The sequence below is a fragment of the Anomaloglossus baeobatrachus genome, chromosome 9 (genome assembly GCF_048569485.1).
Source record: "Anomaloglossus baeobatrachus isolate aAnoBae1 chromosome 9, aAnoBae1.hap1, whole genome shotgun sequence".
Classification (NCBI taxonomy): Eukaryota; Metazoa; Chordata; class Amphibia; order Anura; family Aromobatidae; genus Anomaloglossus; species Anomaloglossus baeobatrachus.
In genome coordinates, this window is record NC_134361.1 from 4,729,787 (window position 1) to 4,873,965 (window position 144,179).

Sequence of the window (144,179 nt, forward strand, 5' to 3'; positions counted from 1 at the left end):
CCTTTATGCCTCCACACAGTTATAGTGCCCCCTTTATGCCTCCACACAGTTATAGTGCCCCTCTGTGCCTCCACACAGTTATAGTGCCCCTTTATGCCTCCACACAGTTATAGTGCCCCCTATATGCCTCCACACAGTTATAGTGCCCCTTTATGCCTCCACACAGTTATAGTGCCCCTCTGTGACTCCACACAGTTATAGTGCCCCCTATATGCCTCCACACAGTTATAGTGCCCCTTTATGCCTCCACACAGTTATAGTGCCCCCTATATGCCCCCACACAGTTATAGTGCCCCTTTATGCCTCCATACAGGTTTAGTGCCCCTCTGTGCCTCCACACAGTTATAGTGCCCCCTATATGCCTCCATACAGTTATAGTGCCCCTATGTGCCTCCACACAGTTATAGTGCCCCTTTATGCCTCCACACAGTTATAGTGCCCCTTTATGCCTCCATACAGTTATAGCGCCCCCTTTATGCCTCCACACAGTTGTAGTGCCCCCTTTATGCCTCCACACAGTTATAGCGCCCCCTTTATGCCTCCACACAGTTATAGCGCCCCCTTTATGCCTCCACACAGTTGTAGTGCCCCCTTTATGCCTCCACACAGTTATAGTGCCCCCTCTTTGCCTCCACACAGTTATAGTGCCCCCTCTTTGCCTCCACACAGTTATAGTGCCCCTTTATGCCTCCACACAGTTATAGTGCCCCCTCTTTGCCTCCACACAGTTATAGTGCCCCTCTGTGCATCCACACAGTTATAGTGCCCCCTCTTTGCCTCCACACAGTTATAGTACCCCTTTATGCCTCCACACAGTTATAGTGCCCCCTCTTTGCCTCCACACAGTTATAGTGCCCCTCTGTGCATCCACACAGTTATAGTGCCCCTCTGTGCATCCACACAGTTATAGTGCCCCCTCTTTGCCTCCACACAGTTATAGTGCCCCTCTGTGCATCCACACAGTTATTGTGCCCCCTATATGCCTCCACACAGTTATTGTGCAGTAACGTTCCCAAAATACCAGTAACAGTGCCCCCATAGCAGTAACATCCTATAAATATTAGTTGTATTGCCCCCATACTAGTGGCCTCCCAGTACGTACCAGTAGCATTGCCCACACACCAGTGACATCCTATAAATAGCCATAAGAGGGTCAGATATTACACAAACCCCACCTAAGCATTTCCGGATGAGATGGGCTCAGCCCTTTCATTGTTGTAATTTTGCCTCTTTCTGGTTTCTCACTAACCCCCCATTTCTGTTGTTAGCCCGCCCCTAGTTCTCAGCCTTGGGGCCCCCAGTTCGGCCCCTCCTGACTTGAGGGGGCGCTGCACCGGCTGTGACATAATCATGGCGGTGTTTTCGGGATCGGTCAGGTTGGATGTCAGTGTAGTGACATGTACAGATTTTTTGCCTTGTATTTTGGGCACTAGTGGCCGGTGTCCGGCGGCCCCTCGGTAATACGGCCTCTGCCCGGTTCTGACTCCTGCTGATAGGTTACGTATAGGTGGAAGGTGAATCCGGTGCTGGCCGCTGAGCCAAGAGCAGCTGAACGTAGCGGCACCGCGGCTCTGCGGGCACAAGGGGTTAATCTGTGCTCAGCGATTCTCATCTGCAAATCCGCCAGCTACAATCACATGATGTAATCAGATAAATGGTGGAATTTATCCCAGAAAATACATGAACCTGCTGCTTCTCATTTAGCTGAACAATCAGCGGCGCAGCTTTGTGTTAAACGCGGCGTGATTGGCTGCGATCGGCGCAGAACGTGCGCTGCTTCCCCGTTCAGAGGATCACAGCTGCTCACGGCAGGATTGTGGTAATCATTGTTATTAGGGTGTTGGATTGGCATTCATATCTAATTAGCTCTTGCCTGCCATCCCATAACACACCTTTACACATCCCAGGGAGGCATTCAGCGAGCACAAGCCGCTCAGCGCTTCCCCAGATTTACCAATTCCAATCAATTTACAATGTAAATGGCAAAAACTGTTAAGTACAATACATTTACCTGCGCAGCGAGGAATATTGGAGCAATGTCGCCGGCTGCAGCTGGAGGACGGATTATTCTTACAGTCATACAATAAATTCACATGTGATACAAGCCGAGAAGAAAGCCGAGGTGCATCAGCATGGCGGCCATCCTCAGAGATGCCCATACACTGAGGATAGGCTTCACCGCCAGTGTACCGTGCAATAAGGGGACATTGGCCGATATCACAGCTCCATGCAACACAGATATGTTCCAATGCATGATATATAAAGCTTCTGTCAGTGCGGTATGGAGGAGCCATATGGCGGTGTTCAGACTACACACTGTGCCGCTGCAAGAACTCCAAAAACACATGTGCAAACTCTGCTGTCTACTGTGTGCATGATTACTGTCACAAAGTCCTAAATTACCAGTTTCTGTAGAAACAGAACAGCTCATCACTCCCTACCCCTTCTTATAGACCCTCTATGGCGATCACAGTGAGTACCGCTGATGACAGCCCTTAGGATATGCTAATATCTTCCTATGACATTGGGGACCACACATCAGAAGAATTATGCTACAGAGCACCCTGTAATTGAAGGCTTGATAATGTAATTCCTGTTGAGAACACCATAGGGGGTGGTGTGCTAATAATGACACCATGAGGTGAGCAGTAAGGAGCAAAGGGGCCAAGGAGGTGAGCGGTGAGGAGCGGAGCAGCTGGAGAGGTTATTGGGGAGGAGCGGAGAAGCCGGAGAGGTGAGCAGAGCGGAGGAGCCGGTGAGGTGTGTGGCATAGGGGCTGGAGAGGTGAGGAGTGAGGAGTCAGAGAGGGGAGCAGTGAGAAGCGGAGGAGCAGAACAGGTGAGTGGTGAGGAGCCAGAAAGGGGAGCGGTGAGGAGCGGAAGAGCCAGAGAGGTGAACGGTGAGTAGCAGGGAAGCCGGACAGGTAAGCAATGAAAAACCAGAAAGGAGAGCGTTGAGGAGCGGAAGAGCTGAAGAGGTGAACGGTGAGTAGCAGAGAAGCCGGACAGGTGAGCAATGAAGATCCAGTGAGGAGAGCGGTGCGGAGCAGAAGAGCCAGAGAGGTGAACGGAGAGTAGCAGGGAAGCCGGACAGGTAAGCAATGAAAAACCAGAAAGGAGAGCGTTGAGGAGCGGAAGAGCTGAAGAGGTGAACGGTGAGTAGCAGAGAAGCCGGACAGGTGAGCAATGAAGATCCAGTGAGGAGAGCGGTGCGGAGCAGAAGAGCCAGAGAGGTGAACGGTGAGTAGCAGAGAAACCAGACAGATGAGCAATGAAGATCCACTAAGGAGAGCGGTGCGGAGCAGAAGAGCCAGAAAGGTGAACGGTGAGTAGCAGAGAAACCAGACAAGTGAGCAATGAAGATCCAGAGAGGAGAGCGGTGAGGCACGGAAGAGCTGGAGAGGTTATTGGGGAGGAGCGGAGAAGCCGGAGAGGTGAGCAGAGCGGAGGAGCCGGTGAGGTGTGTGGCATAGGGGCTGGAGAGGTGAGCCGTGAGGAGTCAGAGAGGTGAGCAGTGAGAAGCGGAGGAGCAGAACAGGTGAGTGGTGAGGAGCCAGAAAGGGGAGCGGTGAGGAGCGGAAGAGCCAGAGAGGTGAACGGAGAGTAGCAGGGAAGCCGGACAGGTAAGCAATGAAAAACCAGAAAGGAGAGCGTTGAGGAGCGGAAGAGCTGAAGAGGTGAACGGTGAGTAGCAGAGAAGCCGGACAGGTGAGCAATGAAGATCCAGTGAGGAGAGCGGTGCGGAGCAGAAGAGCCAGAGAGGTGAACGGTGAGTAGCAGAGAAACCAGACAGATGAGCAATGAAGATCCACTAAGGAGAGCGGTGCGGAGCAGAAGAGCCAGAAAGGTGAACGGTGAGTAGCAGAGAAACCAGACAAGTGAGCAATGAAGATCCAGAGAGGAGAGCGGTGAGGCACGGAAGAGCTGGAGAGGTTATTGGGGAGGAGCGGAGAAGCCGGAGAGGTGAGCAGAGCGGAGGAGCCGGTGAGGTGTGTGGCATAGGGGCTGGAGAGGTGAGCCGTGAGGAGTCAGAGAGGTGAGCAGTGAGAAGCGGAGGAGCAGAACAGGTGAGTGGTGAGGAGCCAGAGAGGTGAACGGTGAGTAGCAGGGAAGCCGGACAGGTAAGCAATGAAAAACCAGAAAGGAGAGCGGTGAGGAACGGAAGAGCTGAAGAGGTGAACGGTCAGTAGCAGAGAAGCCGGACAGGTGAGCAATGAAGATCCAGTGAGGAGAGCGGTGCAGAGCAGAAGAGCCAGAGAGGTGAACGGTGAGTAGCAGAGAAACCAGACAGATGAGCAATGAAGATCCACTAAGGAGAGCGGTGCGGAGCAGAAGAGCCAGAGAGGTGAACGGTGAGTAGCAGAGAAACCAGACAAGTGAGCAACGAAGATCCAGAGAGGAGAGCGGTGAGGAACGGAAGAGCTAGAGAGGTTTTTGGGGGAGACCTCCAGGGGGTCTCTCTCAGGGTCTCGGAGGAGGATTCCAAATCAGAACTGCGCAGATAAGGACCTGGAGAGGTCAGTGGTGAGGAGTGGAGAAGCTGGATAGGTGAGCGGAGAGGAGAGGAAGAGCCTGAGAGGTGAGTGGTGAGAAGTGGAGGAGCCGGACAGGTGAGCAGTGAGGAGCACAGGAGCCAGATATGTGAACGGTGAGGAGCAGAGGAGCTGGAGAGGAGTGGTGAGAAGCTAGTGAGGTAAGTGGTGAGTAGGTGGAGAGGTGAGTGGTGAGGAGCAGAGAAGCCAGAGAGGTGAAGGGTGAAGAGCGGAGGGTTCGGGAAGGTGAGCGCAGTGAGGAGCAAAGGAGCAGGAGAGGTGAGCGGGGAGGAGCACAGAAGCTGGAGAGGTGACGAGTGAGGAGCCATGGGGCTGGATAGGTGAACAGTGAGGAGCAGAGGAGCCAGAGAGGTGAGCGGTAAAGAGCAGAGTGGCCAGAGAGGTGAGCGGTTAAGAGCGGAGGGGCCAGAGAGGTGAGCAGTGAGGACCAGAGGAGTCGGAGAGGTGAGGGGTGAGGAGCGGAGGAGCTGGAGAGGTGAGTGGTGAGGAGTGGAGGAGCCTGAGGGGCGAGGAGCGGAGGAGCCAGAGAGGTGAGGGGTGAGGAGCAGAGGAGCTGAAGTGGTGACAAGTGAGGAGCAGTGGGACTGGCTAGGTGAGCGGTGAGGAGCAGAGGAACCGGAGAAGTGAGCAGTGAGGAGTAGAGGTGAGTGGTGAGGAGCAGAGGGTCCAGAGAGGTGAGTGGTGAAGAGCGGAGGAGCCAGAGAGGTGAGCAATGAGGACAGAAGGAGTCGGAGAGGTGAGTGGTGAGGAGTGGAGGAGCTGGAGAGGTGAGTGGTGAGGAGTGGAGAAGCCGGAGAGGTGAGCAGTGAGGAGAGAAGGAGCTTCAGAAGTGAGGAGCGGAGGAGCCGGACAGGTGAGCAGTGAGGAGCAGAGGATCCAGAGAGGTGAGCAGAGAAGCCAGAGAGGTGAGCGGAGGAGCTGGAGAGGTGAGTGGTGACGAGTGGAGGGGCAAGAGAGGTGAGTGGTGAAGAGTGGAGGAGCTGGAGAGGTGAGGGGCGAGGAGCGGAGGAGCCAGAGAGGTGAGGGATGAAGAGCGAAGGAGCCAGATTGGTGAGCTGTGAGAAGCAGAGGAGCCGGAGAGGTGAGCGGTGAGGAGCAGAGTAGCTGAAGAGGTGAGCGGTGAGAAGTGGAGGAGCTGGAGAGGTGACAAGTGAGGACCAGAGGATCTGGGGAGGTGAGGGTTGAAGAGCAGAGGAGCTGGAGAAGTGAGCAGTGAGGAGCAGAGGCGCCACAGAGGTGAGCGGTGAGTAGCAGAGGGGCCAGAGAGGTGAGCAATGAGGACAGGAGGAGCTGGAGAGGTGAGTGGTGAGGAGTGGAGAAGCCGGAAGAAGTGAGCGGTGAGGAGAAAAAGAGCTTGAGGGGTGAGAAGTGGAGGAGCCGGACAGGTGAGCAGTGAGGAGCAGAGGAGCCAGAGAAGTGAGTGGTGAGGAGCAGAGGAGCTGGAAAGGTGAGCAGTGAGGAGCTGGAGCTGTGAGGAGCGGAGGAACCAGAGAGATGAGCACTGAGGAGCAGAGGAGCCAGAAAGGTCAGTGGTGAGGAGCAGAGGAGCAGGACAAGTGAGCAGTGAGGAGCAGAGGAGCCGGACAGGTGAGCAGTGAGGAGCTGGAACAGTGAGGAGCGGAGGAACCAGAGAGATGAGCAGTGAGGAGCAGAGGAGCTGGAGAGGTGAGCAGTGAGGAGCTGGAGCAGTGAGGAGCAGAGGAGCAGGACAGGTGAGCAGTGAGGAGCAGAGGAGCTGGAGAGGTGAGCAGTGAGGAGCTGGAGCAGTGAGGAGCAGAGGAGCCAGAGAGGTGAGTACTGAGGAGCAGAGGAGCTGGAGAGGTGAGCAGTGAGGAGCTGGAGCAGTGAGGAGCAGAGGAGCCAGAGAGGTGAGCACTGAGGAGCAGAGGAGCTGGAGAGGTGAGCAGTGAGGAGCTGGAGTGGTGAGGAGCCAGAGAGGTGAGTACTGAGGAGCAGAGGAGCTGGAGAGGTGAGCAGTGAGGAGCTGGAGCAGTGAGGAGCAGAGGAGCCAGAGAGGTGAGTACTGAGGAGCAGAGGAGCTGGAGAGGTGAGCAGTGAGGAGCTGGAGTGGTGAGGAGCAGAGGAGCCAGAGAGGTGAGTACTGAGGAGCAGAGGAGCTGGAGAGGTGAGCAGTGAGGAGCTGGAGCAGTGAGGAGCAGAGGAGCCAGAGAGGTGAGTACTGAGGAGCAGAGGAGCTGGAGAGGTGAGCAGTGAGGAGCTGGAGTGGTGAGGAGCAGAGGAGCTGGAGAGGTGAGCAGTGAGGAGCTGGAGCAGTGAGGAGCAGAGGAGCTGGAGAGGTGAGCAGTGAGGAGCTGGAGCAGTGAGGAGCAGAGGAGCCAGAGAGGTGAGTACTGAGGAGCAGAGGAGCTGGAGAGGTGAGCAGTGAGGAGCTGGAGTGGTGAGGAGCAGAGGAGCAAGAGAGGTGAGTACTGAGGAGCAGAGGAGCTGGAGAGGTGAGCAGTGAGGAGCTGGAGCAGTGAGGAGCAGAGGAGCCAGAGAGGTGAGTACTGAGGAGCAGAGGAGCTGGAGAGGTGAGCAGTGAGGAGCTGGAGTGGTGAGGAGCAGAGGAGCCAGAGAGGTGAGTACTGAGGAGCAGAGGAGCTGGAGAGGTGAGCAGTGAGGAGCTGGAGCAGTGAGGAGCAGAGGAGCCAGAGAGGTGAGTACTGAGGAGCAGAGGAGCTGGAGAGGTGAGCAGTGAGGAGCTGGAGTGGTGAGGAGCAGAGGAGCCAGAGAGGTGAGTACTGAGGAGCAGAGGAGCTGGAGAGGTGAGCAGTGAGGAGCTGGAGCAGTGAGGAGCAGAGGAGCCAGAGAGGTGAGTACTGAGGAGCAGAGGAGCTGGAGAGGTGAGCAGTGAGGAGCTGGAGTGGTGAGGAGCAGAGGAGCTGGAGAGGTGAGCAGTGAGGAGCTGGAGCAGTGAGGAGCAGAGGAGCTGGAGAGGTGAGCAGTGAGGAGCTGGAGCAGTGAGGAGCAGAGGAGCCAGAGAGGTGAGTACTGAGGAGCAGAGGAGCTGGAGAGGTGAGCAGTGAGGAGCTGGAGTGGTGAGGAGCAGAGGAGCTGGAGAGGTGAGCAGTGAGGAGCTGGAGTGGTGAGGAGCAGAGGAGCTGGAGAGGTGAGCAGTGAGGAGCTGGAGTGGTGAGGAGCAGAGGAGCCAGAGAGGTGAGTACTGAGGAGCAGAGGAGCTGGAGAGGTGAGCAGTGAGGAGCTGGAGCAGTGAGGAGCAGAGGAGCTGGAGAGGTGAGTACTGAGAAGCAGAGGAGCTGGAGAGGTGAGCAGTGAGGAGCTGGAGTGGTGAGGAGCAGAGGAGCCAGAGAGGTGAGTACTGAGGAGCAGAGGAGCCAGAGAGGTGAGCAGTGAGGAGCTGGAGTGGTGAGGAGCAGAGGAGCCAGAGAGGTGAGTACTGAGGAGCAGAGGAGCTGGAGAGGTGAGCAGTGAGGAGCTGGAGCAGTGAGGAGCAGAGGAGCTGGAGAGGTGAGCAGTGAGGAGCTGGAGCAGTGAGGAGCAGAGGAGCCAGAGAGGTGAGTACTGAGGAGCAGAGGAGCTGGAGAGGTGAGCAGTGAGGAGCTGGAGTGGTGAGGAGCAGAGGAGCTGGAGAGGTGAGGTGAGGAGACTGTAAGGGGTTATAAAACTTTCTTACATATTGCATTCATTTTCCTTTCAGATCAGTGGAGACCCCAGACTATAATAAGGGACATTAAATACAAATAAACTTATTTTGAAATAGAATTTTCTAAGACCCTCTGTGTGAAGGTGAAAGTGAATGTTGCGTCATCTCTTCTGATCACCGCTCTGCTGGATCGGGTGACACAGGTTTGTGGTGAGAACATCGTGGGGCGCTGCTCTTCCCTCGCCTTCTAGAAGAGGGGTTACTGAACCTGACCTGTCATAATCAGACAGTGTGTGATATTTCGTGGTTTTTATGAGGCTGACGCCGTCGTAAGGCCGCTTTACACGCTGCAATTCGCTAACGATATATCGCCGGGGTCACGGTGTTTGTGACGCACATCCGGCGTCGTTCGCGACATCGCAGTATGTAACACCTCTAAGCAACCTAAAACGATCACAAAAGAGGTAAAAATCGTTGGTATTGGAGAGGTCGCTGCAACACCAAAAATCGTTGACAGGTGAGTAGCGAGGTTGTCCGTCGTTCCTGAGGCAGCATCGCTATGTGTGACACCGCAGGAACGACGGACATCTCCTCACCTGCGTCCACCGGCAATGAGGAAGGAAGGAGGTGGGCGGGATGTTATGTCCCGCTCATCTCCGCCCCTCCGCTTCTATTGGACGGCTGCCGTGTGATGTCGCTGTGAAGCCGCACGAACCGCCCCCTTACAGCGACGTCGCTAGGCAGGTAAGCCGTGTGACGGGTGTAAGCGATGTTGTGCGCCTCGGGCAGCGATTTGTCCGTGTTGCACAACCGACGGGGGCGGGTACACTCACTAGCGATATCAGTACCGATATCACAGCGTGTAAAGTACCTTTTCATGTTCTTTTTTTGCCAATTTTGGACCCCGAAAGCGCCAGAGTCCATCAGTGACCGCCGCCTGCACACACATCGCTCTTTGTTCTTGTGTTACTTTTGTAGCAACATTGTTATCTGTTTCCAAACAATATTGTGTTTCTAACATTAACAATCCATTTCTGCTGTAGATGCCCAATGCATCAGGTGGGATCTGTGGGATTCATTGCTGAGGATTGTGCCATATCCCACATTTATGCTGAGATTAGCCCATAGCCTGACCCGAGGACCTCCAGAATTCCCGGAGCATATTAACCTCTAGCCCGCCAGTCCTGACCTGGAAGCTCGCGTTATATTACTTCTGTGACGAGCTGTTGCACATCGTTTGTATCCAGGGATGATAATCACATAATTTCTGCATTGTGCCCGCAATCCCCTGCGCTGCGGCGCTCCCTACTCGAGCTGGAACCTACAGATGTAGCAGAGCTCAGCGAACTATTCGTTACTTCATTTTATGAATTGTGATAATTTAATGTTTGTTTTATTTTTTGTCCACAAAAGACATTGTGACTATAGATGAGCGGACCCATGGAAGTTCGAGTTCGGCTGAACGTTACTTAAAAGTTCAATTTGGGAGCTGAAGTTAACCCCAGATGCCGAACCCCGCATAAGTCAATGGAGGCCTGAATTTCTGTGCTGTAAAATGCTGAGGGCTGCAAAAAGAAGCACAATGGGAGCAATTGCCCTGCAAACAAATGTGGATATGGAAGAAATAAAAAAGCCATGACTTGGGATCCCTCCTATTTTTATAACCAGTGGAGGTAAAACAGACAACTGGAGGCTGCAGTCCTCAGCTGCCGGCTTTACCTTGGCTGGTTGGATCCCATGAGGATTTTTTAAATTATTTAAATAAATTAAAATAACTTAATTTTTACCTATCCTATAAGTATTGACATGGAGGTAGACTGATTTAGAGGCTGGCGTAGCTGCATTTACCCGAATAATAATTATTTCTATCATATTTTGCCTATTTTCACCAGGGGCTATTATTACATGCCTATCTGAGCTTTCTTATAGCTGCAATGTTGTCTATATTGTTCCGGTCATATCTTGATAGATCTACTCAGGGGAGATATAGGGACTGCTGGCTTGGATCACATTCAGCGGAGCCGCTATCGCTTGCATTGGTGCATAGGTTGCTGTATAGGTTGCTGTCAAGGGTGTGTGACGGGTGAGAGACAGTCATGTGGTTTCTGGCCATAGAAGGTCACAGCGTCTGGCTGCACAGAATGCTCCCCGACTTTCCACTGTTCCTGCTGTCAGTATTCATTGGTATAGGAGCTTTCCTGCTGGAGTCATATCTCCCTCCTTAGGACCCAGCAGGAGCTCACCTTCCACCCAGCTGCACATCATCAGTATTCTCTTGGTGCATATATACCCCTTCCTTCCTTGGACTGGTGCTGGTGATGTTTTTCAGTTAATTCAAGCCTTGGTTGCAAGCAGGAGGCTTGTACTCCTCTGTGTTATCATTGCTGAAAACTCTGCTGAATTCCTACCAGTGTCATCTGTGGATAAGTAGTTCATGCTCTTCTCCGTGTGTGTCCTCCTTGTGTCTTCTATAATGTTTAGTGGGGTTGATGAAGAGCTCATCCCATCCGTTCCCTACTTAGGGCCCCGCACTAGGGATACCTATCGTCAGGTATCCGGCTAGGCACATAGGTGGCCAACTATCTAAGGCCTCCTTCACACTTCAGTTGAAAAACACACGCTTTTTTCACTGATGTGTTAAATATGCATTTGGACCTCCATGTGCTGTGATTTTGGCTCACGTGTGTTCTCCGTGTGCTATCCGTGATCCGTAATAACATAAGAAGATCAGGGCCTTCTATACTCACCTGTCCACGCCGCTGCTGTCCATGGTGCTGCGATGCTGTCTCTGGCCGCTGATGCTACTTCTAGGTCGCGATGCAGTGAATATTCATGAGCATAATTAGCTGGCCTGGAAGCAGGAGACAGCAGCAGCCGAAGACAGCAGCGGCCGGAGACAGCAGCGGCTGGAGAACAGCAGAGCTGGAGACAGCAGCGGCCAGAGACAGCAGTGGCCGGAGACAGCAGCGCTGGAGACAGCAGCGGCTGGAGACAGCAGAGCTGGAGACAGCAGCAGCCGGAGACAGCATCGCTAGAGACAGCAGCAGCCGGAGACAGCAGCGGCCGAATACAACAGCGGCCGGAGACAGCAGCGGCCAGAGACAGCAGCGGCCAGAGACAGCAGCGGCCAGAGACAGCAGCGGCCAGAGACAGCAGCGGCCAGAGACAGCAGCGGCCAGAGACATCAGTGGCCTGAGACAGCAGCAGCTGGAGACAGCAGCGGCCGGAAACAGCAGCGGCCGGAGACAGCAGCACTGGAGACAGCAGCAGCCGGAGACAACAGCGACCGGATACAACCGCGCTGGAGACAGCAGCGGCCCGAGACAGCAGCGGCCGGAGACAGCAGCGCTGGAGACCGGTAAGTATAAAAATCATTTTATTTCCAAGACACGTGTTTTATCTGGTAAGTGTTACACGGATCACACCACTGTGTGGTCCTTTGGCCATCAGGGATGCCGGAGAAAAACTAACTTGTCTCCATGGAGAACACACGGACATGCGTGTACGCCACACAGAGACACGGTCAGTGAGAAATCACTGATGTGTGCACAGATCCATTGAATTTAATGGGTCTGCGTATGTCCGTGATTCTGGTACGTATAAAAACTGCAACATACGTACCAGAATCAGTGACGTGTGAAGGGGCCTAAGGTGGTGAGAGACACCAGGGACCAGCGGTGGGTTTGGTCAGGGGTCACCATCTCCTCCTGCCCTACACACAGAGTTTCCCTTCCCTTCTTCCCTTCACTTGGTACTTCCCTGTACCTAGCGTGACTGGTGCCCCCTCCGCGGCCAGGTCGGGTCATCCCTAGCGCTAATATTGGAATATTCTAGAGTACAGACAACCATTAAATACATAATCACTCCTTTCTCAGGACCCCCTGTGTATTGCACCTCTCTGCCCTCTCCCTGCAACAATTCTTATCCTTTTTAGGGTTCTTTTTTGAAATAGATAAACTTTAAAATAAGAAAAATATATTTCTTCTTTCTGTTAGATCAACACCCTCATCACCCAAATACACATCACCTGATCTGCCCCATCCAATCAGCTATATCCTCACATAGTGTATACTATATACTCACTGCTGATAACTCTGCACACGGTGTATGCTATATACTCACTGCTGATAATTCTGCACACGGTGTATGCTATATACTCACTGCTGATAATTCTGCACACGGTGTATGCTATATACTCACTGCTGATAATTCTGCACACGGTGTATGCTATATACTCACTGCTGATAACTGCACACGGTGTATGCTATATACTCACTGCTGATAACTGCACACGGTGTATGCTATATACTCACTGCTGATAACTGCACACGGTGTATGCTATATACTCACTGCTGATAACTGCACACGGTGTATGCTATATACTCACTGCTGATAATTCTGCACACGGTGTATGCTATATACTCACTGCTGATAATTCTGCACACGGTGTATGCTATATACTCACTGCTGATAATTCTGCACACGGTGTATGCTATATACTCACTGCTGATAATTCTGCACACGGTGTATGCTATATACTCACTGCTGATAATTCTGCACACGGTGTATGCTATATACTCACTGCTGATAATTCTGCACACGGTGTATGCTATATACTCACTGCTGATAACTGCACACGGTGTATGCTATATACTCACTGCTAATAACTCTGCACACGGTGTATGCTATATACTCACTGCTGATAACTGCACACGGTGTATGCTATATACTCACTGCTGATAACTGCACACGGTGTATGCTATATACTCACTGCTGATAATTCTGCACACGGTGTATGCTATATACTCACTGCTGATAATTCTGCACACGGTGTATGCTATATACTCACTGCTGATAATTCTGCACACGGTGTATGCTATATACTCACTGCTGATAATTCTGCACACGGTGTATACTATATACTCACTGCTGATAATTCTGCACACGGTGTATACTATATACTCACTGCTGATAACTCTGCACACGGTGTATGCTATATACTCACTGCTGATAATTCTGCACACGGTGTATGCTATATACTCACTGCTGATAATTCTGCACACGGTGTATGCTATATACTCACTGCTGATAATTCTGCACACGGTGTATACTATATACTCACTACTGATAACTCTGCACACGGTGTATGCTATATACTCACTGCTGATAATTCTGCACACGGTGTATGCTATATACTCACTGCTGATAACTGCACACGGTGTATGCTATATACTCACTGCTGATAACTGCACACGGTGTATGCTATATACTCACTGCTGATAACTGCACACGGTGTATGCTATATACTCACTGCTGATAATTCTGCACACGGTGTATACTATATACTCACTGCTGATAACTCTGCACACGGTGTATGCTATATACTCACTGCTGATAATTCTGCACACGGTGTATGCTATATACTCACTGCTGATAATTCTGCACACGGTGTATGCTATATACTCACTGCTGATAATTCTGCACACGGTGTATGCTATATACTCACTGCTGATAATTCTGCACACGGTGTATGCTATATACTCACTGCTGATAATTCTGCACACGGTGTATGCTATATACTCACTGCTGATAATTCTGCACACAGTGTATACTATATACTCACTGCTGATAATTCTGCACACGGTGTATGCTATATACTCACTGCTGATAACTGCACACGGTGTATACTATATACTCACTGCTGATAATTCTGCACACGATGTATACTATATACTCACTGCTGATAATTCTGCACACGGTGTATACTATATCCTCACTGCTGATAATTCTGCACACGATGTATACTATATACTCACTGCTGATAATTCTGTACACGGTGTATGCTATATACTCACTGCTGATAATTCTGTACACGGTGTATGCTATATACTCACTGCTGATAATTCTGTACACGGTGTACACTATATACTCACTGCTGATAACTCTGCACACGGTGTATACTATATACTCACTGCTGATAATTCTGTACACGGTGTATGCTATATACTCACTGCTGATAATTCTGCACACGGTGTATGCTATATACTCACTGCTGATAATTCTGCACACGGTGTATGCTATATACTCACTGCTGATAATTCTGCACACAGTGTATACTATATACTCACTGCTGATAATTCTGCACACGGTGTATGCTATATACTCACTGCTGATAACTGCACACGGTGTATACTATATACTCACTGCTGATAATTCTGCACACGATGTATACTATATACTCACTGCTGATAATTCTGTACACGGTGTATGCTATATACTCACTGCTGATAATTCTGTACACGGTGTATGCTATATACTCACTGCTGATAATTCTGTACACGGTGTACACTATATACTCACTGCTGATAACTCTGCACACGGTGTATACTATATACTCACTGCTGATAATTCTGTACATGGTGTATGCTATATACTCACTGCTGATAATTCTGCACACGGTGTATACTATATACTCACTGCTGATAATTCTGCACACGGTGTATGCTATATACTCACTGCTGATAATTCTGCACACGGTGTATGCTATATACTCACTGCTGATAATTCTGTACACGGTGTATACTATATACTCACTGCTGATAATTCTGCACACGGTGTATACTATATCCTCACTGCTGATAATTCTGCACACGGTGTATGCTATATACTCACTGCTGATAATTCTGCATACAGTGTATACTATATACTCACTGCTGATAATTCTGTACACGGTGTATGCTATATACTCACTGCTGATAATTCTGTACACGGTGTATGCTATATACTCACTGCTGATAATTCTGTACACGGTGTATGCTATATACTCACTGCTGATAACTCTGCACACGGTGTATACTATATACTCACTGCTGATAATTCTGTACATGGTGTATGCTATATACTCACTGCTGATAATTCTGCACACGGTGTATACTATATACTCACTGCTGATAATTCTGCACACGGTGTATGCTATATACTCACTGCTGATAATTCTGCACACGGTGTATGCTATATACTCACTGCTGATAATTCTGTACACGGTGTATACTATATACTCACTGCTGATAATTCTGCACACGGTGTATACTATATCCTCACTGCTGATAATTCTGCACACGGTGTATGCTATATACTCACTGCTGATAATTCTGCATACAGTGTATACTATATACTCACTGCTGATAATTCTGTACACGGTGTATGCTATATACTCACTGCTGATAACTCTGCACACGGTGTATGCTATATACTCACTGCTGATAATTCTGCACACGGTGTATACTATATACTCACTGCTGATAATTCTGCAGACGGTGTATGCTATATACTCACTGCTGATAATTCTGCACACGGTGTATGCTATATACTCACTGCTGATAATTCTGCACACGGTGTATACTATATACTCACTGCTGATAATTCTGTACACGGTGTATACTATATACTCACTGCTGATAATTCTGCACACGGTGTATGCTATATACTCACTGCTGATAATTCTGCACACGGTGTATGCTATATACTCACTGCTGATAATTCTGCACACGGTGTATACTATATACTCACTGCTGATAATTCTGTACACGGTGTATACTATATACTCACTGCTGATAATTCTGCACACGGTGTATGCTATATACTCACTGCTGATAATTCTGCACACGGTGTATGCTATATACTCACTGCTGATAATTCTGTACACGGTGTATACTATATACTCACTGCTGATAATTCTGTACACGGTGTATGCTATATACTCACTGCTGATAATTCTGCACACGGTGTATGCTATATACTCACTGCTGATAATTCTGCACACGGTGTATACTATATACTCACTGCTGATAACTCTGCACACGGTGTATGCTATATACTCACTGCTGATAATTCTGTACACGGTGTATGCTATATACTCACTGCTGATAATTCTGCACACGGTGCATGCTATATACTCACTGCTGATAATTCTGCACACGGTGTATACTATATACTCACTGCTGATAATTCTGTACACGGTGTATACTATATACTCACTGCTGATAATTCTGTACACGGTGTATGCTATATCCTCACTGCTGATAATTCTTCACACGGTGTATGCTATATACTCACTGCTGATAATTCTGCACACGGTGTATGCTATATACTAACTGCTGATAATTCTGCACACGGTGTATACTATATACTCACTGCTGATAACTCTGCACACGGTGTATGCTATATCCTCACTGCTGATAATTCTGTACACGGTGTATACTATATACTCACTATTGATAATTCTGTATATGGTGTATGCTATATACTCACTGCTGATAATTCTGCACACGGTGTATGCTATATACTCACTGCTGATAATTCTGCACACGGTGTATGCTATATACTCACTGCTGATAATTCTGCACACGGTGTATGCTATATACTCACTGCTGATAATTCTGCACACGGTGTATGCTATATACTCACTGCTGATAATTCTGCACACGGTGTATGCTATATACTCACTGTGGATAAAAGATCAACAGATGCCAACGACCCCAATAGAAGAAATACAGAAGACACGCGAGCCACCTGAAGATCCTCATTACTGTTGGATTATTCGCTGGTATTATTATCTGTGTGACCGATGGCTTGGTGGTTAGCACTGCAGTCTTGTGGTGGCTCGGTGGTTAGCACTGCAGTCTTGTGGTGGCTCGGTGGTTAGCACTGCAGTCTTGTGGTGGCTCGGTGGTTAGCACTGCAGTCTTGTGGTGGCTCGGTGGTTAGCACTGCAGTCTTGTGGTGGCTCGGTGGTTAGCACTGCAGTCTTGTGGTGGCTCGGTGGTTAGCACTGCAGTCTTGTGGTGGCTCGGTGGTTAGCACTGCAGTCTTGTGGTGGCTCGGTGGTTAGCACTGCAGTCTTGTGGTGGCTCGGTGGTTAGCACTGCAGTCTTGCAGCGCTGGGGTCCTGGGTTCAATACCTACCAAAAACAACATCTGCAAGCAGTTTGTATGTTCTCCCCGTGTTTGCTTGGGTTTCCTCCCATACTCCAAAAAAATACTGATAGGGAATTTAGATTGTGAGCCCCAATGGGGACAGTGTTGCCAATGTATGTAAAGCGCTGTGGAATTAACAGCACTATATAAATGAATAAATATTATTATTATCGATGTATTTCTGCTTCTCCAGGATCCCGGGATTCTGAGCTTCCACTTTATTTCCTCCACTGGGTTCGCAATACTCTGGTTTGATGTTGACTTAATTCCAAGCGCAATCTAATGAAAGTCTTTATGCAAAAATCAATTTGGTGGCCAGCGAGGAGCTTACTGTCCTTCTCCGGAGCAGGTGACATTGGATGTTCTCCGCGTTTCCTTTTTGCTAATATATAGATCTAGATTGCATACAAGATAGATGGCGGAGGTAATGCTGCTAGTCTTCTCCTTTCTTGAGATGGCGGAGGTTACGCTGCTGGTCTTCTCCTTTCTTGGAAATGACGGAGGTAACGCTGCTGGTCTTCTCCTTTCTTGGAAATGGCGGAGGTTGTACTGATGGTCTTCTCCTTTCTTGAGATGGCGGAGGTTACGCTGCTGGTCTTCTCCTTTCTTGGAAATGGCGGAGGTAACGCTCCTGGTTTTCTCCTTTCTTGGAAATGATGGAGGTAATGCTGCCGCTCTTCTCCTTTCTTAAGATGGTGGAGGTAATGCTGCTGGTCTTCTCCTTCTTTGGAAATGGCGGAGGTCGTGCTGCTGGTCTTCTCCTTTCTTGAGATGACGGAGGTTACGCTGCTGGTCTTCTCCTTTCTTGGACGTGGCGGAGGTAGCGCTCCTGGTCTTCTCCTTCCTTGGGATGATGGAGGTAAATATCCTGGTCCTCTCCTTTCTTGGGATGGTGGAGGTAATGCTGCTGGTGTTCTCCTTTCTTGAGCTGGCGGAGGTAATGTTGCTGGTCTTCCTCCTTGGGATGGCGGAGGTAACGCTGCTGTTTTCTCCTTTCTTGGGATGACAGAGGTAAATATCTGTGAGGGCCGGGGAGGACTGGTAGGCCCAGGAGGTGAATCCACTGGACTGAGCACCCCACCTGGAGGGCAGGGTACACGGTAGCTGGAGCACTAGCGTAGCAGGAACGGGAAGAACCAGGTCACCAGGGTCATGGAGTCCCATAGGACAGTACAGGAACAGGTGCAGGTATCAGGAAGCAAAGACAGGACCAGGTCACTAGGGTCACTGCGTACTTTAAGGCAGTAATACAGGAAACAAGAACAAAAGGACCTGAGCACCTAGCTCACAAGACAAAGCAAAGAAACACAAGCGATGATCAGGCCCCGCCCACATGGAGAGGCCGGTCTTATATACTCAGCACAGCCTCAGGTCATTTCCTGTTGCAGCAGCGCTGGGCCTATAAGACCAGGTGAGTGGGCGCGGCCCGGTCCTATACAGAGGCATCAGTCAGACTCCTGAGACCTGGAACAGGACTCAGGGGAGCAAGAGCGGGAGCGGCAGGCGTGACCGGTGGACACATGGACTGGACCAGTGAGCAAGGAGCAGTGGCGAGATGGCGAGACTTGATCAGTGAGTACGGAGCGGTGCAATGCAAGTGCGACCGGATCAGTGGGTACGGAGCGGTGCCTAGATGGTGAAACTGGCTCAGTAGGTAAGGAGCGGTGCTGGGACACCGGGAGCGTGACAGTACCCCCCTTGAAGCCCCCCTCTCCGCGGCCGGGACATGAAGGCGCACCGAAGAGAGGTAGCAACGTACTTCCGGGACAACCAGGACCGGGCCTCAGTACCGCAATCCACCCAATTGACCAGGAAGGACTGCTTACCCAGGACCGTTTTCATGGCCACTATGTCCTGTATCGGGGAACCCATGTCAGCAGCAAGGGAGGCAACGGAAAGTGAAGGACAGTCAGAAGCAGGACTAGAATCTTTGACGACCGGATCGAGCATCTTGGACCAGGTACAGGACAGTGTCTCCTCCTCAGTAGCCGGTGGACTCAAAGTCTCAACTCCAGAAGGCGGTGGAATCAGAGTCTCAGATGCCTGGGGTGGTGGAACGTCGCTGGATAGCGTTGTCTCTTCTTCAGGATCCTGCAGCTTGACTGAGTCAAGTGCCAGGGGCTGAGAAACAGGCTGCAAGCAGGTTTAGTGGCACAAGGGACTCCAGCGGGTAATCGCGCCAGAGCGCCAACTAATAACAGGGTCATGGAGTTTCAGCCAGGGCAGGCCCAACAGGAGCTCAGGAGCCATCCTCGGAATCACATAGAAGGCGATGGTCTCTGTATGCGAAGTGCCAACCTGGAGGTTCACTGGCTCGATGTTATACCGAACAGGCTCGTAGAGCGGTTTGCCGTCTACAGAGGCGAACCAGAGAGGCTTCTTCAGCGGAGAGACAGGGACCTGGTATTTGTCTACCGTGGCCTGGTGGATAAAGTTGCCTGCTGCCCCGGAATCAATGTGGGCCTCTGCCGAAAACCGGATCCCCTCTGTCGTCACCTGAACCGTCTGTTTAACTGGGACTGAAGGGATTCCGGTGGCAAGGGTGGCGGTTCCCACCATCCCTTGGACCTGGGGTCTACCAGGTATCTCAGAGCATGTTCGAAGCATATGTGACCCATCTCCACAATAGAAGCACAGGCCCCGGGTGAGCCGTTCTGCACGGCGTTGCTTGGCTTGGGTCAGACGGTCCACTTGCATGGGTTCTGGTGACGATTCGCGGAAAGGCAGGGACGAGGGTGCGGTAGATTTCTGTGGGGGCAAGACGTGGCGAGGTGGTCGCTTCTCCCGGACTACCTCCTGGGCACGCTCCAGAAAATGGAGGTCAATCCGGGTGGCCAGGGAAATCAAAGCATCCAAGGTGCATGGAATGTCACGGCCGGCGAGTTCGTCTTTAATTCGACCAGAGAGACCTTCCCAAAAGGACGCCGTTAAGGCCTCATTATTCCAGCCCAGCTCCGAAGCGAGCGTGCGGAACTGTATGGCATACTGGCTGACTGTTTGGGTCCCTTGGCGTAGCCGGAGGAGCGTAGAGGTCACTGCGGTAGTTCGTCCGGGTTTGCCTAAGTGTCAGGTTTCCAGGTTTTCCAGTTCTCTTTTGAAAGAGCTTGCCCTCGGTTAACATGGAGTTTAAGGTTCTGTTGCCCTACTTCCTGTCCAGCTGCTTAAAAGGCCGCCTCTAAGCCTAGTCCAGTGCCTGAGTATACTGCTTGCTGTGTGCTCCTGCTTTGCTGCTGCTAATCCTGATTGCCTTTGGATCCTCCTAAAGACTACCGACCGACTGACCGACTCTGGACCTTACCCGGTTTCTCTAAGCTGTGCCCGGATTCCGTCTGCCGTCTTCGGTCAGCACTCTGCCCGGTTCTCTCTGGTTCGTAACCACTCTGGACAATCATTCCGTACGGACACTCCTGGACTTTTACCGCTTGCCCCTTGTGTCCCGGCTGCGGCACATTTAGGCCTTCCGGGGTGATTGCCGGACAGTCCCTGTATAGGGGTTCGCTCTGGTGGTCTCCCTGGGGGAGTCCGGTGCGTGGCCCCGGGAATTCCCTTCGCTCCGTTTCGGAAAGGTATTTGTGTATTTGTACTGCTGTGTTTTCCGTTGTGTATCTACCGTGGTTACATATTATAAAACATCTTGTACCAGGAACTCGTCTCTGGTTGTCATTGCCCTACGCTATCGAAATCCTCAGAACGTACAATAGTATTACATTATACTCAGGCCATAGGAGGATTTCGCTGGGGCAATGACTGAGACACGAGTAGATCAGCTCTTCTCCATGATTAACTCCCTGCAGCAGGAGATGGAGGCGGTGCAGAATAAACTTAGAGATGTGGAGGCACAGCTGGGCCATGATCACCAGGTACTGGGGCCGGCTATACAGGATTTGCAAGTCAGAGTGGAGGCTCAGGAAGCCGGCCCCACTACGTCCGTACCAGCTGCCGGTATGCCTAGGTTACCCCCATTCCGTTTCAATGGTGACCGTAGTCAGTTTCGTGGATTTGTTAACCAATGTATACTATTTTTTGATGTACATGCTGATTATTACCGTTCTGACCGGTCAAAGGTGTTATGTATCATCATGTTGTTAACCTCACGAGCACTGGCCTGGGCTAATCCCATGATAGAGAATCGGGACATCCGTTTAAATCACCTGGATGACTTTCTGACCGCAATGGCGCAAATGTTTGATGATCCGAATCGCCGTGCTACCGCTGAATCGGCTCTCCTTTCCTTACGTCAGGGAAAGCGTTCTGTAGTTGAATACGCCACTGAGTTCAAGAGGTTAGTGGTAGACACTGACTGGGGAAACAATGCGTTATTGTCAGTTTTCAGAAAAGGTTTGTCCGGTACCATCAAGGACGAGTTAGCTCATTCCGAATCTCCAGGGGATTTTGAACTGTTTCTCCAACACTGTGTGCGCATTGATACTCGTTTGACGGAACGTAGACAGGAAAAATGGGCAGCTGTAAACCGTGTAAACAATATTGCGTTTTCTTCCAGAGAACCCGCTCTCAGGACGCCACGGGAGGCCGAGGACGTTCCTATGCAAGTGGACTCTCTGCAAAAACGAGAGACCAACGAACGTCGTGAACACCGGCTCCGTGAGCGTTTGTGCTTCTATTGCGGTCAATCGGACCATTTCTTGATCGACTGCCCGAAACGTCCAAATCGCCCAAATAAGGTATTGGCAGCCATGGCAGAGTGTGACAACATGGATGCAGAGTCCGATATCTCTGAGGCAAGTGGACACTTGGATGCGGTATTTCCCTTGACTGTAATGTCTACCTCACCGAAGGACTCAGAGGGGAAATATACCCATTGCTTACTACCCATTCAGATCCGTTGGGAGGGACAGCTAATTCCTACCTCTGCAATGATAGACTCTGGGGCAGGGGGTAACTTCATGGACTCTTCTTTTGCCAGGAAACACGGTATCCGGACTCAGCAAAGATCCTCACCGGTTACCATGGAGACGGTAGACGGATCTCCGTTAATCTCTGGACCAGTGGATCGGGAAACAGTACCGCTCGAATGCGTGATGAAGCCAGGTCAGCAGGGGACCCTTGTTTTCATGATAATTTCTTCCCCTCATTTTCCGATTATTTTAGGTATTCCGTGGCTACGGTCTACAAATCCGGTCATCGATTGGGAGACTAAGGAAATATCCTTCCCACCGCAGAGTGGTCCGACCATTTGTCCAGCCGTTCCGGTTCCAGTAACACCGAATGCGGAGGGCACTGTACAGGTACCTGTTTTACCCCCGGTTTACCGTGACTTCGCTGATATATGCGACAAAAGAAAAGACGATCAGCTTCCCCCGCATAGACCGTATGATTGCCCCATAGACTTACTCCCAGGGGCGGAGATTCCGTTTGGTCATGTCTACCCGTTGGCGGCACCTGAGCTAGAAGCACTAAAAGAGTATATTGATGAAAGCCTAGCCAAGGGATTTATTCGTCCGTCTACCTCACCCGCAGGGGCACCTATCTTTTTCGTGAAAAAGAAGGAGGGGACTCTAAGACCCTGTATTGACTACCGGGAACTGAATAAGATAACCATCCGGAACCGGTATCCGTTACCGTTGATTCCTGAGCTATTGGAGAGGGTCCAACAGGCAAAAATATTCACCAAATTAGACCTCCGTGGGGCATATAATCTGCTTCGTATACATCCCGGAGACGAGTGGAAGACCGCGTTCCGATGTCGGTACGGACATTTTGAGTACCTAGTGATGCCTTTTGGACTTTGTAACGCTCCCGCGGCATTTCAACATCTAGTTAACGATATTTTTAGGGATATCATGGACCAATTCATGGTGATCTATCTGGACGATATCCTAATCTTTTCTGATTCTCTACAGGACCACCAGGAGCACGTCAAGACCGTACTTACCCGTCTGAGGGAAAACCGCCTATACATTAAACTGGAGAAATGCGAGTTCCACTGCTCACAAATACAATTCTTAGGTTATGTCATCTCTCCTCAGGGACTGAACATGGAATCTAGCAAGATACAAGCCATTCTAGACTGGCCGGAACCGGGAAACATCAAAGAGGTACAACGCTTTGTCGGTTTTGCCAACTTTTACCGACGCTTTATCCGTAACTTTTCAGAGATTGTTCGTCCCATCACTCTGTTGACCAAGAAAGGACAGAAGTTTGTATGGTCCGCCCAGGCCCAGGAAGCATTCCATCGTCTCAAGGTATGTTTTACCTCAGCGCCAATATTAGTACATCCGAATTCCGCACTTCCCTTTATCGTGGAGGTCGACGCTTCCGACTATGCATTAGGGGCCATTCTTTCTCAAAGGACCGGGGACAAGAGTCTCTTGCATCCGTGTACCTTCTTTTCCCGCCGGTTGTCCCCTGCAGAAAGGAACTATGACATTGCGGACAAGGAATTATTGGCGATTATTTCCGCTTTCAAGGAATGGAGACACCACTTACAGGGAGCCGCGCAGCAAGTGATAGTACTCACAGATCATCGTAATCTGGAATTTCTTAAGTCTGCCAGGTGCCTGTCTCCACGGCAAGCCCGTTGGAGCCTATTTCTTAACCAATTCAATTTTATCGTTACCTACCGTCCAGGTTCACGTAATGGGAAAGCCGATGCCTTGTCCCGAATACACGCCGTGGACTCCGTGCCTGGAACCCCGTCTCAGACCGTGTTATCGGATGCCAATTTCGTTGGAGTAATCCAGGACCAGGACTTGTGGAAGGACATCAAGCTGGCCTATGATGGTGACGTATTTCTTGCTGCCCCCCCGAATGATGTAACACTTGTTCTTCGGAATGGTGTGTGGTTGAGAGAGCGACGCATTTATGTCCCGGAGGCCGTAAGACTTCGGGTTCTCAAGTTGGTCCATGACTCCGTGTTGGCTGGTCATAGGGGGGTACAGAAGACGCAGGACTTTCTGAGCCGTTTTTTCTGGTGGCCTACCTGTTTAAAGGATGTGAAGGACTATGTCCACTCATGTGTGGTTTGTGCCCGGTGCAAGGTCCCTCGTGTGGCTCCTACGGGACTCCTCCAACCGTTACCCGTGCCATCTCGCCCGTGGGGGTCTATCTCCATGGATTTTATTGTGGAGTTGCCAGTCTCAGGCGGGCACAATACCATTTTAGTGGTGGTGGATCGATTGACTAAAGCTGCTCACTTCATTCCGTGTACCGGTCTTCCCTCAGCCGCAGAGACAGTGGATTTGGTTATCCAGAACGTATTCCGATTGCATGGGGTACCAGACGAGATCATCTCTGACCGGGGCGTGCAGTTCACGTCTAGATTCTGGAAGGGGTTTTGTACGGCACTCCAGATTGATGTCTGTTTGTCTTCTGCATACCATCCTCAGACAAATGGGCAAACCGAACGGACGAATCAAACCCTGGAACAATACCTTCGATGTTATGTCAGCCATCTCCAAGACGATTGGTTGAAGATGCTTCCGTTGGCGGAGTTCTCATATAACAACACTCAGAGCAGCTCCACTAAGGTAACGCCCTTTTTCGCTAACCTGGGTTACCATCCGACTGTTTTGCCTAGGTCACCGGTTGCGGTTTCGGTGCCAGCGGTGGAGGACAGATTGACAGAACTACGACAAAATCTGGAGGTTCTAAAGGACACTGTGGCTATGGCCCAGGAGCGTTACAAGAGGTCGGCAGACACTCACCGGAAACCGGCACCCATGTACAAGGTAGGGGACTCTGTATGGTTATCCACCAAAAACCTGAGATTGGATGTTCCTTCGCGGAAGCTGGGTCAAAAATTCATCGGTCCGTTCAAGATCACCGGGATCGTGAGCCCTGTGGCCTGTCGGCTACGGTTACCGCACCATCTAAAGGTACACCCGGTCTTTCATGTGTCTCTCCTCAAACCCGTTTCCCCTAATACATTTCATGGTCGTGTTGTGCCCCCTCCTCCGCCTGTGATGGTCGACGGCGAGGAGCAGTTCGTGGTTGAGGACATTATTGACTCCCGGCTCCATCGTCGTCGGCTCCAGTATCTGGTACGTTGGCAGGGGTACGCCCCCGAGGACGATTCCTGGGAACCGGTGGGTAACATTCGGGCACCCCGGAAAATTGCCCAGTTTCATCGACGTTTCCCGGACAAGCCAGGCCCTGATCCGTCCTGAGGCCGTCTCTGGGGGGGGGAGTAATGTCAGGTTTCCAGGTTTTCCAGTTCTCTTTTGAATGAGCTTGCCCTCGGTTAACATGGAGTTTACTGTTCTGTTGCCCTACTTCCTGTCCAGCTGCTTAAAAGGCCGCCTCTAAGCCTAGTCCAGTGCCTGAGTATACTGCTTGCTGTGTGCTCCTGCTTTGCTGCTGCTAATCCTGATTGCCTTTGGATCCTCCTAAAGACTACCGACCGACTGACCGACTCTGGACCTTACCCGGTTTCTCTAAGCTGTGCCCGGATTCCGTCTGCCATCTTCGGTCAGCACTCTGCCCGGTTCTCTCTGGTTCGTAACCACTGTGGACATTCATTCCGTACGGACACTCCTGGACTTTTACCGCTTGCCCCTTGTGTCCCGGCTGCGGCGCATTTAGGCCTTCCGGGGTGATTGCCGGACAGTCCCTGTATAGGGGTTCGCTCTGGTGGTCTCCCTGGGGGAGTCCGGTGCGTGGCCCCGGGAATTCCCTTCGCTCCGTTTCGGAAAGGTATTTTGTGTATTTGTACTGCTGTGTTTTCCGTTGTGTATCTACCGTGGTTACATATTATAAAACATCTTGTACCAGGAACTCGTCTCTGATTGTCATTGCCCTACGCTATCGAAATCCTCAGAACATATATAAGTATTACACTAAGGTGCCCCGGAAGGCTCGTAGGAACTCCTGGATATCGGTGGTCATCGGGTCCTCGTTCTCCCACAGGGGGTTAATCCAGGCCAGGGCTTCACCTTCCAGGTGTGACATCAGAAACGCCACCTTGACCTGGTCTGAGGCAAACAAGTGCGGGAGCAACTGGAAGTGCAAGGAGCACTGGTTCAGGAAGCCTCGGCAGGACTTGGGATCCCCTGCGTAACGAGGCGGAGCAGCAAGGCGAAGTTGCGAGGCTGTGGAGACAACTGGTTCGGACCTGGAGACTAGTTGCTGCATGGACTGAGACGAGGCGGTGGTCTGCAGCGCATATAACCGGTGGTCCACGAACGTCATGAACTTCAGCATCCGGTTCAGGGTTTCGCGCTGTTGCGCCAGCTCCTGGTGCAGCTCAGCCAGCTCTGATTTCTGTGCTTCAGCGGAATCCATGGCCTGATCATACTGTGAGGGCCAGGGAGGACTGGTAGGCCCAGGAGGTGGATCCACTGGACCGAGCACCCCACCTGGAGGGCAGGGTACATGGTAGCTGGAGCACTAGCGTGGCAGTAACGGGAAGAACCAGGTCACCAGGGTCATGGAGTCCCATAGGACAGTACAGGAATGGTGGACGCATGGACTGGACCAGTGAGCAAGGAGCGGTGGTGCGATGGCGACACTGGATCAGTGAGCATGTAGCGGTGCAATGCAGGTACGACTGGATCAGTGGGTACGGAGCGGTGCCTGGATGACGAAACCGGCTCAGTAGGTAAGGAGTGCTGCTGGGACACCGGGAGCGTGACAATATCCTGGTCCTCTCCTTTCTTGGGATGGTGGAGGTCGTGCTGCTGGTGTTCTCCTTTCTTGGGATGGCAGATGTAATGCTGCTGGTCTTCTTCTTTCTTGGGATGGTGGAGGTCATGCTGCTGATTTTCTCCTTTCTTGGGATGGCAGATGTAATGCTGCTGGTCTTGCTCCTTGGGATAGCAGAAGTAACGCTGCTGTCTTCTCCTTTCTTGGTATGGCGGAGGTAATGCTGCTGTCTTCTCATTTCTTGGGATGGTGGAGGTCGTGCTGCTGGTGTTCTCCTTTCTTGGGGCCCCATTACTGCTGCCCTGGTCGTCTCTATGGTACTGACGTCGTGAGTTTGTAATAATTGGGTTTAGAGTTGAACCTCGTCACTTTCCTTCCGCAAACACTTTGTTTTTCTCGTACGTCTTCTCACACTACAGGGCATCCTTCTGACATTTACCTCTCCTCAGTTTGGTTGTGTTCCTACTTAAGTCATGGGAAATAATGACTTTCCACGGCGGCTGAGACAGTAGCGCTATCAATCCTTCCTTGCACCTACATGTTTGTCCCAGTTGCATTATTTTGCATTTATTAACATTAATTTGATGTTACCTCAACCTTGGCCATTCCTCTAATTTGCTTAATTCATTCATCATTGTGTTTGTATTTCACCCCCACACGTTACAATAACGTCTCGATTACAGATTGCTCTGTCAAGTGTAGAGAAAAGGGCAAGACGTCTTCCACGTGTGAGGTCTGGAGATGCATGCATTGCTTTATAGGGGGATACGTATAATTCGTCTTCATATAGCGGCTCAGTAGACGTCATTGCAGAGCTCATTTACAGCCTGAAGCTCCGATCGAGGCGCCTGCATCTTATTCCTGTATATCGGCTCCGGCGCGCCGCTCCAGTCACTGCTGCATTTATTGCCACAAATGGACGATACAGCAAAGATTTTCATGTTTTGCGCTTTTCTTCAGGCTTTAAAGAAGGTAAATATTCTTGAAAAAAAACCAACCTGCACATTGCCCCCCCACCCAGTAGTACCTGCAGCTTGCTCTGCACCTGATAGCACCTGCACATTGCCCCCCACCCAGTAGTACCTGCACATTGCCCCCCACCCAGTAGTACCTGGAGCTTGCTCTGCACCTGATAGCACCTGCACATTGCCCCCCCACCCAGTAGTACCTGCAGCTTGCTCTGCACCTGATAGCACCTGCACATTGCCCCCCCCACCCAGTAGTACCTGCAGCTTGCTCTGCACCTGATAGCACCTGCACATTGCCCCCCACCCAGTAGTACCTGCACATTGCCCCCCACCCAGTAGTACCTGCAGCTTGCTCTGCACCTGATAGCACCTGCACATTGCCCCCCCACCCAGTAGTACCTGCACATTGCCCCCCACCTGGTTGTACTTGCACATTGCTCTGCACCCGGTAGCACCTGCACATTGCCCCCCATCCAGTAGTACCTGCACATTGCCCCCCACCTGGTTGTACTTGCACATTGCTCTGCACCTGATAGCACCTGCACATTGCCCCCCCACCCAGTAGTACCTGCACATTGCCCCCCACCTGGTTGTACTTGCACATTGCTCTGCACCCGGTAGCACCTGCACATTGCCCCCCATCCAGTAGTACCTGCACATGACCCCTCACCCTGTAGCACCTACATATTACCCTGCACCCAGTAGTACCTGCACATTACCCCGCACCCAGTAGTACCTGCACATTGCCCCCCACCCAGTAGTACCTGCACATTGCCCCCCACCCAGTAGTACCTGCACATTGCTCCCCACCCAGTAGTATCTGCACATTGCTCTGCACCTGATAGCACCTGGACATTGCTCTGCACCTGATAGCACCTGCACATTGCTCTGCACCTGATAGCACCTGCACATTGCTCTGCACCTGGTAGCACCTGCACATTGCCCCCCATCCAGTAGTACCTGCACATGGACCCTCACCCTGTAGCACCTACACATTACCCCGCACCCAGTAGTACCTGCACATTACCCCGCACCCAGTAGTACCTGCACATTACCCCGCACCCAGTAGTACCTGCACATGGCCCCTCACCCTCTAGCACCTACACATTACCCCGCACCCAGTAGTACCTGCACATTACCCCACACCCAGTAGTACCTGCACATTACCCCGCACCCAGTAGTACCTGCACATGGCCCCTCACCCTGTAGCACCTACACATTACCCCGCACCCAGTAGTACCTGCACATTACCCCGCACCCAGTAGTACCTGCACATGGCCCCTCACCCTCTAGCACCTACACATTACACCGCACCCAGTAGTACCTGCACATTACCCCGCACCCAGTAGTACCTGAATATGGCCCCTCACCCTCCAGCACCTACACATTACCCCGCACCCAGTTGCACCTGCACATTACCCCGCACCCAGTAGTACCTGCACATGGCCCCTCGCCCTGTAACATCTACACATTGCCCTGCACCCGGCCACCACCTATGCTGTCCCCACAATGCACACATCTACTCAACAGGGAGAATGGGGACATTTTTTGACCCTTATATAGAGGGTCGGGGTCACATCCAATAATATTTTATTTCTACAAGCCCAGTCCCTTTAACATTTAGATGTGAAAAACTCAATAAAACACAAAGCCTGACTGCAATGTTATCTTCACACGTCAATGCTTTATTTGTGGAGTTCTAAATTGAAGAAACATTCGGCAGCAGAAACAAGTGATTTATGCCGACGCGCGTCTCTTTATTTGTTGGAAACAATCTTTGGTTTTGAAGAATTGTATGTTGTTTCCTCTTAGAACATTTTCTCCAGCAATAAGCTGTTTTAGGTATAATTTCTGATCCAAATTACATCCACTAGTAAGAGGAGTAAGCCGGGCTTTGTTTTGGCTGCATTAGATATCAATCTTTTTCAAATATATTGTAGAGTAAACTGAAATTACTCTGTGGCCAAAATATATATAGAGAGAAGCTTTTTTCTTTTAAGCGCTTTCATCTCGGCTCCCTAATGCCTCGTCTTGTATGACGGCTGGATTCCTGCACACAGGCAGCATGTCAATGAGATCTTATATCCCGGCAATAAGACTGTACAGGTGGCCGTCCTAAAGGACCGGGAGACGTAGAGCAATGGCCGCCCTGAGGTCAATCACTCATTTCAGACTGTTAATGCTTTTGCCCTTATTGGGCAAAAAAAAAAATCGAAGAGTTGAAGGTGGATCTGTCCGTCTAATGTGACCCCAAGGCTACGTTCATGAGACTCTTCTTATTGGAAAGTCTCCACACCCCCTTTGTCTCTTAACTGCCTTAATAGAGATTAAAGAATCTGAAAAAATTCAAATCTCTTACATTTATTGGGAAATTTGCTTTGCATCAAAATTGCTACTTGCAAATTGAATGTCCCTTATTATTCTCCAGGATCTCTCCAGAGCATAAGAAAAAAAGTATAAAAAACCCCCAAAACATCCTTATACTCACCTCCGCCCTCACCTCTCCCACTGACCACAGTGTCCTCCAGTCCTGCGTGCTGCTTCTCTTCGCTTTCCTACCTTCATTTACTCTTTGGCCTCCTTAAGTCTCATCCGCGCACTTTGCCTTTGCAGCGGACATTGTAACATCGTGACATTATGATGTGCATCATCCGAGGACTGGTCAGCACCTTGGACATGCAGATCATGATGTCACAACATGTGCTTCAAGGGCCTGGTGCGTAGGGAGGCCTGGAGCAAGGAAGGCCTGGAGTGAGGAAGAACTGGAGCAAGGAAGACCTAGAGCAAAGAAGGCCTGGAGCAAGGTGGGCTTGGAGTGAGGAAGGCCTGGAGCGAGGAAGGCCTGGAGTGAGGAAGGCCTGGAGCGAGGAAGGCCTGGAGTGAGGAAGGCCTGGAGCAAGGAAGGGCTGGAGCAAGGAAGGCCTGGAACAAAGAAGGCCTGGAGCAAGGAGGGCCTGGAGCGAGAAAGGCCTGGAATGAGAAAGTCCTGGAGTGAGGAAGGCCTGGTGCGAGGAAGGCCTGGAGCAAAGAAGGCCTGGAGCAAAGAAGGCCTGGCGCAAGGAAGGCCTGGAGCGAGGAAGGCCTGGAGCGAGGAAGGCCTGGAGCGAGGAAGGCCTGGAGCGAAGAAGGCCTGGAGGGAGGAAGGCCTGGAGCGAGGAAGGCCTGGAGGGAGGAAGGCCTGTAGGGAGGAAGGACTGGTGCAAGGAAGGCCTGGTGCAAGGAAGGCCTGGAGCGAAGAAGGCCTGGAGGGAGGAAGGCCTGGAGGGAGGAAGGCCTGGAGCGAAGAAGGCCTGGAGGGAGGAAGGCCTGGAGGGAGGAAGGACTGGTGCAAGGAAGGCCTGGAGTGAGGAAGGCCTGGAGCGAAGAAGGCCTGGAGGGAGGAAGGCCTGGAGGGAGGAAGGCCTGTAGGGAGGAAGGCCTGTAGGGAGGAAGGACTGGTGCAAGGAAGGCCTGGAGGGAGGAAGGCCTAGATGGAGAAAGGCCTGGAGCAAGGAAGGCCTGGTGCAAGGAAGGCCTGGAGTGAGAAAGGCCTGGTGCAAGGAAGGCCTGGTGCAAGGAAGGCCTGGTGCAAGGAAGGCCTGGTGCAAGGAAGGCCTGAAGCAAAGAAGGCCTGGAGCAAGGAAGGCCTGGAGCAAGGATGGCTGGAGAGGATATGTATTATAGGAAATACCAGTCACCAAGTCCCGAGTGGCGGATTGTGGAGGCAGGGGTATAATGACCTATTTTTATGTAACATCCCTTTAAGCCTCCTCTATGGGCAGGGTGTCTGGTAATTCTCACCTCAGTATGGTGCCTCCACCCAAATCTTGTTAGGAGCTCCATAGGAACACAGGAGGGTTTTCCTTGTCTGCTGAGGTTGACTCAGATGAACCCCTGTCCATGCTCCGTACACACTCATAAGAGATGAGATGAACCAATTAACAGGTTTATTTACAAGGGAATATCACATAACAGCAAACAAATAAGGTTATGCAATATACTTTATACAAGTACAAGTACAAGATGTGCGGTGCAATAAACCTGAATATTAGGAAAGGCGCTTCAACACTAAACTACAACAAGCGCATGCCTAACTGATCACCATTAACTTCAAATGGCTGCAGATGTGCAAGTATTCAGCCCAAAGATGGGGCCACAGTTGCCTCGAATGTTGGCGCAGTGACCATTAATGCACTTATTATAATGACAACAGGATCCCCTCCATGACTGGTCCTACCATAAACTCCTCGCTAGTGAAATCACAAGTCCTAGCAATGCTCCCTTATAGTTAGCTTCAGTATACCTCCCCAGCAGTGGAACTACACGTTCCAGGAATGGCTCCTCAGAAGTAGCAGGTCTGTGGTCACACGGGGTTCCAGCCTGGGGCTTCAATGTTTAGGTGATTGGTAATGCCGGGAGTAGAAGGCAGTATTCTTCTTGTTGTAGGCGGCCAGGTGGAGGTGGAAGCTCCTGGTAACATGGCTGCTCTGTGGATGTGGTGCCGTGGCTCCAGAGCTCACAGTCCTCTCACATGAAGCTGCAGAACTGTCAGCACGCACCCCGGCCTCAGTCCTGGATCATCACTGTCACTCTCCAATAATGGCCGACTGACACCACCTTCTCCCACGAAGGTAACTCCTCCCTTCTGCTCAGCCAATCAGTCCTGTCCTCTGCTGCCCCCCTCTTCCAGGGGGCAGGGTCATGCCTATTTCTAAGAGGCACTGCCTGCTCCTAGCTGCCTCAGTTTCCCCCTACAGGGGTTGCATTCACCCTTTTGTCAGCATTCGATGTTTTAGTAATGTGGCAGGTAGTTGGGCGCCATTCTGGTGAATTCACTTACAGCCAGTTGCAATAAATCCTCATTCGGGAGAATACAAATTCTTGTAAAGTTCATTGAGAAATTCATCTCCTTGTGAATGAATGCGCTCCTCTTCCCTGCCCTTATGTAGCTGCAGTTGGGGGATCATCAGGCTTGTGCTTCATTAATATTCCACTTCATCCTCTCCCTTCAGCCCCAGCACATGATTGACAGCCAAGACCTTCGTGAAATGTGGGCAATCTGCCGTGTTCCACCAGAGACATCACACACGTCTTCGGCGTTTCACTAGGTACCTTTGGTTCTTGTGGTACTTTGTGTAGGAAGCTGTGACGACGCTGACAGTGCTGCCGGGAGGACGGCACTAACTATGATACTGCTAGAGAGACGGCTGTGCCTCGGATTCGGACTAAGGAGCTTGTGTTTGGTGATCTGTGTCCCTATCCGCAGAGACACAGCAGGTTCACTCTTTCGGTGTTTATTGCCTGTTAGCCTTGCTTTAGTCTTTTTTTGGCTAGTGGGTGTTTCCACTTGTTTATTTTATCTGCCCACACTTTTGGGTGCGGATATTTATACCTTCCCCTTGCTGGCCTTTCCTGTTGGTGATATTCTGATGTGGATCCTGTCTGGAGTTCCGGCCATACTGCCGTTTGTTGTGCCGGTCAGGGGGGGTCCAGCTGGGGTGATTTTTCTCTGCTATCCCTGCCCTCCATCCTGATCCTTTCCCTTTCTTAGGTTGTAGGTGGCCTTCCTTATACCAGTAATTGCCATATCCTTGCACTTTGTACTCGTGGTTTGTTTCTTCTCACTTTGGGATCTTTTTCTTAGTACTTCTTCCTTATTTAGGTATTTTGCAGGCTGAACTTTCTTCTGGATCCTTAGTCGGTACGAGAAATGCTCGGCGGCCTATTAGGGAGCCAGATCTGAGTAGTCTCCTCTTTGTGGTCAGGGTTATTCCAGCGGGGCCACAAGGGACTGTAGGGTCAGGACCCTTAGTCTATACAGGAGCGGCTGGGTCAGTTGCGGTTTGTTAGTGTTTTACTATATCAGCAGGAGAAGCATCCATCAGGCCCTACGGGCTGCTATACTATGGCTACAGATGGGAATATAGCAGCAAAATTCACATTTGCCAAATTCAGATTCAGATGTGCAGATTCTCCCAGAAAATTGCATTTACAGAAGAGTTTTTATCTGCAAATTGAATGTCCCTTTTCTATCCTCTGAGGACTCTTCAGACACCACAGCATAATAAAGGGAAGATATAAGAAACAAAAAATAATGATACCCCGCTCTCCCCTGCCCGGCACCTCTGCTACTCGCTGTCCGCCCTCCGGTGCTCAGTGCAGCCGCCATTCTCCGCCTTTGTAAACCGCATGTCCCGGCCTGTTCATTCTAGACTTGTAGTATTGAGGTGATTGCACGTCATACGTTATCATATCCCGAAAAAAAGAGGAAAATTGAATTAAATGCGTATTCCAGATATACCTGTACTGTACTGTACTGGGAGGAATCGATCCCAGTTCTGTGCTTCGTCGCTCTATTTTCTTACTGAACATTCATCACCAACATTTGCCTTTAATATTAAACTTGTATATCCAATCGAAATGTCAGATTATTTATAGGTTTTATGTTTTCCTCTAAGATCACCTTTACCATTTTCCCATAAGGCCACATAAATTCATACGTTCCAGTACAATAAACTGTATGTTCCCCGCCTCAGTGTGAACCAGGCAAGAAAAGATGATAAATCCAGACTTTACGAGAATTTAAGAAACAAAGTTTATTTCTGAAATGTAACAATGCTGCGGTGGTTACATTGTCAGACTGTGTCATTGTTGTTTTATGACACACATTGTAATATTATCTATAAGTCGCTTTCCGGTTATCTTTTCCCACGACGCCTCCTTCTCCAGTTACTAATTGGTTTGGTAAAGTTTCTATTTGGAGGCCGTATGTGACTGAGACAAATGAAGGTTCATCATAAATCCTTATCTTAGGGCAAAAATTCAAGGACAAAAATAATATATAAAAAACTAATATACGTGAACATTCTCATCTCCCACTCTGTCAGATTTGTTTTTTCTTGTTTTATCTCCAAGAATCATATTCAGAGCCAAATGAAAAAATGGGCAGAAAGGGCGATGCCCCCGAGTCCGACACCAGGCAGTCATATTCAGAAAGGGCGATGCCCCCCCCGGGTCCAACACCAGGCAGTCATATTCAGAAAGGGCGATGCCCCCGAGTCCGACACCGGGCAGTCATATTCAGAAAGGGCGATGCCCCCCCCGGGTCCAACACCAGGCAATCAGATTCAGAAAGGGCGATGCCCCCAAGTCCGACACCAGGCAGTCATATTCAGAAATTGCAATGCCCCCGAGTCCGACACCAGGCAGTCATATTCAGAAATTGCAATGCCCCCCCCGGGTCCAACACCAGGCAATCAGATTCAGAAAGGGCGATGCCCCCGAGTCCGACACCAGGCAATCATATTCAGAAATTGCAATGCCCCCGAGTCCGACACCAGGCAGTCATATTCAGAAATTGCAATGCCCCCCCCGGGTCCAACACCAGGCAATCAGATTCAGAAAGGGCGATATCCCCGGCTCTGACACCAGGCAATCAGATTCAGAAAGGGCGATGCCCCCGAGTCTGACACCAGGCAGTCATATTCAGAAATTGCAATGCCCCCAAGTCCGACACCAGGCAGTCATATTCAGAAAGGGCAATGCCCCCCCCGGGTCCAACACCAGGCAATCAGATTCAGAAAGGGCGATATCCCCGGCTCTGACACCAGGCAATCAGATTCAGAAAGGGCGATGCCCCCGGGTCTGACACCAGGCAGTCAGATTCAGAAAGGGCGATGCCCCCGGGTCTGACACCAAGCAGTCAGATTCAGAAAGGGCGATGCCCCCGGGTCCGACACCAGGCAGTCAGATTCAGAAACGGCAATGCCCCCCCCCCGGGTCCAACACCAGGCAGTCAGATTCAGAAACGGCAATGCCCGCCCCCCCCGGGTCCAACACCAGGCAGTCCGATTCAGAAAGGGCGATGTCCCCCCCCCGGGTCCAGCACCAGGCAATCAGATTCAGAAAGGGCGATATCCCCGGGTCTGACACCAGGCAGTCAGAATCAAAAATGGCGGTGCCACCGGGCCTCACACCAGGCAGATTCAGAAAGGGCGATGCCCCCGAGTCCAACACCAGGCGGTCAAATTCACAAAGGGCGATGCCCCCGAGTCCGAAACCTGGCGGTCAGATTCAGAAAGGGCGATGCCCCCGAGTCCGAAACCTGGCGGTCAGATTCAGAAAGGGCGATGCCCAAGAGTCCGAAACCTGGCGGTCAGATTCAGAAAGGGCGATGCCCCCATGTCCGACACCAGGCAATCAGATTAAAAAATGGTGGTGCCACCGGGTCTAACACCAGGCAGATTCAGAAAGGGCGATGCCCCCGAGTCCGAAACCTGGCGGTCAAATTCAGAAAGGGCGATGCCCCCAGGTCTGACACCAGGCAGTCAGATTCAAAAATTCACAGACACTGAAAGTGAGACAGAATTGTGACCAAATGTAAGAAGAATCGAGAAAAAAACATCTCTGAAATAGTGTCATGAACCATGCCTAGGGGTCGGGGGGGTCACTCAGACGTCCCTCCATTCAGTCGTGGACATATCAATCCGTGATGACACCACACCTCGCAGCCCCACCCTGAAATCACTAATACATTGGAGCCAAGCGACACAACCTTGCTACTTCCGCCAACATGCAACATGCACCCCCAAGGGTGTTCCTAAGGTCTGCTTGGTGCAATGCAACACTGACACCTCATATCTCCATGGGCACAGGGAGGCACAGGGAGGGGGAACAGAGCATGCCATGCAACCTCCAGCACAGCACCCAGCTTTCCCACAACCCTGACCAGCTGACAGAAACTTTCCACTAGCCCCAGTGGAACAGAATTCTGCCGGCCCAGTTCAGTCCAGTTGACTGCCACCAGTTCCTCATTAGATATAGGCCTGGTCCATTAGCTGCAGTATAGCAGGCCAGAAACAAGCCCAGGTAGTGTGTAATGTTAAACCAAGCCCACGGACATGGTATTTGGGGATCGAGATAAAAGAAACAACCCAGGATTAAATTATATATTTAATCGCATTAAGGGCACACTAGATAATACACTATATACAAGATGGGATTTACAGATATTATGTCAGAAATACAGTTACAGATGAGTTATGGTTGCAAGCAGATGCACAGATGGATCAGTTACCTTTTCTTTTTTCCTTATGACTAGGCCTCGGTGTTGGCTGGCACAGGGGGGCACTATGGAGCCACAGGTTTTCCTGGGACTCCTCACATGTGTATGGCATGTGACCACTGAGAGAAAAACGCTCACAAAATGTCTGCTCTGGTTTTTTTTACCTACGTTCCCGCCATGTTCAATCCCCCTTATAACCTCAGACTAGGGTGGATAGGGATTGTGCCTTTTGTTTCCCGAAAGCTATGAATTTGCAGTTTTCTCCACATTTCTGCCCCTGAGTGTCCCATGTGGAAGATGTGACCATCATTTTTACAGTTATGATTTGATCTATGGATAGGAAACACAAGGTGTCTGTGCGCTTCCTACGGTCAGTTATTAATTTTGAGCAAGCTGGTTCAGACATCACACTATTAACACAAAATATGTGTGACGTAAGTCTCACCATCGTGGAGCCAGAAATATACCTACCCTATTGTGGGAGTGACGTATTGTAACTTTTATACGGAAGCCATAAAGTTTACGATTCTTTGTTCTAAGCTTGGTTGTAAAACTTGTAAAACGTAAAGGTGCCCACCCATCTTTCGGTCTGAAAACTCAGCTCAGCAGGAGGTTGCTTCTACTCAGGAACTTCTTCTTTTGGCTTAATTGGAATTTGTCACCTTGGCCATTTGCTGACCAGATTTGGGGAATTCCTGGCTGCAGGGCAGGGGGGGTGTAAATGAACAGGGACAGCTGACTGAAATATGAGTGTCATAATCCTCCTGATATTTCTCAGAATAATCCTCACATACAGTATAATGATATCCAGCCCTCTAAGGAAGAAACTTAAAGTGTAACCGTCAAATTAATTTCTACTTCATAACTCAATAGAACACATGAAAATAAGGAACTTTGTAATAATTTTATCATGGAAATCTGCGTCTTTCTCCTCTGGGATGGATCCATCATTATCAAAATTCTCACCTCTGAGGTCAAATCTGTGTTGAGTGAAGACTTTCCCATCACTGAGAGGAGATGACAGCTGGTGCTAATGAGACTCTATAATGATGAGATAAAGGAGGGCGGAGCTCTGCTGTTGGCTCCTCCCTCTGCCTTTAGCTCATGCCTTTAGCTCCTTCCTCTTCCTTTAGCTCCTCTCTCTCCGCATGTAGCTCCTTCCTTTGCATGTAGCTCTTCCCTCTGCCTCTAGCTCTTCTCTCTTCCTCTAGCTCTTCCCTCTGCCTCTAGCTCTTCTCTCTTCCTCTAGCTCCTCTCTCTTTCTCTAGCTCTTCTCTTTTCCTCTAGCTCTTCCCTCTGCCCCTAGCTCTTCTCTTTTCCTCTAGCTCTTCCCTCTGCCTCTAGCTCTTCTCTCTTCCTCTAGCTCCTCTCTCTTCCTCTAGCTCTTCCCTCTGCCTCTAGCTCTTCTCTCTTCCTCTAGCTCCTCTCTCTTTCTCTAGCTCCTCTCTCTTCCTCTAGGTCTTCTCTCTTTCTCTAGCTCTTCTCTCTTCCTCTAGCTCTTCTCTCTTCCTCTAGCTCCTCTCTCTTCCTCTAGCTCTTCCCTCTGCTTCTTGCTCTTCTCTCTTCCTCTAGCTCCTCTCTCTTTCTCTAGCTCCTCTCTCTTCCTCTAGATCTTCTCTCTTTCTCTAGCTCTTCTCTCTTCCTCTAGCTCTCCTCTCTTCCTCTAGCTCTTCTCTCTTCCTCTAGCTCTTCTCTCTTTCTCTAGCTCTTCCCTCTGCCTCTAGCTCTTCCCTCTTCCTCTAGCTCTTCTCTCTTCCTCTAGCTCTCCTCTCTTCCTCTAGCTCTTCTCTCTTCCTCTAGCTCTTCTCTCTTTCTCTAGCTCTTCCCTCTGCCTCTAGCTCTTCCCTCTTCCTCTAGCTCTTCTCTCTTTCTCTAGCTCTTCCCTCTTCCTCTAGCTCTTCTCTCTTTCTCTAGCTCTTCCCTCTTCCTCTAGCTCTTTTCTCTTCCTCTAGCTCTTCTCTCTTTCTCTAGCTCTTCCCTCTGCCTCTAGCTCTTCCCTCTTCCTCTAGCTGTTCTCTCTTTCTCTAGCTCTTCCCTCTTCCTCTAGCTCTTCTCTCTGCCTTTAGCTCCTCCCTCTGCCTTTAGCGCCTCCCTCTGCATTTAACTCCTCCCTCTGCCTCTAGCTCTTCTCTCTTCCTCTAGCTCTTCTCTCTTTCTCTAGCTCTTCCCTCTTCCTCTAGCTCTTCTCTCTTTCTCTAGCTCTTCCCTCTTCCTCTAGCTCTTTTCTCTTCCTCTAGCTCTTCTCTCTTTCTCTAGCTCTTCCCTCTGCCTCTAGCTCTTCCCTCTTCCTCTAGCTCTTCTCTCTTTCTCTAGCTCTTCCCTCTTCCTCTAGCTCTTCTCTCTGCCTTTAGCTCCTCCCTCTGCCTTTAGCGCCTCCCTCTGCATTTAACTCCTCCCTCTGCCTCTAGCTCCCCCCTTTTCCTCTATTTCCTCCTCCTCCTGTCATCATAGAGTCTCATGAGCACCAGCCGTCATCTCCTCTCAGTAATGGGAAAGTTGTCACTGAATACAGATTTTACCTCAGAAGTGAGAATTGTGATAATGGCGAATCAGTTCTGGAGGAAAAACAAGCAGATTCCCTCATAGATTATTACTAGAGATGATCGAATACCTCAAATATCCGGCTTCACGAATATTTTCTGAATAGGTCGCCGCTATGCGAATATTCAATGCACATTGTAAGTCTATGGGAAGCCCGAATAGTTCTGAATAGTTGTTGTTTGGGTTTCTCATACACTTACATTGCACATCGAATATTCGTGAATAGTCGAATAGCGGCGACCTAATTATTACAAAGTTACTATTGATTTATGAAATAAAAATGAAAATGACGGTTACACTGTAACGTGCAGATTCCTCATTTGCCAGGAAATGTAGGTCTGTATACAGAGGTTTTATGTAGGAGGGTGACGCCGCTGATCCTGCAGGTCAGTGTGGCGTGGCTGCATTGATTGGCCCCAGTATAGGGGCTCGGATCCCCTGAATCCTCGGAGCGGCGCTCCGTCTCCACTGCCCTGTACCTTGTGATGTTCAGCTTTCCGGAATCTTCCGGTTATCATATCGGCCGTCTCTATTCACACTCATATTTCTGGAAACAGATAAAACTTAGAAATAATTCATTACATTTTGAGACTTTGACTCTGAATTTCCCAAATTCCTGAATTTAATATTGATTTTTAAAATGTTATTTTTGGAGAAAACACTGAAGAAATGAAGTTTAGATGAATATTCAGCGTTTGTGTCGCCAATCGCCATCCGTCCTGAGATTCTCCAAACCTTTCTACTTTCCCGTGAAAGGAAACAAATTATTATCTGTCATGAAACGGGAAGGTAAAAAGTCCACTGAAACGCCATTTCTGCTCCTCGTCCTCCTTTAATGCGGAATATTTGACTATTTAAGTGGAATGGCAAAATAAATGAGGCGGACGTGATACAGAAGACGTCAGTCATGTTTGGCTTCTTTTCTTGCTACATGACATAGGAAAGTGTTTATCTGTAATGGACAGTGAGACGATACATCATGTGTGAAAGATGCAATGAATGAAAAGCCTTATCACTGAAACGCCAGTCCTCCAAAGAAAATGCTGTCATGTTTTTGATGTACGGTCGTCCATAAAACTTACAGAATATTGAAGCATGAATCTTCTTTTTGTCTGATGGGTTCAATTTTGCTTCTTAAGTTCCCGTTAAGCGCTTAAATAGATTCTTTTCTGACGGTTTTGTGTTAAGAGACAGTTGGCATCCCAAACAATATTTTATGTTATTTCATGTTTTTCTATTTTATTTTTCTAATAATAAGAAAATACATTTCAATAAAACTTCTTCGGATTCACGGGTCGAACCGCAGGTAACTTTATCAAAGGAAAAATGACTTTGAGCCGATTCTGCTCTTCTTTGTTCTGCAGCCTTAAAAAAAATCCATAGGGAAATGTTTTGTATAATGCTTTATTTAGTTGATGTTGCGACTTTGACTTGATGTAAATCAGGGCTTATTGACAGCGCATCAGTAAAATTACCTTCGATTCTTGTTAGAATGCTGAAGATGTCCCCTGCGGAGGCCTTGATGGTTCTCCAAGTACAATATCAGTGAAATTATACAAACTTATTGTTATTTGGTATAATGCAACCCCTACTGTGGAATAGAAAGATGTGAGAAGTTGCCGGGGAATATATAAAAACTTCAAGGTTACTTCTGTTATCTTTATGTTTAGCGACGGGGGAGGTTCATTATTCCTCGGAATGCAGCGACACTTGTGACACGGAAGGATCGTGTTTAATAATATAAATCATAATTATATAGAATTACATTTTGGAGACATTTATTGTCTTTTAATTAAATATAATTATGGAGGATTGTGTTCTGCAGATTGATGGTTAATTAACTCTAATTGTATTTTTGTATATTTTTGAATATTCTTTAATTATAGGTTTAGCAATCCTGAAAATGTCATTGAGTCTTTGTATCTCATCATCATCGTTCATTAAACGTTACATTAGTGATGCTGAGAAGTTATCTTTGCAGTACCGGAGCCGGCCACATGGGGTGCTGTGGGAATAAAAAGATGCTCTGTGAAATTCTATAAAGCGCCAACTAATTTTAAAAATTATTTTTTTTCTTTCATTTTCTAAAATTTGAGACATAATCTGATGTTATGCAGAAAACTAAAGTATATTAATGTTTGTGGGAGCCATGTATGGAGAGGTTTTTAATAAAATTCTACATTCCCAGTTAGTTATTTCCATATCCGTCTTCAGAATATATTCATCATAGATGATTGCAGGGCCTGCAGGCGGATGGAGATGGGTGCAGGTGGGTGCAGACAAGTGCAGGGAGGTAAAGACGGCTGCAGGCAGGCAGGTGCAGACAGGTGCAGACAGGAGTAGTTGGGTGAAGCCAAGTGCAGGCGGGTGCACACAGGTGAAGACGGGTGCAGGCAAGTGCAAGCAGGTGAAGACAGCTACAGGTGGATGCAGGTGGTTGCATACAGGTGCTGGCAGGTGCAGATGGGTGCAAGTGGTTGCAGGTAGGTGCAGATGGGTGCAGGCGGGTGCAGATTGGTGAAAGCAGGTGCAGGCAGGTGCAGTTGGGTGGGTGCAGTTGGGTACAGGCCAATGCAGGCGGGCAGGTGCAGATGGATGCAGGCAGGGGCAGGTGGGTGTAGATGGAAGGGTGCAGGTTGATGCAGGTGGGTGCAGGGATGTGCAGGCAGGTGCAGATGGAGGGATTCAGATGGGTGCAAGTTGATGCCGGTGGGTGCAGGCGCGTGCGGGCAACAGAGGTATGTCACATTGCAGCAGACTGTGTAAATATATTGGGGTGTTCCCTACTGAACATCCCTTGCTGGTCACTTTCCGTCTCTCCACTACTGCGCTCCACCTGTGGTCACTACATTTATGGTGTCATCCGGTAGCGGTCCGTAACCACTCATGGTATCCAGGGCCACTCAAGCAGTGCTAATATATACAACAGTCTGGTGAAGACAGACAGATCTCAAGGTCATTGCTGTCTTTGGGAGGCACCAATTGCTGCCACCGTTCACACGGTCACTCACCGGCTTCTGCTGTAGCTTTAACCAGGAGCGGACATATCATTGGTGTCAGTCACACAGGGACCCAGGAGGTCGGGCCATTTCTACCTCCCAAGCAGGTGAACTTGTGCATTATGAGGAGCTATTGGACTGTGGTGGGCCCATACACTGTTCTTGGAGGGGCCTCGTCTGTCTGTGTCCGTCAGTGGCTCTATTCATCCTTCACTATCTTCTCTGGACTACCCGCTCTTCTATAATGTCACCACATTTCCGTCAGTCAAACTCCAGCAAAATGAAGGGACACGAATAGAGATGAGCAAATTTCTTGAAATTTATTTTGTGAAGATTTGTTTGAGTTAGACGGAAAATTAAGTTTGAGCAAAATTGTCTGAAACAAACCTGCATAAAAGACGGATGGGTGGGAAGGGGTTAAAACACTCCAGTTTATACTCCCCTGTCTTGCCGCCGCAGGTCCTTGCCAGGTTCTCTGCTCGCTCCCTGCAGTTACTCTTCACTCTTCATATCGTTCAGTTCTAGGTCTCACATGGTCACATAAGGCACGAGATGCGTCACCCCCCATGTCATGGACACCCCATCCTACCAGGCTGCATGAGACTTTACACCAGAATAACCGTACAAATGAAGGTTTCATAAAATCATATACAAAACATTAAAATAAAGGAAGGTCAAAAGCAGAGATTTATGGGGAGAACGAAGGTGAGGAAAAGATAAATGGGTCAAAATTCAGCATAAAAGTATGTGTAGAATGTATTGTAACCTGTAACCCCTGCAATGTTCCACTATCACTATACCCTCCCTGGTCTATGACGGGCACTGCTCACTTACATTCTGGATACTGATGGTGCGGAGTAAAGAGGAGGCTTCTCCATTCCTACACCTTCACCCCGAGCAGTAATTGCCGAGCGGCAGCGGAAACGTCTCTAATTCCCGATGTTCACATTCTTCACAAGCAGAACAGAATTGCCGTTAATGAACAGCGATATATTCACTGGACTGAGCCGGCCTCCTCTGCAACAACCAGACCGCAAATTGACTATTATAAGGAAAACTTGAATGCTTCGCTTTTAATCCTGTCACCTCCAACTTTGGAGCATAACCTCTTGTTCCAGCATAAATCTTTGCTCATATTATACCGCTGATCTCCTGCACTTTGTTGATTTCCAGTCCGGAGAGGAAGAATATTCCGAACAAAGAGATATGACAGAACAAGAGGTCAGGATCTGTTCTTTATACCTTGGGTTTGGAAAGTCCTTCTGAAAAGACTGAATCATCCATGCATACAATGGAAGCTAATATCAGACCGTAAAATAAAATCAAAACACAGGAAAAATAGAATCACCAGAAAAAATACAGAAAGAAAGATCAAAGATTTCTAAAATGGACAGAAATAGGAGCATTAATGTGTCATAGTCTATTGCGGGGACAATGAGGCTTGTGCTTTATAAAGAGATGGAAAAGAGAATAACAAATCACAAAGTATCACAATAAATGAACTAAATCTAAAATCAGATTTTCATGTATTTGTGAGACTAAATCCTCGCAGCTCCTCTTCTTCCATTTTTATTTTGTATCTATTTTATCTTTTTTTACTTTCAAATATTTCTTCCTGCTATTTCATGATCGTTGTTATGTTAGAAGCTCGGAGGGATTCTCTGCAGTTCAAGAATCCTCAGGCAAAGTTCACGCTAAGTTACCGTAAGTCTACAGACAGAAAAAGAAAATAAATCCTCAATAATTACTTCATAACCGGTCTATGCAGCATTAGAAAACATTCAACAATAGATTAATGAGGAATTGTATCCTTTGAGCTTTTTATAATTAGGTTTTTTTTATTTTTTAGGAAATATGTTTTACATTTTTATTTTCCCACAGTTGTATTCTGGTTAGTAGGACAATGTCATGAGTCTAAAACAATAAATCCAAACAAACAAACATTAGTTAAAAGTGTTATCCAGGCCTAAGGTATCAATAATCTGTGACCGATGTAACAGCACAGTGCCATACCCTGTGTAGTCGCAGTTCTTGGGTACTGCAGTACAGATCTTGTGGATGTGAATAAGATCTGAGCTGCAGTACTGAAAATGGCCACTACATGGTGTATTTAGCTGTAAGGAGCTGCAGTACTGAGAACGGCCACTACACGGTGTATGGAGCTGTGAGGAGCTGCAGTACTGAAAATGGCCACTACATGGTGTATTTAGCTGTAAGGAGCTGCAGTACTGAGAACGGCCAGTACACGGTGTATGGAGCTGTGAGGAGCTGCAGTACTGAGAACGGCCACTACACGGTGTATGGAGCTGTGAGGAGCTGCAGTACTGAGAATGGCCACTACACGGTGTATGGAGCTGTGAGGAGCTGCAGTACTGAGAATGGCCACTACACTGTGTATGGAGTTGTGAGGAGCTGCAGTACTGAGAATGGACACTACACGGTGTATGGAGCTGTGAGGAGCTGCAGTACTGAGAACGGCCACTACACGGTGTATGGAGCTGTGAGGAGCTGCAGTACTGAGAATGGCCACTACACGGTGTATGGAGCTGTGAGGAGCTGCAGTACTGAGAACGGCCACTACATGGTGTATGGAGCTGTGAGGAGCTGCAGTACTGAGAACGACCACGACACGGTGTATGGAGCTGTGAGGAGCTGCAGTACTGAGAACGGCCACTACATGGTGTATAGAGCTGTGAGGAGCTGCAGTACTGAGAACGGCCACTACACGGTGTATGGAGCCATGAGGAGCTGCAGTACTGAGAACGGCCACTACACAGTGTATGGAGCTGTGAGGAGCTGCAGTACTGAGAACGACCACTACACGGTGTATGGAGCTGTGAGGAGCTGCAGTACTGAGAACGGCCACTACACGGTGTATGGAGCTGTGAGGAGCTGCAGTACTGAGAACGGCCACTACATGGTGTATGGAGCTGTGAGGAGCTGCAGTACTGAGAACGGCCACTACCCAGTGTATGGAGCTGTGAGGAGCTGCAGTACTGAGAATGGCCACTACATGGTGTATGGAGCTGTGAGGAGCTGCAGTACTGAGAACGACCACTACACAGTGTATGGAGCTGTGAGGAGCTGCAGTACTGAGAATGGCCACTACATGGTGTATGGAGCTGTGAGGAGCTGCAGTACTGAGAACGACCACTACACAGTGTATGGAGCTGTGAGGAGCTGTAGTACTAATAACGGCCACTACATGGTGTATGGAGCTGTGAGGAGCTGCAGTACTGAGAGCGGCCACTACACGGTGTATGGAGCTGTGATGGGCTGCAGTACTGAGAACGGCCACTACACGGTGTATGGAGCTGAGAGGAGCTGCAGTACTGAGAACGGCCACTACACGATGTATTGAGCTGTGAGGAGCTGCAGTACTGAGAACGGCCACTACACAGTGTATGGAGCTGTGAGGAGCTGTAGTACTGAAAACGACCACTACACGGTGTACAGAGCTGTGAGGAGCTGCAGTACTGAGAACGGCCACTACACGGTGTATGGAGCTGTGAGGAGCTGCAGTACGGAGAACAGCCACTACATGGTGTATGGAGCTGTGAGGAGCTGCAGTACTGAGAACGGCCACTACACGGTGTATGGAGCTGTGAGGAACTGCAGTACTGAGAACGGCCACTACACGGTGTATGGAGCTGTGAGGAGCTGCAGTACTAAGAACGGCCACTTCACGGTGTATGGAGCTGTGGTGAGCTGCAGTACTGAGAATGGCCACTACATGGTGTATGGAGCTGTGAGGAGCTGCAGTACTGAGAACAGTCACTACACGGTGTATGGAGCTGTGAGGAGCTGCAGTACTGAGAACGGCCACTACACAGTGTACAGAGCTGTGGTGAGCTGCAGTACTGAGAACGACCACTACACAGTGTATGGAGCTGTGAGGAGCTGAAGTACTGAGAATGGCCACTACACGGTGTATGGAGCTGTGAGGAGCTGCAGTACTAATAACGGCCACTACACGGTGTATGGAGCTGTGAGGAGCTGCAGTACTGAGAACGGCCACTACACGGTGTATGGAGCTGTGAGGAGCTGTAGTACTGATAACGGCCACTACACGGTGTATGGAGCTGTAAGGAGCTGCAGTCCTGAGAACGGCCACTAGATGGTATATAGAGCTTTTAGCTGTGATGTTTCCATGGTACCCCAGCTGTGACCTCAGGTAAACTCACCTCAGGAGACCTCATTGAACTCAATCCAGGATTACTGGAATATGTGCGCTGGGTAAGCATCTGGATTGGCGCATCTAATGAATGTGCAAATACTGGGGCGACTGCAGGCTGCTATTTTTAGGCTCTGGAGACAATAACTATAGGTCTCCCCAGCCTGAGCATACTATCCCCCAGCTGCCTGCTTTATCTTGGGTTAGAATAAGCAATGGAGGCCACCAGTTTTTTAAAGAATTTATTTAATTAATTAAAAAAAAGCTTCATGGGGTCCCTCGTATTTTGATACACAACCAAGATATTGCAGAAAGCTGGGGGCTGCAGCTTCCAGCTGTCTACTTTGTCTGCGCTAAGTGTCAAAATACAGGGGACCCTACACCATTTTTCAAATTATTTATTTATTTTTACGCTCCGCTTCGGGGACCTAGACAGCTAGTGTGAGGGCAACCAATCACAGGCACCGGCACGCCAGCAGTCTGACTGCAACCAATCACAGACACTGTCACAGAGAGTGGGTGAGGAAAGCAGTGAATATTCATGAGATTTAATGAGCGGGCCTGGAAGCAGTGTGACAGTCGTGTGGAAACTGAGTAAGTATGATTGTGCTGCTTTAATCCTCTTTTTGCTTTCTTTTTTTAATTTTTAACAGGGTGGTGGAAGCCAAACAGTAACATGGACCTCCCTGAGAAGTCTGTGTTTGGGGGTCTGTGTGTGACGCCCCTGGACTATCAGGTCGTCACAGGGTATTGTACAATCTGCCCTACCGTGCAATATCCACCTCCTCCTTGGTTTAGGGTCCCCAACTATATTGTGTTGCCTACAACAGCTAATAAAATCCTAGGTACACACTGCACCAGAACCTGAACCAAACTAGCTCCCTTCAGCGGCAGCGGTGTCCAGAGCTTTGGTTTATCCAGTTGTTGGTGTCAGCTTTATGGACTGAGTGAGTATGCAAGTGACCCCTTTCGCTCCCCACGGCACTCGCCGGTCCCCATCACCAAGTTCTGGGGCATCCTCCCTACTCCTGAAGGGTCCTAACACCTGGCTGCCCCACTCCATCGCCCCCGGGTACTCCCATTTGCAGCGGTGGTACTCCACCTTACCACACACACCACGGGTGGCATCACAAACTCTAAACATAACCCCCTGTAAATACACCCTTCATTTGAGTGGCCGCACGACCCCCCGGATCCGGACGCCCCTCGAGCCACCGCAGATCTGGATCCGAGCAGCCCGGCTGCTGACACGGGGTCGGCACATGTGCACGGACACTAGTTTACAGTTTGGGTTCGCCCATCACCAGTTATTACCTATGTGAGGTTCTTGCCAGCTTGCAGCATTTTGAAATAAGGAACTTGACATTTCCATGAAGTCTTCAGAGAAGCCAGGTCTGTAATTACATGTTAAGCTCGGGAGCTCCAGTGCGGTTATTGACCAATCACATTTACTGTCACTATGAACCGTTCACATGTCGGCCAATCAGCTGCAGAGGCAGATGATAAATTATTGCGTCCCAGGATTCAATGCCATCCTTGCAATATAGCTGAAGCCCATAGGATTCAAGATCAGGAACGTGAGCTCCACATGTGCCACATTTTCCCACCTTCCACAATGGACACTGAGACAAGTAACGAGGGTGGATGTGGCGCCCACTGCCCTCCGGTACCCGGGGTGGTAATGACACAGTTGAACCTCTGCACTGGGATTTCCATCTGGATAGCGCCAAAGAGTCTCAGTGGAGGTCTCTGTACAGTAATTACGAGCAATAACTTGATTGCTCGCTCGCCTCTTTTCTTGGCGTCTCTTTCATTCATTGTTTTTTTCTTCTATTCTTTTTTACATATCTTCTTGTTTTCCACAAACCCTGTTTTTGCACTTGAGCAGTTTCTTCGTCCTTTTAGTCCCCACCTCATCACATGACAGTGGTTAATGGCTGGAGTATTTCTTAGCTCTCATTTTATGGTGGTCACTATACCAATGACTTTACATCAGCGGATCAGGAAAAATTCACATTTGTCGCTTCACAGAGATTTCCCCAAAATGTTCATTCATACAGAAGTTTTCCTTTGGGATTTTTATGTACCTTATTATGGTCAGAAGATTTTATAGACCCCAGATCATAATAAACATAAGATATAAATAATATAAATATATAAATATAAAAAATGCCTTATACTCACCTTTCTGGCCTCTCCAGCCTCTCCAGCCTCTCTGGCCTTTGTAGCCTCTCCGGCCTTTCCAGCGTCTCTGGCCTCTCCGGCCTCTCTTTCCTCTGTGGCTTCTCCAGCCTCTGTAGCCTCTCCAGCACCTCCGCTCCTTAAGCGGGCATTACACACAGCGACATCGCTAGCGAGCATACCTACCCCCGTCGTTTGTGCGTCACGGGCAAATCACTGCCCGTGGCACACAACATCGCTAACACCCGTCACTCGGACTTACCTGCCTAGCGACGTCTCTGTGGCCGCCGAACTGCCTCCTTTCTAAGGGGGCGGTTCGTGCGGCGTCACTAAGCAGCCGTCCAATAGAAGCGGAGGGGCGGAGATGAGCGGGACAAACATCCTGCCCACCTGCTTCCTTCCTCATTGCGGGCGGCCGCAGGGACGGTGTTGTTCCTCGTTCATGCGGTGTCACACGTAGCAATGTGTGCTGCCTCAGGAACAACGAGCAACCTGTGTCCTGCAACAGCAACGATAATCAGGATTAGAACGACGTGTCAACGATCAACGATTTGGTAAGTAATTTTGATCGTTAACGGTCGTTCCAGCGTGTCACACGCAATGACGTTGCTAACGAGGCCAGATGTGCATCACAAATTCCGTGACCCCAACAACATCTCGTTAGCGATGTCGTTGCATGTAAAGCCCACTTTACTGTCCCCGTGTGGTCCTCATTACATCTTCTGAGTTCCGCCACTTGTGAGTCCCCGGAAGAAAATTAGCATTTAGTGAATGTGTATTTTTGTGAAACCTGGTAGAATTCAGATCCACGTGTATTTCTCCGCTCTTGCCACCTGCTTCACTTCCACATTCCCGCGCACTTCTCACTTTTGTCCTCACCTTACTTTGTTTTTTTTGCATTGTTCTTCTTTTCCAGTATTTATTATTTTACAGGGAAATGTGTCCAGTTTTCCCTCCATCGCCGGTCTCTAGCTATTTATCGATTCGTTTTCCGATGGCTCCCTGATGGATTATTTTCCCTCAATTACTTGTTAGAGCTCTTCATTAAATTATTCATTTTCTACATCACGGGTTTCTTTATCATCAAATTATTGATCTTTGCTACTTATTATTTATTTGCTATTTCTGAATCTTTTTCATATTTTGCGGTTGCTGCCGTCAGTGTCACTTTCCATCCACACACGCATTTTCCACCCTACGCTTGTTTTTCCTGCTTTAATATATTATACATCTATAAATGACTTGTCTTCCAGTTTGACTTGTTACAGACTCTATTTCTTTACTAAGTCGCATATTTTCTACTATTGTTGGAAACGTGCCCCGTTTTGTCAGGTATTTGTGTTTTATTCTCACTCTTGTTATTGCCCGGGGTCACCCTGTCACTCGTTCTCCCCTCCTGGCTTCATACACATCCTATAATGCCTGCGTGCTACGGAGATCTGGCGCATGCACATCCCATAGACGTCATCTCCATGTGTGCCTGCGCCTGCATCAGCCGGTTATCACATGCGCCATGTATTTGATTTTCTACCATCTTTGTATGTAAACTATGTGTGTGCACGCGCAATATATTCATCCCTTTAACTAGCTTTACATCAAAGGCACCATCTGCATTTGTGTATTTGAATTAATCTGCACACCCTTACACTAATACTTTGGTGAAGTCTCCTGTTACTTTCTGGCAGAGTTCGGTCTCTTTGGGTCAGGGTCTATCACTTGTACAATCACCAATCTGTACCCCCTCCTCCACACGTATCGGATTGTATGGGTCTCCTGAGTACAGCGCCCTCTTCCTGTCACCATATATTTCCTCTTGAATTCAGGTCCGGGCTCAGTCATTCCAGAATGTTCATCTCCTTCTAGTTAAGCTGTTCTTCTGGTGATTTGGAGGTCACTCAGGGTCGTTGTGCTGGGAGTTGACATTCCTCTTCATCTTCAGCTTTTTAGCAGAGGCCACAAGGTTGTGATATAACATTGTCTTACTTTTGTTCTGTCCATAATTTCCTCCCCCTTGGCTGCAGCTCCAATTCCAACTGCTGTAAAACATATGCACTGTCTCCACCAGGCCTTACTGTGGGGAGGGGGATCCTCTGGGAATGTGCAGTGGTGGAACACATTGTTCCCCCGCCATCTCGCCATACAGAACACGCTCCCCACTGGTTTTTGTCAGACTTGTTAGATGTAGGTTTTGGTAACACAGCCGGGCGTAGATGTTTTTCTGTCCTGCCCCCTCCCCCACAGATTGGACATATGAAGAATACAGAATATTATCACATATAGGTCACAATTTAAATTGCCAGAAATTTTCACAGCTCCCTTAATGTGGCTGTCAGGTTTCCAGACTATTTTTCTTCTTGCCTTTACATCAATTTTTAGGGACATCCAGTTCTTGGTGTTGTCACTGTTGTGCCAAGTTTCAGCCCCTTCTTGATGACGTCTTCACAGTGTCCATAGTAATTCTAATGCTGGGCAAATGTTCCTGTACCTTCTCCTGACCGATAACTTTCCCCAATCATAAACCTTTGCTGTGTTGTCAGCTGTTTATGTTCCATTGATTTTACTGCAGATATGAAAATGTCAGGAAAATCCTCCTAGAACAGCGACATGTTTAATGGAGTTTATCACAGGTAATGCCGGCGGCCGAGCACTGATACTGTCTAACATGGGGCAAATGTTATTGGCTGATTCTGATCACAACCACATCCCAAATTCTGATAGGGTGTGAACACTTATGCAACCACATTATTGTAGTTTTACTTTTGTTATTTTAATATCCCCCTGAAATAGATTTCAGCTTTTATCTCAATTGAATTTATGGGTGACATTAAAGAGGTTTGCCACACCATAAGATTTGATAAGCAATCAATGAAAAAAGTAGGGGCAACCCCTTTTAAAGGTTAAAAAAAATCCAAAATGAGTCTTCTTGGTATGATTTTTTTTACATGCCAAAATTCTGACATTTTACTACATGTACTTCTTACATCCAGTGTATAAAAATTCTCACTGTAATATCCATGACAGAACTCACTGGAGCAACCCCTGCCCTTGGCAATAGGCGCTGCAGCTTTTAGCATTACTTTTTCTAAAAGATTGTCTCTCACTCCAGATCCGGATCGTATGTTGCTGTCTGTCCCGGGTTTCGGCACCAAATTCTGTGAGAGAAATACACTCCTTTTCCTGAACTCCAAATTAATAAGATTTGTTTTATGAGCGCTAAGGAAATCAATACAGCACACACATGCTTAGTATGGTGTACTCAAATAATTCTCCTTTATTAGTACATGTGACCATTTTATATAGGGTCACAAAGGATAAGTTCCCTTTAAACTCTGAACCAGTAAGAGCAGTAGGGGCGTCAACAGAAATGTAAGACTTCCCCACGCATCAATGCTAGGTGAACCCTATGACAATTACTTATAAGACAAGATGGACATTATAGAAGCAAAATAAATTCTGTTCTGTAGCAGGCGAATAGTGAAATATTCATGTTCGGATAATGCCCGTGCTCATCATGACAAGAAAAATACTTGGGTTCCCAAATGAGTTGCATTAGATTTGTTTTGGGGTGAATACTGGAATAGTACTTTGAGATTTGTTACGAATAATCAGAACACAAATAGTTACTATTCGCCCTAGTCATCAGTATATAAGTCCTGGACAACCCCTGTAAATGAAATGTCACCTTGCAACCTATGCGTGGTTGTGGCTGGATCCAGTATTTTGAAATGAGGAACTTGACATGTGCAAGAAGAAGTCTGAAGAATTTGGCTCGCTGGCTGAGTGGTTATCACTGCATGGTGGCTCAGTGATTAGCACTGCAGGGTGGCTCAGTGGTTATCACTACATGGTGGCTGAGTAGCTAGCATTGCAGTCTTGCAGCACGGGGGTCCTGGGTTCAAATCCCACCAATTACAACATCTGCAAGGAGTCTGTATGTTCTCCCTGTGTAAAGTGTGTTGTCTCTAGTTTCCTCCCACACTCCAAATTCTGATAGGGAATTTAGATTGTGAGCCCCAATGGGGACGGTGATAATCACGTCTGTAAAGTGTTATGGAATTAATAGTGCTATGTAAGTGAGTAGAAGAAGTAAACAAATACTTGTAAAGCTCGGGAGCTCACATTTACTATTGCTAATCAGAGTTCCCTTGTCGGCCGGTCAGCTGTAGAGCCGCTAAATTATGGTTTGCAGGATGGCGGAACAGAGACGAAGCCTTTCATGAATATTTGTCAGCAGACTATTTCTTCCTTCATAGATGATTCTGTGCAATTACAATCTTGACATAAATCTTTAGCCCTGGAGAGTTTTTGGCTTCAGCTCCAATTATTTAAGTGTATTTGTAACAAAAGTACACGGAATTGTATGGATGAACCAAGACGCAAGGGTGTAAAGCCCACTAAAATAAGCTCAATTATGAGGCTTGCAGGTGGAATTAGGAATAGTGTGGGGCCACCAGTCCCTGGGCCCACCTACCCGCACCTACCCCTATCTGGGCCCACCCATCCCTCGGTCCATCCATCCCTAAGCCCACCCATCACTCGGCCCACCCATCCCTCGGCCCACCCAAATGCAGCTGCCCCTATCTGGGCCCCCCCACCCACCTCCACCCGCTCATTATACAATGTGGTGGTCACCTTCTTCGCACACTCATTAGACTCCTCATTGGTGGTTTCCATTGAGCCGCTCACTAGACCACGTAGAGGCCATTTGCGCGGCGGCCCGTCACACTGCTCAGAGACCTGCTGTTTAGAGTAAGAACAAAGTGTAGCAGAGGAGAATCTGGTGACGGTTTCCCTTTAATAGCAGCAGCTCATTTTAGTTGGAGCGGCAGAAAATGCATGAAATAGCTGATGGAACCGGGCCAGGATTACCTAGCTAATGAAGTTATATCAGCCTCTCGCTACAGATTCTTCTTCTTGTTCTGCCAGCTGCTAGAAATTTTCTTGAATGTCAATTTTTTTTTATTATCCCCAGAAATGTTCAGAAATTCGGGAGCCGAGAAACATATTATAAAGTGAAGGTAACAATCCATGGTGTCGATATAAAGCCGGTATCGTGATGTGCGGAGCCACTCGGCTGAGATACGCTGCATCCACTTATAGTTCACAGATTTTTACTGGTTAAATACAATTGATGTAAAATGTCGTCATCTGTGGGAGGGAGGATGAATTAGGATTAATTAGGATTCATTTGGATTTTTCTTCCTTGTCCTGTATTTTTTTGTGTTATAAGCCGCACACCAAATTTAGAGAAAAAAAAGGTTAAAAACAAACAAACAAAATGGGGGCACCAATGGTGGTGGTGTGGGGTCACAGGAGGCAGGGAGGACGTTGCTGGATTACGGCGATGCTGCAGGCGCTGCGGCGGGGCCGTGCTGGCTGCGGGATCTATCCTGGCTGCGGGGGCCGTGCAGAACAGGGCGGTGTGGACAGTGTCACACTCCCAGATACTCTGTTGGCGGTGCGGGCTTCAAAGAAATGGTGCCTGGAGATGGCGAGTGCGCAGATTAAGCTCTCTGCTCAATGATAAGCCAAGATCTCATCTGCCCACGCGCCACTTCCGGGCACCATTTTTTTGAAGCCTGCACCGCCAACAGAACATCTGGAACACCCACCGTACTGCCCTACTACACACAGCATCAGGGTCCCCGCTGCCAGAACAGCGCCCATTCTCCTTCTCCCACAGTAAGCTACATTCAGATTGTAAGACGCACCCCTCATTTTCTTCTTACATTTTTGAGAGGAAAAGTGCATTTTACAATCCGAAAAATACAGTAATTGGTTATAGATTCAGACATGAAGCAACACAAGATTATTGGAGTTCAGAACCAGAGACTCATCATGTGACCCTCTGCCATTGGCCCCCAATTACCTTTCCCATTAAACGTCCTTCATACCTTGTCCTCTACTCCTGCCCTACATGTGCAGTCCTGAATATGTCCCCCCTGACCCTGCTGGCACAGATCTACGGGGGCTCCATCAGGGCCAGCAGCTCCCCGGCTCCAAAGGTCACTTTCTAGGGTCTTCTTGGTGCTTTGCCGCTTGCTCACAGAGATTGGTCACTCCGAGCCTTAGCCCTGATGAAGTAAAGGCACGCGCTCGCGTTTGGACGGGAGAATCGGTTTTCGGTGAAGGTATTGATCTGGATTTATTGATCTGGATTGATCACGTCTCTCCAGTATCCAGAGCTGAATCAGGGGTCTAATGCCCAGCAAGTCTTGGCCTCACACCCCATTATACATTATTAATCCATTCTTATTATGTTTGGGCTTCGAAGACCCAATGAGACTCAAAATGTGAAAGGAACCAAAAGCTTCTGCAGAAAGAATGGACTGGAAGCTCGGAGTGGAGCTGCGGAGAGGAAAGGTAGATATAAATATTAATTGTATTCTTCCTATTCTGATAGACGGTGGATGATTACTAACTCTCTGCACTTTACACCCTGATCCACCGGTGTCTATACAGGGGATGTGTGATACACGGACATTGCCTTACCTACTATAGTATATGATGAACCTGTGCATAAATCACATTTCACAGTTACATCTTTGTGCCTTTACACTCCATTCCAGTAATGACCTGCCCGACACCTCACGCAAAGCACCACATTGCCGGTACCTTCCTCCTCTGCCGTCACCTCTGTGTCCTTTGTGGTGCCATATCCTTAATTTTAATTATGTTACTGATCGAAATAAAAAATGTTTTCATATAAAGGTTTTTGAACTCAATTCATTATAAGTTTCTATTGTTCTGGTTTTGCACCTGTTATTATAGACTTCATCTGCCTGATTTTAGTGGTGATATTTTCATCTACACTTGGATGATATAATATATATATGTGGCACCCCAGTGGTAATGGGAGCTACAGTGGCATTGTTCTCCTCACCAGAGGGCAATGTTATGCCTGGAGGCAGCGGGGAGACCTCTATGCCAGATACAATCACACACACAACACTTCATAACTCAGGCCAGAAAGGGGAGCTCAAGTCCTGTTTGGGGTGAGCTTCCCTGTGCATTCTGGGCTGGGGAGGGGTTAGAGAAAGTGAAACAGGAAGAGAGAACTCAGAACTCTGGTAACAGTGAACAAGAAGGGTCGCTGTTAGAGAGCTATCTCAAGCTTTCCAGGACCGAGAGCTGAATCAGGACACCGAGGTCCTCGACTGTCGGGTACTAATGGCCCAGCAGTAAACCCAGAGGGCATGAGGTTTGACGCCACCTGGCCCAACAGAGACAACCAAGGCGCAGTAATATAATAGAGCCCGGGGCCGCAGGTGTACCGACGGGCCCTACACCTGGCTCGTGCTACCCGCCACAAGTGACAAGGCAAATTATAGCTAGCAAGAGGGACGCTGCGCTGCTCCAGACCACAGCGACCCACATTCAGAGCGCACTAAGGAAGGCCTCTAACGTACCTGGCAGAGAAGAGATCCCTCACTGCTTCCCGGTTTTTCAGTGGTTAGATAGCCAATCAATATGTGGGGATTGCCTGCCATACATGGTAATGTTGTAGCCATGTTGCCTCCTGGCATTGCTGTGATTGGCTGGCCACATTGTGTCATTGGATCTTATATATGTCCCCAGAGGCGCGATGCTCGGCGCACCGTCATCTGGAAGCAGATCAGGGAGAGGTGATGTAGGAGAGAGTGTTTAGATTACAGCGAGCTTTATACTTTTAGCTTTTACTGCTTTTCATGTGGCACTAATTAGTGTTTTTAGCCTTGTTTACCTAATAAATTAATAATTAAAAAGCACAACGTGGAGTCCCCCTATTTTTGACAACCAGCCAAGGTAAAGCAGACAGCTGGGAGCTGGAATTATCAGGATGTGAAGGGCCATGATTATTTGTCCCTTCCCAGCCTAAAAATAGTAGCCCGCAGCCACCCCATCCATTAGATGATGCAATCCTGGCACTTTGCCGAACTCTTCTTGATTGCTCTGGTGCAGTGGTAATCGGGTAATAGTTTTGGGGTTGATGTCAGCTGTGTAATGTCAGCTGGCATCAAGTCTAGGATTTAGTAATGGAGAGAAATCTCAGACATCCCCATTACTAACCCGGTAATTCAAAAGAAAAATACATAGGAAAGTGCAATTTATTTCAATGAAGACTCCCCCACACTTTACCTCATTCACCAATTTATTATTAAAAATGTTCCCATGAAGCTCCTCCTTTGTAATCCACGACCCATGAATGCAGCTCTGGAGCCTGTGAGTTGCAGTAAAGTGCAGCCATTTACAGGAGCCGGGTAGTGACCACAACTCACATCAGAGCCGCCGACTCAGTGCTGCGCTCAGTGCGCCCCAGCGACGCAATGCTGCACTTAGTGAGCCTTAGCATCTCAATGCTGCGCTCAGTGATCCCTAGTGACTCAATGCTGCATTTAGTGAGCCCTAGCGACTCAATGCTGCGTCAGTGAGGCCCAGCGACTCAATTCTGCACTCAGTGAGCCCTAGCGACGCAATGCTGCACTCAGTGAGCCTTAACGACTCAATGCTGCGCTCAGTGAGCCCTAGCGACTCAATGCTGCGTTCAGTGAGCCCTAGCGACTCAATGCTATGCTCAGTGAGACTTGGCGACTCAATGCTGCTCTCATTGAGACCCAGTGACTCAATACTGCGCTCAGTGAGCCCTAGAGACTCAATGCTGTGCTCAGTGAGACCCGGTGACTCTATGCTGTGCTCAGTGAGCCCTAGCGACTCAATGCTGCGCTCAGTGAGACCCGGCAACTCTGGTGAGAGCTGTTGTCCTATATTATATCTGTTGAGGTTTCTCCCCAAACTCCCGGAAATGAGGTCCTTCTGGGCCGATTCTGGTGCAAAATACCCCCTAAAAAGCTAAATGACAATAAAATAGAAAACCGCTCTAAAGCAAATAGATGTGAAAGAAGAAATCAATTAAAATTTAGAAACAAATGTGTAAAATGGTTGCGTTTGGCCCGGTTTGTTGTCAGCTCTGAGGTCCGGCAGCAGCGTCTGGAGTGGGATGACCTCTGAAGACATCATGAATGAGCTTTACAGGGATTTACTAGATCATGACGTTTTCCCTTTTTCATCAAAGCTGAAAAGAGCAGTAAAAAGAGATAAAATGGAAAAATTACAAGATTACAAAAGAAAAACTCTTACTAGCTTCCAAAAAAATCAATCAATGTTCTGTGAGCCAAGAGAGCTGGAAAGTATGAAGACGGCAATGACGGGATGTTGGCCGGAGAGCCGCGTAATAAGATCTTGCCATACAGCACATTGCATCCACCACCAAATGATCTGGCCCCTCGGGAGCGGCGTGCGTGCGGAGACTGCCAGGTGATACCCATCCTTAACAGCACAGATTAAATCTGGTCCTTCGCAGAACGCTGCAGTAATAAATGTGATTACCAAAGGCCGCCTGCGTGCGCAGATCACTAACAATCATCATTACAAGAATATTATTATTGATTCTGGAAGAAAACTAATAATTAACATGGTTTAATCGTCGTGTGCAGAGGCAGCAAAGACGAGCTCCTCAATGCAGCAGTTTATTAGCTGATACAATGTATAGAGTGAGGGTAAAATTCTCCGAGCGGCCGCACGTATTTGTAATGTTAGGTTGACCAATAGGTCACAACTGTTGCCAGCGATGACCAAATGCGGAGGGGGTCCCGGGCCCCCCCTCAGCTTCCCTCAGCCCCAATGAGATACAGACAGAGGCTGATATCCACACAGAAGGCAAGGGCTGTGCGCTCCAAAGAAGACTAATTTAGTTTCCCCCACACAGGGTTTATCAAACTAATAGGGGCGTAACTGTGTCGTGTACAAAGGCATTTGTTTTGTTTCTCGTCATAAACATAAGTTTCCATTTCTCAGTAAAAGCATAAATGAGTTTCGATTTAATGGCATAAGCGTAAAACACAACTCTTATTGTCTTAAACCAGGCTGCAGGTCTTATCGCTCTGTCCTTGGGTCTCAGCGTCCAGAGTCCTGGAATGCGCTCTCACAGTCTGTTACGTAAACAAGTCTGGTCGTGCTCTTTGCAAAGGAGAATGAATTTCTATGATTTTTCTAACCATTAAAAAAGTTAACTCTTTCCTCATAGTAATCACTGTTCTACTGCAAACCTCTTGTGGACGGGAACATTTTTTGTTTTGTGAATAAAATAGAGCACCCAAAAAATAAGCTGCTTCAATCCACTCTCCGTGTATCCTGCAGGAGAGGATCATCCTGCGTGCGGCTGCTGCTCTGTGTATTCATACCCGGGTATCAGTGTGATAGCAGTTTTACATAAGACTGCGTCTATAGAATATGTATGCTTTATTACAGGCAGCAGTCACGATGACTATGAAATAACGGGGACTGGGACTCCTAAACTGTCCCTCAAGCAAAGGGGACCTATGCTATCCCTAACCTCAGTGATACTCCTGATGGTGGTGAGGCCTGAGTCTCCTTCCTGGCCCTGATCCTGACCAGTCCTGATCTGATTCCCCCTCACACAGGGAGAAATGGGACAGGAGTGTGTTGAAACCACAGATAAAGACAAAGGACAAAAACAACACTCAGTCACACCGCACGCACACACAGAATAAGACAATAAGAGATTCAGGGGCAAAAAAAAAGAACAGTAAGAAAGCTACAAAACAGGGGTAATTTCCATAACCGCACCAAGCAATAGGCACAAGCAAAGCACAACTTTCACCACAGAGTCTGGGACACCACACCTTACAGACCAACATAGAATAAACTATAGCTGGCTTGGGTAGAAGGATTCCACCTGCATAAATAGGAGGGGAGCAGATGTGATTGGCCTCCCCACAACATGTGGCTAAAGGAGAAAACAGACCAGCACAGATTAATTCTTGCAAGTCTGCCTATGAATCAGCATACAGCAGGTCAATGCCCGAATCTGACTGTGATGATCCCAGACACCAGAGAAACCATCAGGCGGAGTGTCAGAATCTGCAATCTGAACAGAGCCCAATGACACCATGACAATGTGTGCAAAACTCTGTGTGATAGCAGCTGCCAATAACAGTGCAATTCAACTACATGTTTGGATGACAATTTAAATTATATATTTAGCATATGATTAGTTATGCAGATGATTGTCATGTCACCACATTCCCAAACTGCATCATTGCGGCCATGACCATGGCCATGAAAGGGAAGTCCGTTCATCCTTTCAAAAGCCAAGAGGTGACGTCCAGGCAAAATATTGGAGTTACATGTCGCTCATCACAAGGTCTATCAGTTCTGGTGATATCCGGCAGTGGAGGCGGCTCATCTGCTTCATAATACTGACATCACAGATGTCCATAAAGCACCGAGCGACGCGCGTTTCACAAGTCTGGAACGGTGGAAAAATGGTGAAGAAGCCGCGACTATAATATCATCATAAGAATTGTCAGCTCGAGATTACAAATAAGAATGAAAAGTGGAAGATTGGAAACAGGTGATCTGGAGCGCTGAGATGAAGGTCAATAGACGGCTCTGATGGGGGAAATGGGAAGAAACAAGGGATAAAGGGCGAACAGATCGAGAAATAGAAGGAACTGTCAAATTTGGTGGTGGAAGCCTGATGATATGGGGGTGTTTACAGCCAAAGTTGTTAGATACTTGACCAGGACGGATGGAAGTTTCAATGTTGAGCTATGTGTGAGTATGCTACTAAATAATTAAAATTTAGATTTTAAAAGAAAAACAGTAACCATGCAGTGACAAAATAAGAATCTGCATAACTAATCATATGCAAAATAGTTGCTAGTCAACTTTATGTGTGAGATATCTAAGATAATTGTCTATAAAATGAAGGTCGTCACACCGCAGAGGTGTAGAGGATGGTGAGATATGGAGCTGGAAATTCAAAAGTTCAAAACATTGTTGCCCTTTTGCTCATCATTGTATATCAAACTGAGTGACTATACAACTATAGCACTTCCCTATATATATATCACAATGAGTGACTATACAGTTACAACAACTTTTATATACAATACTTAGTGACTATACAATTACAACACCTTTTATATACAATATTTAGTGATTCTACAGCTTCTGCACATCCCTGTATAACACAATGAGTGACTATATAGCAACAGCACTTCCCTATATATCACAATGAGTGACTATACAGCTACAACACCTTTTGTAAACAATATTTAGTGACTTTACAGCTTCTGCACTTCCCTATATAATACAATGACTGACTATACAGCTACAGCACTTCCCTATATATCACAATGAGTGACTATACAGCTACAACACCTTTTGTATACAATATTTAGTGACTTTACAGCTTCTGCACTTCCCTATATAACACAATGACTGACTATAGAGGTACAGCACTTCCCTATATATCACAATGATTGACTTTACAGCTACAACACCTTTTATATACAATACTTAGTGACTCTACAGCTTCTGCACTTCCCTATACAACACAATGACTGACTATAGAGCTACAGCAATTCCCTATATATCACAATGAGTGACTATACAGCTACAACACCTTTTATATACAATACTTAGTGACTCTACAGCTTCTGCACTTCCCTATATAACACAATGAGTGACTATACAGGTTCAGCACTTCCCTATAAAGAGACATCACATTAGAATCGATATCAGTAGGAGCCATTCATATAAGAGCAGAAGTTCACCCCAGTACTGTCCCCAAAACACAGGCTCTTACATCACATGAATGTAGAGGAGTGAAGTTATGACTTACAGTCTTCACTGATAGCTCTGGGCTGAGCGATTAGCTTAGACAACCTTTGCACATTTTCCGTATTCGGACAAATTAATGTAGCAAAGGGTCCTCTTCATTGGGTCCTCTACAAATCACCTCATCATTGGAACAACTACAATATTTAAATGTCTTATAAAATCACAACCTTATAGAAAACAAATCTTGCTAGTCAGGCAAGATATCCGGACTTCAGTGCAAATGATGTGCCTGGTGCATTGAGAAGACACATGCATGCTCTATGGAGAGCTCGAGTAATGAAATGTATAGAAAGACAAGGGGTGCGGCGGCACAAAGAGGGGTGTCGCTTTATAGTAGATGTCAGCCGGAGTCTTTCACATTAGAGCGTTGGGTCACCCCAGCCATATTACAATTATTCCTATACCTATATTATCAGTCCTCACTGACAGCTCGGGGGTGACTGGTGGAGACAACATTCACATTTATAACTCATTAGGACATTTGTTTCTAATAAAGGGTCTTCTATCGTGTACCCAAGACTTATGTCCACAGATCCGCTCATCACTGAGACAACCCTTGTAATAAACGTCTTATAAAACCTTCCCCGGTGTAAGTTATTATGAGAGATTTCAGGGAGGATCAAATCTGGAGAATTACGGACCCCATTGCCCGAGTGATGGGCGTAATCCTTGTATTAGGCATTGGCGCCATGTTGGTGTACAGGCCGGTTCTGGTGCTCTGTGTACAGCGCTGTGGTTTATACTGGTGCTATTAATGTGGCGGATCATAAACTGTGCGTCTCCTCATTGGGCGCAGTCTATTTCGCAGTTCATTATTGGAGCATACGAGTATTGCACCAGCAATGCTGTAATATTCATTTATCCAGTAAATGTATCGATGATTTCCCCTCTGACTTGTTATCAACTTCACTCTCTATTGCTTATGACAGCCATGGAGCGGTTATAGAGCGGCTCCTCTCTTCTTCACTGGTGAATCCAGGCTGGATAATTATCTCTCCCGATTCAAGCCATCTCTGTAGAGCTTGCTTCATGTCATATGCCGCCAATAATTGGTAATTAAGGTTTTATGTTTGGCATCGAGCATTAGGCAGAGTTATTTCTTATTCTAGGTATAGAAATCTTCTCCTCTGGATTTAGCAATGTCGGATTCACAACTAAAAGTCACAAGTTCTCACGTGTCACACAAGTGATACAGCGGCTCTGCCTTCAGGCGCGGAAACACCCGATACATCGAGGGGAAACACATCCTAAGAAGGTTACCATGACGTATAATATCAATTTGTGCATACAACTCGATAGCTCCATGATCAGACTTCTATCAAGAAAAAACGAAGGGAAGGAAGAAGAAAGATGGGAGGAAGGAAATACCGAAAACTAAAGAAGGGAGAGAAGAAGAAAGGAAGAGAGGAAGGAAGAGAGGAAAGAAGATAGTGAGGGAGGGAGGAAGGAAGAAAGATGGGAAGAAGGAAATACCAAAAACTAAAGATGGGAAAGAAGAAGGAAGGAAGAGAGGAAGGAAGAGAGGAAAGAAGAGAGTGAGGGAGGAAGGAAGGGAGGATGGAAGATGGGAAGAAGGAAATACCAAAAACTAAAGATGGGAGAGAAGAAGGAAGGAAGAGAGGAAGGAAGAGAGGAAAGAAGAGAGTGAGGGAGGGAGGAAGGAAGGGAGGAAGAAAGATGGGAAGAAGGAAATACCAAAAACTAAAGAAGGGAAAGAAGAAGGAAGGAAGAGAGGAAAGAAGAGAGTGAGGGAGGAAGAAAGGGAGGAAGAAAGATGGGAAGGAGGAAATACCGAAAACTAAAGAAGGGAGAAGAAAGAAGGAGAGAAGGCAGAGAAGGAAGGAATGGAGGAAGGAAGGAAGGAATGAAGGAAGGAAAAAAGGAAGGAAGGAAGGAAAGAAGGAAGGAAGGAAGTGAGGAAGGAAGAGAGGAAGAAAGATGGGAGGAAGGAAATACCAAAAACTAAAGAAGGGAGAGAAGAAGGAAGAAGAGAAGAAAAGAAGAGAGGCAGGAAGAGAGTGAGGGAGGAAGGAAGGGAGGAAGAAATATGGGAAGAAGGAAATACCGAAAACTAAAGAAGGGAAAGAAGAAGGAAGGAAGAGATGAAGGAAGAGAGGAAAGAAGAGAGTGAGGGAGGAAGGAAGGGAGGATGGAAGATGGGAAGAAGGAAATACCAAAAACTAAAGATGGGAGAGAAGAAGGAAGGAAGAGAGGAAGGAAGAGAGGAAAGAAGAGAGTGAGGGAGGGAGGAAGGAAGGGAGGAAGAAAGATGGGAAGAAGGAAATACCAAAAACTAAAGAAGGGAAAGAAGAAGGAAGGAAGAGAGGAAAGAAGAGAGTGAGGGAGGAAGGAAGGGAGGAAGAAAGATGGGAAGGAGGAAATACCGAAAACTAAAGAAGGGAGAAGAAAGAAGGAGAGAAGGCAGAGAAGGAAGGAATGGAGGAAGGAAGGAATGGAGGAAGGAAGGAATGAAGGAAGGAAAAAAGGAAGGAAGGAAGGAAAGAAGGAAGGAAGGAAGTGAGGAAGGAAGAGAGGAAGAAAGATGGGAGGAAGGAAATACCAAAAACTAAAGAAGGGAGAGAAGAAGGAAGAAGAGAAGAAAAGAAGAGAGGCAGGAAGAGAGTGAGGGAGGAAGGAAGGGAGGAAGAAATATGGGAAGAAGGAAATACCGAAAACTAAAGAAGGGAAAGAAGAAGGAAGGAAGAGAGGAAGGAAGAGAGGAAAGAAGAGAGTGAGGGAGGAAAAAGATGGGAGGAAGGAAATACTGAAAACTAAAGAAGGGAAAGAAGAAGAAAGGAGAGAAGGAAGGGAGGAATGAAGTAATGAAGAAAGGGAGGAAATAAAGAAGGAAGGAAATAATGAAGTAAGTAAAGAAGGAAGCGAGGAAGGAAGGGAAGAATATGGAAGATAGGAATGGAGGAAGGAAGGCAGGGAGGAAATACCGAAAACTAAAGAAGGGAGAGAAGAAGGAAAGGAGAAGGAAGGAAGAGAGGAAGGAAGAGAGTGAGGGATGAAGGAAGGAAGGAAGGGAGGAAGGAAGAATGGAAGAAGGAAATACCAAAAACTAAAGATTGGAGAGAAGAAGGAAGGAGAGAAGGAAGGAAGAGAGGAAGGAAGAGAGTGAGGGAGGAAGGAAGAGAGGAAGGAGGATGGGAAGAAGGAAATACCGAAAACTAAGGATGGGAGAGAAGAAGGAAGGAAGAGAGGAAGGAAGAGAGTGAGGGAGGAAGGAAGATGAGAAGAAGGAAATACCGAAAAATGAAGAATGGAAAGAAGAAGGAAGAAGAGAAGGAAGGGAGGAAGGAAGGGAGGAAGGAATGAAGGAAGGGAGGAAATAAGGAAGGGAGCAAGGAAGGGAAGAATAAGGAAGGGCAGAAGGAAAGAAGGAACATGGGAGGAAGCAAATACTGAAAAATAAAGAAGGGAGAGAAGGAAAGAGAGAAGGAAGGAAAGGAGGGAATAAGGAAGGAAGGAAGGAATGGAAGAAGGAAGGGAGGAAAGAAAGAAGCAAAGGAGAAAGAGCAGAAGGAAGGGGAGGAGGAAAGAAGGGAGGAAGGAAGGAAGGAAGAAAGGGAGGAAAGAAAGAAGCAAAGGAGGAAGAGCAGAAGGAAGGAGAGGAGGAAAGAAGGGAGGAAGGAAGGAAGGAAGGAAGAGCAGAAAAGGGAAGGAAGGGAAGAAATAGAAAGGATGGAGGGTGAGATTAATAAAGTAAGGAAGAAAAGATTAATTAATTTCCTAATCAAAATCCATTAAATGGAAATTGAAAAAAAGAAGAAGGAAGGAAGGAAAAAAATCATTAAATTCTAATCCAAGTACATTTCACATCACAAAAGCCCATTTTCCATTAATTATATTACGATACATCTCCGTTTGTTCGCGTTCTCCTCGGCTTTCTCATTATACTTTTCACTATTTAATGCTGGACATCGATACTCGAGAACAATCGGCCTTTATGCATTTTGTACATCCAGTAAAACTGTTTTTCGGAAGGTAAAAGTTTTCCTCCCAAAGTTGTTTTGAACTCTTGGAAGTGTACAGAAGGGCACCTGAGTGATCTCATAAATATGATTTATTAAAACATGAACGTTCCTTCAGGACGGGAAACAGAATGAGCCATGATGAATTTATGTTCGCCTAAAGGAAGGGATGAGATATTTTTTACTTATTGGCCAAGTGATTGCAATCTATTAAAAATGAGTTTCACAGCTTTTTTATATAATGATATTGCTTTAGGAATATCAGCTGCATGCACCAGATGGAATTTTCTGAAAGCCTTTAGGGGGTAGAACTGTGCAGAGGAACATGTTACATTTCTACTTAAACATTAATTTTAATTTTGAAAAGAATATCAACTTGTTGTTTTCAATTATTTCCTGTTTTCTGGTCCTTTATCTGGAGCGCTCCGGCCTGGGAATAGCGATGAAGGATAATGCTGTAACTTGCCGAATGTCTCAGGGTCCAGGAGTGAAATACTTTGTGGCGCTGGAGTTTTTACGACGTGTAACATTTACTCTTGCATTAGGGAATCAGGAAAAAACAAGAATGCAATTCATAAGAAGGAACCATTAGAGAAAGTGTGAACATAATTTCCTCTAAACTTTCCATTTGTGTCTGGAAAAATGTTCTTACATCAGAAATGCATTATTAATCATGAATTGCAGTTTATTTTATACTCCAGAGCTGCATTCACAGTTGTACTGGAAACTTCCCAATATCTACTAATTGTTTCTGCACAGAGTTTACCGAGTCATATAACTAAGAAAGACTCTGTGTATGTGATGTAAGAATGATTGTTACATTGTAGGGTTCGGCAATGAGGGAAGACTTCAATGTTACAGCAAAGTCCACAGCTGTGAACAATAAACCAAGAACTATCCCAGGATCAATACAGTATAAGAGATGTATGTACACAGTGACGCACCAGCAGAATAGTGAGTGCAGCTCTGGAGTATAATACAGGTGGTAACTCAGGATCAGTAATGTATGTACACAGTGACTGCACCAGCAGAATAGTGAGTGCAGCTCTGGAGTATAATACAGGAGGTAACTCAGGATCAGTAATGTAATGTATGTACACAGTGACTGCACCAGCAGAATAGTGAGTGCAGCTCTGGAGTATAATACAGGAGGTAACTCAGGATCAGTAATGTAATGTATGGTCACAGGGACTGCACCAGCAGAATATTGAGTGCAGCTCTGGAGTATAATACAGGTGGTAACTCAGGATCAGTAATGTATGTACACAGTGACTGCACCAGCAGAATAGTGAGTGCAGCTCTGGAGTATAATACAGGAGGTAACTCAGGATCAGTAATGTAATGTATGTACACAGTGACTGCACCAGCAGAATAGTGAGTGCAGCTCTGGAGTATAATACACTAAATAACTCAGGATCAGTAATGTAATGTATATAAACAGTGATTGCACCAGCAGAATAGTGAGTGCAGCTCTGGAGTATAATACACTAAATAACTCAGGATCAGTAATGTAATTTATGTACACAGTGACTGCACCAGCAGAATAGTGAGTTCAGCTCTGGAGTATAATATAGGAGGTAACTCAGGATCAGTAATGTAATGTATGTACACAGTGATTGCATCAGCAGAATAGTGAGTGCAGCTCTGGAGTATAATATAGGAGGTAATTCAGTCTCAGTAATGTAATGTATGTACACAGTGACTGCACCAGCAGAATAGTGAGCGCAGCTCTGGAGTATAATATAGGAGGTAACTCAAGATCAGTAATGTAATGTATGTACACAGTGATTGCATCAGCAGAATAGTGAGTGCAGCTCTGGAGTATAATATAGGAGGTAATTCAGGCTCAGTAATGTAATGTATGTAGACAGTGACTGCACCAGCAGAATAGTGAGTGCAGCTCTGGAGTATAATATAGGAGGTAACTCAGGCTCAGTAATGTAATGTATGTACACAGTGATTGCATCAGCAGAATAGTGAGTGCAGCTCTGGAGTATAATATAGGAGGTAACTCAGGCTCAGTACAGGGACAGTTATATAATGTGCTGACTAGGCATTTACACGTCATCATGATGTTATAATGCCATGATAGATCTATTCTATATGTCTCTGACCGCTCTGTCATTGTATTGTTTGCCGCTCTTCTTCCCCTACTCTTTTTCTTATTGTTGGGGTTCCTCAGGGTTTAGTTCTAGATCTCCCCCTCTTCCTATCAAGGTTCACAGGGTTTAGTCCTATATCTCCTCCTCTTCCTATCAAGGTTCCTCAGGGCTTAGTCCTAGACCTTCTCCTCTTCCTATTAAGGTTCACAGGGTTTAGTTCTAGACCTCCTCCTCTTCCTATCAAGATTCTTCAGGGTTTAGTCCTAGACCTCTTCCTCTTCCTATCAAGGTTCCTCAGGGTTTAGTCCTAGACCTCCTCCTCTTCCTATCAAGGTTCCTCAGGGTTTAGTCCTTGACCTACCCCTCTTCCTATCAAGGTTCCTCAGGGTTTGGTCCTAGACCTCCTTCTCTTCCTATCAAGTTTCCTCACAGTTTGGTCCTAGACCTTCTCTTCTTCCTATCAAGGTTCCTCAGGGTTTAGTCCTAGACCTCCTCCTCTTCCTATCAAGGTTCCTCAGGGTTTGGTCCTAGACCTTCTCTTCTTCCTTTCAAGGTTCCTCAAGGTTTGGTCCTAGACCTCCTCCTTTTCCTATCAAGGTTCGTCACGGTTTGATCCTAGACTTCTTCCTACTCTTCCTATCAAGGTTCCTCCTCAGGGTTTGGTCCTAGACTTCCTTCTTTTTCCTATCAAGGTTCCTCAGGGTTTGGTCCTAGACCTCCTCCTCTTCCTATCAAGGTTCCTCAGGGTTTGGTCCTAGACCTTCTCTTCTTCCTTTCAAGGTTCCTCAAGGTTTGGTCCTAGACCTCCTCCTTTTCCTATCAAGGTTCGTCACGGTTTGATCCTAGACTTCTTCCTACTCTTCCTATCAAGGTTCCTCCTCAGGGTTTGGTCCTAGACTTCCTTCTTTTTCCTATCAAGGTTCCTCAGGGTTTGGTCCTAGACCTCCTCTTCTTCCTATCAAGGTTCCTCAGTGCTTAGTCCTAGACCTCCTCCTCTTTTTATCAAGGTTCCGTAGGGTTTAGTCCTAGACCTCTTCCTCTTCCTACCAAGGTTCCTCACAGTTTGGTCCTAGACCTCCTCCTCTTCCTATCAAGGTTCCTGAGGGTTTAGTCCTTGACCTACTCCTCTTCCTATCAAGGTTCCTCAGGGTTTGGTCCTAGACCTTCTTCTCTTCCTATCAAGATTCCTCACAGTTTGGTCCTAGACCTCCTCCTCTTCCTATCAAGGTTCCTCAGGGTTTGGTCCTAGACATTCTCTTCTTCCTTTCAAGGTTCCTCAAGGTTTGGTCTTAGACCTCCTCCTTTTGCTATCAAGGTTCGTCACGTTTTGGTCCTAGACTTCTTCCTCTTCCTATCAAGGTTCCTCCTCAGGGTTTGGTCCTAGACTTCCTTCTTTTTCCTATCAAGGTTCCTCAGGGTTTGGTCCTAGACCTCCTCTTCTTCCTATCAAGGTTCCTCAGTGCTTAGTCCTAGACCTATTCCTCTTTTTATCAAGGTTACGTAGGGTTTAGTCCTAGACCTCTTCCTCTTCCTATCAAGGTTCCTCACAGTTTGGTCCTAGACCTCCTCCTCTTTCTATCAAGGTTCCTGAGGGTTTAGTCCTTGACCTATTCCTTTTCCTATCAAGCTTCCTCAGGGTTTGGTCCTAGACCTCCTTCTCTTCCTATCAAGATTCCTCACAGCTTGGTCCTAGACCTTCTCTTCTTCCTATCAAGGTTCCTCAGGGTTTAGTCCTAGACCTCCTCCTCTTCCTATCAAGGTTCCTCAGGGTTTGGTCCTAGACCTTCTCTTCTTCCTTTCAGGGTTCCTCAGAGTTTGGTCTTAGACCTCCTCCTTTTCCTATCAAGGTTCGTCACGGTTTGATCCTAGACGTCTTCCTACTCTTCCTATCAAGGTTCCTCCTCAGGGTTTGGTCCTAGACTTCCTTCTTTTTCCTATCAAGGTTCCTCAGGGTTTGGTCCTAGACCTCCTCTTCTTCCTATCAAGGTTCCTCAGTGCTTAGTCCTAGACCTCCTCCTCTTTTTATCAAGGTTCCGTAGGGTTTAGTCCTAGACCTCTTCCTCTTCCTACCAAGGTTCCTCACAGTTTGGTCCTAGACCTCCTCCTCTTCCTATCAAGGTTCCTGAGGGTTTAGTCCTTGACCTACTCCTCTTCCTATCAAGGTTCCTCAGGGTTTGGTCCTAGACCTTCTTCTCTTCCTATCAAGATTCCTCACAGTTTGGTCCTAGACCTCCTCCTCTTCCTATCAAGGTTCCTCAGGGTTTGGTCCTAGACATTCTCTTCTTCCTTTCAAGGTTCCTCAAGGTTTGGTCTTAGACCTCCTCCTTTTCCTATCAAGGTTCGTCACGTTTTGGTCCTAGACTTCTTCCTCTTCCTATCAAGGTTCCTCCTCAGGGTTTGGTCCTAGACTTCCTTCTTTTTCCTATCAAGGTTCCTCAGGGTTTGGTCCTAGACCTCCTCTTCTTCCTATCAAGGTTCCTCAGTGCTTAGTCCTAGACCTCTTCCTCTTTTTATCAAGGTTACGTAGGGTTTAGTCCTAGACCTCTTCCTCTTCCTATCAAGGTTCCTCACAGTTTGGTCCTAGACCTCCTCCTCTTTCTATCAAGGTTCCTGAGGGTTTAGTCCTTAACCTATTCCTTTTCCTATCAAGCTTCCTCAGGGTTTGGTCCTAGACCTCCTTCTCTTCCTATCAAGATTCCTCACAGCTTGGTCCTAGACCTTCTCTTCTTCCTATCAAGGTTCCTCAGGGTTTAGTCCTAGACCTCCTCCTCTTCCTATCAAGGTTCCTCAGGGTTTGGTCCTAGACCTTCTCTTCTTCCTTTCAAGGTTCCTCAGAGTTTGGTCTTAGACCTCCTCCTTTTCCTATCAAGGTTCGTCACGGTTTGATCCTAGACTTCTTCCTCTTCCTATCAAGGTACCTCCTCAGGGTTTGGTCCTAGACTTCCTTCATTTTCCTATCAAGGTTCCTCAGTGCTTAGTCCTAGACCTCTTCTTCTTCCTATCAAGGTTCCGTAGGGTTTAGTCCTAGACCTCCTCTTCTTCCTATCAAGGTTCCTCACATTTTGGTCCTAGACCTCCTCTTCTTCCTATCAAGGTTCCTCAGTGCTTAGTCCTAGACCTCTTCCTCTTTTTATCAAGGTTACGTAGGGTTTAGTCTTAGACCTCTTCCTCTTCCTATCAAGGTTCCTCACAGTTTGGTCCTAGACCTCCTCCTCTTCCTATCAAGGTTCCTGAGGGTTTAGTCCTTGACCTATTCCTTTTCCTATCAAGCTTCCTCAGGGTTTGGTCCTAGACCTCCTTCTCTTCCTATCAAGGTTCCTCACATTTTGGTCCTAGACCTCCTCCTCTTCCTATCAAGGTTCTTCAGGCTTGGTCCCAGACCTCCTCCTCTTCCTATCAAAGTTCCTCAGGGTTTGGTCCTTAGCACTCTCATATTCTTTATACACCGCTCCTATAGGACAAACCATCAGCAGAATAGATTTGTTTTTCAGCGTCATCTCTGCTGATGACACAAATTGTACACGTCGTATCCTGACATCACTCACACATTACTGCTCAATACCAGGGATTGTCTGTCTGCTATCTAACACTGATTCTGTTAGACGCTGATCCCCTTCTGTTTCCTCCTCTTCTATCTTACCTTTACCTGATATTACTACCTTCATCATTCAGCCGTTGCTCTCCACCTGCACTCCTGCTGTCTTGTAGTTATATTTGACTCATACTGTATCTTTCCTTCACTCACTTTATCCAATCACTTACTCACTTATGTCACCTCCACCTCCAAAAAATCTCTAAAATTCAATCTTTTCTTGCCTTTGACTCTGCAAAAACTCTTAATGTTGCACAAACTCATTGTCGCCTGGACTACTGCATGTTCTACTAATCGGTCTCCCTCTTACTAAATTCTCCTTTCTCCAATCTATCATGAATGCAGCAGCCATGATCATATTCCTCTCCAACTACTACAATGAAGCCTCTACCCTGTGTCAGTCATTGCACTGGTTACCCATCCGCTACAGAATTCAATATAAACACTTTTACAAAGAAAGCTCTCCATAGTATTGCACCACCCTACATCTCCTCCTCATCCTTGTCTACCACCCTACCTATCCTTCCCACAGCCCAGCACCACCCTACATCTCCTCTCCAATGTCTGTTTACTACTCTAGCCGTCCTCTCCACAGTTCTGCACCACCCTACATCTCCTCCTTCATCTCTGTTTATCACATTACCTGTCCTCTCCATAGTTCTGCACTGCCCTACATCTCCTCATCTTTATCTACCAGCCAACCTGTCCTATCTACTGTGCTGCACCCCCCCATATTTCCTTATTAATCTTAGTCTACCACTTTACCCGTCCTCTCCACAGTTTTGCACCGCTCTACATCTCTTCCTCATCTGTCTATCCCCCTACCCATTCCCTCTGCAGTTCTGTACCACACTGCATCTCCTTCCTCATCTTTTTACCACTCTACCCGTCCTTTTGACAGTTCTATACTGCTTTACATCTCCTCTTTATCTTTGTCTATCACCTACCCATCCTCTCCATAGTTCTGCACCGCCATACATCTCTTCACCTCTGTCTACCACTCTAACCCATCCTCTCCACAGTTCTGCACTGCTCTACATCTCCTCCTCATCTTTGTATACCACCCTACCCATCCTCTCCACAGTTCTGCACTGCTCTACATCTCCTCCTCATCTTTGTATACCACCCTACCCATCCTCTCCACTGTTCTGCACCGTCCTACATCCCCTCCGCATCTCTGTCTATCACCCTATCTATCCTCTCCACAGTTCTGCACCACACTACATCTCCTCCTCATCTTTGTATACCACCCTACCCGTCCTCTCCACAGTTCTGCACTGCCCTACATCCCCTCCTCATCTCTGTCTATCACCCTATCTATCCTCTCCACAGTTCTGCACCACACTACATCTCCTCCTCATCTGTGTCTTTCATCCTACTCGTCCTCTACAGCTCTGCACTGCCCTACATCTCCTCCTCATCTCTGTCTATCACCCTACCTATCCTCTCCATTGCGCTACTGAAGAACTGAAGACTAACATCGTCTGTAATCCAAACCTCCCACTCCTGTTTCCAGGGTTTCTCTAATACTGCTTCAATTTTCTGGAAAGTGCTACCCCAGACAATCCAGTTAATTCACAGTATCCAGAATTTTTAGCCTGCCCTAAAAAGACATTATCACCTCAGCTCATTAAACTATCCTGTGTACTCTCTTCCATGTACTCGGTAGCGCTTTGTTCCTGTATATACTGACTTATGTTGTCTGTACAAGTTCTCTCTGATTTGTATATTGCTGCAGAATATGTTGGTGCTTGTAACGGGGTCCTTCTCCGGTATCACACAATCAACAGAGCGAGAGATGAGTGAACAATACAAAGAACATTTATTCCAAGCAAATCAGAAGGTCCATAAAATAATCCATCACACAGAGGGTAAAGTAGTCCAGTAATGGGATAAATGTTCTGGGAGTTTGGGAGTTAAGTCACAATCCTCCAACAGTCCTTTTCCAGGGAAATCAGGGTTTCTTAAAGTCTCTCTGGAGTTCGGGCCGCAACTTCAGCTTCTCCCACAGAGGATAAATCTTACTCATTCTCTCTTGTCCTTCTCAACCTGACTGAATAATCCCCAGGTAAGCAGAGAGGTTGGGTGGATTCTAGGCCCCCCTCCCCCACACCTAGGGACAGAAGCACTGCAGGGGGTGATGAACCTGCAGACAGGACAATGTACACACAAGGAAACACTACCAACATCTGAACATACAGAGCCCACTATATCCCACCATCACAGTGATATAGAAATAAGACGGATTAATATTATTATCATAGTTGGCTCCAAACAGTGAAGACTGAAGCAAAGCCGCCCATAGCTGGAGGGAAGGATCCTGGAGGATATGGCCAAATTGGAGACAATCTGATGAATTACTATTATCCATATATCTGATACTTTCTCTCCCTTGGAATCAGCATGAAATCATTTTCTAATTACTTATCATGTACAGTGGAACCTTGGTTTATGAGAACAATGTATTCTGGGACTGTGCTTGTAAACCAAGTTACTCGTCTAGCAAAGCAAAATTTCCCATAGGAAATAATGCAAGCTCAGACAATTTGTTCCGCAACTTGTGCGATGTCCAATCCTGGTCCCCTATTGTGCCATTCCACACACGCACACAAACACACATATTATGCTCACCTCACCCTCCTGGTTCTTGTAGTTCACCAGTACAGGATGTGTATCGGGTAACCATCGTGACCAATGCTGGAGCTTCCGCTGCCAGAGCACTGACGTCAAGGCAGGAGCCGCTTGCCTCTGATTGGTCAGTGCACTGCCTTTGAGAAGCGGCTGACAGCCAAAGTTCCTCTATCGTCGTAATGGTGACCCGATACACATCCTGTACTGGTGAACTACAAGAACCAGGAGGCTGGCGAGGGAACGGAAGGTAAGGTGAGCATATGTGTGTGTGTGTGTGCGTGTTTGTGAGGACTGTAAGAGCGGGTCAGAGCGCGGTGAAAGTACGGAACCGGAAGTGTGTGCGGTGAGTATTTGCTTGTAAACTGAGCTACAAATTTACAGCAAGCTTTGCTCGTATAGCGAGATACTCGCACACCAAGTTACTCGTAAACCGAGGTTCCACTGAATATCCCTCGATCATAATCTGCTTAGTATCTACTATGGTCGATTGCCATTATGGCACAATCACAGAAATAGAGGATCCTAAATCGAGGACCCTAGATATTAATTCAGAATTCCCCGATAGAGTGAATGAAGATTCGGTTTTTATCCGGTACAACCCCTGTAAGAAGGACCTGTCCAGTTATTCCTATTATTTGATTCCTACTGTTTCACTCTGTATTTGTTTTTTGTTTGTTTGTTGAATCCGCCATATGGTTGTACCCAATAAGTCACGCTCCACCCTATACAGCCCTGCAATATAGTCCCTTTTTTTTCTGGAGTTTCTAGACACTTGTACTAAAAATCACTATAATTTTGTGTGTATGTAAAATGAATAAAAATAAAAAAATATTCAAAAATAGAAACAAACCCATTATGCTGTAGGGTCTGTAAAGCCGACTGCGGCCGTATAGTCAAGTAATGAATTAACCTGATCTGACCCCTATATTGCAGTTATATATGGGCAGTTGGAGCGCGGTGCGATCAGTCCTGTGTTATTACCTCATCCTCTCGCTTCCATTTTCCGTAATGAAACTGTATGTTAAGTGAAAGCCTGACGCCCTGCGTGGAAAGCCTTCAACTTTCATGCTATTACATTGTGTCTAGAAAATAGATTTAATTTCTTCTTTTCAGGTCAAGATGTCAAGTTTGCTTCTTTCACGCCGTTGGCTTTTACACATGAAAATTGCTAAGCCGATCATTAGACTCTGAAAAGAAAGCCGGTGTTATTATAGAAGCGATCATTACTGTAAATCATCAGCTCCTTCTGCCCTCAAACATAGCAGCATTCCTACCTTTAGGATGTGAATACATGATTGTATCTTGTACATGTAGCAGAGCCGAGCTGCGGAATATGACACGATTCATCCGGAATTCAGCCCTGAATGGAAGACTATAGAGTGAAAGGAAACTCCGGACAAAACCGACACATTGTATCCACTGAAGAACGCTCCGCACTGATGGACCTGCACATTGCCGCATTCAGCAGGGGTTAAAAGCCGCAAAAAGAAAAGCTTTATTCTAAACTGTCCTTTATGAAAATATGTAAAAGTACAAACTACAGCACAATCCCGGTGATTCACAGAGCAAATACCTTCAACTGGAACCTGAACGCAACGTACGAAAAGGACACAAAATAACACGCTGCAAGAAATGAATAATGCAAGGTCCGGAAACTAAAAACAGCAGAATAACAAAACCTAAAAGTCTTCAAATACAAAACAAAATGTCCATTCTGTAAGTGCATTAGGCAGGTTTCAAAAAGGAAACGATAGACAGATGGATACATACGTAGATACAGTCATGGCCGAAAGTGCTGGCGCGATTGAAGTTGTTTTAGAAAAGGAAGTATCTTTTCAAGGTAAATTATTGCAATTACACATTTTCCTTATACGCGTTTCTTTCTTTTGTGTGTATTGGAACCACACAAAAAAAACACAGAAAAAAGGGCAAATTGCATGTAATTTCACACAGAAACCGAAAAATAGGCAGGAGAAAATTGTAGGCATCTTTCCAAAATTGTGGGTAAACAACTTTTGTTTCAAGCTATTTATGGTCTTCAAATTCACCTGTGGCAAGTAACAGGTGCGGGCAATATGAAAATCACACCTGAAAGCAGATAAAAAGGGGAGAAATCGACTCAATCTTTGTGTAATACTTATTATATGTTCTGAGGATTTCGATAGCGTAGGGCAATGATCAGCAGAGACGAGTTTTTGATACAAGATGTTTTATAATATGTAACCACGGTAGATAACAACGGAACAAACACAGCAGTACAAATACACAAATACCTTCCCGAAACGGAGCGGAGGGAATTCCCGGGGCCACGCACCGGACTCCCCCAGGGAGACCACCAGAGCGAACCCCTATACAGGGACTGTCCAGCAATCACCCCGGAAGGCCTAAATGCGCAGCAGCCGGGACACAATGGGCAAGCGGTAAAAGTCCAGGAGTGTCCGTACGGGATGATTGTCCAGAGTGGTTACGAACCAGAGAGAACCGGGCAGAGTGCTGACCGAAGATGGCAGACGGAATCCGGGCACAGCTTGAGAAACCGGGTAAGGTCCAGAGTCGGTCGGTAGTCTTTTAGGAGGATCCAAAAGCAATCAGGATTAGCAGCAGCAAAGCAGGAGCACACAGCAAGCAGTATACTCAGGCACTGGACTGGGCTGAGAGGCGGCCTTTTAAGCAGCTGGACAGGAAGTAGGGCAACAGAACCTTAAACTCCATGTTAACTGAGGGCAAGCTCATTCAAAAGAGAACTGGAAAACCTGGAAACCTGACATTACTCCCCCCCCCAGAGACGGCCTCAGGACGGATCAGGGCCCGGCTTGTCCGGGAACCGTCGATGAAACTGAGCGATCTTCCGGGGTGCCCGAATGTTACCCACCGGTTCCCAGGAATCGTCCTCGGGGGCGTACCCCTGCCAACGTACCAGATATTGAAGCCGACGACGATGGAGCCGGGAGTCAATAATGTCCCCAACCACGAACTGCTCCTCGCCGTCGACCATCACAGGCGGAGGAGGAGGCACAACACGACCACGAAACGTATTAGGGGAGACAGGTTTGAGGAGAGACACATGAAAGACCGGGTGTACCTTTAGATGGTGCGGCAACCGTAGCCGACAGGCCACAGGGCTCACGATCCCGGTGATCTTAAATGGACCGATGAATTTTTGTCCCAGCTTCTGCGAAGGAACACCCAATCTCAGGTTTTTGGTGGACAACCATACAGAGTCCCCTACCTTGTACATGGGTGCCGGTTTCCGGTGAGTGTCGGCCGACCTCTTGTAACGCTCCTGGGCCGTAGCCACAGTGTCCTTCAGAACCTCCAGATTTTGTCGTAGCTCTGTCAATCTGTCCTCCACAGCTGGCACCGAAACCGCAACCGGTGACCTAGGCAAAACATTCGGATGGTAACCCAAGTTAGCGAAAAAGGGCGTTACCTTAGTGGAGCTGCTCTGAGTGTTGTTATATGAGAACTCCGCCAACGGAAGCATCTTCAACCAATCGTCTTGGAGATGGCTGACATAACATCGAAGGTATTGTTCCAGGGTTTGATTCGTCCGTTCGGTTTGCCCATTTGTCTGAGGATGGTATGCAGAAGACAAACAGACATCAATCTGGAGTGCCGTACAAAACCCCTTCCAGAATCTAGACGTGAACTGCACGCCCCGGTCAGAGATGATCTCGTCTGGTACCCCATGCAATCGGAATACATTCTGGATAACCAAATCCACTGTCTCTGCGGCTGAGGGAAGACCGGTACACGGAATGAAGTGAGCAGCTTTAGTCAATCGATCTACCACCACTAAAATGGTATTGTGTCCGCATGAGACTGGCAACTCCACAATAAAATCCATGGAGATAGACCCCCAAGGGCGAGATGGCACGGGTAACGGTTGGAGGAGTCCCGTAGGAGCCACACGAGGGACCTTGCACCGGGCACAAACCACACATGAGTGGACATAGTCCTTCACATCCTTTAAACAAGTAGGCCACCAGAAAAAACGGCTCAGAAATTCTTGCGTCTTCTGTACCCCCCTATGACCAGCCAACACGGAGTCATGGACCAACTTGAGAACCCGAAGTCTTACGGCCTCCGGGACATAAATGCGTCGCTCTCTCAACCACACACCATTCCGAAGAACAAGAGTTACATCATTCGGGGGGGCAGCAAGAAATACGTCACCATCATAGGCCAGCTTTATGTCCTTCCACAAGTCCCGGTCCTGGAGTACTCCAACGAAATTGGCATCCGATAACACGGTCTGAGACGGGGTTCCAGGCACGGAGTCCACGGCGTGGATTCGGGACAAGGCATCGGCTTTCCCATTACGTGAACCTGGACGGTATGTAACGATAAAATTGAATTGGTTAAGAAATAGGCTCCAACGGGCTTGCCGTGGAGACAGGCACCTGGCAGACTTAAGAAATTCCAGATTACGATGATCCGTGAGTACTATCACTTGCTGCGCGGCTCCCTGTAAGTGGTGTCTCCATTCCTTGAAAGCGGCAATAATCGCCAATAATTCCTTGTCCGCAATGTCGTAGTTCCTTTCTGCAGGGGACAACCGGCGGGAAAAGAAGGCACACGGATGCAAGAGACTCTTGTCCCCGGTCCTTTGAGAAAGAATGGCCCCTAATGCATAGTCGGAAGCGTCGACCTCCACGATAAAGGGAAGTGCGGGATTCGGATGGACTAATATTGGCGCTGAGGTAAAACATACCTTGAGACGATGGAATGCTTCCTGGGCCTGGGCGGACCACACAAACTTCTGTCCTTTCTTGGTTAACAGAGTGATGGGACGGACAATCTCTGAAAAGTTACGGATAAAGCGTCGTTAAAAGTTGGCAAAACCGACAAAGCGTTGTACCTCCTTGATGTTTCCCGGTTCCGGCCAGTCCAGAATGGCTTGTATCTTGCTAGATTCCATGTTTAGTCCCTGAGGAGAGATGACATAACCTAAGAATTGTATTTGTGAGCAGTGGAACTCGCATTTCTCCAGCTTAATGTACAGGTGGTTTTCCCTCAGACGGGTAAGTACGGTCTTGACGTGCTCCTGGTGTTCCTGTAGAGAATCAGAAAAGATTAGGATATCGTCCAGATAGATCACCATGAATTGGTCCATGATATCCCTAAAAATATCGTTAACTAGATGTTGAAATGCCGCGGGAGCGTTACAAAGTCCAAAAGGCATCACTAGGTACTCAAAATGTCCGTACCGACATCGGAACGCGGTCTTCCACTCGTCTCCGGGACGTATACGAAGCAGATTATATGCCCCACGGAGGTCCAATTTGGTGAATATTTTTGCCTGTTGGACCCTCTCCAATAGCTCAGGAATCAACGGTAACGGATACCGGTTCCGGATGGTTATTTTATTCAGTTCCCGGTAGTCAATACAGGGTCTCAGAGTCCCCTCCTTCTTTTTCACGAAAAAGATGGGTGCCCCTGCGGGTGAGGTAGACGGACAAATAAATCCCTTGGCTAGGCTTTCATCAATGTACTCTTTTAGCGCTCCTAGCTCAGGTGCCGCCAACGGGTAGACATGACCAAACGGAATCTCCGCCCCTGGGAGTAAGTCTATGGGGCAATCATACGGTCTATGCGGGGGAAGTCGGTCGGCTTTTCTTTTGTCGCATATATCAGCGAAGTCACGGTAAACCGGGGGTAAAACAGGTACCTGTACAGTGCTCTCCGTATTTGGTGGTACTGGAACCGGAACAGTTGGACTAATGGTCGGAATATTCTGCGGTGGGAAGGATATTTCCTTAGTTTCCCAGTCGATGACCGGATTTGTAGACCGTAGCCACGGAATACCTAAAATAATCGGAAAATGAGGAGATGAAATTAGCATGAAAACAAGGGTCTCCTGCTGACCTGGCTTCATGACGCATTCTAGCGGTACGGTTTCCCGATCGACTGGTCCAGAGATTAACGGAGATCCGTCTACCGTCTCCATGGTAACCGGTGAGGATCTTTGTTGAGTCCGGATACCGTGTTTCCTGGCAAAAGAAGAGTCCATGAAATTTCCCCCTGCCCCAGAGTCTATCATTGCAGAGGTAGGAATTAGTTGTCCCTCCCAACGGATCTGAATGGGGAGTAAGCAATGGGTATATTTCCCTTCTGAGTCCTTCGGTGAGGTTGACATTACAGTCAAGGGAAATACCGCATCCAAGTGTCCACTTGCCTCAGAGATATCGGACTCTGCGTCCGTGTTGTCACACTCTGCCATGGCTGCCAATACCTTATTTGGGCGATTCGGACGTTTCGGGCAGTCGATCAAGAAATGGTCCGATTGACCGCAATAGAAACACAAACGCTCACGGAGCCGGTGTTCGCGACGTTCATTGGTCTCTCGCTTTTGCAGAGAGTCTACTTGCATAGGAACGTCCTCGGCCTCCCGTGGCGTCCTGAGAGCGGGTTCTCTGGAAGGAAATGTAAAGTTGTTTACACGGTTTACAGCTGCCCATTTTTCCTGTCTACGTTCCGTCAAGCGGGTATCAATACGCACACAGTGCTGGAGAAACAGTTCAAACTCCCCTGGAGATTCGGAACGAGCTAACTCGTCTTTGATGGTACCGGACAACCCCTTTCTGAAAACAGACAATAATGCATTGTTTCCCCAGTCGGTGTCTACCACTAACCTCTGAAATTCAGTGGCGTATTCAACGACAGAACGCTTTCCCTGACGTAAGGAAAGGAGAGCCGATTCAGCGGTAGCACGGCGATTCGGATCATCAAACATCTGCGCCATTGCGGTCAGAAAATCATCTAGGTGATTTAAACGGATGTCCCGGTTCTCTATCATAGGATTAGCCCAAGCCAGTGCTCGTGAGGTTAATAACATAATTATACATAACACTTTGGACCGGTCAGAACGGTAATAATCAGCATGTACATCAAAAAACAGTATACATTGGTTCACAAATCCACGAAACTGACCACGGTCACCATTGAAACGGAATGGGGGTAACCTAGGCATACCGGCAGCTGATACGGACGTAGTGGGGCCGGCTTCCTGAGCCTCCACTCTGACTTGCAAATCCTGTATAGCCGGACCCAGTACCTGGTGATCATGGCCCAGCTGTGCCTCCACATCTCTAAGTTTAGTCTGCACCACCTCCATCTCCTGCTGCAAGGAGTTAATCATGGAGAAGAGCTGATCTACTCGTGTCTCAGTCATTGCCCCAGCGAAATCCTCTTTTTTGGGCCTGAGTATAATGTAATACTTATTATATGTTCTGAGGATTTCGATAGCGTAGGGCAATGATCAGCAGAGACGAGTTTTTGATACAAGATGTTTTATAATCTGTAACCACGGTAGATAACAACGGAACAAACACAGCAGTACAAATACACAAATACCTTCCCGAAACGGAGCGGAGGGAATTCCCGGGGCCACGCACCGGACTCCCCCAGGGAGACCACCAGAGCGAACCCCTATACAGGGACTGTCCGGCAATCACCCCGGAAGGCCTAAATGCGCAGCAGCCGGGACACAAGGGGCAAGCGGTAAAAGTCCAGGAGTGTCCGTACGGAATGAATGTCCAGAGTGGTTACGAACCAGAGAGAACCGGGCAGAAGTGCTGACCGAAGATGGCAGACGGAATCCGGGCACAGCTTGAGAAACCGGGTAAGGTCCAGAGGCGGTCGGTCGGTAGTCTTTTAGGAGGATCCAAAAGCAATCAGGATTAGCAGCAGCAAAGCAGGAGCACACAGCAAGCAGTATACTCAGGCACTGGACTGGGCTGAGAGGCGGCCTTTTAAGCAGCTGGACAGGAAGTAGGGCAACAGAACCTTAAACTCCATGTTAACTGAGGGCAAGCTCATTCAAAAGAGAACTGGAAAACCTGGAAACCTGACACTTTGCATTGTGCCTGTGTGTGCCGCACTAAGCATGGAGAACAGAAAGAGGAGAAGAGAACGGTCTGAGGACTAGAGAAACAAAATTATTGAACAATCTCAAGGTTACAAGTCCATCTCTATGGATCTTGATATTCCTTTGTCCACAGCATGCAACAGAATCAAGAATCTAACTACCCATGGCACTGTAGCCAATCTACCCGGATGTGGATGGCAGAGAGACATTTCTGAAAGGTTGTAACGCAGGATTGACCAGATGGTGGATAAACCCGGATGAAGTTCCAGAAAAATTCAAGCCGTTCTGCAGCTCTGGAGGCATTAACGGCAGTGTGAACTAACATACATCTGAATGAAGTGAAACGATATGGAGGAGACCAAGGATGACCCCACTGCTTACACCGAGACAGAAAAAAGCCAAAATGTACGTGAGTAACCAAAATCCTTCTGGGAAAGAGTCTTGTGGATGGATGAGACCAAGATAGAGCTTTTTGGCAAAGCACATCATTCTACACCGTGTGCAGAATTATTAGGCAAATGAGTATTTTGATCACATGATACTTGTTATTCATGTCGTCCTACTCCAAACTGTATAGGGCTGAGAGCCAACTACCAATGCAGTAAATCAGGTGATGTGCCTCTCTGTAATGAGGAGGGGTGCGGTGTAATGACACAACACCCTATATAAGGGGTGCTTAATTATTAGCAACTTCCTTTTCTTTGGCAAAATGGGTCAGAAGAGAGATGTGACGGGCTCTGAAAAGTCCACAATTGTGAGATGTCTTGCAGAGGGATGCAGCAGTCTTGAAATTGCCAAACTTTTGAAGCGTGATCACCGAACAATCAAGCGTTTCATGGCAAATAGCCAACAGGGTCGCAAGAAGCGTGCTGGGCAAAAAAGGCGCAAAATAACTGCCCATGAATTGAGGAAAATCAAGCGTGAAGCTGCCAAGATGCCATTTGCCTCCAGTTTGGCCATATTTCAGAGCTGCAACGTTACTGGAGTATCAAAAAGCACAAGGTGTCCCATACTCAAGGACATGGCCAAGGTAAGGAAGGCTGAAAAACCACCACCTCTGACCAAGAAACATAAGATAAAACCTCAAGACTGGGCCAAGAAATATCTTAAGGCTGATTTTTCACAGGTTTTATGGACGGATGAAATGAGAGTGACTCTTGATGGGCAGATGAATGGGCCAGAGGCTGGATCAGTAAAGGGCAGAGAGCTCCACTCCCACTCAGATGCCAGCAAGGTGGAGGTGGGCACTGGTATGGGCTGGGATCAGCAAAGATCAACTTGTGGGACCTTTTCGGGTTGAGGATGGAGTGAAGCCAAACTCCCAGACCTACTGCCAGTTTCTGTGGTACCGGAAGAAGTCGGTATCGGTCTAGAAAAACATGATTTTCATGCAGGACAATGGTCCATCACATGCATCCAACTACTCCACAGCGAGGCCGGCCAGTAAAGGGCTAAAATATGAAACAATAATGACATGGCCCCCTTATTCACCTGATCTGAACCCCATAGAGAACCTGTGGTCCCTCATAAAATGTGAGCTCTACAGGGAGGGAAAACAGTCCACCTCTGGGAGCAGTGTCTGGAGGCTGTGGTGTCTGGAGGCTGTGGTGGCTGGAGGCTGTGGTGTCTGGAGGCTGTGGAGTCTGGAGGCTGTGGTGGCTGCTGCACGCAATGTGGATGGTAAACAGATCAAGCAATGACAGAATCTATGGATGGTCGGCTGCTGAGTGTCATCAGAAAGAAAGGGGGTGATATTGGTTACTCATTTTTTGGGGTTTTGTTTTTGCAGTCAGAAATGTTTATTTCTATATGTTGTGCAGTTATATTGGTTTCCTGGTGACAATAAACAAGTGAGATGGGAATAGATTTGGTTTTTATTAAGTTGCCTAATAATTCTGCACAGTAATAGTCACCTGCACAAACAGATCCTCCTAAGATACCAAATCTAAAACCCCTCCAACTGCCAAAATATTAAGCTTTGATATTTCTGAGTCTTTTGGGTGATTGAGAACATAGTTGTTGATCAATAATAAAAAAAATCCTCTAAAATACAACTTGCCTAATAATTCTGCACACGGTGTATTGTTTACCGGAAAAAGAAAGAGGCCTACAAAGTAAATAACACAGCACCTACAGGCAACAATGTTGGAAGCTCAGAGATGTTCTGGGTTGTTTTGCTGCCTCTGGCATTGGGTGTCTTGCTATATGCAGGATGACATGATTTCTGAAGATATCAGAGGATTCTAAGTGGCAATTTGGACCCAGTGTCAAAAAGCCGGGTATAGTCCTAGGTCAGGGGTCTTCCAGCAGGACAATGACCCCAAACACTTTAAGAAGTCCCCAGAAATGGATGGAAATAAAGCGCTGGAGAGTTCTGAAGTGGCAGCAATGAGTCCGGATCTACACCCCATTCATACCTGTGGAAAGATCTGAAAATTACTGTTAGGTGAAGACGCATTCAGATATGAGAGACCTGGAGACATTTGTAAAGAAGAGTCTGAGACTCCAGGTGAGAGGAGGAAGAAGCTGTGGACGGGGACAGGAGGCGACTGATGGAAGGGATTTATTCTAAACGGTAAAGGGTGCGGCCAAATATTAAAGGGAACCTGTCAGGTCCTCTCTGCAGCAAGAACCACGAGCAGTGCTGGGTGCATATTCCTAATCCCGGCCTGACCGTCCCTGTATACACTAACATAGATAAAGAGAGCTATAGACAAAGTATTTCTAAAGATATCTTATTGTATGCTAATGAGAGCGGGGACTAGTCACAAGGGCACTGCGTCCTTTGCTATTTGGCCCAATTAGAATGTTAGTACACCTTAGTGGGCATGATAACATGCTAATGAATATGCAGCATTTGAGGATGATCTCACTCCCCTCTCTACCGCCATCACCGCACGACACTGGATTTCGGCTCAGTGTGCATATGACCTCAGACTTTCGGTCAAGTATACAGGGAGCTCCCCCTAGTGGTGGCTGCAGACAGGATCTTATCATGTATCTCTGTATACAGGGAGCTCCCCATAGTGGTGGCTGCAGACAGGATCTTATCATGTATCTCTGTATACAGGGAGCTTCCCCTAGTGGTGGCTGCAAACAGAATCTTATCATGTATCTCTGTATACAGGGAGCTCCCCCTAGTGGTGGCTGCAGACAGGATCTTATTGTGTATCTCTGTATACAGGGAGCTCCCCCTAGTGGTGGCTGCAGACAGGATCTTATCATGTATCTCTGTATACAGGGAGCTGCCCCTAGTGGTGGCTGCAGACAGGATCTTATCATGTATCTCTGTATACAGGGAGTTCCCCCTAGTGGTGGTAGCAGACAGGATCTTATCATGTATCTCTGTATACAGGGAGCTCCCCCTAGTGGTGACTGCAGACAGGATCTTATCATGTATCTCTGTATACAGGGAGTTCCCCCTAGTGGTGACTGCAGACAGGATCTTATCATGTATCTATGTATACAAGGAGCTCCCCCTAGTGGTGGCTGCAGACAGGATCTTATCATGTATCTCTGTATACAGGGAGCTCCCCCTAGTGGTGGCTGTAGACAGGATCGTATCATGTATCTCTGTATACAGGGAGCTCCCCCTAGTGGTGGCTGTAGACAGGATCGTATCATGTATCTCTGTATACAGGGAGCTCCCCCTAGTGGTGGCTGCAGACAGGATCTTATCATGTATCTCTGTATACGGGGAGCTCCCCCTAGTGGTGGCTGCAGACAGAATCTTATCATGTATCTCTGTATACAGGGAGCTCCCCCTAGTGGTGACTGCAGACAGGATCTTATCATGTATCTATGTATACAGGGAGCTCCCCCTAGTGTAGGCTGCAGACAGGATCTTATCATGTATCTCTGTATACAGGGAGCTCCCCCTAGTGAAGGCTGCAGACAGGATCTTATCGTGTATCTCTGTATACAGGGAGCTCCCCCTAGTGATGGCTGCAGTCAGGATCTTATCATGTACCTCTGTATATAGGGGAGCTCCCCCTGGTGGTGGCTGCAGACAGGATCTTATCATGTATCTCTGTATACAGGGAGCTCCCCGTAGTGGTGGCTGCAGACAGAATCTTATCATGTATCTATGTATACAGGGAGCTTCCCCTAGTGGTGGCTGCAGACAGGATCTTATCATGTATCTCTGTATACAGGGAGCTCCCCCTAGTGGAGGCTGCAGACAGGATCTTATCATGTATCTCTGTATACAGGGAGCTCCCCCTAGTGGTGGCTGCAGACAGAATCTTATCATGTATCTCTGCATACAGGGAGCTCCCCCTAGTGGAGGCTGCACACAGGATCTTATCATGTATCTCTGTATACAGGGAGCTCCCCCTAGTGGTGGCTGCAGACAGGATCTTATCATGTATCTCTGTATACAGGGAGCTCCCCCTAGTGGTGGCTGCAGACAGGATCTTATCATGTATCTCTGTATACAGGGAGCTCCCCCTAGTGGTGGCTGCAGACAGGATCTTATCATGTATCTCTGTATACAGGGAGCTCCCCCTAGTGGAGGCTGCAGACAGGATCTTATCATGTATCTCTGTATACAGGGAGCTCCCCCTAGTGGTGGCTGCAGACTGGATCTTATCATGTATCTCTGTATACAGGGAGCTCCCCCTAGTGGAGGCTGCAGACAGGATCTTATCATGTATCTCTGTATACAGGGAGCTCCCCCTAGTGATGGCTGCAGTCAGGATCTTATCATGTATCTCTGTATATCGGGGAGCTCCCCCTGGTGGTGGCTGCAGACAGGATCTTATCATGTATCTCTGTATACAAGGAGCTCCCCCTAGTGGTGGCTGCAGACAGGATCTTATCATGTATCTCTGTATACAGGGAGCTCCCCCTAGTGATGGCTGCAGTCAGGATCTTATCATGTATCTCTGTATATAGGGGAGCTCCCCCTGGTGGTGGCTGCAGACAGGATCTTATCATGTATCTCTGTATACAAGGAGCTCCCCCTAGTGGTGGCTGCAGTCAGGATCTTATCATGTATCTCTGTATACAGGGAGCTCCCCCTAGTGGTGGCTGCAGACAGAATCTTATCATGTATCTCTGTATACAGGGAGCTTCCCCTAGTGGTGGCTGCAGACAGGATCTTATCATGTATCTCTGTATACAGGGAGCTCCCCCTAGTGGAGGCTGCAGACAGGATCTTATCATGTATCTCTGTATACAGGGAGCTCCCCCTAGTGGTGGCTGCAGACAGAATCTTATCATGTATCTCTGTATACAGGGAGCTCCCCATAGTGGAGGCTCTACACAGGATCTTATCATGTATCTCTGTATACAGGGAGCTCCCCCTAGTGGTGACTGCAGACAGGATCTTATCATGTATCTCTGTATACAGGGAGCTCCCCCTGGTGGAGGCTCTACACAGGATCTTATCATGTATCTCTGTATACAGGGAGCTCCCCCTAGTGGTGGCTGCAGACAGGATCTTATCATGTATCTCTGTATACAGGGAGCTCCCCCTAGTGGTGGCTGCAGACAGGATCTTATCATGTATCTCTGTATACATGGAGCTCCCCCTAGTGGTGGCTGCAGACAGGATCTTATCATGTATCTCTGTATACAGGGAGCTCCCCCTAGTGGAGGCTGCAGACAGGATCTTATCATGTATCTCTGTATACAGGGAGCTCCCCCTAGTGGTGGCTGCAGACAGAATCTTATCATGTATCCCTGTATACAGGGAGCTTCCCCTAGTGGTGGCTGCAGACAGGATCTTATCATGTATCTCTGTATACAGGGAGCTCCCCCTAGTGGAGGCTGCAGACAGGATCTTATCATGTATCTCTGCATACAGGGAGCTCCCCCTAGTGGAGGCTGCACACAGGATCTTATCATGTATCTCTGTATACAGGGAGTTCCCCCTAGTGGTGGCTGCAGACGGGATCTTATCATGTATCTCTGTATACAGGGAGCTCCCCCTAGTGGTGGCTGCAGACAGGATCTTATCATGTATCTCTGTATACAGGGAGCTCCCCCTAGTGGTGGCTGCAGACAGGATCTTATCATGTATCTCTGTATACAGGGAGCTCCCCCTAGTGGAGGCTGCAGACAGGATCTTATCATGTATCTCTGTATACAGGGAGCTCCCCCTAGTGGAGGCTGCAGATAGGATCTTATCATGTATCTCTGTATACAGGGAGCTCCCCCTAGTGGAGGCTGCAGACAGGATCTTATCATGTATCTCTGTATACAGGGAGCTCCCCCTAGTGATGGCTGCAGTCAGGATCTTATCATGTATCTCTGTATATCGGGGAGCTCCCCCTGGTGGTGGCTGCAGACAGGATCTTATCATGTATCTCTGTATACAGGGAGCTCCCCCTAGTGATGGCTGCAGTCAGGATCTTATCATGTATCTCTGTATACAGGGAGCTCCCCCTAGTGATGGCTGCAGTCAGGATCTTATCATGTATCTCTGTATATAGGGGAGCTCCCCCTGGTGGTGGCTGCAGACAGGATCTTATCATGTATCTCTGTATACAAGGAGCTCCCCCTAGTGGTGGCTGCAGACAGGATCTTATCATGTATCTCTGTATACAGGGAGCTCCCCCTAGTGGTGGCTGCAGACAGAATCTTATCATGTATCTCTGCATACAGGGAGCTCCCCCTAGTGGAGGCTGCAGACAGAATCTTATCATGTATCTCTGTATACAGGGAGCTTCCCCTAGTGGTGGCTGCAGACAGGATCCTATCATGTATCTCTGTATAAAGGGAGCTCTCCCTAGTGGTGGCTGCAAACAAGATCTTATCATGTATCACTGTATACAGGGAGCTCCCCCTAGTGGTGGCTGCAGACAGGATCTTATCATGTATCTCTGTATACAGGGAGCTCCCCCTAGTGGTGGCTGCAGACATAATCTTATCATGTATCTCTGCATACAGGGAGCTCCCCCTAGTGGAGGCTGCAGACAGAATCTTATCATGTATCTCTGTATACAGGGAGCTTCCCCTAGTGGTGGCTGCAGACAGGATCTTATCATGTATCTCTGTATACAGGGAGCTTCCCCTAGTGGTGGCTGCAGACAGGATCTTATCATGTATCTCTGTATATAGGGGAGCTCCCCCTGGTGGTGGCTGCAGACAGAATCTTATCATGTATCTCTGTATACAGGGAGCTTCCCCTAGTGGTGGCTGCAGACAGGATCTTATCATGTATCTCTGTATACAGGGAGCTCCCCCTAGTGGAGGCTGCAGACAGGATCTTATCATGTATCTCTGTATACAGGGAGCTCCCACTAGTGGTGGCTGCAGACAGAATCTTATCATGTATCTCTGCATACAGGGAGCTCCCCCTAGTGGAGGCTCTACACAGGATCTTATCATGTATCTCTGTATACAGGGAGCTCCCCCTAGTGGTGGCTGCAGACAGGATCTTATCATGTATCTCTGTATACAGGGAGCTCCCCCTAGTGGTGGCTGCAGACAGGATCTTATCATGTATCTCTGTATACAGGGAGCTCCCCCTAGTGGTGGCTGCAGACAGGATCTTATCATGTATCTCTGTATACAGGGAGCTTCCCCTAGTGGAGGCTGCAGACAGGATCTTATCATGTATCTCTGTATACAGGGAGCTCCCCCTAGTGGTAACTGCAGACAGAATCTTATCATGTATCCCTGTATACAGGGAGCTTCCCCTAGTGGTGGCTGCAGACAGGATCTTATCATGTATCTCTGTATACAGGGAGCTCCCCCTAGTGGAGGCTGCAGACAGGATCTTATCATGTATCTCTGTATACAGGAAGCTCCCCCTAGCGGTGGCTGCAGACAGAATCTTATCATGTATCTCTGCATACAGGGAGCTCCCCCTAGTGGAGGCTGCACACAGGATCTTATCATGTATCTCTGTATACAGGGAGCTCCCCCTAGTGGTGGCTGCAGACAGGATCTTATCATGTATCTCTGAATACAGGGAGCTCCCCCTAGTGGTGGCTGCAGACAGGATCTTATCATGTATCTCTGTATACAGGGAGCTCCCCCTAGTGGTGGCTGCAGACAGGATCTTATCATGTATCTCTGTATACAGGGAGCTCCCCCTAGTGGTGGCTGCAGACAGGATCTTATCATGTATCTCTGTATACAGGGAGCTCCCCCTAGTGGTGGCTGCAGACAGGATCTTATCATGTATCTCTGTATACAGGGAGCTCCCCCTAGTGGTGGCTGCAGACAGGATCTTATCATGTATCTCTATATACAGGGAGCTCCCCTAGTGGTGGCTGCAGACAGGAAATTATCATGTATCTCTGTATACAGGGAGCTCCCCCTAGTGGTGGCTGCAGACAGAATCTTATAATGTATCTCTGTATACAGGGAGCTCCCCCTAATGGTGGCTGCAGACAGAATCTTATAATGTATCTCTGTATACAGGGAGTTCCCCCTAGTGGTGACTGCAGACAGGATCTTATCATGTATCTCTGTATACAGGGAGCTCCCCCTAGTGGTGGCTGCAGACAGGATCTTATAATGTATCTCTGTATACAGGGAGCTCCCCCTAGTGGTGGCTGCAGACAGGATCTTATCATGTATCTCTGTATACAGGGAGCTCCCCCTAGTGGTGGCTGCAGACAGGATCTTATCATGTATCTCTGTATACAGGGAGCTCCCCCTAGTGGTGGCTGCAGACAGGATCTTATCATGTATCTCTATATACAGGGAGCTCCCCTAGTGGTGGCTGCAGACAGGAAATTATTATGTATCTCTGTATACAGGGAGCTCCCCCTAGTGGTGGCTGCAGACAGAATCTTATAATGTATCTCTGTATACAGGGAGCTCCCCCTAATGGTGGCTGCAGACAGAATCTTATAATGTATCTCTGTATACAGGGAGTTCCCCCTAGTGGTGACTGCAGACAGGATCTTATCATGTATCTCTGTATACAGGGAGCTCCCCCTAGTGGTGGCTGCAGACAGGATCTTATAATGTATCTCTGTATACAGGGAGCTCCCCCTAGTGGTGGCTGCAGACAGGATCTTATCATGTATCTCTGTATACAGGGAGATCCCCCTAGTGGTGGCTGCCGACAAAATCTTTTAATGAATATCTGTATACAGGGAGCTCTCCTAGAGGTCGGTGTGGAAAGGATCCTATCATGTATCTCTGTATATATGGAGCTCCCCCTAGTAGTGGCTGCAGAGAGGATCCTATAATGTATCTCCGTATATAGGGAGCTCCCCCTAGTGGTGGCTGCAGACAGGATCTTATCATGTATCTCTGTATATATGGAGCGCCCCCTAGTGGGGGCTGCAGACAGGATCTTATCATGTATCTCTGTATACAGGGAGCACCCCCTAGTGGGGGCTGCAGACAGAATCTTATCATGTATCTCTCTTTATACAGGGAGCTCCCCATAGTGGTGTCTGCAGGCAGGATCTTATAATATATCTCTGTATATGGGGAGCTCCCACTAGTGGTGGCTGCAGACAGGATCTTATGATGTCTCTCTGTATACAGGGAGCCACCCCTAGTGGTGACTGCAGACAGGATCTTATCATGTATCACTGTATACAGGGAGCTCCCCCTAGTGGTGTCTGCAGACAGGATCTTATCATGTATCTCTGTATACAGGGAGCTCTCCCTAGCGGTGGCTGCAGACAGGATCTTATAATGTATCTGTGTATACAGGGAGCTCCCCCTAGTGGTGACTGCAGAAAGGATCTTATCATGTATCTCTGTATACAGGGAGCTCTCCCTAGTGGTGACTGCAGAAAGGATCTTATCATGTATCTCTGTATACAGGGAGCTCCCCCTAGTGGTGTCTGCAGACAGGATCTTATCATGAATCTCTGTATACAGGGAGCTCTCCCTAGTGGTGGCTGCAGACAGGGTTTTATGATGTATCTCTGTATACAGGGAGCTCCCCCTAGTGGTGGCTGCAGACAGGATCTTATCATGTATCTGTGTATACAGGGAGCTCCCCCTAGTGGTGGCTGCAGACAGGATCTTATCATGTATCTCTGTATACAGGGAGACCCCCTAGTGGTGGCTGCTGGCAGGATCTTATCATGTATCTCTGTATACAGGGAGCTCCCTCTAGTGGTGGCTGCAGACAGGATCTTATCATGTATCTCTGTATACAGGGAGCTCCCCCTAGTGGTGGCTGCAGACAGGATCTTATCATGTATCTCTGTATACAGGGAGACCCCCTAGTGGTGGCTGCTGGCAGGATCTTATCATGTATCTCTGTATACAGGGAGCTCCCCCTAGTGGTGGCTGCAGGCAGGATCTTATCATGTATCTCTGTATACAGGGAGCTCCCCCTAGTGGTGGCTGCAGACAGGATCTTATCATGTATCTCTGTATACAGGGAGCTCCCCCTAGTGGTGACTGCAGACAGGATCTTATCATGTATCTCTGTATACAGGGAGCTCCCGTGGTGGTGGCTGCAGGCAGGATCTTATCATGTATCTCTGTATACAGGGAGCTCCCCCTAGTGGTGGCTGCAGACAGGATCTTATCATGTATCTCTGTATACAGGGAGCTCCCCCTAGTGGTGACTGCAGAGAGGATCTTATCATGTATCTCTGTATACAGGGAGCTCCCCTAGTGGTGACTGCAGAGAGGATCTTATCATGTATCTCTGTATACAGGGAGCTCCCTCTAGTGGTGGCTGCAGACAGGATCTTATGATGTATCTCTGTATACAGGGAGCTCCCTCTAGTGGTGGCTGCAGACAGGATCTTATCATGTATCTCTGTATACAGGGAGCTCCCCTAGTGGTGTCTGCAGACAGGATCTTATCATGTATCTCTGTATACAGGGAGCTCTCCCTAGTGGTGTCTGCAGACAGGATCTTATCATGTATCTCTGTATACAGGGAGCTCCCCCTAGTGGAGGCTGCAGACAGGATCTTATCATGTATCTCTGTATACAGGGAGCTCCCCCTAGTGGTGACTGCAGACAGGATCTTATCATGTATCTCTGTATACAGGGAGCTCCCTCTAGTGGTGACTGCAGACAGGATCTTATCATGTATCTCTGTATACAGGGAGCTCCCCCTAGTGGTGGCTGCAGACAGGATCGTATCATGTATCTCTGTATACAGGGAGCTCCCCCTAGTGGTGTCTGCAGACAGGATCTTATCATGTATCTCTGTATACAGGGAGCTCCCGTGGTGGTGGCTGCAGGCAGGATCTTATCATGTATCTCTGTATACAGGGAGCTCCCCCTAGTGGTGGCTGCAGACAGGATCTTATCATGTATCTCTGTATACAGGGAGCTCCCCCTAGTGGTGACTGCAGAGAGGATCTTATCATGTATCTCTGTATACAGGGAGCTCCCCTAGTGGTGACTGCAGAGAGGATCTTATCATGTATCTCTGTATACAGGGAGCTCCCTCTAGTGGTGGCTGCAGACAGAATCTTATCATGTATGTCTGTATACAGGGAGCTCCCCCTAGTGGTGACTGCAGACAGGATCTTATGATGTATCTCTGTATACAGGGAGCTCCCCCTAGTGGTGGCTGCAGACAGGATCTTATGATGTATCTCTGTATACAGGGAGCTCCCTCTAGTGGTGGCTGCAGACAGGATCTTATCATGTATCTCTGTATACACGGAGCTCCCCTAGTGGTGTCTGCAGACAGGATCTTATCATGTATCTCTGTATACAGGGAGCTCTCCCTAGTGGTGTCTGCAGACAGGATCTTATCATGTATCTCTGTATACAGGGAGCTCCCCCTAGTGGAGGCTGCAGACAGGATCTTATCATGTATCTCTGTATACAGGGAGCTCCCCCTAGTGGTGGCTGCAGACAGGATCTTATCATGTATCTCTGTATACAGGGAGCTCTCCCTAGTGGTGGCTGCAGACAGGACCTTATCATGTATCTCTGTATACAGGGAGCTCCCCCTAGTGGTGGCTGCAGACAGGATCTTATCATGTATCTCTGTATACAGGGAGCTCTCCCTAGTGGTGGCTGCAGACACGACCTTATCATGTATCTCTGTATACAGGGAGCTCCCCCTAGTGGTGGCTGCAGACAGGATCTTATCATGTATCTCTGTATACAGGGAGCTCCCCCTAGTGGAGGCTGCAGACAGGAACTTATCATGTATCTCTGTATACAGGGAGCTCCCCTAGTGGTGGCTGCAGACAGGATCTTATCATGTATCTCTGTATACAGGGAGCTCCCCCTAGTGGTGTCTGCAGACAGGATCTTATCATGTATCTCTGTATACAGGGAGCTCCCCCTAGTGGTGACTGCAGACAGGATCTTATCATGTATCTCTGTATACAGGGAGCTCCCCCTAGTGGAGGCTGCAGACAGGATCTTATCATGTATCTCTGTATACAGGGAGCTCCCCTAGTGGTGGCTGCAGACAGGATCTTATCATGTATCTCTGTATACAGGGAGCTCCCCCTAGTGGTGTCTGCAGACAGGATCTTATCATGTATCTCTGTATACAGGGAGCTCCCCCTAGTGGTGACTGCAGACAGGATCTTATCATGTATCTCTGTATACAGGGAGCTCCCCCTAGTGGTGGCTGTAGACATTCAGAACTTTTTATATTCTTGATGATAGGGAACTGGATCAATGAGTCAGAAAAATATAGCCCCAACCCTATTAAAATAATGTGTGACGTTACTTATAACTGTATATTGGGTCTTGGTATGAACATTACTTTACAATAAAAACACTCCCCATTTCTTATAATAAAAGCTGCACAATGTAGAAGCCGGTTCCGTCCTCTTAAAACACAGGTAGGTTGTTATTAATCAATTTTCCATTTGATGCTGTTCTGAAATTAATTAGCTGAGGGATCTGGTGGGGTCCGGATAGACGTCTGTGAATCAATTTTCCATTTTTTTGTATAATAACCGTTTTCCACCTAAAAGTTTGAAAGAAATATAAATTAACCCCCCCGAAGTGTTCATTATGGAATGTCCAGGGACATATTCTTATGCAACAACTGGATATTAAGAAAATAAGATGAAGGTGACCTTATCCCGAATGTTCTCAATGTTGTTTTAGCTTCTTGTTAAATTCATGACAGCTTTTCAATAAGTCAAGATATTTGCTGACCTTTATAATTATGACAGAATCAAGATACAAAGCGAGCACGACACAGGCGCGGTGCGGAGCGCGGCACATCACACACCGCCACTAACGCTTACAATTGATGTGAGAAATGTCAAATAGGAAGTTGTTTGTGGCGAGTTCTGTAATTCCATTTACAGGAGAGTAATGTTATAAAGGATTCCACCCACCGTAGAGATGGACCCCGCTAAGCGGCCATTGTGCGCAGCCGCTGCAGCCGAGCCGGCGACCATAACTGTGTAGGACCATAGAAGTCTTATCAGCCAAGACGTCAGCTGCGGCGTGCTGGTGGCCGGAGAATAGCGTGGTACAAGAAGTAGTGGACATATAGATGATGCAGCCGGTACAACTGCACCGGGGCCCAGAGGGAAGGGGGCCCATACACAATTCCTGCAGCGGGGCCCAGAGGGGAGGGGGGCCATACACAATTCCTGCACCGGGGCGCAGAGGGGAGGGGGGCCATACACAATTCCTGCACAGGGGCCCAGAGGGGAGGGGGGCCATACACAATTCCTGCACAGGGGCCCAGAGGGGAGGGGGCCTATAAACAATTCCTGCAGCGGGGCCCAGAGGGGAGGGGGACCCGTAAACAATTCCTGCATCAGGGCCCAGAGGGGAGGGGGACCCGTACACAATTCCTGCAGCGGGGCCCAGAGGGGAGGGGGTCCATACACAATTCCTGCACCGGGGCCCAGAGGGGAGGGGGTCCATACACAATTCCTGCAGCGGGGCCCAGAGGGGAGGGGGACCCGTACACAATTCCTGCACAGGGGCCCAGAGGGGAGGGGGTCCATACACAATTCCTGCAGCGGGGCCCAGAGGGGAGGGGGACCCGTACACAATTCCTGCACAGGGGCCCAGAGGGGAGGGGGGCCCATACACAATTCCTGCACACGGGCTCAGAAGGGAGGGGGACCCGTACACAATTCCTGCACAGGGGCCCAGAGGGGAGGGGGACCCGTACACAATACCTGCACAGGGGCCCAGATGGGAGGGGTCCATATACAATTCCTGCACCGGGGCCCAGAGGGGAGGGGGCCCATACACAATTCCTTGACTGGGGCCCAGAGGGGAGGGGGCCCATACATAATTCCTTCATCGGGGCCCAGAGGGGAGGGGGACCATACACAATTCCTGCACAGGGGCTCAGAGGGGAGGGGGGCTCTTACACAATTCCTGCACGGGGGTTCAGAGGGGAGGGGGGCCCATACACAATTCCTTCACTGGGGTCCAGAGGGGAGGGGGCCCATACACAATTCCTGCACAGGGGCCCAGAGTGGAGAGGGGCTCATACACAATTCCTGCACAGGGGCTCAGAGGAGAGGAGGGCCCATACACAATTCCTGCACAGGGGCTCAGAGGGGAGGGGGCCTATACACAATTCCTGCACCGGGGCCCAGAGGGGAGGGGGCCCATACACAATTCCTTCACCGGGGCCCAGAGGGGAGGGGGCCCATACACAATTCCTTCACCTGGGGCCAGAGGGGAGGGGGCCCATACACAATTCCTGCACAGGGGCCCAGAGTGGAGAGGGGCCCATACACAATTCCTGCACAGGGGCCCAGAGGAGAGGAGGGCCCATACACAATTCCTGCACCGTGGCCCAGAGGGGAGGGGGCCTATACACAATTCCTGCACCGGGGCCCAGAGGGGAGGGGGCCCATACACAATTCCTTCACCGGGGCCCAGAGGGGAGGGGGCCCATACACAATTCCTTCACCTGGGGCCAGAGGGGAGGGGGCCCATACACAATTCCTGCATCGGGGCCCAGAGGGGAGGGGGCCCATACACAATTCCTTCACCTGGGCCCAGAGGAGAGGAGGGCCCATACACAATTCCTGCACCGGGGTCCAGAGGGGAGGGGCGCCCATACACAATTCCTGCACACAGGGGTCAGAGGGGAGGGGGCTCATACACAATTCCTTCACCTGGGGCCAGAGGGGAGGGGGCCCATACACAATTTCTTCACCTGGGCCCAGAGGGGAGGGAGCCCATACACAATTTCTTCACCTGGGCCCAGAGGGGAGGGGGCCCACACACAATTCCTTGACCGGGGCCCAGAGGGGAGGGGGCCCATACATAATTCCTTCATCGGGGCCCAGAGGGGAGGGGGATCATACACAATTCCTGCACGGTGGTTCAGAGGGGAGGGGGCCCATGCAAAATTCCTTCACCTGGGGCCAGAGGGGAGGGGGGCCCATACACAATTTCTGCACAGGGGCTCAGAGTGGAGGGGGGCCCATACACAATTCCTTCACCTGGGGCCAGAGGGGAGGGGGGCCCATACACAAGTCCTGCACAGGGGCTCAGAGGGGAGGGGGGCCCATACACAATTCCTGCACAGGAGTTCAGAGGGGAGGGAGGCCCATACACAATTTCTGCACAGGGGCCCAGAGGGGAGGGGGCCCATTCACAGTTCCTGCACAGGGGCCCAGAGGGGAGGGGGCCCATACACAATTCCTTCACAGGGGCTCAGAGGGGAGGGGGGCCATACACAATTCCTTCACCTGGGGCCAGAGGGGATGGGGCCCATACAGAATTCCTGCATCGGGGCCCAGAGTGGAGGAGGGCCCATACACAATTCCTTCACCTGGGGCCAGAGGGGAGGGGGCCCAAACACAATTCCTTCATCGGGGCCCAGAGGGGAGGGGGGACCATACACAATTTCTGCACACAGGGCTCAGAGGGGAGGGGGGCCCATACACAATTCCTGCAACGGGGCCCAGAGTGGAGGGGGCCCATACACAATTCCTGCACAGGGGCCCAGAGGGGAGGGGGCCCACACACAATTCCTTCACTGGGGTCTAGAGGGGAGGGGGCCCATATACAATTCCTGCACAGGGGCCCAGAGGGGAGGGGGCCCATACACAATTCCTGCACAGGGGCCCAGAGGGGAGGGTCCCCATACACAATTTCTTCACCTGGGCCCAGAGGGGAGGGGGGCCCATACACAATTCCTTGACCGGGGCTCAGAGGGGAGGGGGGCCCATACACAATTCCTGCTTGGGGGTTCAGAGGGGAGGGGGGCCCATACACAATTCCTGCACAGGGGCCCAGAGGGGAGGGGGCCCATACACAATTCCTGCACAGGGGCCCAGAGGGGAGGAGGGCCCATACACAATTCCTGCACAGGGGCCCAGAGGGGAGGGGGCCCATACACAATTCCTGTACAGGGGCCCAGAGGGGAGGGGGCCCATACACAATTCCTGTACAGGGGCCCAGAGGGGAGGGGGGCCCATACATAATTCCTGTACAGGGGCCCAGAGGGGAGGGGGCCCATTCACAATTCCTGCACAGGGGCCCAGAGGGGAGGGGGTTCATACACAATTCCTGAACAGGGGCCCAGAGGGGAGGGGGCCCATTCACAATTCCTGCACAGGGGCCCAGAGGGGAGGGGGCCCATACACAATTCCTGCACAGGGGCCCAGAGGGGAGGAGGGCCCATACACAATTCCTGCACAGGGGCCCAGAGGGGAGGGGGCCCATACACAATTCCTTCATCGGGGCCCAGAGGGGAGGGGGCCCATATACAATTCCTACACACGGGCCCTTCGCTCTCTGGTAGCTGCTAGGAGGCACAAGAAGAAAGAAGAAAAGCATAACGGAAGCAGAAAAAATAAGTGAGACGCTAATCACTACAAAGAGGGTGGTCAAACAATCCAGGGTCGGGTGCCAAGAAAGCACATCAAGATTAAGGGGGTAGACAGGGGCATAGTCAGGTCACAGTCTGGAATCAGACTACCTGGAGGGCAGCAGATCAGAGCAGAAAGACAAAACAAAACGGAGGTCAAAGTCAGAGGTCAGACAGCAACAGATCAATCTATAGAGAATAGATTATTGACACTAAAGGGGGCTTTACACACAGTGACATCGCTAGCGATGTCGCTCGTGAAAGCACTTGCCCCCGTCGTTTGTGCGTCATGGGCAAATTGCTGCCCGTGGTGCACAACATCGCTGGGAGTCGTCACACATACTTACCTTCCCTGTGACGTCGCTGTGGCCGGCGAACCGCCTCTTTTCTAAGGAGACAGTTCGTGCGGCATCACAGCGACGTCACACGGCAGGCGTCCAATAGAAGCAGAGGGCGGAGAGCAGCCGCATGAAAGTCACGCCCACCTCGTTGCCGGAGGACGCAGGTACGGTGTTGTTCGTCGTTCCTGGGGTGTCACACGTAGCGATGTATGCTGCCACTGGAACGACCAACAACCTGCGTCCAAAAGCAGCAACGACATTTTGGAAATGGACGACATGTCAACGATCAACGATTTGGTAAGTATTTTGCATCGTTAGCGGTCGCTCGTACATGTCACACGCAACGACGTCGCTAACAAGGCCGGATGTGCAACACAAATTCCGTGACCCCGACGACATCTCAATAGCGATGTCGTTGCGTGTAATGGGGCCTTTTCAAGCACCACTGAGCAGAAGGCTAAGACTGGCACTGCTCTGGGACAAGCACCACTGAGCAGAAGTCTAAAGGGTGCTTTACACTCTGCGACATCGCTAACGATATATCGTCGGGGTCAAGTCGTTAGTGACGCACATCCGGCGCCATTAGCAACATCGCAGCGTGTGACACCAATGAGCGACGATTAACGAACGCAAAAACAAGAAAAATCGTCGCTCGTTGACACGTCGTTCATTTCCTTAATATCGTTGCTGCTGCAGGTACGATGTTGTTCCTCGTTCCTGCGGCAGCACACATCGCTACGTTTGACACCGCAGGAGCGACGAACATCTCCTTACCTGCGTCCACCGGCAATGAGGAAGGAAGGAGGTGGGCGGGATGTTACACCCGCTCATCTCCGCCCCTCCTCTGCTATTGAATGGCTGCCGTGTGACGTCGCTGTGACGCTGCACGAACCGCCCCCTTAAAAAGGAGGCGGATCGCCGGCCAGAGCGACGTTGCAGGGAAGGTAAGTCCGTGTGACATGTGTCAGTGATATTGTGCGCCACGGGCAGTGATTTTCACGTGTCGCACAACCGACGGGGGCGGATACGCTCGTTAGCGATATTGGTACCAATATCGCAGTGTGAAAAGTACCTTTAAGATTGGCAGTGCACTGGGACAAGCACCACTGAGCAGAGGGCTAAGACTGGCAGTGCACTGGGACAAGCACCACTGAGCAGAGGGATAAGACTGGCAGTGCACTGGGACAAGCACCACTGAGCAGAGGGCTAAGACTGGCAGTGCACTGGGAAAAGCACCACTGAGCAGAGGGCTAAGACTGGCAGGGCACTGGAACAAGCACCACTGAGCAGAGGGCTAAGACTGGCAGTGCACTGGGACAGCACCACTGAGCAAAGGGCTAAGACTGGCAGTGCACTGGGACAGCACCACTGAGCAGAGGGCTAAGACTGGCAGTGCACTGGGACAAGCACCACTGGGCAGAAGGCTAAGAGTGGCAGTGCACTGGGACAAGCACCACTGAGCAGAGGGCTAAGACTGGCAGGGCACTGGGACAAGCACCACTGAGCAGAGGGCTAAGACTGGCAGGGCACTGGGACAAGCACCACTGAGCAGAGGGCTAAGACTGGCAGGGCACTGGGACGAGCACCACTGAGCAGAGGGCTACGACTGACGGTGCACTGGGATAAACTGCTCAGCTAAATAGCTGGGCAATTCCCAGTAACAGAGAACACCTACAGAAACTCAGCACATCCCAGTATGAGATTGGACGAATGAGTTGTCACTCAAAACACTGATAGCTCAGCCCGCCCTGATCACTGAGAGCAGGAATCATGAGCGTAAGAACTGTGGCGGTGGGACAGGTAGGGGCAGCAGCAAGCACAGGGGACTATTAGAGTTCATTATTCTATTAACTCCTTCCTGGCAGATGCAATTTGCAACAAATAGAGTTTCAGGAGCTTCACTGAAGTTTACACTTTTTTTTATCAATGGTGATAATCTCTGGTAAAATGACTCAAACGCCTGAAGAGCCAGAAGTGGCTGAGCGCATGGGTTTTGGGTGTTTTTGCCCCTGCTCGGCCGGGTTTAGTACCTGTATCTGCTGGAATTGCTGCACGTTCCTCCCGGCAGATGCATAAACATGTCCCTTTCAGGAGCTGTAAATGACTGCCCTTAAGTACTTTCCTCCAGACGAGGCTCCCGTTTTAATAATACATGCTTTTCTGCTGATTTTCCTTTCCGTAATCCTTTTTTCCCTAAACTCTGTATCCTGGTATGACTGCAATTTAAATCATGAATGCAATAGTGATTAAAATAATTCTGAGTAAGAAAGACTTCAGGGCAATCATCTCCATAAATTGCACGGCCCGCGGCGGCCGGGTGACGCGCCTCCAACCCCGCTGCAATTCCTTTTTAATGAAAAACACTTATTAATTTAGGAAAAGGATTAATTTGTATAATTGCTCGATACTGTTACACCTAGTTCATAAATTAGATAATGCTGAAATATCTAATTATCAAACCTAATACTTAAGTTCTCAGTGATGCTATGCTGAGAAATGATATTAGTAAGTCTATCAAGACGCACGGACACCGCTCTCCCGAGACGTGATACCGTCTGATGAAATGTCTCTGTCGTGTTAATGGAAAGTGGAAGAAAAGTCTACATTGATATCATAACTGATGATCAGATGTAATGGAGTTACTGGTATTTATAGGGGTTAAATGAATTAGAAATTACAGTTACAACTAGCAACACATTACATTACTGATCCTGAGTATTATACTCCAGAGCTGCACTCACAATTCTGGTGCAGTCACTGTGTACATTACATTACTGATCCTGCGTTACCTCCTGTATTATACTCCAGCTCCAGAGCTGCACTCACAATTCTGGTGCAGTCACTGTGTACATACATTACTGATCCTGCGTTACCTCCTGTATTATACTCCAGAGCTGCACTCACTATTCTGCTGGTACAGTCCCTGTGTACATACATTACATTACTGATCCTGTGTTACCTCCTGTATTATTCTCCAGAGCTGCACTCACTATTCTGCTGGTGCAGTCAGTGTGTACATGCATTACTGATCCTGAGTTACCTCCTGTATTATACTCCAGAGCAGCTCTTCTCTCATTGCATATGTGCACACTGCAGAGTGCGCTTATTGGATTTTCCCTGGGCAGCTGAGTGTGACAAAGGTGATATGGACAGTCTGGTTTGACCGCAACCCACTGTTACATGTAGCGTTTAGGTCACCATGATGACCAGTGATGACGCGTCATCTAAGATATCCGCTAGCTGATGATATTGATTACGCATCCATAAATATACAGTAAATACTATTCAAGTCAATAGGTAACGGATGTGTAGTACTCGCCATCACCGCTATTCTGCCCATGGAGCTTTGCTGTGCATCTGAGCAGGCGACATCGGGGACACGTGATTGGCGGAGGATCCGGCAGACACCACCACTGATCACACAGTGATGATCCATCCTAATGTAGCATTTCTAGCAACACAATGCAGTAAAGACTTTTTAATCTGCCTAAATCATATATCATATAAATGGTCTAAAAATGATCACTTTTGTTTGGACAGATTCGTGCGTTCTCCCTGACTATAGAGAGGTTCTGCAGCGGAATTATACGTGGCATTTTCAAGTGGTCGGTTGCAACAATTATCCCTGTTTTGAGAATATCAAGAGCTTTGCACTTTGCTTCATGAAGGAACAATAACGTTTCTAGAAGCCATCCAAAAATGATTTCTTTAATAGGGAGATAAAAAAGGGGCACTGTGCTGTCTTCAATGTGAAGAAGTGATACAGTCATATGAAAAAGTTTGTGCACCCCTATTAATGGTAACCTTTTTTCTTTATAACAATTTGGGTTTTTGCTATTTCAGTGTCCTATATCTAATAACTGATGGACTCAGTAATATTTCTGGATTGAAATGAGGTTTATTATACTAACAGAAAATGTGCAATCCGCATTTAAACAAAATTTGACCGGTGCAAAAGTATGGGCCCCTCAACATAAAAGTGACATTAATATTTAGTAGATCCTCCTTTTGCAGAAATCACAGCCTCTAGTCGCTTCCTGTAGCTTTTAATGAGTTCCTGGATCCTGGATGAAGGTAGATTTGACCATTCCTGTTTACAAAACAATTCCAGTTCAGTTAAGTTTGATGGTCTCGAGCATGGTCAGCCGCTTCACATCATCCCACAGATTTTCAATGATATTCAGGTCTGGGGGACTGGGATGGCCATTCCAGAACATTGTAATTGTTCCTCTGCATGAATGCCTGAGTAGATTTGGAGCGGTGTTTTGGATCATTGTCTTGCTGAAATATCCATCCCCTGCGAAACTTCAACTTCGTCACTGATTCTTGCACATTATTGTCAAGAATCTGCTGATACTGAGTTGAATCCATGCGACCCTCAACTTTAACAAGATTCCCGGTGCCGGCATTGGCCACACAGCCCCAAAGCATGATGGAACCGCCACCAAATTTTACTGTGGGTAGCAAGTGCTTTTCTTGGACTGCCGTGTTTTTTTGCCTCCATGCATAACGCCTTTTTGTATGACCAAACAACTCAATCTTTGTTTCATCAGTCCACAGGACCTTCTTCCAAAATGTAACTGGCTTGTCCAAATGTGCTTTTGCATACCTCAGGCGACTCTGTTTGTGGCGTGCTTGCAGAAACGGCTTCTTTCGCATCACTCTCCCATACAGCTTCTCCTTGTGCAACGTGTGCTGGATTGTTGACCGATGCACAGTGACACCATCTGCAGCAAGATGATGCTGCAGGTCTTTGGAGGTGGTCTGTGGATTGTCCTTGACTGTTCTCACCATTCTTCTTCTCTGCCTTTCTGATATTTTTCTTGGCCTGCCACTTCTGGGCTTAACAAGAACTGTACCTGTGTTCTTCCATTTCCTTACTATGTTCCTCACAGTGGAAACTGACAGTTTAAATCTCTGAGACAACTTTTTGTACCTTCCCGTGAGCAACTATGCTGAATAATCTTTGTTTTCAGATCATTTGATAGTTGTTTTGAGGAGCCCATGATGCCACTCTTCATAGGAGATTCACATAGGAGAACAACTTGCAAGTGGCCATCTTAAATACCTTTTCTCATGATTGGATTCACCTGCCTATGAAGCTCAAAGCTCAATGAGGTTACAAAACCAATTTAGTGCTTCAGTAAGTCAGTAAAAAGTAGTTAGGATTGTTCAAATCAAGAAATTGATAAGGGTGCCTATACATTTGCACCGGTCAAATTTTGTTTAAATGCGGATTGCACATTTTCTGTTAGTACAATAAACCTCATTTCAATCCAGAAATATTCCTCAGTCCATCAGTTATTAGATATATGACACTGAAATAGCAAAAACCCAAATTGTTATAAAGAAAAAAGGTTAACATTAATAGGGGTGCACAAACTTTTTCATATGACTGTAGCTTCTCAAACAGAAGTAAACAAAATGCCCTTTTTAGTGGTTTGCATCTGGTTTGCTAATCATACAATAGTTCAGCAATTACAAAGGCTTTTTATGAAGCAGTCCAAAAATTATCCCGTTATTTCTGGAGACAATACAGTGGCGTTGTTTTGAGCAAGAAGAAGTTGCGGCTTTTTGTCGTTAAGCTAAGTCTATTTTCAGATCTGTTTCTTGAGCGTATAAAAGCAGTGCGGTGCATGTAACGGCATCAGATCAGTGCAGATGACAGGTAACTGTCAGGCAGGGAGATGAATGGTACTGCCGATTCAATAATTTGCGTCACTCGATTGTGCAATCTTAAAATAATCCATGAGGAGAAAATGTGCTTAGATATATTGAGCCGGCCACAGACAATGGGGTACATTACATCCAAATCACAGCAAACAATAGCAGCTATACATAAATTCACAGTCCCAGTAATATGGCCAGTGATACTTATAACTGACCATGGTGGAACAAGTGGGAGGGGGAAGCCCCGACGTACATTTCACATGGAGATGTTTAGCTTTATTAAGGGGATGGAAGACTTCCTGAGTATCTACAATAGGTGATATATTTATTCAGATATAGAGAAATATGAGAAAGATTGAATTATGTAATGCCCCCTTATTTACGTATAGATTGTACCATCACCCATTCCCTGTAGACTGTGAGCCCTCGCGGGCAGGGTCCTCTCTCCTCCTATACCAGTCTGTCTTGTACTGTTAATGATTGTTGTACGTATACCCTCTTTCACTTGTAAAGCGCCATGGAATAAATGGCGCTATAATAATAAATAATAATAATAATAATAATAGTTTGCGAGCAAGACCCCCACTCCTCCTGTAACTGGTGATGTGTTACTCAGTAACATCTTTATTGCTTGTACATGTCCCTGTTTATTGTAATGTGCTGAGGGATATATTGTTGCTATAGAAATAAAATTATCATTATTACTATTACTTATGACATTGCATGTAGAAGGTGACTGACCTGATGTGATGTCTGTCTAGAACCATAGTCTCAGGAGGGCTATCATGGGCAGGCTAGAGCATAGCCGCCCACTCGGTAGGATCCTGAGAACCCCAGAACACTTTAACACCCTATGCAGGGATTTAGACTTACTACAGGGCCCCGGAGATCGCTACTTGTGGAAAACTGCAATTCCAAGAAGAGTAGTCGTCAAGCAGGGTGAAACTAGAATATACAGAAAAGGGACAAAATCTGCAGACAAGAGCGTAGTCAGGAATCAGGCTACAGTTAAAACCAGAGATGGCGGCAAGGTACAAAAACAGCAGGCAGGAGAGTAGTCAGAGAGCAGGCAGAGGTCAAAACACAGGGATCAATATACAGAGCAGGGCAAGAAGCCGAGACAAGTAGGAATACAGACCTATATCTGGCAGTGACCAGCAGACAGGAGAGGGAATTAGAAGCGTGTGGAGCCTTCCAATTGGCTGTAGCTAAAAGATGGTAACTTCAGCTGGAAAACACACGCCACCACTGTCAGCCAGTGGTACTGCAGGTCCAGGGAAACCCAGCTTAGTGGATGGACAGAGCCTGCGCCCACCAGAGCCACTGGCACCGATTCCTCTCCTATCGCCAACATCACCCATGACGGAAATACGGCGGCGCCTGGAGATCGAAGCAGAAGTCGCAATAGCGGAATCCGGTGGAGACACCTGACAAATAAAAACTGACAGAGAGCACCGCTCCTTTGATACATTCCTCCATAGAGGAAAGTGAATTTCAGTCATCTGAAGGCGACATATTCTCTCCTCCTGTGTATTATGTTTTGCTTCTAAATAAAATAATACAAAATGTGAGCTTGGATTATGACCCTGGAGATTATTTCACGGTGTTTGAAATGAGTTTCAAAAGAAACTAGAGATTATTTCAAGATACCAGAAATTAGTGTCAGAAAAGGGATCCGGATACTAAGGCCAGAGATTATTCCAAAGTATCTGGACTTAATTTTACAGAACTCATTGGGGCCTCAAGTGGCAGGACAAGTAGCCATAGTGAATGGTAGATTGAAAGTAATGACAGAATTGGACTGAAAATGGAGGTAAAGGGGTCAAATATGACCCAAAAAAAAAGGGACAGGTTGCATACATCACCCAACCCTGCCTGCCAGCCCCAATGCTCCACCTCTGCTTCTTGAAGGACTAAATTCCAAACTATGTGGCTGTCACATGGAGTTTTCCAAAAACTTTGCCGACTGTCAAGGTGGCTTTTGGCTCTGTTTAGATTTCAGATTCTGACACCCCACCCGATGGTTTCTCTGGTGTCTGGGATTGACTCATTTATAGGCAGGCTAGCAAGAGTTAATCTTGCTCTTTGGTCACATGTTGTGGGGAGACATATCACATCTACTCCCCTCCTATTTATGCAGGTTGAATCTTTTCACCCATGCCAGCTACAGTTTATTCTATGCTGCTCTGTGAGGTGCGTTGTCCCAGACTTACTGGTGAAAGCTCTGCTCTTTGCTTGGTGTGGTTGTGGAGTTTACCCCGGTTGTTTTGTAGCTTCCTTCCTGCTCTTGTGTTTTCTCCTAGATCTCTTATTGTTTAATTCTGTGTGTGCTGTGTGACAGAGTTTTGTATTTTTCCTTGTCTGTCTTAATCTGTGCTTTCATCACTCTCCTGTCCTGTCCCTCCTTGGAAGGAGGGGAATCAGATCAGGACTGGTCAGGAGCAGGACCAGGAAGGAGACTCAGGCCTCTCCACCAACAGGAGTATCCCTGAGATTGAGGATAGTATAGGCCCCCCTAGCTTGAGGGACAGCTAGAAGCCCCGTTTCCCTGCTATCCCATAGTGATCGTGACAGTGGCCAGGGGATGGGAGAGGGAGCACAATCACTTGTAATATGGGCCTTTTCATATCTAAATAAGCACAAAATTCTAAATATAAGGTTGAATACTGACTGGTGTGAGGATTGGGTGAAAAGCAAATGAACCAGAAAACTAAGAGCTTTTGTTTCTTACCATGATTGTTCCTCTCGTAGTTCTTCCTGTCCAAAGCCAGGTGTACTAATTTAATCCAAGATTTTTACGCTAGTCGCTGTGTGTCTGACTTGTATTTTTCTATGTATTAGCAGAGAAAAGAGCATCCATCGCCTCATGTAGTACAGTGTGTGAAAAGAAATAGATGACGATGAATGCACATAGTGATGAATTGTATCAGAGTCAGTTACTGCGATGTGAATCGTCTGATGGAAGGAGCCCAGGTGTTGGAGGAACACGGCGGGGGTGCTGTGAATAGATGGGGGGATCGATGTGACGGGGGATCGACGTGACGGGGATGCTCTGCTTTTGTCTGTTGTAAATAGTATGATGATCGTCTGTGATGAAGGAAATTAATGTGATAATAAAAATGTAGTGAAATGTATAAATGGAACAATGTTACATCATGTGAAGTCGTCTGCGTGTTCTAATGATTGTCAACGGGAAAGGCCTATTGTTAGCGAATGTGTTATAAAGTGTTAGTAAGGACATATAAGGGATAGAGCTAGCATATACTGTGGAGGAGTTCACAAAGGGCAGGTCCTCTGTCCAGACAAAGCCAAAACAATGCATGAAATGAGGAAAGAAATGAAATCATAGGTCATATATGTATAAGGGATAGAGCTAGCATATACTGTAGAGGAGTTCACATAGGGAGGGTGCTCTGTCCAGACAAAGCCAAAACAATGCATGAAATGAGAAAAGAGGGAAAAAATGAAATTATAGGTCATATATGTATAGGGGATAGCGCTAGCATATACTGTGGAGGAGTTCACAAAGGGCAGGTCCTCTGTCCAGACAAAGCCAAAACAATGCATGAAATGAGAAAAGAGGGAAAAAATGAAATTATAGGTCATATATGTATAAGGGATAGCGCTAGCATATACTGTAGAGGAGTTCACATAGGGAGGGTGCTCTGTCCAGACAAAGCCAAAAGAACGCATGTAATGAGAAAAGAGGGAGAAAAATGAAATCATAGGTCATATATGTATAAGGGATAGAGCTAGCATATACTATAGAGGAGTTCATATAGGGCATGTCCTCTGTCCAGACAAAGCCAAAAGAACGCATGGAATAAGACAAGAGGGAAAAAACAAAATCACCTTGACTAGGTGGGGATAAAAGACGCTCCGTATGCCATCTCAAGAAGGGCAAGGAAAATGCCCCCATTATTTGGATAAGTAACACATAGTGGATTCAATTTAGTTTTCAATTGCATATCACTGGTTACGGATTTATACTAAGATCCAATCATCAAAGACACAAAGTCTGAACAGTGGCTGAAGGTTTATGTACCTGATGTTGCAATGATAAAATGTACGGTAGCCTTAGAACGCGACTGTAAGGATCAGCGATGATGACGGAAAGTTTATAAGTAGTCTACATTATAGTTCCTGACAATATAATCTAGAGATAGTGCTATAGGTACATCAGAAGACTGTGATCATTTATAGAAAAAAAATTAGCAGCTTACTGAATTAATTTTATCAAGAAATTGTTGCAGAAAAATACAAAATATGTGTAAAAAATTCAGAAAATAGTTTATCTGTAGAGATTAGTGATATTATATTCCACCCATCTTTTCATGGAATCCTGAATGGAAGCCAAAGGCTTGTTCCGCCCGTGTGGCTGTAAGGATCTAGGTCAACAGCCATGTTATGTACTTTGTTGGAAATTAATTTAGCCTCATATGACTTAATTAATATCTAACACAAGGATTCACTGTTGTGTCTTGTACCTTTTTTTATGTTCTTCCTGAATTTTTCTGCATAGATGCTATTAGTGCATTGAATTCACTATTCAGTAGACAAGAGGAAATCAGCAGAAGATTCCATGTGATCAGATTATAATCTAGATACTGACAGCTGATTCCCATCTCTGCATGTGTCGCATTCCCTCCTATTCTGTATATTGAGCCAGCTACATTATTATTACTGTTGAGCTCAAAAAAGGGGACAGAGGTCTAGGCATAGGACTGGGCAGAGCATGAGTATGGATAGAAAAAAATAAATACAGTTTCATTTCCTTTGATCCTGAATATGATAATAGTTATTTGGGGATAATGAAAACTGAGATGAGAATCTGGTAATGTTGTTGGACCTGAATTGCTGCTGCAAATTCTGAGCTTTTGTAGACGGCTTCAGGTGCTACCACCATAGGGGTCCATGTACAAAATATATACGGAGACCACCTTTATGGATGAGGTGAGAATACAGAAACCACTCTCGCCCTCCTATTCAGTGCAGGAGGCGGAGATGAAGACACTTGCTGTAGTGTGTACAATGGCAGACAATTGGACATTTTTGGAGTGGCACATGATTACTGACCCACCAGGAGGAGCAAGGATTTTGCTGGACTCTCAGTTAAAGTGACACATAATGATTAAAAGCATCAGACAATTCTGGAGCTACCTAAGCAACAGCTATAAACAAAGTCCAGGATCAAACAAAAGAAAATACTTGGTGAACACTTCTGCTAAAGCAGCCACCATTATTCCACTTCCATAGAACTCTGCATGTAAATGTGCAGCAGGATTCACCTGTACATTTTGATCTGTATAATTTTCTATTGCACATCATAGGAAAAGTTTGAAGCCTAAAATTGAAAGGAAATTTAAAGTCCAATTGTTGCCAGAGTCTAACTGTGGAAAGGGGAAGTGGCATCTCTGGATTGACCCTTGCCTGTTTGTTGACATCAGCTACGCTGATTGGAGCATGAGCTGAGGCTAGACTCCAAGATGGGTATCCTGTCACTCATCCAACTTTTTATTTTTAAAAGTTGAAATGCCAGGCCACATCCTGTGTTGCATGAACCATACCTCCCTGATGTGTAAAGACACTATAGGGAAATGTGAGGGGGGCAATTGCTGCCATTGTTCTACTGTCTGACTGGAAGGTTTTAAACCTACATCTACAGTCAGACCTTTGAATTTTTCCTCTACTGAGTCATTGTTTACAACATTAGCAGATAACTAAAGTTGGGTCATCCTTTGTGGTCTCAAAAAAGGTCCAGGCTAGGCAACCCTTCCTGAAAACTAAAGACCCGCCAACACTGCTGGCCACAGCCAGAGTTGTGGTTGAGGATGCAGTGCTTCTCATTGTTGCATCACTAGGAGTTTGTGTGTGAATTGCCAACATAACCTCCTTGTCTTCCTCCTCCTCATCTGCTAAGATACTCAGCTGTGTGCCTCTGGGTGCACACCAAGTGGGATCTAGAACTTCATTGTCAGGTTCTATGTTGCCCCCCCCCCTCATTCTCTTCCTGACCTGACATCACAAAACAGTACGCATGCGCCTCAGGTATCCGAGTCATATTATCATCACCTCTACCCCCGAGGGTTAACGTCAGTTGACGAGGGTCGGGATCCTTCTAGGACTCTACTTTGTCTTGGCCAGGATCCAACTCAAAAAAAGTTTAGGCATCGGTGCAGATGCTTTCCTCATCTTGAGTCTCGGAATCTTTGGAGTGGACCTGTGATGTCCATGGGATTGAATGTGTTACCAGCTCTGCAGACTCAACTATGTCTGGTTCCCCACAGTTAGTTTGCTAGTTGGTGATTTGTGACGTGGGCGCAAACAAGTGTAATTGGGGTGGCACCTCTGAGGAATGAACTGTGTGTGATGTTGAGGTGGAGGAAAAGGAGGAGAGGCCACGTGATGCAGCGCTTGCCATCCACTCTAGCACCTGCTGTTTATCAGCCTTATTTCGAAGTTGCGGCTGCCAAAGAAATCTAATGGAGTAGGCTGTCCAGTAACGGAAGTTGTTCTCATTTATATCATTTACATTATCAGTATATCTTTATGTCATTGTGTGTGGTCTTTTAAAAGGTATTTAATAAAATTGGTTTCATCTGTTTAAATTTAGGGTCTCCATATATATGTTAGACTGTTCTCTGGAGACCTCTAGGATATCACATGATTTAATTTGTGAAGGGACAAGCGTAATTTCAATCATGAAGAAAAAGAGGGAAATGTTAGAGTAAGGAAGGGGTTAGTGTTCTCAAGCTGACAAAATGTCCTTGGCTAAGTGATTCTCAGGAGAACTCAATGAATCAAAGCTCTGCGGCAGGTGTGATGGAGCTAGCCGGCTTCGGCGGGTGTGATGGAGCCAGGCAGCTGCGGTGGGTGTGATGAAGCCAGGCGGCTGCAGCAGGTGTGATGGAGCCGAGCGAATATTGGGAGCATGTCTACTTATTATGCAGTGATATATTGTGCTGTTGGCCCTGCACGGTGCACACACATTCATGAACCGCATAAAAAAAGGGATCTGTTTCATCTTTGGGGATGCCTATGGATTTGTTTATTTCTTACCTGCATCGTAGAATGAATTCTAGAACTGCTCCAACACCTTCCAAAGAAACTGGACAGTTCTTACCACTAATCTAATTTGTTGACCTGGAAATCCATGCAACTCATGATTGAGAAGGATCAAAGTCTGGATACGACTAAACCTTTCTGCTCTGCAGATCAACCATCTGGTTCATTATGGCATATATATTGTAACTGGAACTGAAGCCTCAGATATTTGTAAAACTGTTAATTTTTGTGACAGAAAGTGGCCCTTATGGAATTCCAATAATTTGGTTTAGAGAATGTGTAACGATTTGGCACTTTCTGATCATTTTCCCTTTTGTGACGTACCCTGTGCATTTCTGAATACTCAGGGAAGCATCATCCCCGCAAAAAGCGCATAGTGGTCACCAAGTCATACAGGTGGTCAGCATCTGTCCACAGTGTGAATGTCTCATCAGCTAGAGAACCCATATTTACCTCTTCATCCACCAATTCCACTATCTCAAAAATGTCTTATTGTTTAGAAACATAAATCTTTTTTACAGAAAATGTCATTTAAGGAATTCAAAGAATTTTGGTTTCACAATTTTAAAAACAAGTTTTCTGGTTCTGTCCTGGCTTGCACAAGGGCTGCGCATGTATTGTCTTTGCTGGAAGTGGAAAGACTTCATTTGGTCATACATGCAGTTGGCGACTGTGCACTGTGCACAAGCTTCACTGATCAGGAAAGACATTATTTTCTGCTAATATGGCAATTCCACCTGCCCAAAAAATTCTGAAATAAAAGTAAACAATTAAAAAGGGTATTCCAAAAATAAAGAGACTTTTTTTTTATTGAAATAGAAGAAAAATCAAATCCAAGCACCTTTGCAAAATAGGATGGGACCAGAAAATGTAACTGTCCGCAGTACTCAGGCATCATATTTATGTCGCGGGCGGAGGAGGGGACGCTGCGCTCACCCACTGCTCGGGTCCGGCTACTGCTGCTGCTGCTTCTCGTTGGTGGCTCGAGCGGTGGGCCGGATCCCGGGGACTCGAGCGGTGCTCCTCGCCCGTGAGTGAAAGGGGGTGGTTTGGGGATTTATGGATATTGTCCGTGACGTCACCCACGGTTGTGGTGAGATTGGTGACACCACCGCTGCTCTAGACGGGGATCCCGGGAGCGATAACAGGGAGCAGCTTGGATGTTGGTTCTCCCCTCCGTGGGTAGGGGGTTTGGTTGTCCCAGGGCCCGGTGAGGGGTTTAGGGATGGCAGGCGGGTTACAGGGCCTGGTGAGGTGCAGGGTCGCGGGGGCAGCACTGTGCCGCACGGCACGGTGGTACTCACTCAGCCAATGACGAATGCAAAGTCTCCAGTAAAACAAACGGCTGGATGGACGGGTCCCACAGACGGCTGCGGTGTTTCTCCTCCCGGCAGGTTGATGGTGACTGCCTTTCCCTGCACCTGTGTTGTGTTACGGTTCCAATGGCTTCCCACTGGTAACCCATTCCCCAGCTAGAATGGATGCTGAGGGAGCCCCTTTTGCCTGCAGGCTCTGGCCCTGGGAACTGTAGCCTTGGCGGTGACTATGTTTCCCTCTACGGTTTGAGCGTTGCCTTCAATCGGGTCTTGACTGCTGGGAAACCCCGGAGGTTCCCTTCTCTAACGGATTTGACAAATCTAACGGCGACTCCTAGCCTTGTCGGCATCCGTAAGCCCTGCCGGATGGTGCTGGCTTCTCTTTACTCTCCGATCCGGTACCGCCGGGCCACCGCCCGTCCATGGTCCATACGGTTTGCTCCAATTAGCCTCTCCTGCAGACGGTCCCTACCGTCTGCCAACCTTGCTGTTCCGTTATCTGCGAGTCCACCCATCACTATTCTCTGGGAATCATGCTGGTCCCGGTTATCTGCGAGTCCGCCCATCCCTATTCTCTGGGAATCATTCTGGTCCCGGTTATCTGCAAGTCCACCCATCACTATTCTCTGGGAATCATGCTGGTCCCGGTTATCTGCAAGTCCACTCATCACTATTCTCTGGGAATCATGCTGGTCCCGGTTATCTACGAGTCCACCCATCACTATTCTCTGGGAATCACGCTGATCCCGGTTATCTGCGAGTCCACCCATCACTATTCTCTGGGAATCACACTGGTCTCGGTTATCTGCGAGTCCACCCATCACTATTCTCTGGGAATCACACTGGTCCCGGTTATCTGCGAGTCCACCCATCACTATTCTCTGGGAATCATGCTTGTCTTGGTTATCTGCGAGTCCACCCATCACTATTCTCTGGGAATCATGCTTGTCTTGGTTATCTGCGAGTCCGCCCATCACTATTCTCTGGGAATCACGCCGGTCCCGGTTATCTGCGAGTCCATCCATCACTATTCTCTGGGAATCACGCCGGTCCCGGTTATCTGCGAGTCCATCCATCACTATTCTCTGGGAATCACGCTGGTCCCGGTTATCTGCGAGTCCATCCATGATTATTCTCTGGGAATCACGCTGGTTCCGGTTATCTGCGAGTCCACCCATCATTAATCTCTGGGAATCACGCCGGTCCCGGTTATCTGCGAGTCCATCCATCACTATTCTCTGGGAATCATGCTGGTCCCGGTTATCTGCGAGTCCATCCATCACTATTCTCTGGGAATCACGCTGGTTCCAGTTATCTGCGAGTTCACCCATCATTAATCTCTGGGAATCACGCTGGTTCCGGTTATCTGCGAGTCCGCCCATCACTATTCTCTGGGAATCACATCGGCCTGAAGCCTCTTGTTTTCCATATCTTCTGTAATTATGGGTAATTTTGTACTTTACAGAAACCTTTTATTTTCCATCGGTCATGATTTTCATTTTATAATGCCCGTTCTCCAAGACAAGTAAAAGATGAAGAATAAAATTAGAATACAAATATTCTAAAAATAATGATACATTACTGGATTCTGTGAGGAGCGGAATGGACGTCTTAAAAGCTTACCAATCCATCTGTCACATTTTCGCTTCTTCAATAGGAAATCTTGAAAGGCTCTTATAAACATGTTTTTATATAATGCAGCGCCGCTTTGTTTGCTGTGATTATTTTACTTTATATACTTGCTCAAAGAAATTGGAAAATGTTCTTGGATGTGTCTTACCCCGTAGACGTCTATTTACAGCTCATTATTTCTTCTGACAGACATTAAACCTGCGATGTGTATATTATGGGAATCGGTGGATCAGCCGGGGGAGCTCACCGAGGAGATTTCACGTTTTCACAAGAACATTTGGGTTCTAGTAAAAAGCTTTCCAGAATCCATAGACTGGATAAACAACATTTATTTTTTAATAAAGTCTCAGTGTAAATGGTATTTTCATTTCAGATGGTGGATTTGCCATAGACAAGAACAGAAAGAATCCATTTATCTGACATTGTTGATGTTGTATTAGAAGTTACTCATCAAAGTTGATGCAGAGGTTACAAGACTCTGAGAAGTTCAGCCAGCGACGGAAGGCTTTATACTTTATCTGCTGCCTTCTGGATTCCTGCCATTAATGTTATGGAAAAATACATCTGAAGTTCATGCAACTACTTTTTCTTGTTACATTCAAGTTTTTCTAAGATGTTCTCGCGATGGTTTATAGCTTAAAGCTGCTTCGTAGATTGTGGTGTTTCATGGGGCCATGGCCATGAATGTTTCACTTGGTGCAGATAAGTTGCATTAGTTTGATCATCTCTTAATGAGTCCACGGGGAGGGGATTATTCGGAAGGGATCTCCACCAATCTCATGGACTCTTGCTCTTTTATTCACTGTGCCATAAGGGAGCTCTGTGGGGGTCGTGAGGAGACGGTCCAGTCCTAAGAGGCTTCACGATTGTTACTAGGTGTTGATTACTTGTCCCTCATCTAATAGGAAGGGGAAATGACACAATAGTGAAGGAAATGGTTTGGTGGGAGAATTGAGCCTCAGGTTCTTCTCTCCTGGATATAATGAAAAGGGGAGAGTTTTGTTGTCGCACCATATTATTCGAAGAGGATCAGATGGTTTGATTAGAATAAGGTTACATGATGAAACCAAGAATAGCTCCTTTCATTCAACGCTGTAGATGACGAGTAATGTTTCCAGTGATCGGCATTAGTCAGCTCGGGTGCAAGCGTCTTGTGCCAACAGGCATGAAGAGGATTAAGTGCAAAACCTATTATATAATTTCTACATACAATAATACCGAACTATAATGTAACTATAGAATGTAAGCCCGCAAGGGCAGGGTCCTCTTCCCTCTGTACTAGTCTGTGTATTGTAACCTGTATATGTATTCTGTATGTAACCCCCTTCTCCTGTACAGCACCATGGAATCAATGCTGCTCTATAAATAATAATAATAATAATAATGCCCCCGTGTCCGGCTGCGCAGCCTCAGTGCATGTGGTAGAACGCTCTTCTCCAGGCACTGATCCTCAATCTTTAGCCGTTCACTGGAGCTTCACCTTTTCTTGCCCTCATAGTGCTTCATTTTTCTTTCTCAGTTATGCAGACATTTTATAAAACATTAAAAAAATATATAAAAAATAGTGATATTCTAGCACAAAAGCAGGTCAGAAGCTCGGAAATGCTCAACTCAAGTACCGAGCACACTGGGGTGACTGCACATATTTTTCTAAGTCTCCGTTCTGTTACCTGCGCTGACACAGCACCAGCTACGACAGTCCCCATCATCTGCAGGCAGCAGACATTGCCTGAAAATGTCCGTTCCATTTTTCCAACCACCACAGGTCCAATCATCTATGTGTAGCAGGCAGCAGACATTGCCAGGTAAACTCAGCCAGCACAGTGTGAGAGAATACAATCCATTTTATTCTTATAGAAACCATCTTTTTTTTTATATCTGAATGATGTCAAGGTCTTATTGTGTTTTCAACTTATTAAGAAATTGACAAATGAAATTTGGAAGAGTTTATTTCTATTTTACTGATACTTTATTTTACTGATATTTTACTGACACTACCCCAATGATTAAATTAACGTTACAGAGAAAATTAGATTTCTTGAAGTATGATAGTTTTTTTTTTTCTTTGGAAATCATCAAAGCATTTTATAGGGAATAACTTGGAAAATTCATTTTTATTTTGTGCTTCTGCTCACAGACTGACAGTATTTTATTTTGTTTTTTTCCTTTTATGGATATAGTTTACAGTATATATGGACCATGTTATCACAAGGGATCAAAAATTCACCAGCAATGTATATTGTTGCAATGACATCAATTCTGTAAAGAAATATATATAAATGGACTTTGCTATATCCGGAGGTTGTGTTGCTTTAATTTATAGTATGTAGATAATTTATTGTCCTATTCATATTTTACAAAAAGGGGTATTAATTGTTTTTTTGTTTTCATTTCAACAGATGAAAGGAAGGTTATAGAGTACCAACCTAAAGAGGCCATAAACCATAGACTTTGTTGAATGGGTTAAAAAAAATGATAAGAACTGGCTTGCAAAGACCAGCCAATAATTTAGTAACACACAGTAAAATATGCTGTGTCATTGCTTTTCTGGAAGGCACAGGCCAGATACAACACAAAGTTATCAGAGATATATATATATATAAATTGCCTAAATGATAATCTTCCCATCATGGCATGCAAGATTTCTCCCGTGCCTCCCCCATACTCTGGAATGCTCTGCCACAACATATCAGACTCTCACCTATTTTGACAAGCTTCAAAAGGAACCTGAAGACCCACCTCTTACAACAAGCCTACTACCTGCCGTAACCCTCAGTCCGCTATAGCCCCGAATGACCATCTCTACCCTCACCTACTGTATCCTCACCCATCCCCTGTAGACTGTGAGCCCTCATGGGCAGTGTCCTTTCTCCTCCTGTAGACTGTGAGCCCTCGCGGGCAGGGTCTTCTCTCCTCCTGCAGACTGTGAGCCCTCGCGGGCAGGGTCCTCTCTCCTCCTGTAGACTGTGAGCCCTCGCGGGCAGGGACCTCTCTCCTCCTGTAGACTGTGAGCCCTCGTGGGCAGGGTCCTCTCTCCTCTTGTAGACTGTGAGCCCTCGTGGGCAGGGTCCTCTCTCCTCCTGTAGACTGTGAGCCCTCGCGGGCAGGGTCCTCTCTCCTCCTGTAGACTGTGAGCCCTCGCGGGCAGGGTCCTCTCTCCTCCTGTAGACTGTGAGCCCTCGCGGGCAGGGTCCTCTCTCCTCCTGTACCAGTCTGTGCCTTGTTTTGTTTATGATTATTGTACTTGTCCCTACTATGTATACCCCTTTCACATGTAAACCGCCAAGGAATAAATGGCGCTATAATAATAAATAATAATTATGTGCTTTTCCTCATGCCATAAATGTGGGGCTCAACTGATACACAGTATTGAATCCAGCTATAAAGAGGATACGGAATTCAAAAAAGGGGAAATATGTCACTTATTATACTCTCCAACAGGGCGCAGCAGACATACATACGAGAGAGACCCTGAAAAAGGCTCTTTCCCTGCAACAGTCATATTCCTGGATTTGTTAGAAACATGTCTGATAAATGAGAAAGTGAAAAATAGTAAAATCTATTCATATGTTATTTATTTAGTGCTTTCAATCATGTAAAGTACAGATGACCACTAACCGTATCATAGTCAGAGCTAAAGTTATAGAATGATCTAACGCATATTTCTAGTTTCTTTTCATAGATACAACAAGAGGATAAGATGTTGGCCAATTCTACACTCGATATGCTACAGTTTACACAACATGAGGTACTAAAAATCCGAACCACTCCCTCCCCTCCTAACCATACAGGAGACAGAGATGAAGATGCCTTCTCTGAGACATGTAGAGCGGAAAAGGATAAGATAATCAAATGTGTATGTAGGTGGTAGATCTTTCCTAATGTCACATGAGAAATCTTTAAAGACTGCAGAGTGCATAAAAGCCTGAGGGAGGCTCTCCTGTCATCGAAGGCTCAGACCTGAGCTGACAATCATGGAGCCAGAGGAGATGCTTGCACAGATGTAGCCGACAAGGAAGCAGCAAACAGGTCTAAAATTGAGAGTCTTTTACCAATACAGACCAGTACCTCAGTGGCACCTATCACCTCCATGGCAGCTGTCACTCTTGATGTTCTTAAATTCCTACAGGAGCAAGCAATTCAACAGGGAATGAAGTGTGAGATGTAGGGAGCCCAGTTGACTAAGGAAGGTCTGTGGATAAAGGGTGTTAAGCTTTCTCTGCCATGAGCTCTCTACTCAATGATGGCCCAGGTAACCCATGGACTAACACATCTGTGAAAGACAGTTATCAGTATGTGTGTGATGCCCTGGCCTATCAGGTCCTCACAGGGTATTGTGCAATCTGCCCTTCTGCATGATATCTAATCCTCCTTGGTTACGGATCTTTGTCCTTTGATGTTGCTAAGAGCTTAGCCAGTCAAAACCCTCGGAACACTTTGCACCATACCCACCAGACACACCATTGGGGGCCTGAAGGGAATAGGGCCGCCCACTTGGAGGGTTGGTAGGAGAAAGTTAAAAAGTGAAGAGGAGAGTTGTTGTGTTGAAGGTGAAAGAGATAGGAGGTAAGGAGCAGGGCTCCTTGAGTTACTAGGTGTCAGACATTGGTCTGGGCCTGGAAGGAGCTGGAACTTCGGTCGCAGGGGATCATGTCAAGGGGCACAGATTGCCGAGGAGGGCAGCCGACGGCCTTGAGCCATCTCCGGGCAGGTACCAGGGCACGACGGGGTACGTGGACCCTAGGCCGGGAAGTAGCTTCAAGCGTCCTGGTAATTTACCCGATGGGGATGAAACCTTCAAGATTCATGCTTCACCCACTCCAAAATCGGGGTACTAGCGCACCGATGGGATAGGACTTTCCCTACAAACAGAGTCCAGAAAATCCCGAGCGTTAACCCTGAGAGCAAGCTCATTCCGTTAGCCATACGGGTGAGCGGGACCTGATTAGTTCCACACTATTGGGTCCAAACAGTGAACAAGGTGCCACAGAAAAGGCCACAGGCTAACAAGGAAGGAATGGGTGGCACCAGGGTTCATTACCCATGTGGCCAGACACACGTATACCATGAGTAGGTTTATGCAAGTTTGTGCGTGTTGTGTAAATTTCTTTCCAGGCTTTTTCTGATGCATTCCAGTGCAGAAAATGATGTTATTGCTGAAAAGCACAAGATGGAGGTAGTATGTAAAAATGGTGTTCCGGAAGTGGTAAAAGTGCATATTTTATAGGAAGGTAACTAGGGAGATCTTAAGGGGGCTTTACACGTTGTGACATCGCTACCGATATATCGTCGGGGTCACGTCGTTAGTGACGCAAATCCGGCGCCGTTAGCGACATCGCAGCGTGTGACACCAAGGAGCGACGATCAACGAGCGTAAATCGCCCACAAATGGTGATCGTTGACACGTTGCTCCTTTCCTTAATATCGCTGCTGCAGGTACGATGTTGTTTGTCGCTCCTGCGGCAGCACACATAGCTACATGTGACACCGCAGGAACGACGAACATCTCCTTACCTGCGTCCACCAGCAATGCGGAAGTAAGGAGGTGGGCGGGATGTTATGTCCCGCTCATCTCCGCCCCTCCGCTTTTATTGGACGGCCGCTTAGTGACGTCACGGTGACGTCACTGTGATGCTGAACGCACCTTCCCTTTGAAGGAGGGATTGTTCGGCGGTCACAGCGACGTCGCTGACCAGGTATGTGCGTGTGACGCTGCCGTAGCGATAATGTTCGCTACGGCAGCGATCACCAAATGTCGCACGAACGACAGGGGGCGGGTGCTATCGCGATCGACATCGCTAGCAATCGCTAGCAATGTCACAGCATGTAAAGTACCCTTTACAGTATCTGGGAAGTAGCAGCTTTCCACACTCCTCACCCTCCACTGAGCAGTGGGAGGTGGAAAGGCTGAATGGGACAGTCAAGGTAAAAATACAGAAGGTAAAGGTGGAAACAAGTTAGTCATGGTTCAAATGCTTGTTTTGCTTTGTTTCTTTAATAAGTAGGTCTCTATATAAGATATTTTTTGGTTTAGCACCTACGAGTCTTATACGAGTGACTACATAGCTGTGTAGCTGTGATCAGCAGATATGGCAGAGCGATCAGACAGCTGATCCATATAGTCCCCTTGGGGGACTAGTAAATAAAAAAAAAGTTAAAAGAAAAGTTTTAAAAAAATTTAAAAATAAGGCCTAAAAGTTCAAATCACCCCCCTTTTCGCCCCATTGGAAATTAAAAGGTTAAAAAAATTAAAAAATATACACACAATTTTAGTATCGCCACATTCAGAAATGTTCGATCTATCAAAATACAAAATCATTTACTCTGACTCGCAAACGGCATAGCGGGAAAAAAAAATCCAAATGCCAAAATTATGCTTTTGGTCACTGCAAATTTTGCGCAAAATGTAATAACCGGCGATAAAACTTAGCATCTCCGCAAATATGGTACCATTAAAAACATCAGTTTGAGATGCAAAAAATAAGCCGTCATTGAGCCCCAGATTCTGAAAAATGAGAATGCTACGGGTCATGGAAAAAGGCGCAAAACTGAACCACTTTTTTGGGACAAACATCTGAATTTTTCTTAACCCTTAGATAAAATTAAACCTATACATGTTTGATGTCTATGAACTTGTACTGACTTGAGGCATCACAATAACACATCAGTTTTATCATATACTGAACACGGTGAATAAAATATCCCAAAAACCATCATGCTATTGCATTTTTTTGGATTTTTTTTTGCCATTCTACAGTACACTATATGGTAAAACTTATGGTTTCTTTTAAAAGTACAATTCATCCCACAAAAAACAAGCCATTATATGGCAATATTGACAGAAAAATAAAAAAGTTACGGCTCTCGGAAGAAGGGGAAAACTGCTCAGAAAGAAAAGAACACAAACAGAAAATCGGCCGAGCGTGAAGGGGTTAATAACTAAAGGGCCGAAGAACATTCCTATTATAGATTAGAATGTTTTTGAAATTTTGGATTTCCTGCTTTGCTGAATTTGTTTTTGAAAATGTAATTAGCAGTGAAATAATTCAACTGGAATTGTAAGTGCTCCAAATTCACTGAAAAACATGCGTGACACTCTGAGGAGTCTGAGGAGTCTGAGGAGCCCTACTAATCTACTGAATCCTGCCAAACACATTGACACAAACTCAGTACATCCAGGAAGGTGCAAACTTTGGGCAGCTGCTTATCACCGCTGCGCAGTCACACACTGTACAGTTTCATCAATATTTTGTGGCTTTTCCTCTCTATTTTTATGTCTAAGTTTTGATATTTGACATATTCTTAATATCCCTTTTCACCACAAAGTGGCTGCTGCATTCCCTGAATCAGCTTTTCTACAGTCTGTCATAGTCCATCCTTATTGGCTGCACAATACCATGTGATGTGATCATGGCGAGGCATTATGGGAAGGCCCACACCTAAGGTCATGGGATCCTTTTCTGGGTGATGCAATCTTCTGCAATGTATATAAATGCGGTGGTCATTCCTGCCGATATATGGGAGTGAATACAAATTTATCAAATTATCCAAATTCAGCAAATAGATCAAATGCCTGCTAATATGCACGGTGCAGACTTTTGTAATGTTTTTCCCTTTCCCGGGCCGCCATCGCAGAGCGTCTCATCCGTCACCATTTGTAGCTGCCGTTGTCACCTTATTATTGGATCTCCTAAATATGTTAATAGCGGCCGGAGAGGATCCGCTGGTGCATATAATAGCTCCGAATCTGCTGCTGTCAGTGCACATTACCGTCTAATGTTATAATATATCGTTACCTCCTCACAATCTATAAATTACCGGACACTAAAACCCGGCATCAGCATTCAGCCTTCACGAGGCTTTGTTTCCACATCTTTATCTTTACAGTCTGTTCTGGGAGAAAACAGGCTCCTGTCCTCTTATGGAATGAGGATGGAATGTGCCGAGCCGGCATTCTTGTATTCTTGTGTTTCTTGTGTTTCAGCCTCTCTGGTGGAGAACAAAATATAATTGGTTAAGGGAAAGAAAGCAAACTAATATTAAATTCCTGCACCGCGCCGTCTGTGGGGATCGCCGCGCCGTCTGTGGGGATCGCCGCGCTGCGGTCACGCATTTGAATTTTGCTTTTTTTCCTTATTCTTTCTTTTGCAGTCATGCTTTTTTCATATATTTTTTTATGGACACGCACAGTTTCTATACATGTATTCGTATGGATCATCAGAATATAAAAGGCACAGAGCGGAAAAAAACAAGGAAACAGAAAGTTATTACTTTATTCGGATCAGGGGAGTCTCAGGATTCCTTCATCTCAGGTTAACCTCTTCACGACTGTTGGTAATCACCGGCACTTGCTTGGATTTTTGCAGAGGGACATTTCTCTACAGTCGGCGGTCAGAAGAGATCAAGACCCCCAGAGTCCTGTAGGTGCAAGATTCCAGTGTAGAATGGTAGTATATGGCAACATCATCGCGACCTGATTGAACCCTTTGATATCTCCCATTTCTCGCAATCACGGCATATAGAAGTTTATGAAAGGGAGGGGGTTCCTTCTCTCACTTCTCCGGCACCACTGCAACATTATCATGGGGAGCCAAGGGTTGTCATGACAGCCAGAGGTCAAATAATGACTTCCGGGTCTGCCATGTATGGTGGCCTGTTAGACCCAGCCAGGAACAGGGTCTAACAGGCAATCTGTCAGTATACACTCTGTGACAGAAGTTCTGTCGCTTATTCATGTTATGTAAATAAAAGCTTATAACCTGACTTTAAATTCATCCATTGGTTTTATAAATTACTCTTTTGGAAGCTGAAACCCTCCCAAATTTGGTTTAGGTTATGAAAATAAAGTTGCTGCAAAGCTGAAATATTGATCATTTAATGAACACAGAAAGGTCAGATTTTGGCAAGACAAAAAGTTTTGTCGCCCACAGAAAGTAATGTGAAATTCAAACAAATAATTAACTTCTAATACAAAGATATGTTGCATAACATTGGTGAATGAAGTTGTGGTGCTATTAGAGCCATATTTAATATTTTGTGTGACTTCCATGAGCTTGAAGGACGGCATCCATGCGGTTCAACAATGATTCATACAATTTACTGATGAAGTCATCAGGAATAGTAAAGAATGCATCTTACATGCCTCCCAGAGTTCATCTAGATTCTTTGGTTTTGTCTTCCAAGCTTCCTCTTTCATCCTACCCCGAACATGCTCAATGATGTTCATGTCTGGTGACTGGGCTGGCCAGTCCTTGAGCACCTCGATCTTCTTTGCCAGGAGGAGCTTTGTTGTAGAGATGGATGTATGAGATGGAGACCACCCTGCTGCAGAATCTGACCCCTTTTATGATTGGGAATGTAAGAGGTAGCTAATACTTCTTGATATTTTAGGCTATTGATATTGCCTTCCACCTTGTCAATGTTTCGCACACCCCAATACTGAATGTAACCCCAGACCATGATCTTTCCACCACCAAACTTAACTTTTTTCTGGGTGTATTTTGGATCCATACGGGCTCCAGTAGGTCTCCTGCAGTATGTGCAGCTGCTGTGGTGTAATTCAACTGAAGATTCATCAGAGAAATCCACCTTCTGACACTTTGCCAGCGTCCATCTGTTTATCAGGCTCTGGGGCTTGGCAAATGCCACACGTTTTTTTAATTGCCTCTTGTTTAGTGCTGGCTTCTAGGCACTGATTCGACGAAAGAGGCCATTTCGAGACAGAATCCTACAAACTGTTCTAGTGGACACAGGGACTTGAGGTGACCAGGCCTGTTGGAGCTCTGCTGCAGTGGAAGAGGGTCTGGCTTTGGATTTTCTAACCAACAAACGTTCCTCCTGAGCAGTTGTCTTGCGGGGTCTGCCGGACCTGTGCTTGTCAAAAACATCTCCGGTGTCTTCAAATCTTTTTTTTAACTCTTTGTACGTGACGCTGAGATACATTAAAGGTGCAGCCACCTCTGCATTGCATCTGGTCTTCAGCCTCTTGATAATCAAAGCTTTGGTCGCAGGGTGGATTTTTGGCAATGTTTCAAAGGTCAAGTTGCAGTTCAAGTGAAGGTCTGGAGTGCTGTTTTTTTTTTTTATACACAACCACTAATTAACCGATCATTTAGTGAGCACAGGTGAGGATGTCAACTAGGATTGGGGACATTATATGAAAAGGCGACAACACTTTTATCTTGCCAAAATCTGACCTTTCTGTGTTCATTAAATGATCAATATTTCAGCTTTGCACCAACTTTATTTTCATAACCTAAACCAAATTTGGGAGGGTTTCAGCTTTCAAAAGAGTAATTTATAAAACCAATGGATGAATTTAAAGTCAGGTTATAAGCTTTTATTTACATAACATGGATAAGTGACAGAACTTCTGTCAGGGAGTGTAAAGCTAACAGGTGTAATGCAATAAATTACATCGGCAATCAGTCTAAGAAAAATACTGACGGCACTCCAAAAATGCAGTCTGAACAGGTGCCAAACTGAACATGACATATAATAACAAAATAAGACAGTTGCACTCTGAAATGCTAAAGCATGCAAACCATGAATGTAAGAATATAGATATGCATTACTGCCTAAGAAAATCTAGGAAAATTGAGATATTTAGCATACAAAATGGCCATTTTAATATAGTGTAGAGTAGGTTCCCAGTAATGAGATATGCCGCGACGCGGCTACAGGTCATATATTGAAATGGCTGTTTTTGTATGCTAAATATCTAAATTTTTCATAGATTTTTTTAATCAGTAATGCATATCTATATTCTTACATGCATAGTTTTTATGCTTTAGCATTTCAGAGTGCAGCTGTCTTTTTTTGTTATAATATGTCAAGTTAAGTTTTGCACCTGTTTAGACTGCATTTTGGGAGTGCAGTCAGTCTTTTTGCCCAGATTATGGAGTCATACCCTCTGACTGTGCACGCCTCCCACATTATCCACAGGTGATTTTATTCTCCAGTAGCAGGTAGTGGTTTGTAACCCAGAGAGAGGCTTCAGTTTAGTGTAGGTTCCCAGTATATGAGATATGCTGTGATGTGGCTACTGGGCAGATATTGAAATGGCCATTTTTGTGCTAAATACGGTATGTTAATTTTTACTAGATTTTCTTAAGCAGTAATGCATATCTATATTCTTACAGTCATTGCTTGCATGCTTTAGCATTTCAGATTGCAGCTGTCTTTTTTTTTTTTTTTTTTAAGAAAAATGAAAGTCCTATAGGGGAGCTAAGTGAGAAAGTAAAAAAAAAATACAAGTAAAAAAATCCCAAAATGAACAAAAAAGAAAAGAAAAAATATTATATTAATAGATATGTTAATCTACGTAAAAAATAACCAGAAAAAGTACAGATATTTGGTGTTGCTGCATGTAGAAAAAACAGATCTACAAAACTGTCACACTATCTAACTCCTTCAGTGAATAGTGTAAAAAATAAATTGAAAAAGTGGCAAAAAACAAAGCTTCTTTATCATACCGCTGAAAAAAGTGGAATAAAGCACGATTTAAAAAGTTGAACGTAATAAACCTGGTATCGCTGTAATCGTACTGGCCTGAGGAATAAAACCGCCTAATCATTTATACTGCAAAGTAAATGATGTTAAAAATAAACCAATGCGATTCCTGATCTGCTGTTGATTTATTCATTTTTCCACCAAAGATCGCAGTGTGGTGCAGATCACATTTATCCTGTGCTCTACACTGAGCACTTACACCAGGGTTTGTGCAAATCTTGGAAATATGTGATTCAGACGTAACCCCTGACAGAAGGTTCCCTACAATGATGCAGAGGGAATCACTTAGGACTGTGTTTACCTATGCCCCAGCGGTGTCCGTGTTCTCAGTGGTGCATAAAAGCGTGGTCAACCAGTTTTGGGCACTTCTGAATAGGACAGCGCTAATCAGAGACCAGACAATATCAAGAGTATCTCTGCTGCCTCATTTTAGCAACCAGATTCCTCGGGGGTGTCATCTGAATATTGTCATTCAGAGATTTAGATGAAAATCACAATGTAAGTGCTCAGCGTAGAGCACAGGATAAATGTCATCCAAATGTTATTATGTAAAATATTCCTAGTCAAAATTCAAAGTTTGACATTTGTGAAAGTTTCTAAATATTTTTATTATAAAATATGTGTTTGAGGATTCCTCTTACAATACGTCTTCGATTAATCGTCAGGATCTTGGACACACTTCCAGTCTCACCTACATTTGTACAAATATATGATGGTATTTTGTACCTGTTTCAGTCCCATATCCCATGTGACAACCCGCTAAAACAAGAAAAGAGACCACTGCAGACAGTCAGCAGTGTAAGAGGAGCTGCGGGGACCGATACCTTGCATCCAATCACTGGCCTCAGGGCCTCATGTTACCACCCGCTAAAACAAGAAAAGAGACCACTGCAGACAGTCAGCAGTGTAAGAGGAGCTGCGGGGACCGATACCTTGCATCCAATCACTGGCCTCAGGGCCTCAAGTTACCACCCGCTAAAACAAGAAAAGAGACCACTGCAGACAGTCAGCAGTGTAAGAGGAGCCGTGGGGACCGATACCTTGCATCCAATCACTGGCCTCAGGGCCTCATGTTACCACTCACTAGAACAAGAAAAGAGACCACTGCGGACAGTCAGCGGTGTCAGAGAAGCCGCGGGGACAGATACCTTGCATCCAATCACTGGCCTCAGAGCCTCATGTGACCACCCGCTAGAACAAGAAAAGAGACCACTGCGGACAGTCAGCGGTGTCAGAGAAGCCGCGGGGACAGATATAGCGGGTTATATTATTTATTTTATTAGACCGTTTCAGACTAATTATTTTTCATTTTTAAATATGTGAAATAATTGACAATAACAGTTCTGAATAAACCTTGTTCCTACTTTCTCTGCTGCGGCTCCTCCTGACGGGTAACGGCCGGCAGAGGACGGGCGCAGGACTTCACAGATCACTATATTTGTTCTTCTGACACTGGAAGTGAATAGTGAATTTCCTTCATCCCTGACAAGGATGTCTGAAATTTCTGTCCTCTCTAAAATAGCATCTTCTTCATCTTTTCATCTGTGATGTCTTTGAAGCTATGTTTCAAGTTAAATTGCTATTTTCCCTCAATCGAGCTCTGCTGCTGACCATAAAATGGCACAAAAAGTCTTTTTAAACAGTGTATAATGGACCAAAGATTACGGCCCTGCGATGTGGGAAAGGAATTTTTAATAAATGCTTTTACCAGCCATTTGGTGCAAGTTCTTTCTACGTAAGAGGCGTCTCCAAGAAGAGAGGGACGGTGGCCTGAAGTGACCTCTCCATCTGAAGCTCATCAATCAATAAAGCATCATTAACGACCTGCTACATAGCGAAAAGCAGTCATGTGACACGCGCAAAATCTGCACAACGCTTACACAAAGAGGAAGAAAACATTACAACAGTGAGAATCTGATACAATGGGGGGCAGTATTATAGCAGTTATATTCTTGTACATAGGGGGCAGTATTATAGTAGTTATATTCCTGTACATAGGGGGCAGTATTATAGCACTTATATTCTTGTATATAGGGGCAGTATTATAGTAGTTATATTCTTGTACATAGGGGCAGTATTATAGTAGTTATATTCCTGTACATAGGGGCAGTATTATAGTAGATATATTCTTGTATATAGGGGCAGTATTATAGTAGTTATATTCTTGTATATAGGGGCAGTATTATAGTAGTTATATTCCTGTACATAGGGGCAGTATTATAGTAGATATATTCTTGTATATAGGGGCAGTATTATAGTAGTTATATTCTTGTATATAGGGGCAGTATTATAGTAGATATATTCTTGTATATAGGAGGCAGTATTATAGTAGTTATATTCTTGTATATAGGGGCAGTATTATAGTAGATATATTCTTGTATATAGGAGGCAGTATTATAGTAGTTATATTCTTGTATATAGGGGCAGTATTATAGTAGTTATATTCTTGTACATAGGGGGCAGTATTATAGTAGTTATATTCTTGTACATAGGGGGCAGTATTATAGTAGTTATATTCTTGTACATAGGGGGCAGTATTATAGTAGTTATATTCTTGTACATAGGGGGCAGTATTATAGCAGTTATATTCTTGTACATAAGGGCAGTATTATAGCAGTTTTATTCTTGTAAATAGGGACAGTATTATAGTAGTTATATTCTTGTACATAGGGAGCAGTATTATAGTAGTTATATTCTTGTACATAGGGGCAGTATTATAGTAGTTATATTCGTGTACATAGAGGGCAGTATTATAGTAATTATATTCTTGTACATAGGGGGCAGTATTATAGCAGTTATATTCTTGTGCATAGGAGCAGTATTATAGTAGCTATATTCTTGTATATAGGGGCAGTATTATAGCAGTTATATTCTTGTACATAGGGGCAGTATTATAGTAGTTATATTCTTGCATATAGGAGCAATATTATAGTAGTTATATTCTTCCATATAGGAGCAGTATTATGGTAGTTATAGTGCAGCACCAAAGAGGGATGCTGCGTGGAAACAGAGGCTCACCTCTGCCCACAACTACGCCCGCTGCCACCCTCACAACAGAGGTGTTATGCTGCAGTCATTGGTTCAGCTGCCACTTGGGAAGACTGTGGTTGCATCGGCTGGCCCTAGGGTACAGGAGTGACAGTCTCTGACAAACAGTTGCAGCAGCACGTGTCGAGAATTCATCGGGGCTGGATGGATGAACGGAAATATGGATGCAGCAGAATCTGGTGGAGATGCTTGCGGCAGCAGGGCACGTGGCTAGCGTGGTAGTTTTTGATAGCAGCGGTAGGTTTAGGTGACAGCAGCAGCACTCTGTAATGCAAATGGATATATGTAACAGAAGTAGTACAATGAGACAACAGCAGCAACAGCACAATGCTAGGGAAACTGACAACAGCAATGAGTTTAACTTTAAGGGGTACTTTGCACGTTGCGACATCGCATTCGAAATATCGTCGGGGTCACATCGTTAGTGACGCACATCCGGCGCCGGTAACGACATCGCAACGTGTAAATCCTAGATGCGCCGATAAATGATCGCAAAAGCGTCAAAAATCGGTGATCTGTGTAGCGTCGGTCATTTTCATAATGTCGAGTCGACCGCAGGTACAATGTTATTTGTCACTCCTGCGGCAGCACACATAGCTACGTGTAAACCCGCAGGAGCGAGGAACATCTCCTTACCTGCTTCCCGACGGTAATGCGGAAGGGAGAAGGTGGGCGGGATGTGATGTCCCGCTCATCTCCGCCCCTCTGCTTCTATTGGCCGGCCGATTAGAGACGTCGCAGTGACGTCGCTGTGACGCCGAACGCACCTCCCCCTTGAAGGAGGGATAGTTCGGCAATCACAACGACGTCGCTGGGCATGTATGTGCATGTGAAGCTGCTGTAGCGATAATGTTTGCTACAGCAGCAATCACCACATATCATATGTGCGACGGGGGCGGGTACTATCACGCTCGGCATCGCTAGCCGATGCTAGCAATGTCGTAACGTGCAAAGTACCCCTAACTCTTTGCCCGGGCAGAGTTGCCTTTAAATACCTGCAACCTTCCAGCTGACATGGGAGGCACTTACGGGTTAGGAGGATGCTGGCCCTTTAAAAAAGGGGGCATGGCTGCACCCTACAGGCAGAGGCCTGCAACCTGTCAAGAGTACATATGCTCTGTGAGGCTGCAGCTTGGGAAGGGGATGGGTCCACCACCACATGACGCCTGGACTGATGAGGTAACCAATGCTGGGGAGGGGAGCAGAAGAGTGCGAGGACACTAGCATGAGCATTACAGTATCCCCCTTTAATCCCACACTTTTCAGCAATCTCTTAAGGAGAAGAGGGGCATTCATATTTTCCCTTGGCTCTCATGACCTCTCCTTAGGACCAAACCTTTTCCAGTTGACCAGGTAGTAGGTTTTACCTTTGACCTCTTTTGCCGCAAGGATGGCTTTTACCTCTTAGATGTCTTCATCACGGACCAGAGGTGGAGAGTTACCCCTTTAATAATGGCTCAGGATGACAGGTTTTAGGAGGGACACACGGAAATTGTTGGGGATGTGCAGAGAGGCCGGACAGTCTCACATGAAACAATGGCTCATGTACCTTGATTTAGTAAACATTGAAATAGTACATCCGGCATAATTAGGAAAACCTTACCCCCACTAAAGTGAACAGCTTTTCCTCATGGATGATGAGTCATCACAACCCAAGCTACCTCAATATATTCATGGAGTAGTTTGAAGACCTACACATTAGCCAGTCCAAATATTTAATTAATATTTTAGTCTATAAAAGATATATTGATGACCTTTTTTTAATATGGAAAGTTATCGCCAATGAAATTTCCCACATTATAGAGGGATTAAATTGAAAAAGTTGGGACATTTCATTCACCTCAACTATTAGAAAGGATTTCAATAATATTCTCCTTTATCCGACTTTGAACAACAAACTGGGGAAACTTTCCCTTTAAAAACATATATGATCTGCCAAACCCAATGTTCCCAATCCTAGTGTAAATGCAGGCAGCCGTGCATTGGTGGGAAATGCCAACATTGCATGCAGGGATCAATTCACACTGAGCTAATATAACCAAAGGCTTTATGTATCGTGGTCTTCATCATGATGAAGGTGAATTAAATCACCAAAATGTGTAGTTTGTGCTACAAAGCTTAATCCAAGCTGTCTTATTGCTAATTGTTAGCTCCATTTATGGACATAATAAAAGTTACATTTAAAGAAAACCTGGATTTCTTTGGACAATCGCCGGAGGATCTTTCCCCTTTTTTATGTTTTATAACCTGTCACTTTTATTTTCACTTATATCATGCAATTTCTTGATTGTTTTATGAGGGTAAACAACTCATCACAGAAGGTTTTCATTCAGAAATCTCCATCTGATATAGAGTGAATTTGTTCTGTATCTTATCTTGTTACTTTGTACTTCATTTCTTTTTGCTTTCTTGCTATTGAGCTCTTTTGTCACTGTTTTTACTTTATTTGACTGTACTTTTGCTATAAGTCTGTACATTTTTACTACATTTTTAAGTCGATGTCACCAGATCCGCCCTAATTCTGTCGTTACACACTCCGCACTATTTATTCCACAATTCTAAACCTTCTGGATCCCCTCCTGAAATCACAAACCAAGTCTTGTTTTCTCCTTTTCGCTCCATTACATTTACACTTTACACTCTGTAACTTTGTTTCTCTCTGTTTTCAGATAAAACACTGATTAATTACTTTGTCTTTAATCTGATGAATAACACTCTTCCTTCTCCCTTCTTCACCACGGTGTAACGTGTGAGATTCCTCACATCCCCCAAACTCAGGCAAATATTTCTATGTTACCAGCGCCACTTTTTATTCCTTTAGCAACTGTTCTCTCTATATTTATTTCCTCTTCTATGATTTTTTTCCCAGGACCTCACAAACCCATCTAAACCCATCTGTGATGGTGGAATATTGTGGGTTATGTACCATGTTGTGTAGGTTCGTATTTTAGGCATGATTCACTGTCCATTCTCTGTATTGCTTGTGTGTACATTGTATTGTCTGTAGGTAATCACCCCCTGTAGTGTTCTTATCCCTACATCTGGTGGAGGGGTCCTGGGATCCACCTAAACTCTCTGCTTACCTGAAGAATTGGTCAGTCTGTTTGAGAACTTCAAGAGAAGCAGGACGAGTCATCCTCTGGGGCAGTAGCTGCGGCTCCCCAGAGAGACCTGTACATTTATGCCCTTAGTGGACTATATTTGTGGTTCTTTACTATTTTACCCTCTGTATGGTGGATTATATTATGGACTGTTTGATTGCTTGGAATAAATGTTCTTTGGATTGTTCCATCATCTCCCGCTCTGTTGATTGTGGGATATGGGAGAAGGACCCCGTCACACCTTCTCTTTTACTTCTCATGGTTTTTTTTACCTATTTATTTCTTTTTCTGTTGATGTGACTCTTTTTTTCTGCTGTTTCTTTGCTCTTTTGAGTTTGCTTTGTCTCTTTTTCTTGTTTTTTTCACTCTTTTATCTGGTCTATTATGTTGATCTTGATTTTTTTCCTTCACCGATTCTCATTGTGGTTCCTTCCAATATTCCTGTCCTCTTCTTTACACACTAAGAGCAGTCACTTTCTTAAACAAATGACTTAAATTCTCCCTCCTTTCCTTTTTTCTCTTCTGCATTTCCCTCTGAGTTCTCGTACAGCCCCGCACATGAATCTCCAATCTCGGGTTGATCAGCTCCATTTTCCTTTATTCTCCATCTATGTTTTTTTTCCAGATTATTCTATTTACTTTACCACTTAGATCTTTCTATCACTCATCTCCCCATATCAATCTGCTTTACTTCTCTTCTCTGCTCCATTCTTCTTCCCCTCCTTTTTTGCCCTCACCCTCTGTATAAGCACTTTTTTCACCTCCTCCTCCTCCTCCCCTTTATTGGTGTCTCTCATACTTTTTGGAGACCTTTTTTCCTATTTAGACCCCAGTTTTTGTACCCTATATGTTTGGCCTTATACCTTGAGAAAGGTGTCTGGGAAATGCATTGGTAAAAACTAATTTGGACTGACAAGGTTCTTCATCCAAGATGTAATCATTTCCATTTTTGCCAAAGACATACTGACAGGGCATTTAGATTGTGAGCCCCGATGGGGACAGTGATGATGAGGTCTGTACAGCGCTGCAGAATATGATGGTGCTATAAAGTATTATAGATAATTAATAAATGGGGACAAGGACACAAACTCCAAGCCCATGTTGTTACTGGTTAGATTCAAGACCCCAGCTACACCATATAGCAGAGCAATCCGACGAGGGTAGGCAAAATGAATTTAGCATGGCCATCAACAATCCAGCTGAGCAAAATGAGGTCTGCATGGCCGTGGACAGTACAGCAGAGCGATCTGATGAGGACACACAATGAGGTCAGCATGGCCGTTAACAATACAGCAGAGCAATCCGACAAAGGCAGGCACAATAAAGTCAACATGACCGTCAGCAATACAGCAGAGTGATCCGACGAGGGCAGGCACAATGAGTTCAGCATGGTCACCAACAATACCTCAGAGCGATCTGACGAGGGCAGGCACAATGAAGTCAGCATGGTCACCGACAATACAGCAGAGCGATCAGACGAGGGCAGGCACAATGAGTTCAGCATGGTCACCAACAATACCTCAGAGCGATCTGACGAGGGCAGGCACAATGAGTTCAGCATGGTCACCAACAATACCTCAGAGTGATCTGGCAAGGGCAGGCACAATGAGGTCAGCATGGCCACCAACAATACAGCAGAGTGATCTGGCGAGGGCAGGCACAATGAGGTCAGCATAGCCACTGACAATACAGCAGAGAGATCCGACGAGGGCAGGCACAATGAGGTCAGCATGGCCACCGACAATACAGCAGAGCGATCCGATGAGGGCAGGCACAATGAGGTCAGCATGGCCACCGACAATACAGCAGAGCGATCCGATGAGGGCAGGCACAATGAGGTCAGCATGGCCACCGACAATACAGCAGAGAGATCCGACGAGGGCAGGCACAATGAGGTCAGCATGGCCACCGACAATACAGCAGAGCGATCCGATGAGGGCAGGCACAATGAGGTCAGCATGGCCACCGACAATACAGCAGAGCGATCCGATGAGGGCAGGCACAATGAGGTCAGCATGGCCACCAACAATACAGCAGAACTTGACATCCAACCAGCTCGTTTCAATTATGTTTAATTGAAAAAAATTCCAAAGCCAAGTAAATGTTGTAGATAAAGTCTTCTAAGTTCTAAACCCCCAGAGCTGGACCAGAGGAAATTAAGTATTATATGTTTATTCCAATCACTAGGCACAATTAAACCCAAAAATGATTTGAGGTTGCAGATACATTAAAATCTATGGGGCACAAAGTCATATCTCTGTCAGATGCTATAACATTTTGGAATGTTACCACTTGGTGCATTATTTGCATTTAATTATGTATTCATGGCGTGCTAATAAATCCTTGGAACAATGCAAAATACAAAAGTAAGTGTCACTTGTTTAGAGATTTCATTTTTGAATGAATTCTCAAGTATTTAATTGCAAAGCAAAAACCATTTGGAAAGTGTATTCGGCTATTTTGCACATGATTAAGCAGGTTATTACAGGAAGATTGAAATGTTATCATGCGTTACTTTAAGTAGCAAACAGAAGTGACTTTGATAATAATGACCCTCTCTTGATCAATTTGGCTCCTGGTATAAACCGAAGGCAATGTCCAAAAATAATGATCAAATCCAAAAATGCAAATTCTGATTTTCTTTGTAAATTTGTTTCCATTTTCCTTTTTCTTTTATTACGGATGTTTGTTATGTTTTATAAAGTCATTGTAGCAGAAGAGGCTGTGATCAGCAAAGTAGCAATGGTGATGTCCTCGCGGAGCATCATGGATGGAACGCAACGGTGGAAACGGTTAGGAAGCGAGAGTCACAAACGTCATTTCAGGGGATTCTGCAGGGAAAAATGTGCTGGAAAATAATCTACATAATGCACAAGTCGTCTCCTAGAAATCCATTTATGCATCAATGTAACACTTTTACTTCTCTTTCTGCTCCGTGCACTGAAAAGCAATACATGACGACTGATATTTTCTGAGATTTTCATCTTAATTTCAATATGAAGAAATTATCTCTAATGAATCAGGAACAAAGGTTGATTTTCCCAAAATATACGATGATAATTACAATTAAGGAGCTGTGATTTCTGAAAAACGTCTTTCATAAATTAGATAAAAGTTCAGAACACGCTTTAGAATCAAAACTTTGTGAATACGAGACATTGTTTCCAAATCATTGGCCCTCATTAAAGTTACTGTTTTATTTTAACCATTAACTCATCAAGTATCATAATTACAGTCGCACATCATATTATGTTACAATCACAGCCCAGAATCAGAAGAAATAACGAGACTGCAACGTCGGCAGAGGAGAAATTCACCGGATTCACCGAATTGCCCAGGAAGTCTTATTTGAAAATGGAAAGTGCTCAAAAGTCTCCAATTACCCAAAAACATGCACGACACTAATGTTTACCGTGTTACACTAACTGACTGCTCTGCAGCGCTGTCACACGCCATCTGTAAGGTTTATTCCGTGTTTTTAGCTTTCTCTTCCTATCTGTAATGTTTATCCCGTGTTTTTCATCCATATTGCTGAGCTGTGAGCTCTGACATTTTCTTACCATCCAGACTCTATAATATCTGCTTCATTCCCTGCCTCGGCTTTTATACTGGCTATGACTGTACTACACCATGTGATGTACTAATTGCAAGGTATTAAAATAAGAAGGCTTCAGCGCACCTTAGCCAACTGTGCTCCAGGACTTTAGAAGTGCTCGCAGTCCTCCAGGCAGGCTAAACTGGTACAAGGCTGAAATTAATTGCAAGGCATTATGGGACGTCTGCCCGAGGTCATGTGATCTTTTTGTGGCTGATATAATCTTCTGTAATGTGTAAAATAGGGTTTTTTAATGTAGACATTTTGCAGAAACTGAATCAACAATTTTTTTTAACTTTGCGAGTTCCAGCCAATTCCTACAGATTCCATATGCATTCGATTTGCACCCTACCAGTTTTCTTGGCTCCACCTTGTGGTCAGTGCACAGAATAGGCGCACAGCCCCTCTCAGCTTTTACAGCTCCTGATCTGATTTCCTACTTTTTTCTAAATTAGAAATGAGTGAATTGATTCAGAATAAAACAAAATTGACATAAATTTCCCCAAAATTTCAGATGATTTAATCTGAGGATTTAAGTGACACAAATTCAGCCAATGTTTGGTGGTCCGCATCTATATGGCTGGATTATTTTAAGGATTAAAATAAAAAAAGCCGCTATGATCCGCCCTCTGAGGTCCTCACTTCAATCCTTATGACACATCCGCTGCTGTCAGAGCTCCCCAGACCCCACGCGGGTCGTCACTGGCACTGGGGCCCACGTGATGGCATTTTACCTGTCACAGCTCTGATTTGCGGTGCAGTGTTTGTGCTGTGACGTTCTGTTGTGCTCTCCTGCAGAGCCGGTGTTCACCTGTTTCCCCGCACAGAGCATTTTTCCTGATTCTCTGCTGTCTAGTAGCCCTGTGAATGGGTTGCTCCCCTGCACTGAGTCCTACGCTGGTGCTCGGAGGGGCTTGCTCACATGCTCCGCATTCCCGGTGATTGCTCTGCTTTATTAGGGTGCATGCTCAGCCGACGCCAGTCGTATTTCCTGTTATGTAGGAAGTGATCTTGGCTCATGTTGTGTTTTGTTATATGATCTCGGCTGCTCGAACCTGGACTGTTATTGACTCTACACTGCCAGCCCTTGGACCTTGTCGTTACCTTCTGGCTTCTGACCTCGGACCTCCTCCTGACCACGTCCCCACCTGCTCCCTGTGTCCTATACATACTCTCTTGGTGTTCTGACCCTTGGCCTGTATCTTGACCTCTTTTCCGCCTGCTGCCTGTGTTCTGTCGTGTCCTCTTGGTTACTGATCCCGGCTTGTCTGACTTTCCCTCTGCTCTCTCAGTACACTTGTGCTTCCAGCGCCATCTAGTTACTAACTCATACTATGTCACATAGTGTGGCTTCCAATTTAGCGGCACCTAGTGTCTAGCATCACTCTACTCTGTGGTGCCAAGCATTATATTACCATAATTCAATGATTGGTGTCTCCCTGTCATGTGATTGCAGGTCATGCACGTTCCGAGCTCTTTGATGTCAGAGACGTGCATCATCCACCACTCTACCTTGTTGGCCATGTGGACCTTATCTCTATAAAAGCTGGAGACCTGCGACACAGAGCCGAAAAGCAATAGACGCAGAGGAAGAATCAGTTGAGACATCGGCTTGGAGAACGTATGATGTTTAGTAATTTTTAACCCTTAATTACTTTTGATTCAGACCAACTTTATTTGGATTTTGCACTAGATCATATCTGTTTACCCGAAAATCTGCCCGAAGCTCAGAGAGTCACTCGTCTGTATTTCACGTGTTTAATAAACCAGTGAAAAATGTTCTGTTCTTCGTTTACCTTGTAATCAGTTTATGGTTCAGAAATGTGAGGTTATAGATATTCTCCAAAATTAGCCAGATCCCGGGTGTGTGAGAAAATATCCAAAGTTCATGTAATATAAAAATAAATTCTAGATTCATACACTGGACTGTGCGCTGACGCATATGACCCGACATGCAACATATGAAATAAGCTGCAATGTATTTATCTCTCCCTCTATCACTCTCTATTATCTCTATTATCTACACATAGGTCCAGAAATATTTGACCAGTGACGAATCTTCGTGATTTCAGCTCCGCAGCCGCTATTTTTTATGTAAAATAAAAAAACTGAGATGGAATTGAAGTGGAGACTTTCAAGTTTAATTAAAGAGGTTGATCAAAAATCTCCTGTGAAACGTTTAGAAATTGCAATTATTTTTCTACAAAGTTTCCTCAGTTCATTTGAAGATTTCCGACTGTGGAAGGCTTCAGACCATGGACGTCTCTATTGCTGGTCTCCTCCAATGTGAGGCTTCCAATCGTGAACATCAACATCGCTGGTCTCCTCCTCCAGTGTGAGGCTTCTGGCTGTGGTCGTCTCTATCGCTGGTCTCCTCCAGTGTGAGGCTTCTGGCTGTGGTCGTCTATATCGCTGGTCTCCCCTGGTGTGACGCTTCTAGCAATGAACGTCTCCATCACTGGTCTCCTCTGGTGTGACGCTTCTAGCAATGAACGTCTCCATCACTGGTCTCCTCTGGTGTGAAGCATCCAGCCGTAGATATCTCCATCACTGGTCTCCTCCTTTGTGAGGCTTCCGTCCATTGACGTCTCCATCGCTGGTCTCCTCCAGTGTAAGGCTTCCGACCATGGACGTCTCCATCGCTGGTCTCTTTCAGTGTGAAGCTTCCGGCCATGGACGTCTCCATCGCTGGTCTCTTCCAGTGTGAGGCTTCCGGCCATGGACGTCTCCATTGCTGGTCTCTTTCAGTGTGAAGCTTCTGGCCATGGACGTCTCCATCGCTGGTCTCCTCCGGTGTGAGGCTTTCGGCCATGGACGTCTCCATCGCTGGTCTCTTTCAGTGTGAGGCTTCTTGCCATGGACGTCTCCATCGCTGGTCTCTTTCAGTGTGAAGCTTCCGGCCATGGACGTCTCCATCGCTGGTCTCTTCCAGTGTGAGGCTTCCGGCCATGGACGTCTCCATTGCTGGTCTCTTTCAGTGTGAAGCTTCTGGCCATGGACGTCTCCATCGCTGGTCTCCTCCGGTGTGAGGCTTCCGGCCATGGACGTCTCCATCGCTGGTCTCTTTCAGTGTGAGGCTTCTTGCCATGGACGTCTCCATCGCTGGTCTCCTCCGGTGTGAGGCTTTGCTGCCTTTACTGCAGTGACTTCAAAAGTTCCTTGTTTGTGTCTCATTCTCCTTCAGTTTTGTTTTGAAGCGCACCAATCACCAGGATTTTCCAATATAACCAAACTCCAGTCCTTTATTGGCACTATCAGACTGTCTAAACATAATTTTTCAACCTTTTCCCACATTTCAGGCTTCAATCATAAAGAGAAAATGTTAATGTTCTGGAGAAGAATCAACAACAAGTGACACAATTGTGAAGAGGAAGGAAATTTATTGCTTATTTTGAACTTTTATAAAAAATAAATAACTGTAAATCGTGGCGTGCAATATTATTCGTCCCCTGTAAGTGAATCCTTTGTAGCACCCCCTTTTGCTGTGATTACAGCTGCAGTCTCTTGGGGTCTGTGTCTATCAGTTTTGCACATGGAGAGGCTGAAATTCTCGCCCACTCTTCCTTTGTAAACAGCTGGAGCTGAGTGAGGTTGGATGGAAGCGTTTGTGAACAGCAGTTTTCAGCTCTTTCCACAGGTTCTCGATTGGGTTCAGGTCTGGGCTGTGACTTGGCCATTCTAACACCTGGATGCGGTTATTTGTGAACAATTCCATTGTAGATTTTGCTTTATGTTTGGGATCAGTGTCTTGTTGGAAGACAAATCTCCGTCCCAGTCTCAGGTCTTTTGCAGACTCCAACAGGTTTTCTTCAAGAATGGTCCTGTATTTGGCTCCATCCATCTTCCCATCAATTTTAACCATCTTCCCTGTCCCTGCTGAAGAAAAGCAGACACAAACCATGATGCTGCCACCACCATGTTTGACAGTGGGGATGGTGTATTTAGGGTGATGAGCTGTGTTGCTGTTACATATCGTTTGGCATTGTGCCCAAATAGTTTGATTTTGGTTTCCTCTGAGCAGCGCACCTTCTTCCACCTATCTTTGAGATAACCCTAACCCTAACCCTAATGGCTTTCTTTTTGCCACTCTTCCATAAAGGCCAGATTTGTGCAGTGTAGACTGATTGTTGTCCTATGGACAGACTCTCCCTCCTCAGCTGTAGATCTCTGCAGATCATCCAGAGGGATCATGGGCCTCTTGCGTCTCTGATCAGTCTTCTCCTTGTGTGATATGACAGTTTGGATGGACGGCCGGGTCTTGGTAGATTTGCAGTGGTACGATACTCCTTCCATTTCAATATGATCGCTTGCACAGTGCTTCTTGAGATGTTTAAAGTTTTGGAAATCATTTTGTAACCAAATCCAGCTTTAAACTTTTCCACAACAGTATCACGGACCTGCCTGTTGTGTTCCTTGGTTTTCATGATGCTCTCTGCGCTTTACACAGAACAGTGAGACTATCACAGAGCAGGTGCATTATACGGAGACTTGATTACACACAGGGGCTTATATTTATCATCATCAGTCATTTAGGACAACATTGCATCATTCAGAGATCCTCAATCAACTTCTGGAGGGAGTTTGCTGCACTGACAGTAAAGGGGATGAATAATATTGCACAACCCAATTTTCAGTTATTAATTTTTTATAAAATAATATATATTTTTTATAAATTTATAATATAAATAAGCAATAAGTTTCCTTCATCTTCACAATTGTGTCCACTTGTAGATTCTTCACCAGAACATTCACATTTTATCTTTATGTTTGAAGCCTGAAATGTGGGAAATGGTTTAAAAATTCAAGCGGGCCGAATACTTTTGCAAGGCACTGTAACTTTAGTTCGCAGATCAGCTGTATAGTTTCTAAAACACAGGCAAGTAAAGTTTGTAAAATGAGCAGCTTATTGAGTCATAGTAGCTACTGATCAGATGATAGCTGGGGTGGGTAATCATAGTGATTCCCGCCCCCCTGCCTGCTGTTCCTAACCCTATCTGTTATTTATGCTAATTCTATTATAGAATCATTTTACTAAGGGACTAGAAGGACCTGTGCTGATGTCATACCCATGTGACCAGAAGGGGCAGGGCCTCAGCCAACATAGCTGGTACCAGGAATCAACATTGTTTTTTTGTTGGCTGAGGCCCCACCCCTTCTGGTCACATGGGTATGATATCAGTGCAAGTCCTTCTAGTCACTTAGTAAAACGATTGTATAATAAAATTAGCAAAAATAACGGGGAGTACGGACAGGCAGGGGGCAGTGTTATGATTTAGTGACCGAGGAGGATCAAAAAAAGGACAAAAATTTGGAAACCCAAAAATTAACCAGAGTGGCTGGAACCTTAATGGACTGCAGACTCAATATTGACACACAACTAGAAGTAACCATGAGGTGTGCCTACGATGACCTAGTCGCCACGACACAGACAGAGAACTAAATATTCTTACAGATATATATATATATATATATATATATATATATATATATATGAGAGAGAGAGAGCAAAATATAAGAAAAGCTAATCTGCCTCGGAGCAATCCCCAAAGATATAGATAGCCCCCCACATGTAAAGACTACGGTGATATAGGAAATAGGAAAACAAAATATATAGCTAGAAGACAGATTCAGCAAAGATGAGGCCCAAACTATCTGTAAAGGAAAGGATAGGAAAGAGCACTCTCTGCAGCCATAAAAACCTTAATAAATCTCACCACGCATGATATGGAAAAGCCCTGAGCCCACACAGGCTCTTCCCCACTAAATCAGTACTCTGGTGTTATTGGCATCCAAAAAACACTAATATAGATGAGGGACTGAATGTAATACCAAGCATGGCAAAACACAATACATAGCAGAACATGGAGCTAGGTATACAGACACTCTCAGCAGGGAATGATCCAACTCCACCAAGAACTCCACACAGGTAAAATCAGTAATCAAGCATTAGTATCAAAACAAAAAACTACAAGAAAGTGGAAACAATAAGCGAAGGTACAAAAACCAACTTATCTTAGAGGAGTTCTGGTAGAGAGTAGGGCTGGTTTCAGAATGTCCTTAGCACACAGGAGATACTTTGGGCAAGGAACAGGAAAAAACTACTGTTATATTGGCCCAATCTGAATGACCTGATTGCCAGTCCTCCACAGGTGTCTGGCTCCCATTCAACAAGTCAACTGCACCACCAGCACTGACCACAAGAGGGTGCCCCAAACTGGAAAATGTATTCACAACAGGGCGGGAATCAATTTGAATATCGACCCCAGCTATCAGCTGATCGGCAGCTGCTGCCAATCAAAAAACTGTTCATTTTACAAACTTTACTTGCCTGAGTTTCAAAACCTATACATACGAGCTGACAACTGGATAGCATTGGATTTAGGTTTTATAGGAAAATCCTGGTGATTGGTGGTCTTACGCTGGTCAATGGGGCTGAGATCTGGTGAGGACTTGGCCATTACAAAATCGTCTTCTTCTTTGCTTGTTTTGGGTCATTTTCCATCTGTCTGTGAAGCGCCATCCAATCATTACTGCATTTGATTGAACCTGAGCAGAAAGTCTTGCCCCGTGCACTTTGGAATTCATCCAGCTGCTTCTGTCTTCAGTCACATCATCAATAACCACTAGTGCCCCAGGGCCATTGTACACCCTGTACACCAGGCTATCACACCACCTCTATCATCAATAACCACTAGTGCCACAGGGCCATTGTACATCCTGCACGCTCGGCCATCACACTGCCTCCATCATCAATAAACACTAGTGCCCCAGGGTCAATGTACACCCTGCATGCCAAGCTATCACACCACCTCCATCATCAAGAACCACTAGCGCGTAGGGCCATTGTACACCCTGCACCCTAGGCCATCACACCACCTCCATCATCAATAACCACCAGTGCCCGAGGGCCATTGTTAGCCCTGCATGCCCGGCCATCACACCGCCTCCATCATCAATAACCACTAGTGCCCCAGGGCCATTGTTAGCCCTGCATGCCCGGCCATCACACCACCTTCATCATCAATAACCACTAGTGCCCCAGGGCCATTGTACACCCTGCATACCTGACCATCAAACCACCTTCATCATCAATAACCACTAGTGCCCCAGGGTCAATGTACACCCTACATGCCCAGCTATCACACCGCCTCCATCATCAAGAACCACTAGTGCCCCAGGGCTATTGTACACTCTGCACGCCCGGCCAGCACACCTCCTCCATCATCAATAACCACTAGTGCCCCAGGGCCATTGTACACCCTGCATGCCCGGCAAGCACACCTCCTCCATCATCAATAACCACTAGTGCCCCAGGGCCATTGTACACCCTGCATGCCCGGCAAGCACACCTCCTCCATCATCAATAACCACTAGTGCCCCAGGGCCATTGTACACCCTGCATGCCTGACCATCACATCACCTCTATCATCAATAACCACTAGTGCAACAGGGTCAATGTACACCCTACATGCCCAGCTATCACACCGCCTCCATCATCAAGAACCACTAGTGCCACAGGGCTATTGTACACTCTGCACGCCCGGCCAGCACACCTCCTCCATCATCAATAACCACTAGTGCCCCAGGGCCATTGTACACCCTGCATGCCCGGCCAGCACACCTCCTCCATCATCAATAACCACTAGTGCCCAAGGGCCATTGTACACCCTGCATGCCCGGCCAGCACACCTCCTCCATCATCAATAACCACTAGTGCCCCAGGGCCATTGTACACCCTGCATGCCCGGCAAGCACACCTCCTCCATCATCAATAACCACTAGTGCCCCAGGGCCATTGTACACCCTGCATGCCTGACCATCACATCACCTCTATCATCAATAACCACTAGTGCAACAGGGTCAATGTACACCCTACATGCCCAGCTATCACACCGCCTCCATCATCAAGAACCACTAGTGCCCCAGGGCTATTGTACACTCTGCACGCCCGGCCAGCACACCTCCTCCATCATCAATAACCACTAGTGCCCCAAGGCCATTGTACACCCTGCATGCCCGGCCAGCACACCACCTCCATCATCAATAACCACTAGTGCCTCAGGGCCATTGTACACCCTGTATGCCCGGCCAGCACACCGCCTCCATCATCAAGAACCACTAGTGCCCCAGGGCCATTGTACACCCTGCATGCCCGGCAAGCACACCTCCTCCATCATCAATAACCACTAGTGCCCCAGGGCCATTGTACACCCTGCATGCCCGGCCAGCACACCGCCTCCATCATCAATAACCACTAGTGCCCCAGGGCCATTGTACACCCTGCATGCCCGGCCAGCACACCTCCTCCATCATCAATAACCACTAGTGCCCCAGGGCCATTGTAAACCCTGCACGCCCGGCCATCACACCTCCTCCATCATCAATAACCACTAGTGCCCCAGGGCCATTGTACACCCTGCATGCCCGGCCAGCACACCTCCTCCATCATCAATAACCACTAGTGCCCCAGGGCCATTGTACACCCTGCATGCCCGGCCAGCACACCTCCTCCATCATCAATAACCACTAGTGCCCCAGGGCCATTGTACACCCTGCATGCCCGGCCAGCACACCTCCTCCATCATCAATAACCACTAGTGCCCCAGGGCCATTGTACACCCTGCACGCCCGGCCAGCACACCTCCTCCATCATCAATAACCACTAGTGCCCCAGGGCCATTGTACACTCTGCACGCCCGGCCAGCACACCTCCTCCATCATCAATAAC